Genomic DNA, 144,179 nt, shown 5'->3' with positions numbered 1-144,179 from the left:
ATCTTTTTTGCAATTTGCATTCCTGTTTTGTATGATTTCTCAGAAGAAATCTTGAAGAATAATCATTAAAATAACAGCCAAAGGTTAGTATGTACTTCACCATGTGGCCAGCCCTGGGAGCTAGGTGCTATTATTCCCCTATCTTCACAGATGAGGACCGAGGCTTGGGATGTTAGGTAACATGTCCCACATCAGTCAATAACAAACAAGTGCAGAGCTGGGTTTTACATCCGGGACGGGCTGACTCCAGAGCCCGTGCTCGTAATCAGCGAGCCACAGGGGCTCCTTGACCCTAAATTTCAAAGTCTCCTCTTAACCTCAATTTCCCCAAGGCATTGAACACAAAGTTCTCCTTCCTGCAGCCCATGTGTTGGCTGTCATGATGGTATTTTCTCTTGCAAAGGCAACCAAGGATGGCTGACTTGTGCTGAAAAAAATTTAATGGGCTGGTGTTGAGAAACTCATGGAGGGGGAATTGAGAACTAAGAAGGAAAAGAGAGAAGCAGAGAGAGAGGGAGAGAGAGGGAGGGAGGGAGGAAGAGCTAAAGCAGTCCCCTGCGTTTACGGAGCAAAAGTGCTCAAGGACTCGCTCTTCGGTGGGTGGGCCGGGGGGTGGCGTTGCAATGTGTTTTCTGCTCCCAGGGAAGAGTCACCATTCTCGCATCTAGACTTTGATGATTAATCTTGACCGTGGACTCATCTCTTGGCCAGGGGAGGGCAGGGTGCCTGACGGACAGTTCCATTGCAGTGGCTCACAATAAAGCAGCCAATCCCCCAAAGGAAAACAAGGATGTTACAACGGAAGGAATGGAAAAGGGATGTCAGGCTCTTCAAAAACCACTGACGCTTCCTCTACCTTCTTGTTCAGTCTCCTGGGGAAAGGCTGGAAGTGAGAAGTCCATTTGCCGTGGCCTTTTGCTCCCACCTTCAATGGCTCATCCTTACTTAAAGGGTACATGGTCAAGTGCTGGGTACATGGCCAAGGGCCAGGCACATAGTAGGTACTTTGCAAGTAAACATGGGACACATCAATGGAAAAGAGAACACATGTCCCCAGTGCTGAGTTATTACTCCCCCTTATAAACCAGACATTATACCTCACTCAAAGAAGCCCCCCCTGTGTTGGGCTCTTTGAGGGGATCCCAAAGATGACACCTTCCCTGTCGGAGTTCTTAAGCAACTGAGAAATAAGACAAATGGATAAGCAAGCTGTCTTCGTCCATTGGGGCTGCTGTAGCAAAAATCCCATAGACTGGGTGGCTTATAAACCAGGGAAATGTCCTTCTCTTGGTTCTGGAGATGGGCGGTGGGAGACCAGGTGCCTGCCCTGTCTGGAGAGCCTCCCAGCTGGCTGACTTCTCAGAGTGTCCTCACCTGACAGGAGGGCAAGGGAGGTCTCTGGGTCTCTTTTTTCTTTTCTTCTCTTTTCTTTTTAAAGATTTTATTTATTTATCTCTTGAGAGAGAGAGAGAGAGAGCACGTGCACATGTGCACAGGGGGAGGGGCAGAGTGAGAAGCCGGTTCTTCACGGAGCAGGGATCCCCATGCAGGACTCGATCCCAGGACTGTGGGAATCACGGCCAGAGCCGAAGGCAGACGCTCAACCAACCGAACCACCCAGGCGTCCCTCTGGGTGTCCTTCATAAGGACATTAATTCCATTCATGGGGAGTCCATCTTTGGGACGTCATTCCTTCCCAAAGTCCTCACCTCCTAATACAACAAAATGGGGACTGGGTTTCAACATATGATTGGGGAGGATATAGTCGATAGCACAGATGGGAACCAAAATGTCACCTTTTGTGGTTAATAGGTCCTGCTATCTCTAGGCCAGAGGCTTCCCAATACTGACGCCAGGATGAATGGGTCCCTCCAGTTTTAGGGCTGGAGAACGTGAGCTTCAAGGACAACCCCCTCCTCCATAAGGACACAGGAGCAGAGGACAGCTCTCTTCTTCTCCAGTTCTCCTGCCAGATAAATCACTCGGCCTCCCCCGGAGTGGAGACTTAAAAGACAGAGAAAGGCCAGGGGTTTCGGGAATTGAGTGCCTCCCTCGCGGAGGCATCATCTCAAAACACCTGGTTTGGAAAAACAGAACATTTTGTCAAAAGACTGTGCAAGTTCTCTTAAAATAGAAATGTTACAAGCCCCTAAGAGGTCATAATTACTATTATCATCGACTTGGTGACAGCCAAAGGCCAGTTGCCTGATGCCGGGACCAAGCTGAGTGCCAGGCCAGGGAAACAGTGGCCTGACGGTGGAGTCCAACACTCCTGAGGTCGAACTTCTACTCTGCCCCTTCGCAGCTGTGGAAACCGAGGCTCGTCATGCCTCTGGACCTTGTCTCTGCAACTATAAAACAAGGATGATCATTGATTCCATTGCACAGGTTTTTTGGTGCAGATCCCTTGCTATAATGCATTTCGAACATACAGACTTGCATCTTGCATATAGTAGGCTCCTAATAAATGTTACCTAATGCCGTTCTTATTGTGACTTTTGTCATTGGCAGTGATGGTTAGGGTTCTTGCACAGCAGTGAGGTACAGATCTCTGTCTCTTCCTCCAGGTTGTCTGTTTGCTCATGTGCAGTAGAAGGGCCCCTGGGAGAGAAGTCTGGAGGCCCAAGTTCAAATCCAAGTTCTGGTACTTTCTAGCTGCACGATAATTTTCAAAATAATGAAACTTTTCTGAATCTCAGTTTCCTCATCAGTTACGGGTGACAAAGAATAATAGAAAAGCTTAATTTGAACTTGAAACTTGTATTTTTCTCTTCTTTCCTCTTGGAACATCCCTTCCGTCCTCTCTTCATCAAGTTCAGCCAGGGATCTTGGTTCAAAGGCTGCTCCTACAAGGAGTCATCTCTGACCCCTCTGCATGTATCCATTTGCTCCACAAATTTTGACAGGCAGTGACCCCGTCTGCCAGACTCTGTTCTAGAGTCGGAGTGATGAATCAGCAAAACGTGGTCTTGGGCTTTCTAGAGTGGGGGAAACATCTTGGGACTCCTCTGTATTGTGTTCCCCTGCGGTGCTCCCTCTTCCCATTCGGATCTACTCTTGGTGGTGGCCATAATTCACAGAATCCAGACCTAGACACACACACACACACACACACACACACGCACGCACACCTTCTCTCTAGATGAGGGAGCTGTAAATCCCCTTGTTGGATTCTAGCTGATAGAACCTTGCATTTCTCCAACACGATGCTCCTGGCTGCAGGCTTCCTCTCCACCCCAGTGTGAGATTCCGCAGAGGCATTGCCAACCTTCTTTCTTGGAGCTCTCTCCAGGTGATGGTGGTATTGGAAGGAGCACCAAGGGTCTGCATCTAGGAAGGGGTGGGGATGAGAGAGGGGACTGGCCACAGGTGGATTTGTGCAGAAAACGAAACCAGACCAACCACAAGTGGGTAGGACACGTCCTTTCCCACTGTTTCTGTCTGGGACCCCCTTGGAAATCTTCCCTATGAAGGAGCTTGGAGCACTAAGCTTGGAAGACATGGATCTGGGCAGCCCCACACTGCCACTTAGCCCTGCTTACTGACTCTTAGTGTGGCTTTGGGTGAGTGACTGACTCTTACAAGGCCTTGGGCCTTCCTTTTGCCCCGTCTGTGAAAAAGGGATGATGGGATTTATTTCCTATGATTATCACAAACATGAACAGGGATGACATATGAGAAGCACTTAGTCTCATGGTTGGGGGCGTCCTTGTTCCACAAATATGAGCTGCTATTCTATTAGGATGCATTGCCACTGTCCTTATAGAGGAAAAAGACCAATGTGGTTCAATAAAAATATGTAACCGGTAAAATCTATGGGCTGAAATGTTCCTTCTGCCCCTCCCCACCCTCCGCTGACTCCTGCTCATACTGGCTGCAATGTGATCTCCGAAGAGAAGCCTGCCCTTTGAAGCAGTTCTCAATATTGGCTGCCTGGTGGAAGCAGCTGGGTAACTCTTATGGCTACTAATGCCTTGTCCAACCCTCAGAGGTTCCAATGCCGCCTGGACCTGGGGGTTCAAACGTGCTCCCCAGGAAACTCCAGTGCTCAGTCGAGGCTGAGAACCACTGGTCTTTGAGGCATGTGTAGGGAGGTAATTCAAAGTACAGACCCTACAGCCAGACCGCTGGGGTTCGAATCCTGGTTCTGTAATTCGCTAGCAAGGTGATTTGGGGCAAGTTGTCCAAACTCTTAGTGTCTCAGTTTTCTCATCTATAAATTGGGTATGATGCTAATACCAGACCCTACCTCACGGTGCCATAAGGATTAAACGAATTAGTATGGGATGTCCGGCAGACTCATAGTAAGACCTTTCGTTAAAATTCCTTTTTAAGTTTTTTAAAAGATATTTTTATTTTGGTAAAATATATATAACATAAAATTTTACCATTTTAACAATTATTGAGCATACGATTCAGTGGCATTCAGTATATTTCCAATGTTGTGCATTGGAACTATCAGCTGTTTCCAAAACTTTGTCGTCTCAAGCACCTGTACCCATTAAATAACTGCCCATTCCTTCCTCCTCTGAGTGTCTGGTAATTTCTACTACATTGTCTCTAGGAGTTTGCCCATTCTGGGTACTTCGTATAACTGGAATCGTACAATATTTGTCCTTTTGTATTTGGCCTATTTCACTTAGCATAATGTTTTTAGGGTTTGTCCAGGTAGTAGCATGAATCAGTTTCATTCTTTCTCCTTTTTATGCCTGAATACTATTCCAGTGTATGGATAGTCATCTGCTGATGGACATTTGGTTTGTGTCCATCTCTGGGCTCTTGTGAATAGTGCTGCTGCTGGCATTCATGTACCTGCATCAGTCTGAGTCCCGGCTTTCAATCCCTTGGGCCGATGCCTAGAACGGGAACTGCTGAGTCACATGTTAATCCTATATTTAACTTCCTACCATTTTCCACAAGAGGCGACACCATTTTACATTCCAATAGCAGTGGACACACATTTCAATTTCTCAACATCGTCACAAACACTTGTTTCCTTTTCTTTCTTTTCTATTCTTCTTCTTCTTCTTCTTCTTCTTCTTTTAATAATAACCATCCTAATGGGTGTGAAGTGGTATTTCATTGTGGTTTAGCTATAATTTCTTTTAATCTCATCCAAAGTAGATTATCCACTGCCTCTCACTCACTCTCCCACAGAACGCGGATCTTTACTTTCATGCTGTTATCACAGTGTGTCCTTCTGTTTGTTGAACGCTTGCCTTGCTGAGTGGCCAAGGACTTGGCAAACTCTGGCTTGAGGCTGTAGGTCAGATCCGGCTGCTGTCTGTTTTTGTATGGCCCACAAGCTAAAAATGATCTGTTACATTTTGTAACTGGTTTAAGAAATCAGAAGAATACTATCCCATGAAATGTGGAAATCATATGAAATTCAGGCTTCACTGTGCATGAACGCGGCTATTGGCGCCCAGCCTTGGTGTCTACATGTCATCTGTGGTTGCTTTTGCACCATAAAGGCAAAGTTAAGAAGTTGCATCAGGAGCTCTGTGTTCTGTAAAGCCAAAAATATTCACTACCTGGCCTGTTTCTATGTAAAGAAAAGATTTGCCGACTCCTGCACTAGAGCAGGAGCGTAAGAACGCTCACCCTACTCTCTCTGCAACACTGGCCACCAACGTGGTCTATTTGGTCTACAACACGTGGTCTATTCTTCCACACCGACTCCAGACACAAAAATAAATTTGAGATGGAGCAGAGAACTGAATGTAAAAGCTGGATCTGGGAATCTTCTAGAAAACCTAGAAGGATATTTTTGTAAACTCAGCTTAGACAAAGGTTTCTTAGGACACAAAAAGTACTAAGCATAAAATGAGAAAACTGGACAATATTAACATTTTACAGTTCTGCTCATCCAAAGATACCGTTATGAAAATGGACAAGCCACAGATTGGGGGAAAAAATTGCCATCCATATATGTGATAAGGAAGTAGGCAGAATACACAAAGAACCCCTCAAATGATAAAAATATAAACACAGGGATGCCTGGGTGGCTCAGTCGGTTAAGCGTCTGCTTTCGGTTCAGTTCAGGATCCCAGAGACCCGAGATTGAGTTCCACATTGGGCTCCTTGCTCGGCGGAGAGCCTGCTTCTCCCTCTCTCACTCCCCCTGCTTGTGAGTGCTCTCTCTCTCTAACAAATAAATAAAATCTCTTTAAAAAATACAACCCCCCCCATAAACACACATTTCTTTTTTTTTAAGTGGGCAAAATACTCAGTTCACAGAAGATGTAAAAATGGCCAATGAGTACATGAAAAGGTGTTTGACATCATTTGTCAACAGGGAAATTCAATTTAAAACCACAACAAAAACAATTTCACACACCTGAGAAGAGACAAAAAAAAAAAAAGAAAAAGAAGAAAGAGTCAGTATTGGTACTGGGGGAGCAGCCCAGACTTTGCTGTGGTTCACTTCTGTAATTCCCGAAGGGGAGAATTCTACTTTAGGTATTCCCCAGGAGGAACGAAAACAAAAGTCCATACAAAGACTTACACACGAATGTATACAGCGCCTTTATTCATAACAGCCACAAACTGGAAACAACCCAAATGGCATTAACAACAAAAAAGATTTTTTAAAATTAGGTAAAACCATATGATGGAATACTATTCAGTAATAAAATGAAATGAACGACGGATAGGCTCAATGTGGATGGAACTCAGAGTTACACAAAGTGAAAGAAAGCAGACCCAAACGAGCACATGCTGTCTGGGGCCATTTAGAGGAAACTTAAGGGGGGGAAAAATCAATCTAATCTATCAAGACTGGAAGCAGATCAGGACTTGCCTCATGGGCAGGATGGAGGGAGGTGCTTGCTATTGCCTAGAACAAGGCAGGGGAACTTTTGGAATAATGAAACTATTCCCTAATTTGTTTTGGGTGGATGGAAATTACAGGGGTGCCTCTCATTGCCAAAACTCAGAACTAAACGCTTAAGATCATTGTATGGCATGTAGATGATGCTGCCATTTAAATAATGAGAGAGGAACAGAAGAAAAGTGGGAAGAGACCCCTTTGTAGATGCCCGGGTGCTGGGAGTCAGCCTCGCCTGCCCTCCCAGAGCCCAGTCTGATTTGCAAAGGAACAGGAGAAACCACGGTGCCCTGATGTCTCTGAGTTAGAAATGCCCCAACGACTCATTTCCTGTTTTAACCAGAGCTCTCCCCTGAAGGAAGTAACAGCAATCATTCCTCCTCTGAGCCCTGAAGCTTGGAGTCCAGAAAGCCATTTCCCGGCTGCACAGAATGACAGCACCGGCTACTCAGCGGGGAACGGCTTCCACCTGCTCTCCGTGGAAGCCCCTGGGGCCTCGGATCCGCCACTGGTCTGTCTGACCGGCCGGAAGCCCGCTCCCTCCAGCATGCTGTGTAGGTCCCTGCAGTGAGCACAGGGGTCCCCACAAGAGGGGGAGGTGCAGAAGCAGAGGCAGAGGTGTGTCTAGTTTTATTCTCTAGAGGACAAGTGAGGGAAAGCTGTCTCCACGAGGCAAGTTAAGATCCTTGAATTCTTTTGATTCCGAGGCCAGGGTCAGAATGTGCTTGCTCTGGGAGTTTCCGAGGCTGCGGTAGAGCACGTTATCTCCAAATGAATGTCTTAAACAGTAACAACTTCCCTTCCAGTGCTGGAGGTCAGGTGTCCAACCCAGGCCCCATCGGGCCAAAACCAAGGTGTCGGTAGGGCTGTGTTCCTTCTGGAGGTTCCAGGGGAGAATCCATTGCCTGGGCTTTTCCAGTTCAGAGGCTGCCTCCTTCTCTGGCTCATGGCTCTCGTCCCCATCTTACTGCCCTTGGAGCTCCTTGTGTCTTTCTTCTACAGTCACGACCAACCCCCTGCTCTCCTGACCTCTCTCCCCCTTCGAAGGACCCTTACCACGACATGGAGCCCACCTGGATAACCCAAGATCATCTCCCTCTTTAAAATCAGCTGAGAGCAAGCTTAGTTCCTTAATCTCCATTCCCCTTGCCGTTCCGGGTCACCGATGCCCAGGCTCTCTGGTTAGGAGAGCGACCGCCTCAAGGGAGCCATTATGCTGCCATTGGCTCTCCCTGATGTCCCAGCTCAACAGTAACTCACAACCTCCTCACCTTCTAAAATGGACCTGGACTGATAGTTTGGTTCTGAGATTTACAAGGTCTATGGATAATGATGCTGACCACATGTGGTCCACACATGGAGAAAATGCCAGAAAGCAGGCACAGGGGACACACGGTCTCACTTGATCCTTCTAGCACCCCGAAGGAGTAGGCTGATATCCTTATCCCCTTTATAGATGGGGAAACAGACCTGGGCAGTATAAATAATATGAGGATTGAAGAGAACATCTGTCCAATGCTGAGCCCATAAGAGAACCGCAACCACGGAACTTTTATAAGTAGCTCAAAGATGGTCTTGTTGCCTCTTTATGCCTCTCCTGTTCTTTCCTTCCTTCCTTCCTTCCATCCATCCATCCATCCATCCATCCATGGCATCTTTTAAAGTGGATGCAACCTGGTGTAATAGTGAAGATCTCGGCTTGACATTTAGGCTATCTGGGTTCAACTTGTAGTTTTAGCTGCTTCTGCGTGGGCCCTTGTCACCTCTATAAACCTTTTCCATTGGTAAAAATCGACATGGAATTATATCTACCTTACCAAGCTATTGGGAGCATCCAACAGTCAGGAATGCACACCACGCAAGGTAAACTCTCATGACTGAGCCACTGCTGCGAGTCCATTACTGAAGCAGGTGGTGCCAGTGGGGAAAGTATGACCTTTGTTCACAAGGATCTCTCTCTCTCTCTCTCTCTCACACACACACACACACACACCCCAGTTAATGATATAAAGTGGGAAATTAAGAAGGATTCCAAACTGGAGCCTGAGACAGTAGATAACATGGTTCTAATTCATGATTAGGAAATCCATGAAGGACGAGGTCAGCATGTACTCAGAGAAAGGCAGGGCTCAGTAATAAAGAGTGCAGGGGTGAATCACTCATCCCATCACCCCTGGAAGAGGCCCTCGGCATCCTGCGGGGCTATTTCAGTCACCAGATGTGGTCTAGCATAGCACGTCTCCCACAGAGCTGTCCACATATGAACTTTGCCATTTGGGCCACATCTGGCCCTGACTGGTCTTGTATTCCCTTCTTGTTTTTCTTTAAAGCAATCCACTACTTATACTTAACCACGTTTATATAAAATGGAAACTTTGTGTCACTGTGTTAATGGAAAACTGATTTGCTGGCCAGGGATAGAAAGAAACTAAGAATGGATACACTGACTATTAAAAGGAATACATGATTTGTCCATACACCTCTTCCTGCTATTCTGTATCCTTCCCGTGGTTGGCATCAAATACTTTGGGAGACGTCATTCTCATGGAAGGAATGGAGGATTCTGCAGGTTTGGATGCTTGATGCCTAAGCTCTCGGCTTCGCCTTTTCTGACCGTCGAGATGGGCTGCTCATACAAAAAGTCACCATGATTGAGAAATGCCTGAGCCCAGCAGGGTATACAGAAGCTCATTTAATTCCCACGAAGTTCCCATAATGATGTATTGTTATTGAGGTTGTATCTAGGAGGAAACCAAGTCACAGAGAGAGGAAGTGACTTTGCCCAGTTACCCGTCCCCTGCCTAGAAGAGCAGGAATGTGAGTCCGAGCCCATCTGAGTCCAAACCCTTGACTGGGGCACAAAACTGTGCACAACTCTGTGGGCTAGCCTCCATCCATGGGGCGGAGAACAATCAAAGTAGCAAATGCTTAAGAAGACGCACTGGGGGAAAGGAGGAGAGAATATTTACTTGGCACTTAGCATGGACCAGACTCCCTCCAAACACTCTTTCTGTGTTAACATCTCCTCTTCATAGCTGACTTGTGATGGAGGTCTTATGACGGTTCCCATTTTACAAATGAGAATGTTGAGGCACAGAACCTTTGATTAACATGGAACTGGTAAGTGGTGAAGCTGGATTGGAACCCAACGGGTCTGGCTGCGGAGCCCACGTCTGCACAACTGATAAAGGCATCGTGCAGATGGCATGGCGGTTTATGTCATCACCTGTGACGGTTTCCCCACTGCAACGGAACCCTGCCCAATCGGCCCCAGGTCTTATCTAGCCCCTGCCAAGCCACACCTTGCTTTATTTCCTCTTTGAGATGGAATTCAGATGACCGTCGCCTTCTATGAAATTAACCTCATTTCCGCAAGGTGCTCATTCACTCAGTCCCCTAACTGACATCTTGGAAGTGTCATCAATGCCCGCTCTATGCCAGGAGCTGGGCCATGAGTCCAGAAACAAGAAAGCGGTCATGTGTGATGCTCAGATGGGCTCAGCCACGCAGACCTGGGACCAACGTCCATGGCCAGCGTGCTCCAGCCATGGGACCTTTGGTATAAAATCTTCTGAGAATCTGTTTCCTCATCTGTAAAATAAGAGTACTACAACTACACCTAACTTCTTTTTTCCCCATCATTTACTTTGTGGAGAGAATTTTTTGGGTGAGGGTTTAGGTAAGAATACCTCCTTAATTCATTTCATTCTGTTGAGTAGAGGGTGTTGTGATCATTTTCATATGTTTCTATTTGTTTGCTGATTGTAAAAGTAACCCAGGCTCGAAATCTTATGTCTCAAAGCTTAAGGGCCAGATGCATTTTGCAAGCCAGATTTTTTTTTTCAGATTTTAGAAGTGTTTTATTTATACTGAATATAAAATTAACCATTTAATACTTCAGAGAGTTGCATGAATATTCTCAACATCTGAGATCATTAAGAGCCTCACATGCACCCAGAGGAGTCCAGATTTACCATCAAATAAGCCTTGTGGATTCTGAAATTGCGGGTGAGGGATTATGAATGAGACTCGCACATGGTACAGTAGAAAATTTGGGAAAAACACAGCCAAGTACTAAAAATAATCATGTTGATAAAAGATAACTACTGAAATTTCCATGTACCTTTTCTTTTTTTTTTAATTAATTTATTTATTTTAGAGAGAGAGAGGAAAAACACACATGGGAAGGGGGATGGAGCAGAGGGAAAGGGAGAGAGAAAGCAGAAGCTTCCCCCACTGAATTCAAAGCCTGACCCAGAGCTGGATCGCAAGACCTCAAGATCACGACCTGAGCCGAAATCAAGAGTTAAAAGTTTAACCAACCAAGCCATCCAGGTGCCCTTCCACGGATCTTTTCTAATTTATTGAATTATTCAAGAATATTATCAAACACCTATTAGATGCTCCCGGCTAATGGTTCTCAGTTAGAGGTGATTTTGTCACCCAAGGGACATTTGGCAGTAACTGGAGACATTTTGGTCATAACTGGGGAGTGGGTGGGGGGAGGGGCACCACTGGCATCTCTTGAGGAGAAGTCCTCCCTAGAAGTCCTCCCTAGTGGAGGACCCCACAACAGAGAATGCCCCAAGCCCAAATGTCAATAGGGCCATGACTGAGAAACCTTGGTCCGGGTTCTGGGCATAGAGCAATAAATAAAACAATAAAAAAATTAGTGTTTACTTTGCATTTATAAAATATATACGCACAAGCAGATATATGTGTTTTAAAAATTTGGTATTTTTCACTATATAACTTTTTACTTAAAATTGCTTCATAAACAGTTTGCGATATTATCAAAAATTCTTCAAACACATGAGTATTATGCCTGAAATACATTTTTGAGAAAGAGGTAAACATTTTTTTTTTAGCTATTTCTTTCTTTTTTATTTTTTTTTTAAAGATTTATTTATTTATCAGAGGGGAGCGGCACGCAGAGGGAGAAGGAAAAGCAGGCTCCCCACTGAACAAGGAACCAGTTGTGGGGCTTGATCCCAGGACCCCGGGATCATGACCTGAGCATAAGGCACAGACTTAACCGACTGAGCCATCCTGGTGTCCCTAGCCATTCCTTTCTATTAAAATAGATTTTCCCCCATTTTTTTCTGTTATTTAAAAAAATACCATGATGGATAGCCTTACATCCACATGTCTGATTATTTCACTAGATTCTAAGGCTTGGGGTTCATTCTAGAGGCGAAGAGATTGACTCTAAGGGGTACACACTTAAAAGTCAGCTTTGACGCACATGGTGAAATTTCTTTGCAGAAAGGTTGTCCCAGTCGTACTTGGTGTAAGCGTTTACATTTAAAAATCAGGCATCTTAAGGTGTTGAATAACAGAGCTAGTTCAAGCTCGCAATAAAGCTTCTAGAAAATTCTGTAACTGGAAGAGGCCTTCAGAAAGTGGAGAATATAGTTGATTGGGTTCAACTTCTACTTGCTATTTGAGCATGAGTGGATCAGACGGACTTCCTCTAAGTCAGTCCCATGGTACTCATTGTATTTTAATCATCCCGGAATGCAAACAGGTTGGATACCGTTCAAAGACTGAGTGGCAAAACATAATTAAGAAGTGACTGACTTATGGGAAAAGGTGAAAAGCAGGGTCTGAAAGCCATGCTGTAGAAACCCCTGGAAGGTGGGGGTGGGGGTGGGGAATCACCATTTCCAAGCAGGGACATTCAGTAAATAAAAGGGAAGGAGAGGAACTTCTGGTGAGGGGCAGGGCTTCACAGGGTGATGAGATCTACTTGAACAATGCGAATTCCACAGTGAAATCTCCAGAGGAAACATCCCTGTGATTCTCAAGAAGAATAATCTGTCAAGGAAATGATAGAATTCCTTTACAAGAGTTAGTAGGTGAACCAGCAAGGGAATGCCGGCCCATCAGATAATGGGATTTTGTTCTCCGGAGGGTGTTGCAGGAGAACTTAGCCGAACCGGTAAGATTCTCCCTTCCTCAGGAGGTGAATGAGTACGCACAGCGCCTGCTGGAAGTCGCAGTTGAGTGGAGAACCTGGATTTGAAGGGAAGAACACGCACATTTTTATCTGAGACTGAACACCAGGCCAGCACCAACAAAAAGCTCATTTTTTTTTTTTTTCTGTGAAGAGACAAATCATAAATGTCTTTGGCTGTGTGGCCCTCCAGGCTGCGCCAACTGCTGAGCTCCGCCTTTGTTGGCCAAAAAGCAGTCATTCACAGTGCGTAAATAAAGGGCACGGCTGTGTTTCAGTAAAACTTTATTTACAAAACCAGACAGTGCTCAGGGATTGTGACTTGCTGACCCCTGAAGCAGCGTTAAGAAATAGGAGATGTGGGTTCAAATCCCGTTTCTACCCCCTACAGGCCGTGTAACCCCAGGCAAGTTAATTGACTTTTTCCAACACCGCTTTTCCTGACCCTGAAAAGCAGTTAATTGGAGTATGTACCTTATGAATTTGTTCTCAGAATACAATAGAACAATGCCTGAATAACGTTGAGTGTGGGCCTAGGCACACAGAAGTTTTGTAATCAGCGCAGGAGAAGAAAAAAATAATTTTGCTAAGGTCTTAATCCCCTGGTATTTATGTTTGTGTAAATGTTTCCTCCAAAAGCCACCATCTCCTGAAGTTCATTTTATTTATTTATTCAGATTTTATTTATTAATTCATCAGAGAGAGAGAAAGAAAGAGCGAGCACAAGCAGGGGGAGAAGCAGAGGCAGAGGGAGAAGCAGACTCCCCAGTGAGCAGGATGCACGATGGGGGCCTCGATCCCGGGACCCGGGAATCATGAGCTGAGCCGAAGGCAGACGCTTGACGGACGGAGCCACCCAGGCGCCCCATTCATTTCATTTAATACGTGTCCCAGTCGCCTACACACATGGTGGGTGATTGTCCTGTGGGATCCCAGTGCCCGTGCCTTGGCACCTCGTGGGGGACTGTCTTGTAGGGTCTCTCAGAGAGAGACCTCGTGGGGTCGAGGATTGGGGGGTCCGTGGTTTAGCCAAGGAAAGCAGCCAGGAGAAGGGGAGCGGGGGAAGCAGGGCAGGGAGGACCCTATGTGGAGCTTTTTCTTCAGCGGAGTCCAGCTTTGGCCTCACCCCACGGGGAGCCCTGGAACACATATGGTACCACAGCGTTAGCCTTACCTGGAGGCCAAGGGGCCGGCCTTGCACACTCGGGACAGTGGGTTACTGGCTGTCCTCATGAAGGGTGAGGAGCTCAGGTTACGTAGAAGTCTCTGTGTTCTGAGGTCATGCCCTAAGCCACCCAGGAAGCGTCGCTGGCTTATAGAAAGAGGGAGGAGGGCAGGACCAAGCCGGCTAAGTCATCATCGGTCACTCCAGGGACAAATTGTTTAGCTTAGAGGCTGAGCCCAGGAACGGCAAGGACCTTGACGGTGATGTTCTCATTCTGTAGGCGCAGGAAATGGCTGCTTTCCCGGTGACCTGTGGCATTTCCTTCGCCCAGAGGAGTGATTGGCCTCATGCAGATGCCCCAGCGCTGGGCTTGGCACGGTGGCCCTAATGTCACGGTTAGCACCTGCCGGGGGTTTTGGCCTCTCGTGGGAGTGGCGTCCGATTCTGGCTCTGCCATTTGACCCATGGGACCCTGAGCCGATGACTCAGCCGCCCTCAGCTTTTAGTTTCCTCATCTATAAAACGTGAGTGGGACTGTGTCTTAATTCAGAGGGGTTTTGTGAGGATTAGAGTTAATGTTTATAAAATACTTAGTACAAATTAATGTTGACTACAGGGTAACTTTTTTTTTTTCTTTTTCACATTGTGGTGGTGGTGTGTTTTGTTTGTTTCATTTTTGTTTCTGGTTTTTTGGTTTTTGTTTTTCAAGAAGCAGCGTGTTCTGGTGCGCTCCCTGTCCAGTGTGTGACTTCGGATTTTTGCCCTATCTGTTACCACCTGTCCTATTACGCATTTAATATACATGAACTGTCTCTTAAAAAAATAAAAACCCTTTAAACACTATACACTTGTACAGAAGACCCGTGTGACAATGGTTCGGGTGAACTAGTGCCTAGCACGCGTCAGGTTTGCCGTAAATGAGACCTATTTACACCATTAACTCTGACATTGAACGGCTGCTAGTTCTGTATCCTACCCGAGAACTTGCATTAACCCGTTTCATTCCTTCCTTTTAGAATCAACTTTTTGGCATTCCCTCCGCTGAATGAGGTCACATCTTTGCTCCTGCGTGAGCTCATGGCGTGTTCCTATAGTGGCTTTCTTGGCTAGGAATTTCATGCATAATATCAGGGGATTTTTCCCCCCCTTTTAAATATCTCAGGCTCTGACAGATTACAAGGAAGTGGTTACTCAGAGCGGAGCGCTCACGACTGATTACAGGGAGCAGTGGAAATCCCCCTTCTTTGCCTAAAATAACTGGACCTGGAACGCGACAATATAAGCTTTGTCCAGGCTTGAAACAATATCCTTTCCAAGTGGATTTTGTACGGAAATACTCACCAGTCTATGGTGGTAGTTCTCACTGACGGGCTAGAAAAAGGTTAGTCATTCTGTGTTCCATAGCTAAAAGGGCCATTGTTAGTAGCGATGAGTCCCAGAGGAGTGAAATCCAAGTAAGTGGACATGGTCATATTGGATTCACCCGACTTCTCCCTGCCCCTCATCTCATTTGATCTCTTTACTCTCACAAAAATCTAATTCCAGAGATAGACGCGCTCTCCATTTATTCAATTACTTTTATTGCAAGTCTGTTGGTGACAACCTTCCCCGGGACACTCCCAGGCAGATTCTGGGGAAACGAGAGAAGGAAATGCCCGGGTCCTGATGGCAGAGCAGAGCTCAGAGCGGCTGAGTCAGGACGAATGTCTGTGAGTTCAAATTCCACAGCGATTTTGAAGCCGTGCCTTGCGTTGGGTCAGAAAGCCCGTAACTAGAACGAGGGCAGGTGTTCAGCCTGCATCTGACTCAGGGTGAAGAGATGTGGGATTTGCTTTGGAGGAACAGCCTAACTTTGCAAGGCTATTCTGACTCTTGGAGATTAAAAAAAAAAAAAAAAAAGACTGGGCAAGATTATGAGAAATGCTTCACTGTCTGCTTTTTAGAAGTTGTATGTGTTATTGCTTACAAAAATTCATTTGAGGCTAAAAGGAAAAGGGGGCAAGAATCAAAATGGGAAGCCATAAAAAACTTTTTTTTTTTTTAAAGTTCCAAGAAATTTTGTTATTGCTGGTCATATTAGCCAGTGTTAAGATTTTTCTCCAGGCCTGAACTCGTGGCCTATGATTTATGGAGACGGAGAACCCACGTCAGGGGAGATTTCCTTCTAAAGGAAGAAAGGGGGCAGAGTGTAAAGGTCATTTGGGCTCCCTGTTCCTGGCCGAGGTCTCTATAGGTCTACACTCTCCAGGCAACTCAGGGAGGGTCCCCCTCCCACAGGCTGGGGGGTGGGGGTGGGGTGGGAGGGGCCGGGAATGGGGATTTACTCCTTCTGCCCTGGGAGGCCCAGCGACTGGGGTGGTGGTTGGGGGTGACTTTGGAGCTCACTCAAGACTTTTCTCTGTTTTGCCTCTCCTCTCAATTTTTCTCACCCGTGTCTATTTGCACTTTGAATTTACATGACACCCAACTCTGCAGTCCCAGGCTTGGCCAGGGATAGTAACAGGAGAGAGAGAAAAACCATCATGTTGGCGATGCTGGCAATGCCTGTCCGTTCTCTGAGGAGCTTGAGCGGGGAGGGCATGCCTGCTCCTTCCTTAGGAGGGAGAACCCTCTTGTTCCCTAGTGCGGAAACGCGGTTTACAAATGCATGTTTTTTTTCAGGGTGCCTAAATGTACCCCAACTAGTGTACCTGGTGTTCAAAGTAATAGTCGTCTCTGTGTTCCAGAACGACCTGACATGAATGCCGAGGGAAACGCAGAGAAGAGCTGTCACGGCAGCCTGGTTTATAATCCTCGAGTACGTTCTGGGCTGCGTATGGACCCCAAGCATAGTCAGTGGCATTCGTACCTGGGACTTTTGTTAGGACCAAAGGGAAAAACTGTGTTTGTATGTGTGTTTCCTTTGGCCTCAGAGTCCATGAGATTCATCTCCGCCTGAAGCTACAGACGACAGCTTCACTGTACTCACATGGAGAGAGCGTACCTGGAAATAATGCCAACATAAAGGAAAAGAAAGCCAAGAAATGGAGAACGGTGTGCGCCTGCTAACTGCATTACACCCTGGATCCAGCTATGCCTGAAGTCAGCAGTAAATTTGGATGCTTCGATTACATAAGATGATAATTTCCTTTGTAATTCTTCTTCTTCTTCTTCTTCTTTTTTTTTTAAGATTTTATTTATTTATTTCATAGAGAGAGAGATCACAAGTAGGCAGAGAGGCCGGCAGAGAGAGAGGGGGAAGCAGGCTCTCTGCTGAGCAGAGAGCTCCAGGCAGGGCTTGATCCCAGGATCCTGAGACCATGACCTGAGTCGAAGGCAGAGCGTGTTAACCCACTGAGCCACCCAGGTGCCCCCCTTTGTAATTCTTAAACCAAGTTGAGTTATGTCACTGTCACTTGCCATGCAGGTAGTCTTGTCTATGACGTCAACCCTCTTCCGCTGTGAACTCTATGTAGACAGGTAAATACTCATCTTGGTTAATGACCACACTTTGCACGAGAGAAATCCTCTAATCCAAGACTCAAGTGCTTACTCTCATCTATGCTCAAGGGTAGACTTTGATTTTAAGGAATCGGTCTGCTTCAGCGGTTGATGCTTTTTCCAAGGGGAAACAAAAATCTATTCTAATTGCTATTGAAGAAGCATTTATGGCATAATTTGGGATCAGTCCATGCTACCAAATATTGGTATCTGTGATGAGTTCAAAGCATTTCTTTAATCATTAGTTTTTATACAGAAGTGGAAACCCACCCTCTCCCTCTGAGTCACTGGTTGGCTAATAGTTCTTCCCCCTCCCTTTGAGATGGCTCCTGGCTTGCATGTTAAGTTTATGACAAGCACCTACTCCCAGACCTCTGTCCTTAATGAGCCTCTGTGTAAGGCTCGGGCGTGGGGGCTGTGGCCCCGGCGTCCCGAGACCTCGGTATCCCCAGGTACCCCTTTCTCGTGGCTGCCCACTGAGTGAGCGGGGATTTTGCCATCAGGGGCAGAAGCCTGGGACTTGTTTTGCTCGTAGCGATAATGCTCCTTGCCAAGTCACCCCCAGGACAGCGTGCAACCAGGGACAGAGCTGAGCCGCCTAGAGATGCAAAAGGAAAATTTTGTAAGCTCGTTGCACAACCCTTTCCTCCTGTTAGAGCTTGTGCCTCACAAGACTCTCCCTCTCTCGGTCTTCCAGAGAGCTGCGTGCCCCCAGGCAGGAGGCAGGTTGGGGATCTATCTGGAAGAATGCAGACACTAAATAGGGAGAGGGCCCAGGACCGCACAGAAGCAGAGAGAGGCCCGGGTGGTGCCTAGTTGATGAGGCTTCTGGCATCTCAGGAAATAAAAAGGAAGAATTGCCAAAAAAGAGGGTTACCAAAAAGGGTGGGACTTTTTTTTCAGCATTTGCATTGAATGAAATGAGATCTTGAACGCACGCACACACACACACACACATTACCAGTCACTGTAATGATATCACGCTTTATACAGGATTGTAAGATTTAAAAGGCATATAGAATCTACCTATATATATATATATATAAAATCTATAAATAGATCTGATCTGTGGATGGGACTGCGCGGCCTGTGATCTTCTTAGAGACGGCATCAGAAGGGCAGCACAAGGATTAGGCCTCCCACTGCCAGCCTCACTGCATGACATTAAAATTAATTTAAAAAAATGATTAAGTTGTGTCTTGTGTCTCCCACCTTCTTAGACCTGGGAGTGAAGGTCATAGAACCATTACTTGACATTCAATGCCGGCTCTGAGACTTTGTCGGGACCCGCTGTGGGGCTTTGGGGAAGTCACTTTACCTCTCTGGATTTCCTCATCTATAAAAATGCAAGTGTTGGATGATGACCTTGCAAGTTCCTCTTAAAACTGCGTGATTGTACCAGTTCCATGTGGACAGTCCATGTCCTCGCAGTATCGTGGTGGGCACCGAAGGAAACAGCAAACGTGACTCCGCCCAGATCTCTGTCGTTTCGTAAAGGGAGCTTACATACTCTGTGGGGCTGGGTAGTGGACGGAAGTAGGGAGTGGGAAGTGCACGTGCGTGTGTGTGTGTGTGTGTGTGTTGACAGAGAAAATGACAAGTATACAATGTTATGGTGAGCGCCCTAAAGAATGACGGAGCGATGAAAAGGGAGAGCCAGTGGACTGGAAGACTCTGGACACTAATAGAGGATGTACAGAGGTCGGTCGGGGGCTCAGGGGCAGAAGGGCCCAGTGGAAACAGGAACTGAGCCCCTGGTGGGTCAAGACTAAGAGAAGGGAAGAGAAGGGAGGGACGAGGAAGGAGAGAATGCCAACCAACGACCAGAAGTGCCATCAGCCAGGTCTAGATTTGAATCCAGACTCAAAACACTTACCAGCTGGGGGACCTCACGTCCTCCGGCCAGTGTACTCCTTAGCCTCCTCGTCCGGAGCGGGGGAGGGGCATAAGAATCTCTGCCCTGTGGAGTGAAATGGAATAATGTCTCCAAAAGGCCCAGCCCAGAAACTGCCCCACTGCTCCACGCCTCACCCGTCATTAGCCCAGGACTTGCTCATACCCTCGGAGCACCTGCCCAGTGCTGCTTCCTGTGGGTGACTTCCCCTCTCACCTGCTCCAGACAAGCCCAGGAGGCAGGCACTAGTATGATCCCATTTGATGGAGGAAGAGGCTGAGATAAGGCATCAAGCCAAGGTATGAAGGTTAGGCATCATTACTTGTCCCCTGGTAACACTGGAGGGGATTACGGCGAGTGAGCCCCGTAACAGGGAGGTCAGCATCGATGGGCAACCGTAGTGAGGCTGGGGCTTACTTGGCGGTGCAAAGAGAAGAAATACCACCTTTGACAAAAGTGCATCCTGTTTCGTCCAACACGCAGTGTATCGTATCGGCGTGTAATTGACATACAACGCAATCGACCAACGGGTCTTGTTTTGAATTCTGACAAATACATATACAGCCCTGCAAGCATTACCAAAACCATGACAATTACTGATTGGCTTTGTCTCTGTAATTCTGCCCTGCCTAGAATTTCACATAAATGGAATTGTATCCTTCCTTTACCTAACGTGTTTTTGAGATTCACCCACATTCTTGAGCCTATTAGTAACCCCTTCCCTTACACTGCTGAGGAACATTCCGTCACAGGAATGGACCACACTTTGTATATTTGCTTACCAGTTAGTTGATAAACATTTGGGTTACTTCTAGTTTTTGGCTTTTATGAACACAGCTGACGTGAATGATTGAACACAAGATATTGTGTAGACGTGTGTTTTAATTCTCCTGGGTAACGCCTCTGAGGGCCATTGCTGGGTTGTATCCTGCGTGTTTCACTTGGTAAGACACCAGATTGTTTGACCAAGTGGCTACACCATTTTGCATTCCCACCAGCATTGCACGAAAGTTCCAGTTGCTCCACATCCTTGCCAGCAGCTGGTATTACCAATTTTTAAAATTTTAGCCATCTTTTTTTTTTTTTTTTTTTTTAATTTTAGCCATCTTAGTGGGTGTGTGGTAATAATTCATCACAGTTTTACTGGGCATTTCCCTAGTGGCTGACAATCCTGAGTACCCGTGCGTGTCTTTATTTGATATTTTTATATCTTTCTTTGTGAAGTGGTCTGTTTAAATATTTTGCCCATTTAAAAAAATTGTTTGTCTTCTTCTTACTGAGTAGTAAGTCTTTCTTTATATATTCTAGACACAAGTCTTCTATCAGATATATGCTTTGCAAATATTTTGCCCATTTTTAACTTGCTTGTTCATTTTCTTAAGTGTCTTTTGAAAATTCAATGTTTTTAATTATGAGAACTAATTTACCCATTTTTTTCTTTCATATGGATGACCTTGTATCTTAAATATTTGCCTACCCCAAAGTCACGAAGATTTTTTTGCCTGTGTTCCTCTAGAAGTCCTAGAGGTTTAGCTCTCTCATCTAGGTCTGTTAGCTCCATAGCCCATTTCAAATTAATATGTTAGGTCTACCTTGAGGAAATGGTCACGTTTCATTATTTTTGCATATGGATATCCAGTTGTTCCTGATCATTTGTGGAAAAGACTACCATTTTCCCATTAAATTAACTCGGTACCTGTTTACAAAATCAACTGATCAATTTTGTGTGGGTATATTTCTGGATGTTCCATTGACTATATACTGATCTTTACAGCAATCACACCCTGTCCCGATTACTGTAGATCTGTGGAAAGTCTTGAACTCTGGTAGCTGAGGTCTTCTACCTTTTTTTTTTTCAACATTCATTTATAGAGCACCAACTATGTATCCAGTCCTGCTCATGTGTTCTGATTCATTCAAGAAATAGTTCTGGAGCATTTATTGGGCGCCAGGCTTGGCTTTAGGTGCTGGGGCTCCGTACTGATAAAAATAGATACATTCCTCACTCTTGTGGAGTTTATAATCTATTGGGGGTTGAGGGTGAGGGAGTTTGAATGATAATCAGAAAAATACACATTTCATTTTTCAAATTCATCTATGCATACATATATATTAGTCAAATACATTGTGTGTGTGTGTGTGTGTGTGAGAGAGAGAGAGAGAGAGATAGATCAGACAGCAACAAGTACCATCAACAAAAATAAAGCAAAGGAAGGAGGGGCGTGGGGAGGGGAGGCTGTCTGAGGACAAGAGTTGACCATAACCCCACAGCAGCGAGAACTTGAGCCAAACCACACATGCTCCTGGGGGCAGAAGGGTAAAGACACACCCAGAGCCTGAAACAGAGCGGGAAATGCTCGCATGAGGTTTCTGCATTTTGCAGAGAAGAAACAACTTAAGTTTAAAAAAAAAAAAAAAAAATCCACTTCGTGGTCATTTCTATGAACAAAATAAATGGAATGAGCCAGACGACAGTTGAGTTGAGATTGAAACAAGGAGGGGCAGGCAGTGATGCGAGGCCCAGGACAACAGCTTTCAGGAGAGAGAAGAGCGGGAGTGAGTCGTTCAGAAGTCCGACAGATAAACAGACACTGAGTGCCTGCAGGGAAAAGCTTCCATTCTGTTCTAAGGGGCACGGGACACTGGTGGGAAGCTTTCAGGTTGGCAGTGACAAGACCGATTTCTGTTTGGAGAGGGCTGTGACTTGGTGGCCTGAGTCTCGTACATTTCTTCAGTCCTGCGAGCCCGTTGGGGTGTGGCTGTGCCGTCTGGTGGCTTCCTGGAAAGCCCCTAATCGGGCAGAATTCATGAAAGTGTTCAGGGATATATGCACTTGACAGTGTGACTGTCGCCTTGCCCAGGTGCAGACAGGAACTCTTCATTTTATTAGAATGAGGAGTGAATTTTGACAGGCGCCCTGTGTGTGTGTGTGTGTGTGTGTGTGTGTTTGGAATTCTTAATCTTGATGAGTCATGAAGTATATTTCCACATTCGGTTCCTGTTTACTGTTTATATTCTCTCTCTGTCCGCAGCTCTCAAAACGTTTTTTACTTGAAAATAATTTCAAATGTACCCAAAAAACTGCAATATGAAATGATATGAAGACCTACTTGCACACCCTTTACCAGATGTGCCTGCTAATGTTTAACCCCGTTTGCTTGATTGTCTGCGTGCTCTCTCCTCCTCTCCAGACACACATACACACAAGCACGAATAATTTATCTGTTTTCAGAATCCCCTCTGGTTGTTATACACATCATGGTCCTCGACCCTCAAACACCCCGGGTTGAGTTCCTATTTGCTAAGCATGGAGACAGTCCCCTACCCACCCCAGGACAGTTAACTTCACACATTTATTCTGATGTACAACTGATCTTTGATCTAATTTATCATCCATATTCCCATTTTATCTGTTAACCTTACAATTTTTTTTTTTTTTTGACAGAGCAAGAGAGAACACAAGTAGGCAGAGAGGCAGGCAGAGAAAGGGGGGGAAGCAAGATTCCTGCTGAGCAGAGAGGCCAATGTGGGGCTCGATCCCAGGACCTGAGATCATGACCTGAGCCGAATGCAGAGGCTTAACCCACTGAGCCACCCAGGCGCCCCTTACATAATTTTTTTTTTTTTTTAAGATTATTTATTTATTTATTTATTTGACAGAGAGAAATCACAAGTAGGCAGAGAGGCAGGCAGAGAGATAGGGAAGCAGGCTCCCTGCCGTGCAGAAAGCCCGATGCGGGCCTCGATGCCAGGACACTGGCAGAGGGTTTAACCCACTGAGCCACCCAGGCGCCCCCCCCTTACATGATTTTTAATAGCATTCTCCCCTCCGGCATAGGTACAGTCCAGACGCAAGATTTGGGTTTGATTTTTATTTTTTTAGCCTTCTTTAAACCTGGAACATTTCCACAGCTTTTCTGTGTCTTTTTGGTGACATTAGCATTTTTGAAGAGAAGACCCCCCCCAATCCCCTGTGCCTTGCCCCGTTATAATAGAATGTTCCTCATTTTGTGTTGTGTTTGTCTAATGGTTCCTCGTGGTTAGGTACAGGCTACGCATTCCGGACTTGCAATGTGGGGCCTACGGGGATGTCATCTACTTCTTAGTTTATCACCTCCGGAGGCAAAGGATGTCTCTCTGTCACTAGGGACGTTAATACCCCCAGCCTTTTATCCAGTGTTTGTGAGTGACATAGAGTGGGAGGGAAGAAGAAAGTTTAAAAAAAACAAGGAGGCTTATGACTCAGCGCTAGTTAAGTTCCTGTGTCATCTGTGTCGCTGACTTAACCACCCAGAGCAAGGTTTTGGGTAATCACGAGGGGCGAGCACGCGCGTGCACACACATGTAAATACACACATGCACACGCCTAAGCTGAGTTCTCGCTTTGCCTTTTGGTTTTTTTTGTTTGTTTGTTTGTTTTGTTTTGTTTTGTTTTATAGCTGACCGACAAAATTCTGTTGTCAGCCCACGGAGCACTGGGAGAAATAATGGGGAGAGATTTTGAAATTCTGAATTAAGGCTTCACCTATAATTATGGCTTCTTAATTCTTTGGCGCTTAAAAGATTCGGTGCTGTGGTGAGGATGTTCGTGGGTACCAGCCAAGCATACGCACTCGCTTAAAGCAGTGGTTTTCAGCCCTGGCACTTCATTAAATTCTCCTGGGTGCACTTACCACCCACTGCTGCTTGGACCCTGCCCCAGATCCACTGACTCAGAATCCCGAGGGTAGGGTGCAGGGATGGAAGGATTTTTCAAGCTCTGTAGGAGTTTTTAGTGTCCTATCAAGGTGAAGAACTACCAACTTGAAGGTCCGACGCCAATGCTTTGGTGATCCCCAGTCTTTGATTTTTGGTTAGGTGCTCCCTTAAATAGCCAAAGGACATCGAGCGCTCACCCACATCAGGGACAGTCACAGATTCCGTGCTCATCACGTCCGTTTTCTCTTCCACAGGTGAAAAGCTCCCTGGCTTTCCTTTGGCTAACTACCATCCCCACTTCGAGCTCCTTTGGTTGTGGGGGTGGACCCTGAATCCTGACTTCAGGAATGGCCACTGATTTCTAGGCTTGGCAAATCGGATCGATTCACAAATTGTCCCAGTTGGTCTGACGGGGCTGGAGTGAGACTTTTGCTGGAATTATTGATAAGGAAGTGTTTTAGTTCTGCTGGTATGTAAAAGTGAGAGATTGTAAATGTGAAGTCACCAGGGACCTCTATAGAAAAAGAACCCACCCAAGAGTGAAGAAGTGAAGCCAACACAGAAAAAAGCAGGAAGAGACCACCCTGGTGGGTATATGGCTCAAACCTCCCAGTCTGGATCAAGCCGTGCCTGAAGCTATCAATCCTCATTCTTTAAGTTCTCTGCGCCAACAAATTCCTATTTTGCTTAAGTCAGTTTGAGGTTTAACAAGCAGCTAAGAAAAATCTCGGCTATAAAGACCCGGTAACTTGCCCTGAGAGTGAAAATTATCAGAGACAAGAAAGCCTTATAGAAAGAGAGCTCAGATCCTGGTTCTCCAGCCTGGGACAGTGGGATGTCCCAATCACAGACTCCCCAGGCTCCAGCTTCCTCCTCAGTGGGGCAGAGGTGGGATAATGGGGTTGGCTCCACAGTGTTGCCTCAGGATTCAATGGCATAACTTGCCATGGTCCCGTGCGGTGGATGCCGGTTGATGCCATTTTTAGAAGCCTGTGTAAAATTCGAGAAGACATTTGGGAAGTTGCTGGAGCAGGAGATATGGGTTTCTCAAATGAAAACTGCCTCATTTGGCCATTGCCTCATCTGCTCTGTTTGGGTCATGTGTGAGCAGGACATAGGCAGGAGGCTCGAGACCTTCCTGGCAAGGCCATTTTCTGGACTCTGTGTCCCCCACCCTTCTCGCATCCCCCAATTTAGGCAGAAGCTTATTCTCCTTCATTGCTGTCCTTGTCACATGGTGCTCTGTCCTAGCCCTCCCCAACCTGTCCTGCTGTGGACCTAGAACAATAGGGTGTTGCATTATCCAATAGCTGGTGGCAGCTTGAGCCCTAACAATTGGCAGAGCTCCCTAAGAGGCCCTAATGTCCCAGTGGGGTCCTCTTCCTAGCCGCAATGATGTTCCAGAGAAAAAAGTATGAAACCATAAAATGGAAATACAGTTTTTGAAATGACACCCAACATTACAGGCTCTGATGAAATTATTTTCTTTGGAGATGCTCCCTTTCTTTCTTGGGGAGGTGAAGCCCTTCTCTGCTAGTGCCTCAATGGGGTGACCAGTCAGGGGTGGAGAACCCCCACGCTGGCTTGTGCACCCAGCAAGGCCAACACACCTGCCTCCTGGTCAGCTTAGTGACCCCGCAGGCGGGGGGCACTCCGCGACCCGTTTTCCAGATGAAGAAGTGGAGACTGTCTTAATCTTAATCTTCTTTCTAACTGTCCATCCGTCCATCCATCATCTGTCCTTCTGTCCACCCATCCATTTATCTATCATCTATATCCTGTCTATATCTTTGTCTCTTACCCCTGACTTTGAACTTACTCAGGTCTGTTGTGTTTTCTGTAGAGCGACCTTATTTATCACCCATCACGACACTTTGGGGAGGGAAAGGAGGCACGGTTCGTATTTAGGCTTACCCTGGCAGTGCCTGGGCACCCTGGGATGTGCGGCGTGGGGCGAGGGGCGGTGGTCGGGCATTTCTCCCCAGTCCTTGGCTCATCACAAGGGCCCCATAAAGGCGTGTGGAGTGTTTTATCAACGGTCTCAGAAGGGGTGGTAAGGAAAGCTCGGGTGTTTCATTCAACGAGAAACTGAGCTACGGAACAATGGCGTACAGAAGTCACAGAGAGGAAGTCACAGGTGAGGGGGGGCCAACCCTCTCCCACAGGATTCCTGGGTTCAGGTGACACAGAGCTCCGCCAGCAAGCATTGGTGTGCAGAAGGTGAGCTCAGGCCTCCTGGAGGGAGCTTGTGGCGAAGAAATAATGGAATAGTAGTAGCTGGTGTTCGCGGAACCCATGCCATGTGCCTTCTTCACGCCTTGTCTGACTCACTCCTTAAGGAGCGGGCGGTGATTACAGAAAAGGAAAATGCAGGTGCCCGGGACGAACGGCCGCTGTGTCGCAGCCCCGGAGCTGAGCGCCCGCACGTTTCCCGAAAGGTCCCGCGCAGTCCCGCAGGCGTTTGCCACCGAGGCAGCCCTTCATAAAGTTTCTTGAAAAATCTGAAGAAGAGCCATGAACACCCATTTAGGAATGCGCTTTTGGATCTCATAAGCCATGTTCGGTGCACCAAGACGGGCAAAGGAAGTAACCCGAACCGGTGCCTTGGCTCGGCACCTCGCCGCTCGGATACACGCAAACGCATCCCGGATTCGGCGCAGGGAGGAGTTCGGGGCCCGGGAGCGGGCGCGGGAACCGAACCGGCTGGGACTTCAACCCCCTTCCGCAGGGGCAGGGACTGCGGCAGGAGGAGGAGGGGCAGCGAGGGGAGGAGGAGGAAGGGGAGGAGGAGGAAGGGGAGGAGGAAGAAGGGGATGAATGGGAGGAGGGGGAGGGGGAGGGGGAGAAGGAGGAGGGGGCAGAGGGGGAGAGAAAGAGAGAAGGAAACAGACTAGGAGAGAAAGGGTGAGACAGGCATGGGGTGTCGACTGAGGGCGGGGGGGGGGTGCTGAGCCAGCGGCGGGAGAGCCCCCCGCTGCTCCCTGCAGACACCCCTGCGCAGCCACCACCATTTTGTGGCCTGGCAGGTGTTTGCGATGCAGGGCAGTGTCAGGGCCCCGCAAAGAGCAAGGCCCCGATCGGGGTGCTCCTCCGGGGGCGGCCCTCTAGCAGGGCAGGCCTGGCCCGCTGGGCGGCACAGATCGTGTCGGACACAGTTTAGACCTCCCTTCTGGAGAGTTCTGCAAAATGGTGTCTGCCGTGTTGACACCGGCTGCGGCTGCGTCCCCAGCCCCCTGTCCGGGAGCCGGCGGATCCCTACCGAGCTGGCTGCACGCCCGAGCGCCTCTGATCTCCCAGTTTGGACGACTTATCCTTAAGGTGACCTGTATGAGCTGGCACCTCGGATTGCTGCTCACCCAAAAAAATTAAATAAATAAATAAATAAGAATAAAGTCTCACTGGAAGAAGAAGAAAAAAATCCCTAATGATTGTGTAAATATGCCTCGGCCAGAACATTAAGCTGCGGCGCCCTCTGCTGGGCGAGGCGGGCAGGGGAAGCAGGCTCGGAGGGAAAGTCTCATCCTTTTCTGGACCCCTGGGCATCTTTCGGGGCACAGGGGCCAATCCGAACGCCTTCAGGCAGGAGAAATCAGAAACAAAACTGAAACTGCTTTCAAGTAAATCACTCGCTTGAGGAGAACTGACCCTTTCTTCTCCTGCACTCTCCGCACCTCCCCCTTTACTGATACTGGTGCATTTGACAGGTGGGAAGGAAAAAATAATGAAAAAAAGGCAGGGGGATTGCTGACACTGCCAGCTTTTTCAGCAAGACACAGGGTTCTGGATCTCTGAGAAGTCCTTGCAAGCACAGTGGCCAAGTTCATTGTCATTGTTCAATTTCCCTTTCCAGCCAGGTCCCTCTGGGTGTGAAAGACGGAGCTATTCATGCTGCATGTCATCCAGGAATGTTCCAGGCTAGTCCGATGATCAGTTCAGTACTGTCCACAAAAGAACTTCCACAATGAAAAAATGTCGTAGAGGTCTGCTGTCCGATATGGTAACCACTAGCTTCGTGGGCTGCTGAGCATTGGAGATGTGGCCAGTGCGAATGAAGAGATGAATTTGCGGCTTCTTTTAACCTTTGCTAATCTAAATTTAAGTTTAAATAGTTGCATGTGTCTAGTGAATAGTGTGTTGGATAGCAGAGCTCCCGCTGTATTATTCCTAGGCCAAGACACCCGAGGACAGCAGAAAAGGTCCTCAAGGCACAAGAGTTGCTGAGAGAGACCCTCAATAAAAATTTCTTGAATAAATAAAAACTCAGTAATCAAGTCATTTGTGATTTGTGGAGCTATCTGGAGTGTATGAAGGAAACACAGATTATAGAAAAAAAAAAAACCCAGAATGTCCATGGGAGTGCATTCACACTCAGTCAATAAGAATTTGTTAGACAAATAAAAACTCAATAATCAAAAGTCCCTGAGCTCCGTCTCCACGGTGGCGAAAATTCAGACCACTTTTTGGAGTCTTCCGGGAACTTCAAGAAACACAGCTTCTCTGGGGAGAGCCAAGGCATGTGGCCTTGGGATCAGCTGTTGGGAAGATTATTTGCTACTTGCTTCCAGTGTTTTCCCAGTAGTGTCCTGAAAGCCAGCAAGTGTCCTTCCTGGTCAGAAAAAGACCTCTTTCATTTGGGGTTTCACGGGCAACTTTTGAAATTTCTCCAGTTGTCTCCTGGTGCTATAGATTTGGAAAGAGACATTTTTCTTTCTAATTATAAGTGCCTGGGTGATGTCATTCGGTCCCCAAACACCCAGTGGGGCTGTGCTGAATACAGAGAGACAGTACGCTAACAAGTTATCTGGAGGTGTCAGGAAGAAATGATGAAAAACAGTACAGTTTGGGGAAAGGTTTTCCAGCCTGCTTTCTGGTTTTAGCAACTGCAGTGGAAAAGATAAGATACATATGTCTTTTATAAGGAGGCCGCGGGATCTCCAGGGAACATGAGGTAGGAGAACAGAATCAGGCTGAAAACATCCAATCATCACATATTCACTGCGAAACAGATTACAGTATAGCAAAGGAAGCTCTTTAAGGAAGGGCTCCTACACGGACCGTTGGGGCAAAGATTCAACAGGCTCTGGGACAACTTGACTTCAGCTGGATGGTATTTGAATAATCTGCCAGAGCGAAAACAGATATAGAACACACTGTCACATTTAGCGTTGAAACTCTCGGTTTGACTGAGTAATGCTCGGCCATGCCCGGAGGTCAGGCCTACACTCACTCAGAAACAAGTGGGGAATTGAAGCAATTACGCCGAGATCCACAGACATAGCTACTGGCCAGGGCTGCATCCCTGCTTTCGCCCGGAAACAGTAACGCTATTATGAGCCGTTTGCGACTTGCGGAGTTATCTTGAATTTATTAAGGAAAGGAGATTACAGAAAACTCCAGAATGTCAATGGGAGTGCTTTCAAGTTGAGTCACCCAGAGTGAAGTGGGAAATTGAGGGCCTCCCACCACCGAAAGGAACATCTTGCTTTCAGCCAAAGTGGAAATCTACATTTGGGTTTAAATTTTTCAGTTGGCTCAGTTCTCCACGATCACTGCTTATTATATGCACACTTGATAAATTTCATGTTGAATTGCATCTGGGCCAGGAGACAAAAAATGGTAAAAGCACATAAAAAGTTTCAAGGTACTATGAATAAAGTAATATTATATACGGTTCTCTCTGAATCGGACCCTGCCTGTGATTTTTGGTGGGCTAGCCAGTGGGAGAAATTGCCCACCCTCCCGGCTGGTTCAAAATAGTTTTGAATGGAATATCATTACCTACCTGAAGGAGTAAACTTAATGCCAGCAGCTTAAATAAGATTATTTTTCCCTTTCAGTATGACAGCCAGAGGTAGGTGGCTGCTGGTGTTGGTGTGGTATGGATTTTAAAGCCAAACTTTTTGGTCTTTTTCTAATGGTCACATGGCTTTTCAGGGAGCAGAAAAGAGATCACCTGAGTCTCCACCTCCCCTCACCTTTAAGGAGCTTCTTGGGAAGGTCACGTGATGGCTGACGGCATCTCATGGGCCAGAGGCATGTTAAATGGCTAAGTCCGGGCCCAGAAGAGTCTGGGAAATGTAGTTCTTAAAGCTGAGGTTTTTAAAGCCCTCCTCCCACCCCTTGCATTAAAGTCGGTAAAAAAAAAGGGAGAACGCATGTGGGGTAGGCTTGACCTCTTCAAAGAATCTTAAAACAAAATGAACAAATTAAAAAAAAAATTGTTTTATCCAGTCTTACAAAAATAATCCTAACTCCACAGTCTTTATGAAAGATTTTCATTTATAATTACCCCGTAGCAAAATGACGACCGTGCATATTATTAACTATGTACACCAAGAAAGGAAGTGAGTGAGTTCAGGGATGTGTGTGTGCGTGTGTGTGCCTGTTCTCCGTGAGGGCAGGCAGCTTTCTTCCTGCACGATCGTCCACACTGTTCTCCTGGGAGGTAAATGAATTGGGTGTGACTTTGTCCATCAGCAGCCCAGTCCTCCTCCATTAGAATCCGAGGCTGAGTGGGGAGACTCCTGAGAACTATAAAGAGCTTCAGGAGGAGTTTCTTAAACCTGAAACACACTGTCGAGGGCAAGTTCAACTTCATTAGTGATTTGAAGAGAGATTTATTGAGCTAAAGGGAAGCCCTCTCTGAACAGAGTGTGTCTATCTTGATTTAAGTAACTAAAGCCGTCACCCCATTGAGCGGCGGTTAGGTTCAGGTCTGAAACAATTTCTCGGTGAGTCAGCCGTTATCAGTGGTGGGAAAAAGAAAGGGGGTGATGGGCAGGGCTGAGAGGTGAGGCTGGGGGTGGGCAGAGGGGCCAGACATGCCAGGTCCGATGTGCCCATTAACAGTTGAATTTTAGCCTGTGGCTCGGGGGTTGCAAACTCCTTCCGGGACAGGTAGTACATGGGTGCCTGAGGCTGGCTGAGGAAGTGAGAAGGGAGCAAAGCTGTCCCCACCGCAAAGGTCACTACTGGGCCCCGACCAGTTGCTTCCATGGGAGGCGGCGGACCCAGTTCTGCCAGCCAGTCAGATCTTTCAGGAAAAGCCCAATATCTGAATATTTATATGAACTCGAATTTGATTCTGCTGGGTCACATTTCACGAGGCTGGGGCAAGCAAGGGTGGGCAAAATGTGGCCGCAGTGGGCAACTTGGCTTTATGGGCATTATGGCCCCAGTAGGGTTGTCTGAGCAGAGAGGAGACCTCTTCCTCCTCCTCTCTTTCCATTAGCCATGCTAGAATGCAGAGGAGGGTTTGTGCAAAGGCAGGGGCAGGGAGATATCAAGTGAAGGCAGGAGAGCTAGCTTGATGCTCTAGTCACAGCCGGGATGTGACTTGGCGAGTGTTGGAGTTAAGGGAATGGCAGTGAAGACAGAGGGGTAGGCTAAATTCTGGAACAACTTCTCAGGCAGCCCCAGAGCATTTAGTGACAGAGGGGGTAAGGGACAGGCCCCAGACAGGAAAGGGGGTATTTGTGGAACAGAGCGATTTTGTTAAAGGCAGAAGTTGCCATCTGGCATTTCGGCAGCAGAATGTGTCCCACAGGTATGTTTTGTGGGCCACACTGGCTTAAAATTTCTTTTATATTAATTTCCAGCTCATAGAAAATAAGAGCATTTACATACGAATCTAGATTTTTGATTCTTCTTGAAAAAAAAAATGAGATTATTCAACGTAGATTCCAATAACACAACAACCACTTGCACTGGGCTGGGGTTGGGGCTGGTGGGGGCAGCTGCATGGACTCCCCCATATTTATTTTACCTGCCTGGCACCTCTAAGTGTTTGAGTCTGTGACCCCTGAGGGAGGGAGCTGTGCAATTTGTACGAACACACGAGGTCACTCAGAGAGAGCGAGAGGAGATGCATTCCAGGCCATGAGCACATTTCAGGACAGCCTAGCGAACATCGAACATCAAACATCGCGATGGGTATTTAGAAAACATAGACAGGGAGGACAAGGGTGCACAGGGAAGGAGAAGGGGGATAAGGAACCGAAGAGGCATCTTGGCTACACAATGTCACTTAAGAGCCTATAGTAGAGGGACGCCTGGGTGGCTCAGCCTTCAGCTCAGGTCATGATCTCAGGGTCCTGAGATTGAGCCCCCTGTTGGGCTCTCTGCTCAGTGGGGAGCCTGCTTTCCTTCCTCTCCCTCTGCCTGCTGCTCCCCCTTGCTCTCTCTCTCTCAAATAATTAAATAAAATCTTAAAAAAAAAAAAAAAGCCTGTAGTAGAAGGCTTGAAACAGGCTGTTGCTGAAAGGTGTGCTGCCAACTTGGAGAGGTCATTTGTCAACACCTAGTCATGTTGAAAGAGAAAGGGACACACTCAATGGCCTGGGGGTCTAATTCCCTGTCCCAGGGACACAAAATTCCCACACAAGTGCACAGAGAGATAGTAGAAGCTCCTGGTTGCGTCGTTGTTCGTTATAGTGAAGAACCAGGAACAACTTCAGTGACCGTCAGTAAACTTGCAGGGAAATAAACCACGGTCCGTGGTGACCTGAGGAATAGTTAAAAAGATAAGATGCGTTAGAAAAACAATCCACAGTGTGTACTCTCTCTGGGTCTGTGGATAGAAGTTAAATCTGACGCCTCCGGCCACACTGACATTACCAGATGTCCTTGTTGAAGGAAAAAGCTTCCAAGATCAGAGATAAGTACTTAAAGGGAATCTCCCTTTATCTTGAGATTGTTAATTATTTTCACCAGAAACATGCATTTCTGTATCACTCACACAATTAAAAAATTCGTTGAGAGCACAAGACAATGCTGATGGCATTTTGTAAGGACTGTCTTTGCAGAGCAGTAGAAATGGAAAAAATGGCAACATCTTGAGGAGTAAATGGGGGGGTACAGGGGCAGAAACTGCCATAGAGGGCTACAGAAAGGCTCGGGTCTGGGAAAGAAGCAAGGGAACGTTTTGTTGGTTCGCCTTGAACTGGGATGACCAAAAATCTTGATAAAAGGACATTTTGGCTTCTCCTTCTGGGGCCTGGCCACTACAGGAGAGCATGGTGTTTACTTCTGAGCCAAGATCACACCTGGAATTTGAGTCTTGACTTTTCTGATGTAGAAAAGTCTAGAAGGATTTTGATGGGAAATTAAAATGGTTTCATTGTGTAGGATCACAATACCCATATAAAGGCAAAATATTCATATGGGGATAAAGTTGCTTGAAATAGGATACAAAAGAATGTCCATTCGATTAAATGTTATAGTCATCAGTGGGGGAAGACTATTAGGTAGTCATTAAAAATCATGTTTTCTGGGCATCTGGGTGGCTCAGTCCGTTACGTTAAGTGTCTGCCTTTGGCTCAGGTCATGATCTTGCAGTCCTGGGATCGAGCCCCCCATCAGGCTCCCTGCTCAGCAGGGGAAATCTGCTTCTGCCTCTCCCTCTGTGATCTCCTTTGCTCTCACTCTTTTTCAAAAAATAGATAATATCTTTTTTAAAAAATCATATTTTCTATGTTTTTAATTTTTAAAACATTGGGCAATGCTGGTCATGCAAAGTTTGATTTAAAAAATGCATGCTACAGAACTTTCTGTGCAGTCAGTCACCCTTAGAAAACTAAGGATATAGGCATAAGGAAAAAAGAAGGAAAACATTCAGTTGTCCACAGTGCTCTTCTCTAGGTGAAGGAGAAGTGGGTGATTTTACTTTTTGTGCAATTCTGTGGATGGGACCATTTTCTTCCCCAAAACACGATTGCTTGCCTAATTCCCCAAAGGAACTGCTTTTAAAACTGTGGTTTGAAAATCATTGAAAGGGAAGAGAGCCAAGGCAGGATTCCTGTTTGGCAAGGGATCAGGCAAGCAGGCCCTAAGCAGGCTTTTGGAGACTTTTTTCCCCTTTTACCCAAATGTCAAATGTCAGGCTTCCACATAGTGTGAGAGGACCTACAACGATCAACTTCCCCAGCGCGGGACAACAAATGTCATCTCCTCCCTACTCCCAACCAAAGGCCTGTTGTGTGTTCTTAACCCTCAAAGAGAAAACACAAAGCTCAGTGGACTGGGGTGTGAGCTGGCAACCGAGGCCTGACCCTGAGCCAGTTCTGTGAAGAGAGAAGAAGGCCGGTCCTCTCCCTCACGCTGGGCCCCCTCATGTCCCCCAACATGGCGGGAAGCAGCAGGGCCCCATGATGAATCCTGCAAACGCCTCACATCTGACACACCCCTATGCAATCCCTGCTCTCTCTGAACAGCTCTGTGGCTTCTGGAAAATTCTATAACTTCTTTGTACTTCAGCTTTCTCCCGTGTGGGAAGGGGATGAAGATTCCCTACCTCAGTGGGTTCCTCTGAAGATGCACTGGAACTCGGGGCGACCGTGTAGCCATCCCTGAGTCGGTGGTTTTATTCTCAGGGCCATCTGATTTTATGTTCTTCTCACGCTACCTTAGGCCCCTAATTCAGGGGATGGAGTCAAAAAAGGCCAGTTTGGGGAGAAGGACCCTCTTTTTAGCCCTCTGGTGTTTCTGTGACCATCCCAGACGGGCCTCCATTTGGAGGCAACGAGCCCATTGGTGAAGCACCATTGCCTTCAGGTGTGTCCACGCCGCCTTTCAGACGAGGGCCGGGAGGTCACATAGATGAGATCATCCTGTCCTGTTTCCTTCAAGTAAGTCCTGCAAACAGCCATTTCTCACCTCCTCTCCAGCAACCACGCTGACTGGAGCTGACATCTTCTTTCCGGAAGCCACGGCAACGGCCTGCTCCACGGGGCTCCGCACTCATTCTTACCATTTCCAGTGAACTTTGGGATCAACCAAAATAAGAGAAGAACCAGTCTGGAGAGGGGACTGGTACTCGTGGAGCCACAGGGGTTTTGGAGGCTGGAACCCTTGGGCCTGAAGCCTGCCCGGGTCCGTTAGTTACCGACTTACGCACCAGCCAAGGTAGCAAAGCTGCTTTCACACCCACGGCCGCCTGGAGACCCCCTGAAGGCCCCCACAGAGGACTCCCAAGCTTGCAGTCGCCCGTCACTGCTCTGAGACGGGAGCCCCGGGGCTGTCTCTCTGCCTTATGAGCTAAGTGCCTCGGAGTCAAATTGAGGCTTGTGATGCACCTACCCCTGCCCCCCACGCTTCCCCAGCACAAGGAGGGAGACATTTGTCACCCAACATGCCATCTGATGCTGGCGTTGCGGCTTCAGGAGACATGTGCCTACCTGAAAATCGTTCTCTGCCGCTTTCTAAAGCCAATTTTTGGATGCCCCAGTGGTCCGATGAGATTTCTTCTGACGTATATCCACAAAGGGTGAGTTTTTTTTTTTTTTACTATTATTTGACAAAAATGTCAAAATATTCATATCTTCTAATGATGTGCTGGCAGAGTTGTGGGTTTTGTATCTTTTTTTTTTTTTTTGGAAAGAGTGAAAAGTGGTGCTTCAAAATGGTAACAGGATCACCACAAGATTTCATCATCTCAAGGAACTCATTTTATTACCACCGAAACTTATGGAAGGAATCGCATTTTGGTTTCATTGTTGGGGGCTCCTTTCTTAGTTAACTCAAAGGGTGAGTTTGGAATGCTCGACTCGGTATTCTGTGATTCTCTGAAGACATTTTTACCAAAAAGGGCAAAATGCTATATAGAGAGCTGTACACTGGGTGATGTCTGAAGAGTGGGGTCTGCAGTAACTCTCCAAACAGGACAGCGAAAGAGAAGTGGCTTATCCAGCACGTGCCCATCGAGCGGATGAGAGTTCCAGGAGCCATAAAGATTGCAATTGTCCAGCTTATGAAAAAACTTAAAAGAATGTATATGATATAATTACAATCATCATCTTATGTATGCAAATTAGGTATGCAAGGCATAAAACAAAGTAGTTGGCTTTGACTTGAACAGTCAGACAATCTGTATCCAATATTGATCATCTGCTGTAAGCCAGACACTTTCAGAACAATGACATAATCCGGGCGCCTGGGTGGCTCAGTGGGTTTAAAGCCTCTGCCTTCAGCTCAGGTTGTGATCTCAGGGTCCTGGGATCGAGCCCCACATCGGGCTCTCTGCTCGCCAGGGAGCCTGCTTCCCCATCTCAATCTCTCTGCCTGCCTCTCTGCCTACTTGTGATCTCTGTCTGTCAAATAAATAAATAAAAATCTTTTTAAAAATGACATAATCAATATAAGAAAATATTTGAAGCTACCATGATTGAGCCGAGGAGATGGGATTATGACAGACTCTTTCGCTATTATTCTCTCTTAACATTTTTTAAAAATGCTGTGATTTCATAATTTCAAAAAATGAAAGGAATATTTGAAACAGCAGAATGACAAAGTTGCAAATGCTAATTTTGTGAGCTTAATCCCAAGCACTGCTCTGAGCAGGCTGTGAATAGTATCTGTTTTACCTCTGTAATGATGTATTATCAGTAACATCACTCCCACATTACAGTAAAGAAATTGAGACACAATGTTTCATATCCGGTCCAATGTCTTGAAGCTAATTGGAAGGAGAACCGAGTGCCAGAATGTTCTTAATTACTACTTCAAATATATCACACGAGGGTACGTAATGCAATTATGTGTGGGATTTCCCAAAGTATATTCTTGATACTTGGCTTTTGGGGAGAGTGCCTCCTCACCTATACCAGAGTGTTCTCTGCTTTTCTTGTTTATCTCTTTCCCAGACCCAGACTCACAGATGATACTCAATCAGCAGATGCATAAACCAATTCATCTCTGAGAAGAGAGGCAGGAATTGGGCTGTCCACTTCATTTCTCAGAAGCGTCTGTCAACCTCGTGGGATTTTTATGGAGTTTTTTCTGTACGTCTGACATTCCAAACTGAAACAGATGATGCCAGCCCAGTTCCTAAGAGAAGCAAACACTTAAACTGAGAAGACAGTGATAAAAACAGGAAATAACTTCACCCTGGGAATATTCCAGAAACCAAGTTTGAATAATTCCTTCATGCTCAGTTGAATACAGGTTGACTCCCAGGTTGACTCACTCATGTAAATACTCCTGACTATGTTATGACTGTTAAACACACACACACACACACACACACACCCTTATCTTTCCAGAATGCTAACTATGCAGCATGAATCAGTCACTCTGGACTTTAGAGCACTGGGTTCTTCATCATCAACCTTGACTCCTCTCTTGTTATCCTCACATCCAGACCAGCAGCAAACCCTGCCCCTGCCACCCACCTTCTAAATTTGAGACCTACTCTACAGGCCAGCACATGTCCACTTGGGTAAATGTTCCATGTACACTTGAAAAAGAATCCATATTCTGCTGTCATCAGTTGCTTTGTTCTGTAAGTGTCAGTTAAGTGTGTTAAATAGTATCGGTCAAAATCTTTCTCTTCCTCCTGATTTATTGTTGTTGGCTTGTCCGTTAGTTACTGATAGAAGAATGTCAAAGCCCACCACTATGATTGTGAATTTCTCTATTTCTCCTTTTAGATCTGGGGGTGTCTGCCTTATACACATCGAAGCTGTATTAGCAAGTGTTTCTGAGTCGGGTTAGGTTCAGAATGCACTTAGAATTGTTCTATCTTTCAGTGGGACTGATGCTTTTCATTAGAAAATTCATTTTCTTTATTGTGCCGCTCTCATCTTAAAATCAACTTCATCTGATAGTAGAGTAACTGGTCAACTCTCTTCTGATTACTGGATGCGCACAGTATCTTTTCCCATCTTTTATTTTCATCCTGTCTGTATGCTCATATTTAAAGATTATCTCTTGGAAGCAGAAAATAGTTGGGTTTTGTTTGTTCATTTAGTATGACAATCTCTTTTCATGTGAACATTTAGTTCATTTACATTTAATGTAATTATTAACACATTACTAACACAATACCAATGCATTACTAGCTGTTTCATTCAGTTCCATCTGTTGTGAGTTCCATTTTCTTTATTATGAACTTTTACATTAATGACATCTTTTTAAGGTCATTCTCCTCTCTATTAGCTTGTTACTTGTATATTTTCTTTTGTTGTTATCTTGCAGATTCCAGGGATGATCTTTGTCTTATTGTAGTTTAATAAAATTCCTGCTTTTAACACTTCTCTGGCAATGCAAGAAAATTAGGACCTGTTTAATTCCCTTTTCCTACTGCAAATATCAATTCTAGTTATATTTTAAACTGGCAAGACATGATTATTATCTTTTAATGTAGTATTTATTTAGATTTGTCAACAATTTCTTCTGTTGCTGCTCTTCATCGTTTCTTAAAATTTTAGTTTTCCTTCTGAGATTATCTTCTTTTTTCCTAAAGGACTTTCCTTTGTCTTTCTTTTAGGTAAAGTCTGCTGGTAATGTATTCACTCAGTATTTGTCTGAAAATAGGTTTATTTCATCTTAAATTTTGATGGATATTTTTACTAGGTGTAGGATTATAGGTTGGTAGTTATTTTCTTTCAGCTCTTGATTCTTTTTAAAGGGTTTTATCTTTTGGCTTCCATCAGTTCTGCTGAAAAGTCAACTGCCAGTCTCCTTGTTGTTTTCCATTGAAGTGGAGCACTGTGTCTCCGTTTTTGGATGCCTTTGTACCATTTCTTTCTTTTCTTTTTTTTTTTTTTTTGGTCTAGCTTTTGTAGTTGTTCTAATAAGTGAAATGGTCTGCAACTAACTATCTGGACATTTTTCCAGAAAGAAATTTTACATACTAAATGGCTATGGCCTTCTGCAGATAATGCTAAAGATAGCAGCTGGAGGTGGAGGAAATGAGAGGTGATCTAGGGAGAGAGAAGTTAATATAGAAGGAGTAATTCTACTTAAGAGGAGTGGACCCCAGAAGATTAGTAGGAGTCTGGGAGCAAAGGACATTTATAGGGGACAGAATGGTACTTTCTGAGAATAAATGGCCCCAGAGCCTGAGAGAGTATAATATCTAATATTACATTTTGTATTTTTCTTTATTATGTTGTACTTCCCTGAAGTAATTGAGATTTAGAGAGTTTAATCAACATGTCTAATCTCAGGCAGCGAGGACACAACTAAGATCTGAACCCATGCCAGCAGACTCCAGAGCTCATGGGCTTTTAACCACTAAACTACATTAAAGACCAGAGACTTCCAAACTCTTCTGACTATAAACCACAGTAAGAAACACATCATGAGTCTATATGCACATATTCATAATAAAAACTAACCTTTCACGAATTCATATTATCCATATTACCTGTAACACATCGTGAAATACTCTTTCCTCTCCTCTCCTATCTTATTCTTTCCCATTCCATTCTACTCTGTGCCATTCCGTTTCATCCCATCCCGTTCTGTTTCCTGGATTAATGTTAATGGGTTGGTCTTCCATTTCGGATAAAAATCACTGCTAAAGACAATGACTTTTACCTTAAGGATTAATAAAGCACACAGCTCTGATTTGCTGGGGAAAGTTCCAAGAGTGAGAAAGAAGCACAAAGAAGCCACCTACATTATCGTTCGAGATTTTAACAATAGAACAACTTTGGGGGTCATCCGTTTCAAATTCTCTGGTAGGCATCCTCCAATAGGTATGTTAACTTTCAGCTGGCATTGAGCAAGTGGGATGTTATTTTGCCTGTTTGGGAGCCCATCTTAGTCCTTTTCTACACAGCACAGGGCAGAACAGGCGCTCAGCAAATGTTTGTTGCCGGAGTCAAATAAAGGGTCATGGGGGATGCATCTCAGAGTTTTCTCTGCTCTCATGTTCCCTATTCATCCTGAATGAAGAGGCCTATGACATCTCACTCTGGGTCAGAGTCAACAGTAAAAGAATCTCCTAGAAAGATCACTTCCCCCAACTTGCTGTCTTAGTCTGCTGTGGCACCAAGGGATTAAAGAAACATTTCCACCCCCCTACTCCCTCCAGAATTTCCTGTCCTGTCTTGTGGTTGATTTAAAATATTTCAACTCCCACCTCCCCCTTTCTCACCATTTCTTCCTCATGGCTAAAGAGGTTATACATTTGCAAAGGAAATGATTAAGCAAATCCAAAGATCTTGGCCAGGGACCTGATTTTTCAAGGGCCTCGTTTTGGAGAGCTGAAGAAATCTGTGTGAGGAAGGGTTTGCACATAAGTTTTTAGCCTTAGTCAGGACTGGTGCATAATTTCCTGTTTTTATATCCTCAAAACTGCTAAGCTCCTTGTGAACAACTGGCCAGCACAGATAGGGAGGGGGGTGTGGGGGTTGCGGGGAGAGGGCTGGGAGGGGAGGAGAGAGCTATTCCTCCTTCAGTTCTGGCACAACTTCAGTGAAAGTGAAAAGTTTTGGGTTTTTGTTTTGTGTGTGTGTGTGTGTGTGTGTGTGTGTTTAAGGCAATGAAATAGAGACTAGAGGCAGATTCTAGGCATTGAAGTCAAGCCTTTGAGTGGTAAAGAGGGGAAGAAACAAGTTTGAGCAGGAATTTTAATGGGCTGCCAGGTACTCAAAGGAGCAGTTGAATCTCAAGATGTCCCGTTGAGCAGGAGCATGTTGTAGGTACTCATGCGCCAGGCACAGTGCTAACTGCTTTGCGTGGAATATATATCGTCAGACCCGCCTTGCAACGCCGCGTGGTAGATTCCCTTGTCATCCTCCATTGTATGGACACCACAGTGACGTTGAAGAAGTTAGGTGACTTCATGTCGCTGGGACCATCACATACATGTTCATTTGTCTAATTCCAGGGTTGGCTCGGGGCCCTGACAACGTTGCTTTCTGATGTTAGTTTTCTCTCTAAGCCAGACTTTAGGTTGTGCTGGGCGTTTATTTGCCCATTGGTTTTCAGTGTTCCCCTTCAAATTTCACTTCCCAGGTTCCATTGGCAACTGGCTTCGGGTTAGGTTCAGACAGCAGGGGGCGCTGCCACCAAGCTATTTTTCCTATACTCTCCCGTCAGCAGAGAGGGAGTGCTTCCCCCCTCTGGACCCCAGACCCCTCTGGACCCCAGCTACCCTCGGGCAGCCTTCCCCAGCCCCATGTGGGGCTCCACTTTCCACACGGTGTCCAGCTCCCCTGGCACTGGGAACATGACGTCTTTTTGTCTGTCTGGCCCCGTTGGTATTACAGTTTCCTTCCATGTCTAGTCTCTTGGGTGGTCTCCTCGTCATGTGCCTGCTTTTTTACCTCACCCAGCACCTATGAATTCCCCTCTATTAAACTACTTGGCACAAGGACCCTAAGTGAGATACAGATGTTTGTGCCGTAGACACAGACCCTGAGACGAGAACTTGGTTGCAGGTAGTTTGTTTGGGACGTGATCCCAGGAAGCACAAAGGAGGGAGAGTGTGTTCATGAGAAAGTCACTACTGCGGGCAGCTAGGATTGAGTCGCGCCGGGGACCGTGTGGGAGCATTTAGAAGACACCTCAAAATCGTCCCTTTGAGGGGTGGGGGAGCTGAGATACTTATCTGCCATCTCCTCGTTGGTTGAAGGTTGTCCCTAGGGGCGTCAAATTTTAGGCATTTCCAGAACACCCTACATGTGGGCTGAATGAGTTCTCACAGCCCCTGGAGAAAGCCACTGAGAAGAAAAGCCAATAGTAGAGGGATCTTTGAGGTGGGAGCTCTCAGTGCTGTATGTGACCTCTGGAGTGAGCCGAAGAGAAATGAGATGGGGCAGCCACAGCTTCCGCTACGGTGGCCAACTGGTTAATATATATATTTTTAAAGATTTTATTTATTTATTTGTCAGAGAGAGGGGGCGCACACAAGCAGGGGGAGCAGCAGGCAGGGGGAGAAGCAGGCTCCCGCTGAGCAAGGAGCCCGATGTGGGACTCGATCCCAGGACCCCAGGATCATGACCTGAGCTGAAGGCAGTCGCCCAACAGACTGAGCCACCCAGGAGTCCCCAAACTGGTTAATATTATAAGATATAACCGAGGAAAACCAAAGGCATACTCGAGTGTATTCCCCAGAAACTTCACTTTAGAATGAGATGGACATCAAGGAAAATCAACATTTTCTTTTTCTTCTCTCTTCCTTCTTTCCTTTTTTCTTGGATGAGCCAGTCAGCTAACTGGTTGCCAGAATAGAGAGGGCCTGGCACACAGTTTAATCCTAAAGACTGGGTGGCTCTTGAGCCAATGAAAGTGAAGACATGTGTTCCACCTCGGGCAGATGTCCGTGTCCTCAGCCCTTACTACTTGCCAGGCACTGTCCTTATAAGCTATAAATGCGTTGTCTTGTTTACTCTTCTCAGCAACTCTCTGAATTAAGTTCTGCTATTATTCCCATTCTGCAGAGGAACAAATTAAGGCTTTCTATGTGAAATATCTTGCTCACGATCTCCCAGCCTTGGGTCATAGGTGTGGATCGTCTGGGTGGATCAGGGGCCAGAGTCCAAACCTACATTTATGACACTTGGAAACAGGCATTTAAACATTCTCGTAGGGACCAGTGCCAGTTAGAGGTTTTATCTGAGTGGGTATTTCTTATACCTTTAAAAGAGGCTTAAGAAGAAAATGATTATACTTTGTATTGCCTACGAGATGGTTCAGCTCACTCAATGAGTATTAGTTGAATTGAGTTTATGTTAGATCTTACCTGCAACCGAAATACAGATGGGACTCTGCCACCCTTCGGCTCAGATCTTTTTTTTTCCTACTTCTCAGGAGAAGTTCTAACTTCTTACTGTGGGCTCCTTACTTCATGTCCTTGACGATCTGGTCTGCGCCTCCCTCTGACCATGTTGAACAACTTGCCATTCTCTCGGTAGACCCTGGGCTTTGGCACTTCCTATTCTGCTGGGAACAACTTTGGCCAACTCTTCATCATTCCTTATGAGTTAGCTCAACTGTCACCACCTCCAATGGCCAGCCTTCATCCCCTGTAGTCTTGTGACAGTGCCTTCCTCTGAGTTCCCCGACACCCTACATTCACTTATCATACGTTATATTATTATTGTCCTTTTGCCTGCCCGTCTTTCCCACAGGCAAGAAAACATGTCGGTAAGAGCTTAGGTCGGGTTTCAGCCTTGGCTGTAACATGTGTGCCCTTGAACAACATTGCTTCTCCTCTCTGAACCTTAATTTGCTCATCTGTAAAATGGGCAGTAAGCAAGATAATTTACGTGCCGCACAATGGCTGGCTTGTAGTAAGTCCAGTGCTGGCTATGGATCTTCAGGGCTGGTCTTCTTCAGCGGATCATCAGGGGAGTGATAGCTCTACCTAGACCAGTGCTTTCCAAATTGTCTGCCTCAGAACTGCCTGGAGGGTTTGCTGAAACACACATTACTGGGCTCCACCTTGAATTTTTGATCCAGCGGGTCTGGAGTCGGGCTTGGGAATTCTCATGTCTCATTAGTTCTCAGGCGATGCCAAGGCTGATTGGCCACACCCTGAGAACCACTAGGCGAGGCAGCTGGAGGGGGGGTGGATGTCTGATTCAAGTGGCTGACCACTTAGTGCTGAGATAAACTCATACTAGAGCATAAGGCAACCCCTCACCAGTGGATGCGGCCACAGAGTTTCTACTAATACAACCATTCAGCCAAGATTTGTTGAGCATCTACTGTGTCCAGACATTGTGCTAAATATTCATGACAGAGCAGTGAGGGACACAGACAAGAAAGTCCCCGACGTTGATGAGCTCGCAGTCGAAGGGCCCTGTTTTGGAGGGGGTAGGGGGTGCTTCCACAGCTGGTCTGAGGAACTGCTAACTTTAAAGACACTGATGTCAAAAATTGCCTTGCTATTTATTGCATCATTGTAGTTGCCTCTAAATAATTGATTTTGCCAAAAGGATAAATCAAAACTGATTATGGTAATCCCATAATCCCCTTGTCCGGAGCTGTAGCCTTGCACTGGTCTTAGGGTGAAGTCAGCCCACGGAACAGGGCAGGGGAGAGTCCGGAGAATCAGAGCCAGGCTGTGATAGAACATCTGTTCAATGACATGATAAATCTCTCTATAGTTATTACGATTTTTACTAGTCAATTGGAGTAAGAGTTTTCTGCTGTGGTGCTGAAGTTTCCCTATGACATAATAGCTCTCCTTTACAAAGCGCTTATGATGCGCCAGCCACTGGCTCCGCGATGTAGGCACAATTACTGTCCCATTGTTTAGGAGGAAACTGAGAGCAACGTTAAGTCCCTTGCCTGCTAGTTGGGTGCAGAGACGTGAGAGGTAAGGCTATGTTATGGAGCATGAAGAGCCGGTGAGGGGAACGTAACTCAATGCTTGGCCGTGACACCAACCTAAAGAGTTTACAATCACACTGTCCTTCCTTAAGCTTCTTCCAAGCCTAAGCTGATAAGAATGGAAGAACCAACCAACCGACTTGGTCTTGGTCTGGCCGACTGGGAATCATGGAAGGCAGTTGATTTGCCCAGGCTGGCCCCCTCTTGTTCTAGTTCTCCTCATTAAATTTGACTGCTTTCTAGAAGACAATCAACAAACACATTCTTAAGAGCTTTTTTGGCCCAACCTCCCGGTTAGGGAGTGAGGGAATAGGGCTTGGCTGGAGATGGTAGTTGCACCCGAGGTCCTAGAACTCCCCCATGTGGCCAGATTTAAACAAAACATCCTCCAAGGAGAGTCCATCCCTTAAGCCATGAGCTCCTTCAATGGCAACCATTGCCAGAAAAGCAGCTGGGGGCCATTTTGTCAAGAACTGCTCCTTTGGAGAGAGAGAGAGAGAGAGAGAAAAGACATACAGGTGCGTGCGTCCCTGTGCCCTCATAATAAAATACAACAAAGGCGGCAATTAAGTTCAGTTAGAGGTACACAGCTTTGAATTAGACGACGTATTCAGAAAGTGTTCTATAAATTGCTAAGGGCAAGAACGTGAGGCATATTATAGTTATCTTTACATCTGTGAAATCCGCACCCGATGTCGGCTTTGGCCAATTAAAGGGCCAGGGGAGGAGGATGCTAAAATGAGCAGCTTTCTGGGGGCAGGGCGGGGGGGGGGGCAGGAAACAGAGCTGCGAGGGTTAAGCTCTCCAGAACACCAATTTATGCATAGGGCTAGATCCCTACTGGCTTTCAGGCCTGCACTAAGATCTGAATTACAAATTTACAGAATCTGCTGCTCAGTAAGTAATTTCTTTTCTCCCTAATGGAGCCCGTAATTTCCAGTGGGCCAGGGGCACCGTGTGTTCAGAGATGGAGTGAGGAAGATCTAGACTGTGGAGGAGCCTGATTTCTACTCACGGTGCAACGGCCTTTTAAGAAGGCTTCAAAAGGGAGCTTGGGAGGCTGGTTAAAACCAGCCCTTACCTTCCTTACCATTCTGCAAAGCCCGTGTCCTCTGCCTGCAACTTGGGTGAGTCGATCTCTGAAATTGTTTTCCTTTCCAAAATGTTCTTTACAGCAGGAAGGCTAGTTGATTTTCTTGTTTAGGGCTTAAGATCCACATGGGAGTGTTTGACACAAGAAATGACATTTGTCAGGCCTGGGTTGTGGAAATGAGCTCCCTTCTGGGGAGGCGCGGGGGGTGGGCAGGCACTGTGCGAAGGAACTAACAGGCCATAAATTCCAGGCTCTTGGAGTCTCATTTAATGGGGCCCCCTTGCATCTGGACCGTTTGCAAACAAATAAGGGCAGTCCAGCTCAAGTGTGTGTGTGTGTGTGTGTGTGTGTGTGTGTGTAAATCCCAGATAATTTGCTTAAAGGGCAGGGGGATGCAACCAAAGTCGAAGAACTTAACTTTCTTTCTCCTTTTCCCTTCCTTTTGGGCATTTCTGGAGGTATGCCTCCCCTTCCCTAGACAATGAATTCGCGAGGGACCTCACGGGCTGCTGAGTACAAGCGCGCTTTTGAATGGATGCTTTTATGGATATCAGTCCAAAAGTCACCATCCGCTGGAACTGGAAAGCAGCGTTTTGTTTTTGTTTTGTTTTTGCTTCTCCCCCCAGGGGCGGCCGGTTCAGCTCAAAAGCTCAATTCTTGGAAGGGCCACTTCTTCTTGACACTGGAGAAGACACCCTTCCCTGTGCACCTAAAAATAAAAAATAAATGAATAAATGAGTTTGTAAATTTTTAACAAGGCCCCCCGGCCCCCTCCCGTAGGCCATAATTCCCTTTCAGCTGCAAGGCCTGCTTCGTGTTTCCGTGTACTCGGCCTTGCCATCCAAGTGGCCTTTCTGGGCTCCATATTTGGAGGAACTTCAGTCCCTGGAGGAACTCCCCTGGAGGCTTTTGAGACTCAAGAGCTTTGCAGAGCTCACTTGGGGGAGTTTCTCCTTGCTCTTTTTTTTTTAAACAGGAGTTCAGCGGGAGGCATGGAAATTAGTATTGACTGTAAATGCATCAGGAATGAGCTCCCAGCTAAAAAAACAAAACAAAACAAAATCAAACAAAGAACAAACCCTCAAAACTTGAAGATGAGGGTTTATCATGGTTCTGAGGCTACAGCTAGCTTTCCAATCCCCCAGATAAGTCATTGTCTGAGTCTGCTCTGGCTTAAGTTTTCTTGCCTTTAAAAACAACAACTATGACAACCCCAAGCAATTTCATTAAAAGCTTGCTCTCTTTTTTGGCCAGGGCACTATGGAACCGTTACAGAAAGTGTTGGCTGTGCAGAGAGGTTCTCAGCAAAGAACATCATTGAAAATATTTTTTAAAAATATTTCCCCCCACCCCCGCCCCGGGGAGTTGGGGGATGGGAGGGCTTCTTCTGCATTTAGTGACTCAGTCCTGCCTGGAGGCGTTTCTCATCTGGGCCAAAAGCCCCTGTGCCCAGTGAGGTGAAACTTGCAAATGAAACTGTCACCTTTCTCAATGGACTAGTATGGCCCAGAGCTCACCAAAGGTCACACAAGGCGACCCCCCCCTGGTGCTCGGGGACAAAGGAATTATCAGCTGCCTGGTTTTCTTGAATCAGCCCAGGCTCCCTGATGGTGCTGGTGGAGGAAAGTCACCCTGCCAGTAAGGGCTTCCCCAAAGGATTTTTTTCCTGACGCATGCCAAGTTAAGCATTCAGACCAGAAGTGGCATGAAGTCATTCTCAGCTGAGTGAGCCACAGACACTGATCTCCAGGTTTGGGCAGCAGGTCTGAAGAAGCTAAGGAAAGGGCCTCTGATCTTTATCTGAAACTAGCCTTGGGCCATCCAAGCTGAGAGCGCTAGCAGACCCCCACCGCAACGGGCCCCCCACATCTGGTTTTTCAGGGATACCATCGTTTTCCTGAATACCTTTTCCAAATGTCTTTTTTTTTTCTTTTGCCAAAGCCCTGGTTTTATTTACTTAATGTGAAAACTTGTCAGAAGACCGTATTCAATGTTTACGTCAGATCATTGTCTGATGGATTTTTACAAGCTAGTGTGTATCTGCGGATCTATTTGTATGCGTATGCATGTGAATGTGCATTCATTTATTCTTGTATGTAATATGTTGAGTATGGATGTGGACATACATTTCTCCACTTCTGTATGTAAAGTACATTTATATGTATGGACTGTTCCCTACATCGATGCAAATACATTATCTGCATATCATGTGCCTATCTATAGTGGACATGGCCCAGGCACACATCCTCTAGCTTCCCACTGCCCAGCGCAGTGGGAGCACCTTGCCTGTCCCACCACTTCCCAGGGTGTGCGGGAACTCAGCAGCAAGGGTCCAAGGGCCGGCTCCCCTTGGCTCAAGGTCGAACCGAGTGGAAGGTGCAAGTCGTGCTCCAGCGCCACCTAGGAGCTCAGGATGAAACTCAACTCCAGCTGAGGCCGATCCTCATTCAGCAACCTCCCTGCCCTGTGGGTCGCTTCCTCTCTCCACCCGAAGTCCTCCTCCGGTTTATCACAGGCTCCGGAATCTCTGCCTCAGGCTCTGCCCTAGGCAGCCTGGGCTCAGGCGGTGCTTTTATATAAGTGCCCGTGTATCTATGCAAATATATGTGCACCCATTTCTATGGGCACGTGCCCATATACACGGAAATCTAGGAGCATCTGGGAGGGAGGACAAGATGGAGGAAGAAGACTGATGTTATTCTGTGGACAAGAAAGCTGTCTCCGAGAGTACAAGAGCCCTGCTTTAAAAGTTGAAAATTAAAAGATGCTTTAGATGTAAATGTATTTTTTTTATTAAATCAGAAAAAAAAGATACAGTATACATGGTATCAGTCAATCATATGCTACTTTGAATTACATTTTAATAGACTCACGGTCCTATTTACTCCTCTGTACACGTATTAAGAAAACCTCGGGTATTTGAATAATCTTCCAGAAATTTTTATTAACTGGGGTTATGGGGAGGGTTTTATCAGAAAACATCCTGAGAACATTAGGAAATTACAGACAGACTTGAGATAAGTGTCAGACAGAACAGATGAAGCAAGCCCCTCCGCCATCTGAGAAGCATTAATAATGTGAGATCGCAGAGACCGAATCTTTGTTAGGGCTACGGGATGCAGGATTAAAATGGAGACCTCAGTGCCCCCTTGTGTTGCAAAGTAGACTTGCAACTTCATTCACTCAAGTTCTGCTTTTTTTGTTGTTGTTTGTTTCTTTTTTTGAAGTTGTAATCCTTGCCCTCCTCACTGAGTTTCAAAAAGCAACTGTTTCCCCCAATCATTTCAAACCTTCTGCGGTCAATCTTTCCCTTTCTCATCAATAACTTTCAAGGACCCTATTCGACAAGCAACGCCTATTCATTCCTTTTTCATTCCCCACACATTCCATTCCAGGAAATTGGCAACCCCAGCACCCCCCCACCCCAGCCCATGCTGTCCCTCCCAGAAATGTGAACTTAAACGGATTTTTGTCTCTCCTCTTTGAGTGTAGAGGATGAGCGTGTATTTCCTACAAAGCTTAATTCCTTCCAGCCGGCATTCTTTTTCTGCAACTTACTTGCCCCTGCCATTTCACATAACTTACTCGGAATGCCTTCCTCCGCCCGCTCCACCCCTGCCTGGCAACCATCAAGCCTCCCGACCTGACTGGTTCACCGGCTAAACCATCTTGACGACTCCTTCCCGGAAAAGACTGGACCAGAGACGTAAATAATACACCTCAATATACAACAGCTCAGGCTTAATTTGTAGGCAGAATTTCATTGGATGGCCATTAAAAGAGAACTATGTACACGGAGTGGGCTCGGGGAGGAAATGGAGTAGGGAGCAGACTTCTTGCTGGCAGGACAACTTGGTGGGAACTGTAGTGATTTGTTTACTTGGATTTGCCAACCGGTCCGATGGATACGGGGTCTGTTTGCACTTGGGCGTCCGACATCCGCTTTGGTCCCTGGAGAAAAATATAAAGAAGTTGCACCCTAATGAAAGTCTGAACTATCACGAGCGGTGACCGCCCTTTATCTCGCACTTACTCCATGCCAGGTCTTATGTTAAACAAACAGACCCTTTTGCATGAGTGGGGGATGACAGAAAGGTCTCCCACCAGATGTGGGATGCAATGCCCAGTTCTATCGCTTTCCGGCTCTGTGACAACTTGGAGGAATGACTTAACTCTTTGAACTCAGTTTCTTCATCTTTCCAGTGGGGGAATTACAGCTTATCTCAGAGGTCTGCTCCAAGGTAAAGCGAGTCCCCCTTCTGGCCCCCATGAGGCATGGATTTTGGCGATCAGAAGTATTGAGGTCACCTCCGTCCTGCCTATGGTCTCAGGCCTGCCCTTCGCCTGGCCAAGCTCACCCTCGTCTGGTCCTCTCGCCAGCCCAGTGAGACAGGCAGTGACGATTAGCCCAGTTGTACAGATGTGCAACAGGCTCTAAGAGAAGTCAGGACCGGCTTAGGGAGCATAGGACGGGCCCCCCGGACTTGGAATCGGAACCTCAGAGCACTGCTCTCCAGGCTCCAGCCTGGGTCTTGTCCACTCTTTCCAAGCCCTGCCTCAGGTCAGCCTGTGCCCAGTGGACAGGGCCAAAGGTGACAGGCAGGGGAATATCTTCTTTCTGATCTCCGTTCCTCTGTAAAACGGACTCCTAGCACCACTGGAGCGCGTCAGGGATCCGCGGCAGTGGGACAGATGAGGGCACCATCGAGTGGGTGATTCTTGGGCAAAAGAGGGGGTGGGGAAAAGACTCCTTCTCCAGTCAGAGCCCATGTTGATCAAATAGCTGTTTCCACAGACACATGTATGTGTCTGTCCATACACACACGCACATACACACGAGACATTCTGACATTTCCTTTCTCAACTGAGTCCCTCTGCTCAAAAGCCAAATGCTTGCAAACAGTGGCCCTTGATGAGTTCTAAAGGTTTCCTTCCAGTTTTTTTTTCAGACGCAGCTCGAAATGCCAAGGAGGCTGCCCCCATTAGAATCCAGGCAGCACGACGAAGGAGCGAAGGAAGGAGCCGAGCAGAGAGGACCGCTCCTGGAGGGCGAAGAGGAAGCAGGGATGGGCAGGCAGTGAATCTGGGAACCGACTGGGGCAGACGGCCTTGGGCAGGGAGAAAGGGAGGCAGCATGCGGACAGGGAGGATGAGCTGTGGGGGAGGAGTCCCACATGGGCTTAGGTGACAGCTCTGTGAGCCAATGTCCCAACTGGGGACAATTGCTGGGGGTCAGGCTCCAGTCCAAACGCAAGGTCCCGGAGTATTTGCCGGGGAAATGGTAGCATGTACTACGGAATTCCTGCTTCATGTCAGGTACTGGACCCCTGAGGACACACATTCACTCGATTCCCCAGGAACCCTAGAGTGGTTGCTGTCTTTATCACCTCAACTTTGCACAGGGGCAACCTGAGGCTCCGAGGGATGAAATGACTAACCGAAGGTCACACAGCTAGGAAGTGGTAGGTCCAGGACTCCAGGGAAGCTGCCCAAATTCACAGCACAGGCTCCTGGGCACTGCTCTGTTCTTTCCACTGCCCTAGGTGCTGTGTGGTCACCTCTGGGCTTCTCAGCTCTGGCCCCACTGACACTCTGGGCTCCCCTACCCCCATCTATCAAAGGTCACTGATACCCACAGATATTCAGGGACAGGGACAATCAGGAATGCCCCACTAGTTTAGGGCAGTTTATCTCATGTACCTGCCCCATGACTATCACACTGAAGGTTAACTACAGCCCCATGGCTGTTCTGTGCACTGTGGGACATTTATCTACATCCCTGGTCTCTACCCACAATGTCCCCACAGCACCTACTCCCCGTAGTGACCATCAGAATGGTCTCTGGACATTGCTGAGTGTCTCCTGCAGAGAAAATCACGGGTTCAGAACTACTGGATGAGAGGCACCCTGTTAGCTCCAGGGATTTCGTGGGTAAAGAGATATACAGAGAACATTCCATGAGCCTCTGACCAAAAAATTAAATAAAACGAATAAAATAAAACTCAGAAAACAACAAAAAACCACCATGAAAGTGGGGAACTCACTGGCCCATGAGCTCAGCATCTTCCCAGAACAGCGCCCTCCCCACGCGGTACACACCCCAGACACTGTGGCTTGGCAGGGAATGGGTCGACCAGAACTTTGGGCAAAAAAAAAAAAAAAAAAAAAAAAAAAGTGCACAGTCAGTTTGGAACTGTCTGGAAAAGGATTTACACTCCTCTCCAAGGAATTAGAGCAGAGAACGGGGACAAATTTTCCAACAAAACCACTCAAAGTGTGATCAGTCTTTAGGCTTCCTCTCCCCCCTCCCCGCCTTGATGGTCGGTCTCTGGTCTTCATCATCTCTTAAAACCCAGGGAGGGCTTAAAACCTAGAGCCTTGGGGTTGGGAGAGGGGCTCTGTACCCGTGCTTCCCATTTCCAAACAGCCTCAAACCATGACTTCAAGCACGGCCTTACCCTGAGCTTCCATACCCGTCCTCAGACACGGAGCAGACGGACTATGAAGACATTCATCCATAAAACAGACACGGAGCCCGAGAGTCTGCGTTGCTAACAGGTTCCCATAGATGCTGTTTGGAGACCAACCTTGGGCCCAGGGGAACCATTGTACTCCCCCAACTCCATCCATCAGAGTCACTAATTCCTACAGGTGTTCAGCGACTGGGGCAATCAGGAACCGATCAATTGCTTCACAGTCGCTTGCTTTGAGCTCCTGCCCCAGCTCCATCACGGCCTGCAGCTGACCCCAGCTGACCCCAGCCCCGTGGCGACTGTCCCTGTGATTTCCTTGTCCTGCGTTACGGGCTCAAGCCACCTCCCCCGGGGCCCAAGTATGACTTGACCTGTTTCTCCATATTGGAGACTTGACCTCCTTGCTGAAGTTTTGATTAATGACCTTCCAACTCTCCTTATTTGCCAGGATCAATATTATCCTAAATATAAGAAGACATTTACTACTGCCGTATTTCACTCCATCCACTCCTTCCCTCATTCAACAGCCCCTGCTTTGCTGTCTGTTATGCTCCAGCCCCCACTCTGGGGAGGCCAGCACGGCTGCTCATGAGAGTGTCATTGGTCGCAGCTCTCCCAAAGCCGCCAGTCCAGGGGAGGAGACGGAGAAGAACCACAAAGACACACACACACACACACACACACACACACTAACTCGGAGGTTAATTAATCGTTGAATGTCTGGGCTCCCCTCACCCTGGACCAGGCCTCTCTGGAAGGCAGGAGCTAATTTTTAGTCACCTCTGTATACCCACCACCCAAGGTCACGTTCAGAGCAGCTTCCTGATTTAAACACTTCAAGGCTCCCTTTGGCCACAGACGAACACGGATGTTCCCCATCAACACCCATTCCTGCCACCTTGCCTCTGTCCTCCTGCGCTCTCTTCCCGCTGGATGATTTCACTTCTGTGCTGTCTCTCCATCCCTGGGACACACTCGGCCTTCAGGCCTTCCCTTGCCTCCTCCTCCACAGGCTCATCTGAGGCCTCACCTTGGACGTGATCTCTGCGGAGAAGCTTTCCCCCGACACTCCTTTCAACCCCCTGTCTTCTGCCTCCCCACTCTTGGTCCACTCAGTGTCCCTGCCCCCAGCCATCTGCACCTGATTGAACCCCCCCTCCCCCCGCCGCCGCCAGTGGTGAGTTCTCTGCCCACGCTGCTCTCTGAGCCTAGCCCAGCACCTGCCAGACAGCCCGATCTCCATCAGCATTTCCTTGACCAAGGTCTAGGCCAGTCCCACCTTGAAGGTGGGAACCACATTCCTGGCCCAAGAGCCTCGAAAGAAGAGACCAACAATCTACCTACCAGGCCCTTAAAGAAGCCTCCGAGGGACTGTCGCCGCTTCTCCTGCCTCTTGTGGGGCTTGTCCCCATTCTGCAGCGAGTTCGCCTCACCCATGGCCGGTTCCGCACACTGGGCTGGTTCTTTGGCTTCCTGCTTGTGGCTCTTCTGCTTGTTCCCCTCAGTCGCCACCTTCTTGTCCTTGGAGGAACCCTCTTTGCTCTTCTGGCCTGCTCCCGCCGGCTCCGGCTCTGGGGGTGTGACGGCCTTCCCTGGTGAGTCTGACGTCTGCGGCAAAGTCAAACAAAATGTGTGTTTAGGGGCTGGAAGACCACGCTCCATAGCAGGGGACTAAGTATGTCAGAACAGAGGCGTTCAAATGTTGGATGGGGTCTACCTTCATGAGTCTTGGATGGAATGAAAAAAAAAATAAGAAAAAGGTACAAATACTTATGATGGTTCAAGGTCCCAGTAGGAGACATTTATATGTTTATCTAATAATTTATCTATTTATGTTTTCCTACTCAAGATTCTTCTCTCCTTCTTCTGGGACTAGAACTTGGGTTTTCCTTGGAGAATCACACTTTTCTCTCCTTTATTCACCGTGGGTTCAGACAAATTAATTCCTCCCCTGGACAAAGGCACAGGACTCGGACCTGGCTGGTCAGAGCTGTGCACGTGATCGGGCTGCTGTGATCGGTTCAGGCTGGCTGGACGCAGATAAAAACTGAGCTAATGCCAGAACCTTGCTAAACCACCCAAGAGAGATCTGTCCACCCTCCATTAGATTCCGAACCGTGAAGATAAAAGCCTGGAGCTTCCAGAGCCAGCACCATTTTCAGGAAAAACCTGCTTGAAAAGGAAGACACTAGAGAGAAAAGCAGAGCTGAGAGATGAAGAGAGAGAGAGAAGGAGAAAGAACCCAGATGCTGATAGCCTCAGATATGCCCTTGGATCTAGCTGTTCCTGAAGCCCTTTTGTGCTTAAGCCAGCTTTGAGAGGGTTTTTCCCGCTTAACAACCACATGTGATTCTTTTCCTGGGGATGCTTAGTCTTTTTTCATGGTTATGTCTACCTTAGTTTCTGGTGTGAAACTCTTCTTTTGTCTATAAAACAGTGGTGAGAGAACATAAGTGTTTTGAGTTTTGAATGCACATCTTTCACGCTGAAGAGAGATTTTTGCAATCCTACCTGGTTCCTACAGTTTGGAAGGATGAAGCTATACAATCCAAAATTCTAGAAAATTCTAGGTAAATTACAGATAACAAAATCTGTAAAAGCCTTTTCCCCATAATTTACTTGAACTGAAATTATGATAGGGGCCAGACAGATGAAATAAAAACATGACCAATGCCAGGGGTAAAAATAATCACAAAGAGACTTATTTCCCCAGTTGGGAAAGCAATGTAAGACATATGTCCCTAGTGTAAGAAGAACACCAGTTCAAGCAATTCTGGCTTTGATGTTAGGGAGAAAATTGGAGTGGTGGGAAGAATTGTGGTGAATTTTCACCTGCCCTGTCCAAAGGGGTAAGAGCTGCTCAGAGCCAGCCAAGACCCTGTGCAGGATTACAGCCCCAGTGCTGTCCAGTCTTCTGTTTTTCGCATAGAAACTTGAAAACAGCCACAACACCAGTAGCCCCATGGGCCACATTTGACCCACTGAATATATGTTTATAATTTCTGATTTGTAAAAGAGATAGATTGTTCCTGAGTGAGAAAGTTCCTCGGATAAAGTTGCAGTCTGATGGAGAAAACAATAAGCAAAGAACTATCATTTCTTATCAGTATCAATATAACCCTTAGAAATGAGCAAGAAGCCAGAAGATTCCCCAGTCCCAAGAGTCTCATGAGGGCAGAATTCCTTGGAGAAAAAAAACATCCGAAACCGAGTCACCCCAATAAGCTGTCCTGCCACGGCCTGCTGAATATTCCCATCAGACCCTGGCTGCCAAAGTTGCAGCAAATGCGAAGTAAGATACAGAAGCCCAAATCCTACAGAGAGCGGAGAGCGGATATCCCTGTACAGTGAGACAGAAATCCCCACCATGATGCTCGTCAGAAAGACCACAGGCCATTTGAACACCCTGTTGACTGTTCTTTTTTTGCATAGAAGATGGTAAGATCCAGTTATTTGTTAAGGGCTTTTTGTTTGTGGTCAAAAGAGCAGGGCGTGGCTCTGGTTCCATCACATCCTTGCTGTATGACCTGGAATAAGTCATTTGCTCTCTCAGCTTCCTCATCTGTGTGGACGCAACAAAGACATCGTACCTCATGGTGGTCTGAGGATAAAAGTAGCCAATCACGGAAAGCCTGTATCACATGGTTTCTGGCCCATGGGAAAGGCCAAACATCGGGGGGCCCACCTTCTTGTTGGGTCTGGGAGAGGGGGGTTCCACGACACACAACTTAACTTTAAAAACACAAAGTCTCAGGCAAACTGGGAAGAGTTGGTCATCCTGACCCAACATTGCCCACAGCGAATCTTCCTGACCGATTCTTTCTGTGTGGAGCTGAGAGCCAGGTACAGACAAAGGGCTCAGGAAATACTTGTTAAATCAAGTGTCCCTGTGCCTCTCCAACCTTATCTTTTATCCCTTTCCGTTCTGTTCCTTCTGCTCTAGACACATGGCCTCCCCTTCTTCCACGAACAAACTTATTCTCAAAAAAAGGGGCTTCACATTCACTGTTAACGTCTCAGTGTGCTCATAGGCTTTGACAGGATTGCTGCTTTTTTGTGTCAAGTCTCAGCTCTGATGTTGCCTCCTTGGAGACTCAGTCCCTGGTTAGACGGTCTAAAGAAGCCCGACTCCTCTCTGACAAAACACTGCTGTGTTTTCTTTATGTTTGCCTTAATCTTGGGGATTTCTTGGCTCACTTGAGAGTGTTCCACCCGCCTCCCTCTGCTGGAGGGGGAGCTCTGGAGAACAAAACTCTTCTGTCTTCCGTGGCTTCATTCCCAGCACCTCATCTGACACATAGTAAGTCTCCACCAAAATGGGTTGAATGAATGGCCACCAACTCGCCTTCCAGATGTTTCTACACTATTTTCCTCAGCAAATTACTGTGAGGTGGGGAGGGAGAAGTGCCCACACATCAATAGCTTTCACAGGACATTGATTTTTTTTTTTTTTTTTCCAGGAGGAGAGCTTTCAATGGATCAGCTCCATTTACCACAGGGTTATGCCATGCTATTAGGCTTAAATGTTCTTCTTAATGGCTTAGAAACAAATTTCTGAGAATAACAGATGGCTGGTTCCTTATATTCAAAGTAAGCTAAGAATCTAAAACTGTGTGATGATTGTTTTATCACGAAACGTAGATGATTTAAAAATATTTGCTTGGGATCTGACTCTGTCTCAGAATTTATAACAAAAATTATTCTCATCCAAATCGTCTTGAGTATGTCCTCCCCTAGAACCCAGTGATGCTGGCAGAAAGCTGGAGGACAAGGTCATGGGACCATCCCGTTTGATTCAGACCTTGGAAGCATACCTTAGACCAGGAGGTGCCCGAGGCTGCTTCTCCTGGAATCATCAACCAAGATTTTTATAACCCTGAGGGGGCGAATTGGAAAGGAACAGAGACTGTCTCTTCCCACCCCCCCCAAATGAAACTAAATATTTATCATATCTCCAAGATCACCCATCTCAAGTCTGGATCCAGGGCTCTGTAATGGATACTCGGAACACTCCTCGTAAGTGTAAATGGAATGAAGTTTCTAGCTCCCTCAGATTTTCACGGACTTCACATCCATTTCAGAATCACCAAGGTGACTGGCACCCCGGTTTCACGTTCAGATCCCAGACAAAATGTACAACGATATCTGGATGTTTCGTAACGAATAAAGTAAATTTATCTTATTTTCAAGGTAGTGAACTTCAGGATTTTGGGTTCAGAAGTGGTCGAGAGAATGGGTCGGGGGGGGCAAGCATACTCAGAAGTTGAAAAAGAAAAACAAAAATAATTTGAGTGTAGCAAAAAGCAACCTATTCCCTGTTGAAATATATGGTCTAATTCAATTAATATAGAAATAGAAATATAACAAATTATTTATAGCTATTGTTGTCCATTTGTGTGCTATGAACAATACACTAGTGTGGTAATTTCCTATCAGTAGCATAACAGTAATAGTAACAAACTAATAGCCACCTCTATGGCTTCCTGTGTTGAAGCCCCAACCCACAGTGTGAAAGTATTTGGAGTAAGAAAGTAACTAGGGTTAATTGAGGTCATAGGTTGGGGTCCTCATCCAATAGGATTAGTGTCCTTATAAGAGCCACCATGGGAAGACATAACAGAAATCAGCTGGAGGAAAGCCAGGAAGAGAGCTCTCCTTGCCAGAAACCACGCTAGCATCCTGATCTTGGATTTTTCATAGAAAACTGTGAGAAAATAAATTTCTGTTGTTAAACCATTGAGTCTGTTGGTCGTTTGTACGGCAGCCCGTGTGGCTCCCATAGCAACTAACATTTACTGGGTCTGCGGTACTAGGACTGTTCCAGGGGCTTTACATGTGTTGACATATAAAGGAGGACAATGCCACGAAGCAGTACTTTTCCTAGCTCCATTGTAGAGATGAGGAAACTGAGGCATAGAGAGATTTGGTCAGCTGTTTTTAATCACACAGATTAAAAGGAGTGGAGCCAGGGTTCGAACACAGGTGGTCTGAGCCTGCAACTCATGTTCTTAACCAGTTCTCTGTATCGCAAACATCAGTAGAAGAATATTTGAGGACACTTTTGTGAAGCTATATTTCTAAGTTACGAAAGCACGCAGGTAATAAAATGGGGTGTAGAGCATGAGACGATCCCATTAAAAAATGATTTGCATCATTATAACAATGTCATAGCTAGGTTTCTTTAGAATGGAGAAAATAATGGAAAAAACCCCATGGGATCCCAAATCTTTCACCCACCCCCCTTTTTTTTTTTTTTCAAGAAAGAGCTCCTACTGTATGCCAGACACTATGCAATGTGATAGAAAAACCAAAGAGCCTCCTCCCTTGCTCCACAGATGCCCCAGACACGGAAAGGAAAGGGTAAAGGAAGCATAATTAATAGACAAATGACTTGTTACAATGTGTGATCAATTCCACAAAGTAAAAGAACAAGATGCACTGATGATGGATAGAAGTAGAACATCTACTTCTTGGAGGAGGTGACCTTTAGCCCAAGACCTGAAGGATAGGAAGGGATTTGCCAGGTAGAGAAGAGGGAAAAACATTTGTTAAATATGAAATGGCCAGGAAACTCAAGCTTGTTCATGCATATATCTGCAGAGCCCAAGATAGTGCCTACCATACAGCAGGTGCTTAACCCAGAGCTGGTAAATGATTGTCTGTGGCTGAGAACTGCATGGGCAACTAAGCTGGAAAGAAGGCAGAACATGCAAGCTCAACCCACCACCGAGTAGATCTCACGGATCACTTACTTGATGGTTGGAGTCCTTCCCATTTACTTCTTCTGAGTGGGTGATCCCTCCATCCCCTTTCACTGACTAAAATAACAAACAGACAACGGCCTTTCAGCTACCATGAGCACAGCAACATGGAGAACGCACAGGAGTTCTGAAATGGATGACCTCAGTCATTCATGATTGAGATTCTGGGTCGAGACAAATGGAAGACCAGCTAGAAACACATTACTCACGAGATACACAATTTCCATGGGGTTTGTAACCAGAGTCCGATTATAGTCAAGAGTTGGCTTCCCCACATAACAACAACAATGGAACTCTTAAACCCTGGGAGTAGGTAATCCTGGGATAAAGAAACGGTGACCAAAATGCCAATGGTGGAACCAGGAGGTGGTGGGACGTGTTGAATGAATGAACAATTAAACCATCGGTAGACTTCCACTGGTAACATTTAAGGTGGTGGGTGTTTCCTTGTATTTTTTTTTCTCCTCACAGAGAGGTGGGGTTTATTGACTATCCTATTTTTTTCCTTTTTAGTGGCTGCTGTGGCCCATGGTATCAGGATAGTGCTGGTTGGGTTGAATTCACAGCTTTGGCTCCTGAAAGCACACGCTCAACAAAGGGTTCTCAAATTGTGATCCCAGGGCCACAGCCTCAGCATCACTTGGGAGTTTGTTAGAAATACCATTTCTTGAGAACCACGCCAGATCTACTGAATCAGAAACTCTCAGGGGCGGGTGGGGAGCGGGGCTGAGCAACAAGCCCTCCAGGTGATTCTGAAGCATACTTGAGTTTAAGCATCACTTTTTAAAGCTAACTGGCATAGACAAATGCAGACCAATACTGGGGTCTGCTGTCTCAACTGTCAATTCAATAATGCTCTCTGCCCAATGCTTGATAAAGTACCTGAGAAATTTGGTAATGAATTGTCCAGTTCTTAGCAACAATGTTGCCTCGGGTTTAATTCCCACATATTTGGTCATTGTTCATTATCTCCTCCACAGGGAGTGTAGGAAACAGGGGGTAAGCAATGGGGGGGCAAAAGGAAGACTTCAGCTCCCATTGTTATGATCTTAGCTGTTCTGCCAATAGATGGCAAGAAACTCTAACACCTGCATTGAGAACAGGTAAAAACATCAAGGCACTCAAATAATTTTTGACTGATTAATATATGTCTCTGTAACCTGAGGTATGGTACTCATATTAGTAAAGACAATAAAAATTATTATTCATGAAAGCTAACTTTTAGTGGAGTGCTTACTGAGGGTCAGGCAGTGTGTTCATGAGATAATAACCCTCCCTACTTAGTTCAGTTATTCATCATGCAGAACCTTAAGATGGAAAAATAATTTTATTTGCCTCATTTTACAGGCAAGGACATGGAAACTCAACGAAACCAGCATGGGTCATGGAACTAGCAGGTTAGGGAGTCCGGATCTGATACCGAGCAATGATTTCATATTCCATACTCTTAACCGCCTCCCTGTACTGTCCCTCCAAGGTAGGAGGCACCATTCAATGAACACATTTTTTTTTAAATTGAGCATCTAATACAAAGCCCCTGATTAGGAAAGATAATAAGGGCTTGGATAAGCTGGAGGTTCATACATCTCAAACAGGGAAGTTTGTGGAACATGCCCTTCCTCAGAGGTCAACCAGGCTCATCCTTAAATATTACTTGGTGCTGCTAAGATTGAGAAGTCTTGACGAGGACTGTCAACAGTTTAAGGCAGTATGACAATTTCTAGATCTTGTCCTACCTCCGAAACAACCTTCACAGAGCTTGGCAGAACCTTGATACATGCTTCTTGATTGGTTAGCAATGGAAGAAATCTTTCTTCAGCCTGAACCCCCTGGTGTCTGGAAGTTCCATGTGCTTTTCTTAGGGACATCACGGTCATGGGCTTCACCAAGGTGTTCAGCCCAGAGGCAAAAAGGATAGGTTTGTCCTCTACATACACTTTAGATCCATTTAGATGGAAAATTTTTTTTTTCTTCCTCTGGGTCTTCTGCATTGTTCTACATGGGCCAGTTTTGCTTGAGAACATTTAGAAAAAGAAATTGACTCTCTTGGTTATTATTTCTCTCCCTGTAACCAGCTCTGACAGCCTTCTCATTGCATCCAAAGGTTTTTGCCATTTGCCAGTTCTCTGGCCTCCAGAATTCAGGCCATCATTAAGAGCCTTTCCTACCCAAACACATTTCCTAGTGTCCTTTAGACTATGGTGTCACATCCTCACTAGCTGGCCTTCGGGTAGTGCTGAGGGGCAAAACCAGCCAAACAAACATACAAAATGGTTTTTTAAGCTAAACCTGAATGGAGATCAAGGGGCATGCATGGCTCCTGGGGCCACTTTCCTGTCCAAGAGAGAGAGAGATTTTTAACTTCCCCTTAGTGGTTTCAATTTGATATCCGTTAGGTCCTCTGCCAGTTGAAGGTTGCAATCTGTTTTCTTCCCCTCCCTGTCTTTTCGAGCCCTTGGAGGAGAATTGGGATTGAATCAGAAGGCTTTCTTGGCAGCAGTGATCTAGATTACTATCCTGAAAACAGCCCCTCTGGCTGTCAGGGAGATCAATGCAAAGAAGTTCAACTTCCTCTTCTTTAAAAAAGAGACGCTCTCAAGCTTTTCTAGGATTTTCCTCTGTTATTCATTTTGAGGCACAAAAAGCTGTATATATGCGAAGTAACTGCATTCTGAGTTTAGACTAAGGGTCTTACGAAGTCCCTCCCTCCCTTCCTCTCTTTGTTTTCTTTCTATCCGGCTCTCATCTTTGCAGAGTCCTTTCAGAGACCAAGTCAAATAGTTCACGTTGGGCTTTGTATTCAAAGGACCATAACCACAGAAGCCCATTTTCTCCAGCTGTCAAAAATCAAGTTCCTGTTTAAAGGAACCCAGATTTTTTTTCCAGGGACTACCTAATACCCTAAAGAATAATTTGAAGGCTACCAAAGAAACAATTTCAGAGGTTTTCTAGTTCAATACTGAGCAAATTTCTTCCAGGGGCTTATTTTTATTGATGAGAGCAAAAGGTGAAGCATCTCAAGGCATCCAGCCAGTAGTGTTGGGTTGGAATCTGGTTGTGACATCTAAGCTTTGCATGTTTATAAAGCCATTTTTATTTCTTTATTGTGTCACGCATTCCGATAGCTTGATACTCTGAGGAGCATTTGAATCCTCTCCAACATGTATCACTTAGATATTCAAAGTTCTAGTGGAAATGTTGGGTGGGCATTCTCATTCCTTTGAAAGGAGTGCAAGCATATTTTTGGTGGAGATCTAATCCAACCAAAGTTGCGATTTAAAAGAAGAATTGGGAAGATACTTTCAATTATCTTTTTTTCTTCCTCTGGGTCTTCTGCATTGTTCTACATGGGCCAGCCTTGCTTGAGAACATTTGGAAAAAGAAAGTGCAGGACTGTTTACTAGATCAGCCTCATTGTCACACAAATCCAAGGAAATAGACCTGCTAGAAATTTCCAGAATCAACAAAGGCGATGGGTCCAACCTTCGTGTTTTACCAAGATGCCCAACTGAAACAGAACTAGACTGTCAGACAAAAACGACACAGTCAAGGCAAATCTCATTTTAGTGACAAGTAAATTCAGAAAACATCCCTCCCAGCTTTACGTAAGTCATGTGTTAATTCTCCTCTCTCTTGCCTTGTTGTAATTTCAGGGACTTGAGCTGAGCACCGGAAACACTACCAGGAGAATCACAAAAATGGAGTTTGGGCTGTTCTACCTCCACATACCCTCAAGGAGAACCAGCTGCCGGGAGCCCAAAAGGCACAGTCACGTCTAAGTACAGGCGTGAGCTTTAACGGCAAAACGCACCGGAGTCTGAGCGATGGTGCTGCCATTTACCAGCTCTGTGACCCTGAGCGGTCACTTCAGTACCCTGAGTCTTCATGCCCTCTCTGCACGGTGGGGGCAGGGATGTGTTGTTGGGGTTTTTAGGCTAATAAATGAGCTAAGGCATGCACTAGGCTAGCACGGTGCTGGCCAGGCCACTGGCACGTGATACATAAACACTAGCTATTATCATCATTACTGTAATTATTAACGGAGAGTGCCAAGTGACCACAGAATCCCCTGCCAGGGTAGAAAGGAAAGCAAGCTGCTCTGGAGACAGGAATTGCCCAAAGAAATGTGATTTTCAGAAACCTGAAGAGCAACTCTGTGTTCATAGTCAGGTCTCAGGGCAGAACAGGAGATCGAGAACTTGAGCTAGAAGATCCCTGTTCTTGTTTTTTTCTTTTACGATCACCATAACAAACCATCCTCCCTTTTCCTCCAGATGGCACATTTCAATCGGTTTTATTAGATTTATAGATTGAAGGTAAGCAACGGAAGACTGTGATTTCCTATCACATTCGAATATTATATTCGGATATTATATTTGCTCTATCCTCATTTGGATCTTATATTTGCCCAATATTAAAGCTCACAGTCCTTCTCTGTGCCTGAGAACATTATTCCAACAAAAAGCTTCTTACAAAATGAATGGTCTAAGGAAAGAGACAGGAGGAGGATTAAATGAAACAGTAGGCAACAATAGTTCGGAGGAGGAAAGCACTTTGTAAGTACAGGGTGTTATTAATATTGACAAATTATAAACCTATATCTGTATTTCTATCTACCACCGTATGGTTTCATCTGCCTACCTGGTTTGTGGGCACATGAATAGAGTTCTCCACCTACTCACCTGATAAAAATACACTAGCACTTCAAATATCCAATTTCTTGACATACACTTGAATTAATACATATAAGAATCTTTTTCTATTTAGGGCATGACAGATGCCTTAGTGACTCCTTGCAATTATTTTGAAGATCTATAGAAGCCCACAGCATTTTTGTGAAGTAGATCTACGTGTGTCCGATGCCGGATGAGGATGTAGGGACTCTATTTTTTCCTGAAATATACTTATTTTTCCTGAAAGGAGATTATTTGCAAAATAATCTATTACTTCTATTTTTTAACGAGAGGTTAGTTTCTGGAAAGAAAAAAATCTCTTTGGAAATAAATTGGGCAATGCATTTATTATTTTTTTAAAATATGCAACCGTGAGTCATGTTGCCATGGGACAGCAAAATATGTTTTCTGAGAGAAACTTAAGAGAGACCAAGGTGAAGAGGTAGGAAATCAATGCTGATGAATGGAGATATTGATCACAAAACAAGGTTAATGCATTTGCAGTTGAGTTTCCTCCTCAATTAAATCGGTTATTTTGAAAAGAACTATATTTTGCTAACAGTATCTAAAATCAATTTGGAACATTCACTTATTTGGCTCAAAAAATAAAAAGGGAAAAGCTCAGTGATGAGTCGGATGTTGTCTGGAGTTTCAAGCCCTGAGAGGAGGATTTGGTTTGGTTCGATCTTCTCCCGCATAAATCCAGACTTTAAATTCTTTTGGAAGTCATGATATGTGAACTCTAAGTGTTTCCTGAAGACAAATGCTGCAGCCAACTCCAGGAATGCGCACTGTGGGAATATTAGCACATGTGCGTAAAGGTAGGTGTGCAAGAATGTTCGTCAGGTTCGTGAGTGAAGCACCTGAGATCATGTGCTTGGGGCCCATGGTGTGTGCTCACTGCATATGGCCTAGAGTCAAAAGTAAACAAGTTTTCCTCACTGGGTTTTATTTTCTGTGAAGACAGGGCCACATCTACTTATTGTTATATCCCAATGTATGGAATACAATGGGTACTCAGTAATCATTTGTTGAAAGAATGACCAAATGAAGTGCAACGAGTTGGAAACAAATCCAGTTTCCATCAATCCCAGTATGATAAACCCAGAGGATGTGATTCCATGATTGTTATAAAGAATGGGGTGGGCCATATCAGGGATACACCACCAAATACCCACAGGGATAGGGCCAGTGACATAAACAAGTGAGCTGGGTGTGACAACACGGAGTCGTGGGATCAGTGATGAAATGGAAGACCCACGTTTTCTGTGTATTTGAACTATTCACAATGGTAATATATTGTTATAACGAAAACAAAACAGACTGCAAGACAAGAATCACTACGATATCTGGAATTTTTAGGGAAAATCCCCTAAATCATGGGAGCTTTAGAGTTTGAACATTAAATTGAGGGCAGTCATGGTCAAGCTCCCAGGCGTAACCCTTTCTATGGATGGTACATAATTAGAACGATGGCCCTTGTCGACCGGATGCTACGGACGCACCGAGGATTGCTCCAGGAAGATGTGTCCCCATGCATCTCCACCCTTGTCCTATGGAGATTCAGTTATAAAGGACTCTTTCGTTTCCAACTCGTTCCCCTAACTGTTCAGAGGAACCCGTTTCTATGGCTAGAAAATATCCCCCAGAAGCCTCTAAAGGATAGCTCTGGAGGGTGAACTGGAGTAATCTGGGACCTCATTAGAATTCAAGGATTTGGATTGAAAGGACGCAGTGGGTGGTTTAGAATTCGTTCATGCTTTATTTGGAGGCTCTTACATTCTCTTGTCTTTAAGTGAAGAAGTCTCAGGTTGGTTATTTAGAAGAGAAAGTCGTACTATTTGCTGGGGAGGGGGTGGTGCTCTCAGCCCCACCAGGAATGGGGAAGTTGGATCACTCTCACTGTCATGACGAGCTATTTGGAGATGCCGTTTGTAATGTAGTTGGGTTGCCAGAAAGAGGCCAAATGTTCTTTTCTTTCTTGACATTGTGTAAAAATTGGTTGAAAAATCTCAGATCTTGTTCCCCATTTTCGGTGCCGAAACGCAGAGTTAATGACCAGGAGCATAGATGGGGACCCAGCCATGCAGGCTGCTCACTACTGACTCTACACTTCCTACTCCCTGACAGTCCGATGACAAAAGAAAATGATTCCTGTTGACAGTTTCTAAGAGAGTCATTTCTTATATGCCTCAGCTCCCACTGGCAAGGGTTTTATGTTATGTTATGTTGTGTGGTGGACTAGAAAGAATTCCTTACTGGGCAGAGCCTGTGAAACCAGAGGGCTGCTTTCTCAAAGGATTAAATTCCCAAATACTCCTGAATATAATGGTGCACTATAATGAAATTCTTGTTTTTCATTAAAAGAGAATTAAACCGATGACCTTTTGCATGGGCTTTTGCTTTTTGTCTTCCAACCACGTTGGGTTTTGTTGCATTATATTATTTAAGTTCTTGGATGCTTTGTTACTTAATGTACATGACACTTAAGCGACACCAAAAAACATCTGCCCACATTCTTTCCATTTTATGCAAGCTAAAAGCATGACAAATTCACCAAGTTATACGTGTCCACGATTAGAAAATTATGTTGTCACTTTATAATTGGAATTATTTTTAGATCGGCTTTGTCCAAGATTGTGTCACTCACACATCACTTCCAGAATTTTTCCAACAGCAATATATATAACTTGGCCTATTTCTTACCTAGTCCTTTAAACAATGCCTTATGTTCTTTATGTAAATAAATGTATTCTCAAAGGAAACTGCATGTCATTACCATAATGAGAAAAACAATATCATTTGCCATACACAGAAGGAAACTTTAAAAATAAATTGAATTGAAAGCGAGCAATATTAACTTCTGCATGGATGCTGCTTGTGCCAAAGCTCAGGACCTAAGATCAGCTCTTTCCTTGTTAAAAAGGAAGTTAGCAGGAGTTAAGGAAAGATTAAGGAGCATTAGCAATAAACTGAGTCAGGAGGAGGAAAGGGAATTATCTCCCTGCACAGGACTGATGACCCGTGCATCCCTCTACCCCCTACAGTTACGTCTCACCCCACCTGAGACAGGTCCTTCACTCTCAGAAGCTGATCTGGGGATTCCAGCTTTCCCTGCTGGGAGCAGGGGGCTTACCATTTGTCTGAGAAACGTCATCAGGAGGGTTCTTGGTGGTTTGCGTTCTTCTCTTTTGAGTCTTACTTCTGTGGGTTCGGGGGTGGCATCTCCTCCTTCGTTGAGATCCACTGTTTGTAAGGTTGAGTCTACTTCCTCGGACTTTACAACCTCTACTGGTGATTCACACACCACCTGGATTATTTTGCCAGGTAATAAGACAGTGAAAAGAAAAACACACACGTTCCCCAAAACAGGCTTTATAAAGTAGGGGGAGTCCTGGTGGCCCCCGTGTCCACGTGCTACAGGTGTGACCCAATGATCATTTCTACCCAGGCACATCTTTGAGAAGGATGCAAAGTGTGCTTTCAAACAGCCAATTTCTGAAAAAAATGCCAAATATGCTGACTCGGAAGTAGCAAAAATCGTGCTCCGCAAGGTACAAGGCTGAAATAGGAAGTCTTCCGAGGGACAACAGGCTCCTCCCATTTCCATTCCAGGAGCCCCGCCTCTTTGGCCTGCCATCAAGGCGACTTACCCCAGGCCTGTATAAAAATCAGGAGTCGTTATTTCCTTAAAGGTCCAGCCTTAGAGTCGGTGACAAGGACACCTTCTGCTGCATGCAACTGGGAAGACCTGTCCTCTTTGTGGAAAAGATAGCGTGAAGTCCACGCTGAATTTCACAGACGGGACCTCCTCCTTGACTTACTTCCCACCTCACCCCAGGGCCGGTCATTTGCCTTTGTCTCTTAATTGAAGTTCAGAAGAAAAACGGCACTTGGCAAGAAAACCATAGCGAAGTTCCTGACAGCCCCCAGCAACGTACCTGGTGAGCTTAGAACCCGCGAAAGGTCTGTCGGGGAGAAGGGATGGCCAGTAATGGGGGGTTTGGGTGGAAGGGTCCAATTCACCTGCACTCTGATTTCAAATTCTGTTCTTTTGCATTGCCTCCCTCCATTTGTGCTGTGCCCCAGTCACATCTGGACCATTTCCTGATTTGCATTGATCCCTGCAGCAGATTTAATTGGCCTGGAGAAGGCTCCAAAATTTGTTTCCTCAGACAGGGGCTGGCAAACGACTACCAAATCTGTCCCAGAGACTGTTTCAGCACAACCCCGAGCAAAAAATGGATTTTACATTTTTTTTTTAAAGGCCTGCAAAATGTTTTTAAAAGATGAAAGACAGGCAGTGGAGACAACGTGTGGCCTGTTAAGTCTGAAACATTTACTACCCAGCTCTTTGGATGATAGGTTTGTCATCCTCTGCCTCAGAGGAAGGCACTCTAGAGCCAAAGGCATCTTTGCATTTGTCTTTGCTGGTGCTGGACCCCCAGCTTCCTCTGCATCTCGTTCTTGCCATCAGGGAGTGGGGGAAGGGAGCTTAGGTATTTCCAGAAACACCTGTAGGCCTGTGGAGAAATTATTTTCCTTTCTTTCATGCAGAATATGCCATTGGCTTGCACGTGATCCCAGTGATCAAAATCGAGAAGGACCCTTGATTTCTGTATTGTCAAGCAAAGCAGGAAGGTGCCCATTAACAAATCAATGTAAGGGAGCACCCCAAAATATGGCAACTAAATCACAGCTATCTCTCCCCACCTTCCATTTTATAACCTATTGACAGGACTTCTAGCATCTTCCCTTTGAAGATAAGATCTAGGTTGGGGAATCATTCACTCAAAAGTCCGAAGGTGGCGAAGAAGGCATGTAAGATCAGCGGAGACTGACCAGAAGACCCAAAGCAGCTACAGTGGACAAGTGGAGTTGTCCCATCTAAAGAAGAAAAACACTGGGCCACAGGTGTTTGTGGGAGGGCTTCTCCTGCTGTGGGCTGCCAGGCTCTGACCCAGCCCATCTTGGGAAACCAGGCTGAGAATGAAGCCAGGTGACATACTGGGGACTGGTGGTCAGACACGGTCATGTATTCCCACATGTGGGCCTGATTCAGTCAGTTGCATTTCTGAAAAAAGGTTTCTGCCCCCAGAATCCAGGGGTCAGCCTGAAATGCAGGCAAATCTGACATAGAGTTCATGAGAGCAGCCTGTGGCTCCAGCCTGCCTGGCCCTGTGTCTCTACTCCAGCCCTTATGGAGGCTCTAGACCAAGGTCTCTACTCAACATCTCTGTACCTGGGTGTTCTCAATTCTCGATCCAGACAGTGTACACATCAGAAGGTTGTTTGCAGAATTAAATCAGGCAGTGCACATAAAGTTTTTAGAACAGTGTCTGACCCATAACAATCACTCAGTTAATACTAGTGTTGTTAATTGTGCTATTATGAGAGCTGTTTTTTCCCATGGGCCTGAATTATGAGGAATCACCCGACATGAGCATGCCCACTTTTTAGAGATGATATTAATAACTACCTCTTACCACAGACCTCATGCATGGTATTTTTAATATATTATCTCAGGGAATAGTTACTGAATTATTAAAGAGTTCAGAGTAATTAACATTATCCCTATTCTAGAGACGAAGAATCTGAATGATTGAATGACTTGGCCTAAGTCATAGCACAGGTAAGTAGCCATTTCAGGGAGGATGGAGTTGTGTATCAGTAACTGAATACTTAATAGTGACTTTACTAGTAATGATACAGAACAACAAGTTTGAGAGTAGGAAGTTCTAGGATTGGTTCAATGGCTCCACAATGTCCTTAAGAACCCGGGCTCCTTCTATCCTTTGGCTCTGGGAATGATGGGCTTTCATCCTTTTATTTGTTATCTCATGGATATAAAATAGCTGCCATGGTTCCAGGCATCACATCCTCAACCTAATGTCTTAAAAAAGGAAGGTTGGCCATAGCAAAAGGTTTGTTTCAAATGAAATTCTGTAATTTGATTTCCTACCTACCTCAGCATACATCTCACAGGCCAGAAGTGGTAACATCCTTACTCCCAAATTATTGTTGAAAAAAAATGGGATATTTACTTTGGACTAATCATGATCAGATACTTTGGGGGGTGTGGTAGTTGCCAACCTTGCCTAAGATCAAGGGGAGAAGGGTGGAGAAATAGAAAATATCCCTTAGGTAGGTAAATGGCCAGAACTCATTGAATCTAGGTTCAGAATTATTCTATCTTTGAAGCAGCAGGTTCCTTTTTTGTATGCAAGAGCCTGGAGGGAAAATTATACAATAAAATGATCAGGTTGTGTGGCAGTAACTCCATCAATCAATTTTTTGATTGTCAATGGTTTTCTTGCTGGTCCTTTAAAAATCTGAGTGGTGTCAACTCATAAATCCTAGCCAGAGCCCACTCCTCAAAACACAACTATTTCAGTAGGAAAAGAAAAAGAAAAGGAAAAAAAAAGCCTGGTGTTGGGGGGACTTCTAGAGACACCCATTAACTTTGAAGTCAGGCCAAGAAATCGGCTTTCAGCAGCCAAGGAAAATCCACTGATTTCCAGTGTGGAAATCTAGAAGTATTTGAGCTGAGTTAGGAGCTGATTTGCATATACAGACATAGAATTTGATTTTTATTTGGATAGTTTTCTGACATCCTTCCAGGCTAGGCTTTTGGAAAAAGTCACTTCCTATTTAGAATATAGAACTATATCTGCACATTTTAATTTTGGGTATGATGGATATAATGAAAATCAGATTTGTGCTATCCTTTAGAATCAAATCCCCCTGGCTTGATTTCAGGAGGGGATATTATACATTGAGTGAAGATGGCTAGTATGTTTAACATAGACAATACATTAGAGCAAAAGTTTTCACTTTCTTTTGCCTCAAATATTGTACCATATTTGCTCTTGGAATTTGGATTATACAGTTTTCACTGGAACTGTGAGTTCTGAAAACCAATTTATAGCAAAATAGATTTCCTCCACCTACACCGCCCCCATAACACGTAATATTGATATTAACAGTTTTCGCTTTGGAATCTTTAAAAGACGCTGTCTGATTTGATTTAGAACGTGATTATTTGATTACAAAGACCTAGGAAAGATTTTATTTTTCAATCTAGTCACTGTTCTCCCTCATTCTCTTCATGGACTCCCAGTTGTGTGTTGGGGGAACAACCCTCCTTAACCTTAAGCCCACGTGACAGGAAAAAGTTGCTTGAGCAGATCTAAGCCAATCCACATGGTCAAGCTCCTTGGCCATATGGAGTTTGGGGATGGGAGTTTGCCGCAGAAGGTATTTCTTTCCCAATTTTTCACTCTGGCTTCCTATAAAGGGATCATACATCTGGGCCCACTGCTGGGTGACTTGGTTTGGTGAATGTAACATGAGCAGACACACCGTAAAGTGGGACTGAGTGGAAGCTCTCCGAGCCATCTCATGGTTCACCCCAGCCCTCTCCTCTCTCTTGTCACAACAATTGCACGTCCTTGTTGAAGGGGATGTTTTTCTCAGTCTAGATCTCGGCAGGAAGGAGCCACTTGGATCAACCAGAGCCAGCCTATGGCTGCCTTGTAGCGTGAGTGAGGAAAAGAAGGGTCTTTGCTGTTGAAAGCCAGCGCAGCGTGGGACCTGGATGTTACCCCAACACAGCCTGGTAAGAGATGACTCGTAGAGCCTGGGAACGCATGTGAGTCTGGGAAAGAGAACGGACTCCAGGCCGGCCGAGTTTCCACTGGCCCAGCTCTCCCTTACTCTGGACTGTGTGGTGGGGTGTGAGAAGTAATGTAGCCAGGCCAGGAAGGCTGAGTCACAAGGAAGTCCTACATCAAGACTGATCTGAAAGCAATGCTACTTCCCAGTGAGGAGTGCCAATAAATTAAAACAAATCTAGGTTGGGCTGTTTCCTTTCACTGGCAACTGTGAGCTTACTTACTGAGGTAAACAAAAGAAGTACCTTTTTCCTTCAACGTGTAGGTCATTGGTAAGGAAAGATTTTTCCCTCCATGTGTTAGAACATTAACTTAATTAAGCAATGGCCAAAATGTCAGCAGAATGATTCAGTAGTTGTAGTAGGTCTTATTTCTGATAGCACCAGAAGCACATGCTAAAAAAAGCACTAAACTTCTGTGGGTCTCCGAAGCCTTGCTTTTCTCTTCGTGAAAAACTTTGAGAAATGTGGCAGTCACGCTGTCTTTTGCTTTGCATTGGATGATAGATGGATTATAGAAACTGATGGTAGAGAAATTAAAAAAATAAGGAAACCCAACCATATTTTAGCCAGAGGTGCTAGTTAAAGGACTCTTATAATATGATTACTAACACCTAATGTCCTGCTTGGAGGTTTAGAGTACTATGCATTGTTTTATTCATTAATGCGATCTCTCTTATTTGGGAGGAGGAAATTAAGCTAATTATTTGACACATGCCTTGACTCCATGTGGGCACTGAGTCAGCTGACAGATGTGTAATTTCACAATATTTTATATATATACAATATTATATATATAATATATAATTATATGTGTGTATATGTGTGTGTGTGTATATATATATATACATATATATATATATAAAATCACTGATTGCTGGGACGCACTTAATCATCTTATTACAACTCCTGTGCCTTAACAGTGACTGCAGGGATAGCAGACTCTTCCTGCCAAGGGCCCTGTCCCCATTACTCTGCTCTGCCACTGAGGCAGAAAAGCAGCCGTAGATGATATGCAAATGAATGAGTATGGCTGTGTTCTAATAAAACTTTATTCATAAACACTGGAATGTAACATTTGTGTGGTTTTTTTTAAAAACAGATATTCTTATTTTATTTATTTATTTACTGACTTATTTATTTATTTTGAAAGAGCGAGAGTGCATGAGCATGGAAGGGGTGGGGAGGGGTATAGGATGAGGGAGAGAGAGAGAATCCTAAGCAGATTCCACGCCCTGCATGGAGCCCGATGTGGGGCTCTGTCTCACTACCCTGAGATCATGACCTCAGTTGACATTAAGAGTCAGAACACTTAGCTGACTGAGCCACCCCAGGTGTCCCAAATTTGTGTAATTTTCATATGCCCTGCAATATCATTCTTCTTTAAATTTTTTTCATCATTCAAAATGTAAAAACCATTTTTAGCTTGTGGGCCACGGGGACACGGACAATGGGCTGGAATTGGCATGTGAGCTGCCGTGTGCTGTGCCCTGAATGAATTCTTCATGTTTCAGGCACTGAGGTATGCACGTTACATGCCTTGTTCATTTAATTCTCACGAGAACCCTAAGGGGTAGGTAATATTATTGTGGCCATTTAAGAGAGGAGTAAACTGAGGTCCCAGAAGTGGCACAGCCTGGATGATGGGCCCAGAATCAGTACTTTTAGCCTCATGCCCTCCAACAAACAGGCTCCTATACAATGAAACGTTGGAGCTTCCAAACAGAAAGGTCACTGGTAGGGCTAAGGACTTTAAAGCCGTCTTGAGAACGCTTCTTTATTGAGAAAATACTTTGAGAAATACTTGAGAAAATACTCTGCTTTCTTTGGTATCTTTATCAGCTTTTTGTTCTCTTCTGGCATCAGTAATTATAACTCTGGTTCACATTTATGTTTCTGTCCTGAACGTCACATTAGAAAAGGAGATACTTCCTCTTTGTCTGTCAAAGGTGACCTCTGCATGCTAGTGTGCAAGCTGCGAGGTGTTCCTCAGACAGGCAACTGCCCACAAACATCCAAGAACAAGTTTCTCTTCAGAAAAACCAGAACCTCCAAGCTACCTGATGCTTCAGACTTCACCAGAAGCTTTTAAATTTAAAGTTCACGGGAAAAAGACTCAGAGTTGCTGCTTACTGGCTGCTGAAATAGGCTTTGACTCTGTAGAAAAGAGCTGGTAAATTCATGAGAATTTTCGGGAATTATGAAAGACCTGAGCTATTGAGTTTGAGTCAAAAGGGTGGGGGAGGAAGGAAGGCAAGAAGGAGAGAAGGAGAGGAAGGGGAGGAAAGAGAGGAAGGAGAGAAAGGAAGGAAGAAGGAAAGGCAGGTGAGTGAGTGGGAGGGTGGGTGAGGGAGCGGGGAGGAGGGAGGGAAAGAAAACACTTACAACAACAAAAAAGCAGATCTGAAAGATCTTTCTCCTAACAAGAATTATAACATAGCCATTCTGATTTTCATTCCACATCACAGGCAACACTTCTGGAATGTCCTTGGATACTCAACATCGGTTCAAGGCCAGCAATTAAATAAAAATGAAAACACAAGCCCTGTCCAAGGCTAGCAAACAAGAGACACCTAGAAAGAGCCAAACATATTTTACTTTGGCAAAATGATCACGCTCCGTTTCTCTCTTAAGGAGCTGTGAACTCACTTGTCCCCGCTCACAAAATTTTCCAGAAAGACTGCACTTCTTTCAGAACCAGAACTGCTGACTCAGGAGGACAACTGATTCATCTCCCTGCAAGATGTTTTGGAAAACTATTTTCGACGTGCCTCTACCAAGCCATCCCCTTCCGATGTGAACACATGGTCTTGGAAGTTTGGACAGTGAGGCTCAACCTACGTCTGTCAGGTGTAGATCCAAGAGGGCAGCTCTCCTGCCCAAGACCGACAGTCTCAGCACGGAGCTTGGCAAGATGCTCTCATGCTTGACGCCATGACCTGCCCTGGGTACCACCCACAGTTAGTAGAGAATCTGGGTTGCCATGGAAATAGAGGTGAACGAGTAGTCAAGATGGAGGAGCCCAGCGTGCAGCATCATTGCCCCTTAAGGATGTGTGAGTGTGTTCTTATGTTTGGTAGACTCTTTCAGCCTTTAAATGAGAACAAATGGTAAAGACTTGCTCTGATTTTGTGTTTAGTTTGCATGGATTCAAGAGGTGTTACAAATCTTCACCCAGTGTCATTCCCCATTGGCCCCTGATCACGTGAAGGGATGAAAGAGTCTACGGCAGACGGGAGACATTGGCGCATGCAAGAACACGGGCCCCAGAGCTGGAATGCCCCATGCATGGTCCAGCATGCAGAAGATGAGCATGGAATGGTTCTGCCATTTAACGCATCACTTACATTCTCCTCTGCACCTGCGGGGACTGAGTCCTCTTTAACTGACTAAAGGGGAGATAAAAACAAAAGTAAGAGTCAGAATGTTACCCCCCAAAAAAGGAGAGTTAGTTAGGCTCGCAGGTCTCCGGTGCCATTCTTGGACATGGAATTTCTTACACATACCTGGTTCCAAAACGAACTTGAAGGAGGCTTATGGGAAAGTAAATGGTACAGCAAGATAATAGAAATAGTTCTGTATTTTTTAACATGCAACGAAGGGAAAATAAATGCCCACATGCAGCCCAGGACATGAATGGAGTGAGAAGGGGCTGCTGGAGAAAACACAAACCACAGTCTGGGCTGTGGGTCAGCGAAGCGTTTGCCCTAACATTCTCTAGTTGCTGAGGAAAAGAGGGAAAAGGATCGATCACGCAGGCCACCATCACTGGTAGGTAATGAGCTGCTCAGGAAAATTCTGGCAGAAAGTCCAGAGAAGTCCATCTGTGGTACTCATAGAGCAAATAGGCACCCAGGTCATGAGCTGGGTCTTCAGCCTTATCCCAACCACAGCACAGTGGCCTGCATCAGAAGCTGCTTCCTACATCGGACGTCCATATGGGTCAATGTCATCATGACCAAGATCAATCTGGTTAAAACCCTCCTCTGGAGGCCCAGAGAGCTGGGGGTCCAATACACCCAACTTCAAACCCTGTTCCTCCCTACAGTAATCCTGGCATTCACAGTCCTGCCTCAGATTAGGAGAGCAATTGGCCCAGTGCCATCAAAGGTCAACGCCACCGCCATCACATCGGTCTGCTGAGCTTCAACCTTGGAGCTCATCGTTGCAGTTGTTCTTAAATCTGGTGGGGGAGGGGTGGTGTTTATAGACCACTTTGAGACTCAACTCACTTGACAGATCTGGACTCTCATCCCAGAAAAATAAACACAAACAAAATATTTTGCAAATAATTTTAGGGTGTCCATAGACCATCTCTTGGATTCCAGTCTAGGAGCTCTTATTTATATTCATTCTGTTCCAAGCCCTGTGTTTGTTTTCACCTTTAAAACATGCAGAAGGAGGGAAGAAAGGAATCAACACTCATGGCTTGTATACCCGTAGAGACATTGTATATGCAGGTGCTTCGTAGACCTCCTCTCACTGAAAGTGGCCAAAAGCGGTAAGGATGGTGATCCTTGTTTACGCAGGGAGAAATGGAGATACAGAGAGCTAAAGTCCCTTGTTCAGGGTGGCGCAGCCAGAAAGTGGTGGAGATGGTTCTGAGAGCCAAGATTTCCCCCTGCTGTGATGATTTCAAGGGTCACAAACACACCTTTTAATAATAGTGTGAGCTTCTCTCTCTGCGGCCAGACTTCCTTTCTCTCTAGATGAGATTTGCAGCTTGGACCATTCATCAGCAGTATCTCCGTTGAACTCATTCTCTGAGCCAAGTCTGGATCTCACATGTCATGTGCTCCAGCACCCAGCGTGGTTTCCACGCTCAACCCACAATGACAAACGAAGGCCTCGGGCAGCTTCTGCCTTTTCTCATGTTTCCCAGCTAGTAGAAAGCCTACAAGCAGAGGAGGAGAGGCACCCGGGAGCAGTCTGACAGGTCCTGGGTGATAGATAAGCTCTCAGATAGAAGGCAGAGGATCAATGGTTCCACATCGGAAATATGCCCGGGAAGGAAATCTCAGAGACTAGAATGAAACTTGCACAGCTCACTTCAAAGGAGACCAGAGAGGACTGTCAAGTGCAAGTCCCACCTCAGCAGACCGAAAGGTGTTTATTGGGTTCTCAAATCTCCAGCCAGAAGAACCTACTCAGGTGTGAGGTTAATCAGGAAACACCGAGACAGCAGGGTTCCCATTCAAATCTCAAAACCAGAAACTTCTGATCTTCTTCGGTGCACCGGCCATCTGGCTGTTCCCTGCTCAGTCTACAAACTGTCCAGCCTCATTCGTGATAACAACAGAAAATCCAGTTTGAAACTGAAGGATCCCGTCTGGGCATCTATACTGCTGAGAACGAGGACCCCAGCACAGCCCCTGAAACGCACCAGTCTCAACGTGCATAGCCAGTGTTCCCGTCCTTTGAAAAGCACATTCAAAAAAGAATGTTTCTTTAAAATACTGTCACATGGTAGCACTTAAGCCAACAGACATCCTGTTGCTCGTGGGTCTTCTGGAAGCATCATTTGATCATGTGACAGCTGTTCTGCATTCACTGATTTCACAGTGGCCCTAAGACCTTTCCTCAAGCCTAAACATTTCAGCCCGCCTTTCAAGTGCTTCCAGAATGGTCCGGCCATATGACAGACTTTCTTAACCAGGATTCTCAGGGATTCTAAGATCAAATATAGGAATCTGTACTTGAAACAGATGATTCAGGAGGATTTTTAAAGTTCTCCTAGTCTGTTTTGCCCTACACCGACTGCTGCCTTTTTTCAGACACGCATAGCCTTGTGTAACTTGCTCCCCACACATGAACACTGGATTCCAACATCCTTGTCCTGAAACGGGGCTCGTCACTTTGCATTCATTTTTCCACTCCATCCTCCCAGCTGTCACAAAAGGTGGCTGTCACTGTCCACTTCCCGAGCTGAGGAACGCAAGGCTTGGAGGATTTAAGTGACCCGATCACAACCAAACAGCCAGGGGCTGTCAGAGCTGAGAGCAGATGGCGTGTCTCTTGGGCTTCCACATGCCCGCTGTTTCCCACAGCATCACGTGTGTCCTCCAAGGGAAAGCAGGCAAGACACTACTATGAAGACAGTCCAGACGTATCATTTGCAAGTTGTGTGCGCGCCCATGCACGCGTACACACCTGCACGTACAGGCGTGTGTATCTCCCCTGTTCCTTCCAACGGACTTCAGGTGTTTCGATAGTGGGATAAGTGAGTCTCAGACTCGTTTTGTACCTCGGGTGCTGTGGGCGCCAGACGCCACACATGGATATTTAGATCCAAACCCGCAACTGTTCACACCTAAAGAAATGATAAAACTGTTTGCTGAGCACGTACTACGTCTGAGGGTCCTTGTTATAGTTAGTGGACTGGCATAACAACGTGGCGGGAGAAACGGGTCCCTGGTTACACAAAAGAAGACAGAGGCTTCCGGGGGTTCCGGAATTTGTCCAGGGCTATGCAGCCTGATCTTTCTGATTCTGCCTGCTATGCAAGACCTGCCGCACACCAGAATTTTCTGAGATCATCTGTTCCAACCCCTTCCTTCAACAGATGAGGAAAAAGAAACTCAATCAGGTTGAGTAACTTTTGTGAGGCCACAGAGCAAATGGTACTCCCAAAAGAACCCAGAACAAGGGACATACATGTAGGTGGTCTAGGTACCCGGATTTTAAACACTTTAAGGCAAATATACCATCATTTAAAATGAACTTTCTCAAGGGTTATTTGTGTTATTTTTGTTTTATAATAACGACTTCAGCAATCAAGACTATAAATCACAATAACTTATCATTTCATATCCACAGCACATTAGGGGGGACATTTTGCTCCTGATGTTCATATTGTAGATGTATACACATCAAAGTCAGCTTGTTTAAAGGCTTCCCAGTCAAAAGAGGAGAAGAAAGCGAGGTTGGGTCAGTGGAAAAATCAAAATTTTCTAACATTTTTCTTTTTCTTCCCCAAATTTTTACAACAGTGATTTTATAACCAAAGCTTATCAATTTTAGGAAAAGAAAACGAAGGTCTTTTGTTTTCCGCTAGCACGTAAATCCCCCCCCCCCCCCGCCACGAATGTAAGCTGCAGAAGGGCAGCGATCACCTGGTCGCTGCTCTTTCTTCCACGCATTAGCACAAAGCATTTGGCGCAAAAAATCTGCACACAAAGGAGACTGAAAATATTCTTGCACCAGTGAATCATCCCTATCTTACTTCCACAGAGAGCTGTTCTTTCTGACTGGGTGGGAGAAGGAAAAGCAAGATTTACGAGTGATTTGGGTTTTCGCTTCTCTTCATTATTTTTATAATTGATTTAAGAAATAAAGCCAGATAACAGTGAAAAAGAAAAAAAAAAAAAACCAGCGAGACTGAACTCTATGAAATCAGTCCATTAGGGGGAAGAACATCAGGGTTCTTGTCTTTTTTCTCAATGGAAATAGCTTGAATTTCAAAGAGGAACGAATCCATGCCTTATAGACCCCAAAGATAAGGGCAGATGAGGTATTTGAGGCTGAGTAGCTTAGAAGCTTCCCCAGACTGGAGGGCATGGAGAAATGAAGACATGACCCTTGTGAGCAGTTAGGGTGGCCACACCACCCAGCACAAAGGAGACAAGTGACAAAGGTCGGAAGGCCCATTCGTTGGCCACTTTTTGTACAGTGTTGGGGTTTTGCAGGAATGATTTCATTGACTCTTCATTGCTAGGATGAGGTGCTATTATTACTTATATTTTACAAATTAGGAAATCGAGGCAGTTCTAGGCTCACTGTCCAATGCCCAATTTTTAAACCTTCCCTAAGCGTTCCTCGAACTTGAGTCATTTGCCAGCCTCTGATAAGGTTTTGGCCACATTCTGTGTACCATCTGTGGCCGCTACGGGTATGCTGCTCTGATTTCACTGCTGGAAGGACAGCTCCCGACCCCCAACTCTCGGCTTCTGCTACAGAGTGAATGCTGAGACCATGCCTCTGCTGTCTGCTCCAAGGCAACGACCGAGCACAGCAGGGTACTGGGCCGTTCTTACTCAACACGGGACCCCTGTGGCCAAGCTCTGCTCTGGGATTCGCCATTGGCCCAGCACCACCCCTAGTCTGTGGCTTTCCCAACCTTCTCCTCCTTCCTTCCTGTCTCCCTTCTGCCGTATCATTCCCCCACTGTGGTCTGAGGCCTCTCTACCTCCTCCTGTCCCTCCCCCTTATCCTTCAGGGTGTTTTCCTCCAATAAATCTATTGCACATCAATTCTGTCGCGTGTCCCTCCTCGGAGGATCCGAATTTATCATACACACTAAAGATCAGTAACATTATTCCTTTTAATTGGATTACTTCTTAAACTATTCCTTTTAATTGGATTACTTTTTAAACTAAATATAGACTCACCTTGGGCAAAATATATATTAAATCTTGAGTTTAATGAGTTTAGCTGTTTTTCTAAAGCATTTTAAATATATATAATTTTTAAAATAAATGATGTTTGAATGTGGGTTGCCTAGTCATCTTCCTGGCTGCCAATATGCACACATGATTCACTTGGGAAATTTCCCCTACATTATATTGCTGATAGAAAGTTTTTAAAAATAAGTAATTGGTGGTTGGGAAGGAAGGAGGATTAGGACAGAATGCCAAATGACATCACCCAAAGTTTTCATTAAGTACTGGAGTTTGTGTTTTGGGCAGAGCCCAGAAGGAAGATCTCTGTACGACAGAAAGCCAACAGAAAAGCGTTCCAGAAATCCAGCTGGATTCTGGACCAAAGAAAAAAGTGAACACTGTAGCAGTGTCTATATTTCTGGCCTGCCTTGCACTGCGTGCTAAGTGGCATGGGTGTTTTGATGAAATCCCTACTTTGATTTTTTTTCAGCTCTATGACTTATATTCCCCTCTCTCACCCACAATGTCTTGCTCATCTTTTGGCCACATTTAAAAGAGGCAAGAGTTCTGAGGATGTGTGGCAGCTGGGGTGTCTCAGCAATGATGATCAAGGGCCAGCTCGCAGGCGGACTCAGTCCTACCCACTGCACTCGCTCCCTTGTGAGCCGCCAGAATTCTAGAGGGAAGGAAATGAGACACTGTTTTGAGCGCTCCTATCACAGAGTGCGGTGTGTGCCCGCCCTGGTGGTGAATGGTAGGCACCTCGGTTTTCCAAAAGCAGAGAGTGAGCTTTAGTGGTTCATAATGACTGATTCTGTCTTGCTGGGGGAAAGAGAGAGGCGCCCAGAGGTGGTTCATCTCGCTGGTGGGGACAGTGGTCAGAGGAATCCAGGAGAAAGCCAGAGGACTAAGCCATGTTGGAAAGAAAATGAAATCACGAAATACCACAACTGTCTGTCATGGACTGAAGACACTCCAAGAATGAAAAAAATCGAACTTGTTTATTTCCTTGTCTTTCCCATGAAACACATGCTTCTCACACCCTAGACACTCATTCTTCCCAGGAGTAAATTACAAGGTTTCAGCTCAATGGCTAGTTGAGTCATTTGGGGAAAACAAACAAACAAACAAACAAAAAAACCCTCTGTACTTGGTGAGCCCACGGGTAACCCCAAATGAAATAATTTCTCCAGTCACCCTAGCCCCAACTATACTCCACAAATCTTGAAAATGGGACTTACCTTTTTCCAGAATAGTTTGCCCAGAGGCAGAGAGCTGGGTCCCCCCTTTTCCTTGGCAGTTTCCTTTGCAGTATCGGTGGATGGAGGGTTCTTAGCTGCCCCTCTGGTCTCCTGGGAGATAAAGTTTGCTTTGTCTGACTTGACATCAGATGAAGTGGTAGGTGACTTTTCAGCACCCTAGAGAGTTAAAAAAAAAATTAAAATGACCTCTGGATTTCTCTTTTTTAATAAGCCCAGCTGGGATTACACATGTTAATTTTCTTTATCATTTTCTGTCCTTGCCAAGATTCTATATGAACACGGATTTGTGTTAAAATTTTGGGAAAAGTCAAGATAGTTTCCTTTTGCAAAAGAATACATTACGTTATATAAGTCATTAGGAATCAAGGTGCTGGTAAGAGGCATTTTCCTGTGAGAAAGTTAGTTTATACTGAGGCCACTGGTCTTCAAATGGTTTTGATGATGTTCCCATCAGTGAAAACAGTTTGAATATGTACCTCCAATACGTGTGCATTTGCTTATATTATACATATACTATTTGATGAATCCAATTGTGAAGTTGAAAGAGGTTAAAATAAATGTAAGGGACGTTGTCTCCAACTTTTAACTTTGATTTAATAATCACAGTCAAAGATACCAGTGCCAGGCACTGTTCTAAATGACTGAATGTTCTAACAGTAGTTCTATGAGGAAGGAACTGATTATTACGTTCATTTTACAGAGAAGGAAATTTTGATCCCAGATGGTTAAAAAACTTTTCCACAACTACACTAATAAGGGGTCAGAGTTGACATCAAAATCCGGGGAATCTGACATCCAAACCCAAGCTCTTACCCCCTCCTCTATACTTCACCACCTCCAACAAACCAAAGTCCCCCCACTCCTTGTGCTACTGAAGCCATCCAGGGAGAAAATATCTAAAAAAGTTTCACACTGGGAAGGTGGTAATGACAAAAAGGCTGAGAAACACATCTCCACTCATCAGTTTCATTGGGAAATGGGCCATCCTCTTTGCGCTGGGAAAATACCCAGAGACTCTTAAAAAACATTGCAAAGAGATAACTGCATTATATATAGAATAATATAACTATAATATATTAGTGTAATTGTTTGTCAAATATGTATCTTCCTGCCCAGATCATGAGCTTTGAGGGTAAGAGCCATTGCCTTGGACGCCATTACATCCGTAGCTCCCATCAGGCCCAGGGTGTGCCACAAAATAGGTATTAAATAAATAACTAAATAATTGTATGGAAAGGACCAGAGAGAAATGCCTACACAGGATCCTGCCATGTTGTTGCTGCCCACTCTCCCCCTCCTTAGTGGGCTCTGGAGCCACAGACCACCTGCAGACTTTTCTCCCCGCCCATCCATCTCTCCACTTCCCAAAGAAGTGCCCCAGGTGCTGTTCTGCCAGCTGAATATTAATACTCTCTGTCTGCACTGTGGAAGAGATCACAAAACCTTGGTATTTTCTGGAGTCAATCTCATGGATAGTGTTGCCTGATTTAGCCAATACTCACAATAATAAGAAGATAAGGTAACCCTGATAATTTGAATTTCAGATCAACGAAGAATAATTTTGAAGCGTAAGAGTGAATAGCCCTAGGATTTCCTGGGACATATTTATATTTATACTAAAAAATTATTTGCTGTTTATCTGAAATCTGAATTTAAGGGAGTGTCTGTATTTTAACTGGCAACACTACCCATGAAATTCTAACATACTAGATTTGGAGATTGCATATCAGATGACCTTACCTTCTTCCCTAGTAAGTGTTCATCTTGTTTCACACTTGGGCGTGGGAGAGGGGAGCAGTTAGTTAGAGGTAAACATGACACCGAGGAGTGGAAAACAATGAATGTGGGGCAGAGCTCAGGAATCACACAAGCCACCTACTAATATTTTAGAAGCCCTACAGAGAGGGTGGGCAACAAGAAAACCTGAGTGGGGAAATGAGCATTTCTGGGTATGGCAGGGAAAATAAATAAATAAATAAATAATCCTAAAACAATGCCTTGCTTTGTGTGCGTGTTGTCATGTTCAGTGTTTGAAGAACATGTGAAAAAGTTTGATTCTGAAGCATAGCATGTGATTAAGCCAAGAGAAAAAGATCCAAATTCAGCAAAGAAAAGCTGACACTCTATTTATAACAAGAAGCTTATTTCACTTCTTAATTCCAGGACTCCCTATCCTTTTATACTAAGAAAAAAAATTTTTTAAAGAAAATTTTCTTTTCATAGGAAGAAAAATGGAGATAAAGAGACAAGAATCTAGGAGTTGATCTCAATGGGTCCTCATTGTATTTTTTTTCTTCTTGAATTGCAAAACCAGAAGATGATGTTTTTATCCCTGAATTTGCTTGGATTTCCTCTTTTCTTTCCTAGGTTACAATGAAATTGAGAAGGAGCCGCACACCTCCTCTAACCATGCAATTGTCCGTCTGGTCTGTGTTAATGGCCCTATTTTCCTAGCTTTTTGGATGACAGAATCATAAAGTGAAGAAAAAGGAGGTAAAAGCCAAGAAGCGCTACCAAATTGCTGCACTCATGAGAACATTTGGGAATTATCTCCTTACTTTACATGAAAAGGCAAAACCTTACAGTCCAGAAAGGGGCATCTCTTCTCCTTCTTCCCAGTATTTCTCCTGAATCCTAACTTTGCCCAAAATGCAACTCAGTGCCAGGAGGTGAAGCCAATGATCTGGTGAGAACTTAAGAATACAGAACATGGGGGCGCCTGGGTGACTCAGAGTTGAGCCTTTGCCTTCGGCTCAGGTCATGATCTCAGAGTCCTGGGATTGAGCCCCCCATCGGGTTCTCTGCTCAGCCAGGAGCCTGCTTCCTCCTCTCTCTCTGCCTGTCAAATAAATAAATAAATCTTAAAAAAATAAAAGAATACAGAAATTGGCTGGTCCCCTTTTTGTGGAGGAAAGTGATTCTGGAGGCATGAAACTTAGCTGTGCATAAGATGAATGCCACCGGAAATGCAGGTACAAAAGGGAAGGTCGTACACTGTAACGACCTGACTCAAGACCCCTGACTCGCAGAAGCTCCAAATGCATTTCTCTGCATGAGGTCCATGACACACTTACATGACACTGTTACCGAATGGTCTCCCACATACTGTAGCACCACGTTTTAACCCCAACCACCCCCTCAAGGCAATCTCTATCCCTCTACCCCTGCTGTCTTTACAAAACAAAATCAGCCTGAATGGAAATTCAAGAGAGGCTTCATAACACAGTTTGCTTATGCAACTAGAGATTCAGCCAGGAGATCTTTCTATGGAGTTTTTACTTGCCTACACAATCCTGGGGCTGTAACATCCTGCTGGGGAAGGGTCCCCCCCCCCCTTAAGTTCATTCAACTTAGTGGAGAATGGTGGATATTTCAAACAAATGTCCAAGGATGCTGGCCCAATTCAAGGATCTTAACTGCTGGTTTCAGACAAACCTTGGTGTCTTCTTAGCCATTCAAAGAGAGAAAACTCCACAGCTGACTTCTGTGTTGTCCTCACTTCCCAAGGCATGGGGATAGAAACTGCTCTGCCTTCATTCATTGTTTTCTTGCGCTTGGGTTTTTATCTGGGATCAGTATGAGCTTAGTTAAGACTGACAATGAGTGGAACAGACCACAGAAAGATAAGATGGTTTTCTTGAGGTTAGAAGCGTATTTCCCAAAGTGTAGGAAGCATACCATTGGAGGTATCACATACAACTTTAGTTTGTGCTGAGATAAAACATTTAAAAAAAAAAAATTAAAATGGAGAAAATATATTTCCCCCCCAATTCTCATCTACTCTTTTTAAGAACACTCAGGGGGAAAAGTTTAGTCTGGTCTTGGTACATCTTTAGCATTTTTCTATTGCTGGCAAATTGCATTTTAATAAGGCTAGAAAGGCATTAGATTTGGAGCTTGACACCAACAAGGTAGCTAGAATACAAATTTTTTTTTTTTTGGTGAGCCATATTCATGGTTAACTCTTTATGCAAAATGACTCGAGTTTTCCACATACCTGGCAATATAAAGTTTTCTTTAAATAGGAAATAAGTCCTTTTTAATATAAAAAGGTCAACCAAGTAATACTGCATCTGACAAAAATGATGAAGATGGTACGCATGCTTCAGACATTTGAGAAACACTGAGTTAGAAGGATCATTTCAGAACCCTGGTCCACACTAGGAAGAAACTAGTCAGCTGTTTATGAATAGTTACGGAGACTTAAAAGAATCATTGAAATTTGATCGACATCGTTTTTAATTCCCATGCACAATCCCAATCACAGCAGGCTGTCTTCCCCAAAGAAGAGCTGGAGGGCCCAGCACGGCCACGTGCCCCTGTGGTGAAGACCAGGGTTCTTCGGCTTCTTCTCTTTTTTTTCTTTCTTTCTAATTTAACAAGATACAGACCTTATGCCTCAAGAACTTTCTAAATGCGAATCCTAGCCGGGGGCTATGCAGGTGCTTTTTCTTGGTGCTTTTAGCTTGGTTCTCACAGGTCTTCTGTCCTGGTGGGCCATCACAGACACTTTCTGCTTTGGATGCCTTTTGGGCAACAGCAGTCACAGCTTAGAACTTTGTTTTTAAACAAAAAATCCTTCTTTGTTCCCCTGTCGTTTTTAAGGGCATTGAAACACTTTCACAATTCACTGCCACTTTCATGACCACCCCATCCCCCAACCACAACGTTCACATCACATGAATGTTTATCTTTTTTAAACTTTCAAAGACAATGTACTACCTGGTAGAGTCCCAGACCATTTCCAGTACATGATTTTCAACAGGGCAACCTATTTAAATGACCCAGATTAATGCAAGTCCATTTGCTAAAGACAAAGACAGGACATTAAGCTTGATCCGTATGATATAAAATATTCAGATAAAAAAAGATAATTCTGCCCCTACTTGATAGTTTTAAAGATCTAAATACTCTTGTCACACGGGAAAGGAAAAGATACATGAAAACCATTTATTTTTGCATCCTGGAGTCAAAACAAACACTGTCAACAGTGGCTTCCTTTCTCCAACCCATCTTTTGTTCAGTATTAGAAACTTCAGGGAAGCCGTATCATCTGCAAAAATTTCAACTGACTTCTAGATGGATGGATCTCCCAGGCAAGAGAAGCGTCTACTGTGCGCCAGTCCGCTGGGCCAAAGTCGGGGGAGACTGGAACTGAAAGAGCCCGGCCACAACCATTCAGAATTGTCGACTCAAGTCACAAATGGTGGGGGATTTGGCATGGAGCATGGAGTGTGTTCAAAATGGTCTGGTCCTGGGCGCCTGGGTGGCTCAGTGGGTTAAGCCTCTGCCTTCAACCCGGGTCATGATCTCAGGGTCCTGGGATCGAGCCCCGCATCGGGTTCTCTGCTCAGCGGGGAGCCTGTTTCCCCCCTCTCTCTGTGTCTGCCTCTCTGCCTACCTGTGATCTCTCTCTCTGTCAAATAAATCTTTAAAAATAAAAATTGTCTGGGCCGATGGGAAGACGGACAAACAGTGTATATGTTTCGAAAGCAAGAATCCAAGAACTTTGGTAGAAAGGATGTTAAAAATGCAGGTTTGTGGAAAGAGGTTGGTTTGTGTATTAGACAACCTACATTCACAAAACCCTCTTCTGAGACTCAGCTCCACTGGCAGGGAGCCTGTGGACCCTGACCTCTCTGGGCAGGGTAGTGAGATCTTATCAGCTAGGTTCGTGCAGTTGGGACCACATTCTGGGGGGTGGAGGGAGGAGTTTTGGTGCATGAACAGCTAAGAGAGTGAGCGCATCAGGTCACTTGGGAAGCCACACAACACACCCACATACCCCACTGTTTATAGCCTAGTGTGCTGACTGTGTGACTTCAAACAATGTAAAACACAGAATCAAAAGAGAAACATTTGGATCCAACTATTCATTGAACTTGACCCCAGCTGCCTTATAGCAAATGACTAATTTTATAGGAAAAAGCATGTAGATGAGTCAGATAAAAATGTTTTTTTTTTTTCAAATGGAAGAACATTCTAGAAGAAGCAATTGATACACTACAAATGTCACCATGGTGTCTAATACGTCTAGCAGTGATTATAGAAATAGTGATCACCTACATTTGAACAGAGTTCCACAGTTTGCCGGGCATTGTACACTTTCCTTCAAAGCTGGGGTTGGAGACAGAATTTATTGTCCCGATTTTACGATGTTGGATTCACATAGGTTTGGATCACGTCACACAGCTACCACATAGCAGGCCTGGAGCTCAAATGCAGGTCTTGAGACAAACTCTAGGATCCTTTTTGCAACCTGGCCCCTTCAAATATTGGTAACAGATGTATTGGGCTGGCCCGGCCATTTACTGGGTCCCAGCGTCTCTCAAACCACCCTCAGTTATCAAAAGAAGGATGCAAGACATTTATCTGTCACCAAATTAAACTTTCCTCACGATTCCCGTGAAAGTTAAACCATGTGTTCCATTAGGGATAATCAGTTCTGTCAAGGGTAAAGGAAAACATCTCTAGAAAGTAGTTGTTCCAAATAAAATTTATTTTGAAGGGAATTGGTTGGATGTCTAGGATGACAGTGAAAAAATTCAGGCTCTCTAGGGCATCCTAACTCTAAACATTCCTTCCCTTGGCAAGCATCCAGTGGTGACTATTTGACTTCACCAACAACTGTTTTTGTGGAGGAGATTTATTTTTTCCAAATTACATGAAAAACATGGAACGTGTTTTTTAAAAGTCAAAAATAGAGCAGTTTACTTCTACTTTAAACTGTAATTCACCTCTTCCTCATTTCCAGTAGCTAATTTGTGCTATATTCCTATATTCCCTGGGTCTCTCCATGCACAATTAAAAAGACCAACATGATATGTGGTTGTTAGTATTTTGTTCTTATTTATATAAGAAATTGGTGATTGTGTCATTATTTATCCAGAGTTAGCAAATATTTCAAGCTTTCCACTAAAATTTTCATCAAAATACCGCTGATACTAATGAAACACTTTAAAGACAATCTAACAGCACTATGACATTGCTGAACACATACACACACACAAACTTCAAGAAACCAAGCAGCAGACACAAATCCAAATCCAATTCCATGCACAAATCCAAACAGGAACACACTTCAAACTACCTACCGTGTCTTCCAGATCTTTTTTTGTTTCAGTTTTGCTAGGTGAAACCTTAAAAGTTTAAGAAAACCAAGTATTAAAAATCATAGCTATCTTTTTAGGGTGATTTGATTTCATAGAGACATCGTTTTTAGGGGGTTGCTGCTGTTCAATCTGCAGGTAACGAATGTAATGAGAAGTCCTTTTCAGTACAAAAGCGTTCTACCACGCCATGGACTTCTGGATAATTTCTAGATATAAACAAGTTTTTTTAAAAAGTCAGGTTTTACGATGAAATGCATCAGACCTGATACATTCACCAAGAGCTTGACCACCTTTCAAATTGTCTCCTGGAAGGCCAGAGACTTTCCATCACTTCTACCACTGATCCAAGCAAAGGCATAACACTTTGGTATTTGTGGCATGTTCTGTTGACTGGTTTTTACTTTTTTGAGGCTAGTCTTGGGCTTTGGAAAGAACCCAAACACACTTGGAGCTGTCCATTTGATTATGCATTCATTGATTCATTGATTCATTCAGCCCTTTCACAGGTCTGGCATGGACCAGGCCATGGCTACCTTGAGGAGTCAGAGACAAGCAAGCGTTACAGGACATGGGCCCCTGCCTCTAGATAGGAATCGATTTCTCCAGTTTTATTTGCCATCTGAATGGCAAAACTGCTTTGATAGGTCAACAGCTCAAGGACCTTTTTCTTTATGTTTATGTTCAATGACCATAAGACATGGGACCACAGGACAGTTGTGTTGCAACATAACTCACATAGTTCAGGCACCTGCTGTTTACACCACAGTTCCCAGCTCTAAGGGCTCCATCACTGAAAGCTCCATGTGACCCAATTCCCTTGCAAAGCACGTCCCGTCCCTGTTCTCCAATGTTCCAGCCGCACCATCATGATCCCCCCCGATACAATAGCAAATATATATTATTCTTGGAATTAACACAACTTTGGAGCAATCGGATTGAGGAAAGAAGGGGCAGCAACCACTCACCAGAGTTTTAAGGAAGCTCATGATGGAATTATTATTCTCGGTTGTATTTGTGGCCTGGGGGTCCTCCTTGGCAGTCTCCAGGTCTTCCGGGTTCCTGGGGCCAGAGCAGCTCCCGGTGGGGACCTCTTGTCCTTCTATCCCCTTGCTGTCCACTATGTCCTAGGTGTAAAAGAAGAGTTTTCCCCGTCGTCACTGGTTGAATGTGGACTCTCACAGTGATAATTTTTGCTTCGCACCCCTTTCTCCCTGACCCCCTAATTCCAGCCATACTTCTTCTGCCCACGGGTGTGCAGAACAATCAGGAGCTTATGAGAGTCCCTCTTCCTTCCCCTCCTCTGCTTTCTAACATATGCAGCATTTGCAGTCAGTTGGAGAGACATTGTTTGGAGCCAGAGGGTAACAAACATAGCAGTGCACGTTGCCTCCCAAACAAAACCCCTTTTCTCCCAATTCTACAAAGACGTTGTGTATGATGCCAATATCTCTCAACTTTATGGTCACCTAGTCCAATGATCTGCACATTATCCCCAGAGATGCCTCCACCTGACTTCCCACAATCCCCAAGGTATGAATCGTATCAACTTTTTAAAAGCACTTTTTTTTTTTAAAAGATTTTATTTATTTATTTGACAGAGAGAGATCACAAGTAGGCAGAGAGGCAGGCAGAGAGAGAGGAGGAAGCAGGCTCCCTGCTGAGCAGAGAGCCTGATGCGGGGCTCAGTCCCTGGACCCTGAGATCATGACCTGAGCCGAAGGCAGAGGCTTTAACCCACTGAGCCACCCAGGCGCCCCTTATTGACCCATTTTAAAGAGAGACAGAGAAAGCGCAAGCAAGGGGGAGGAGCAGAGGGAGAATCTCAAGTAGACTGCACACTCAGTGCGGCACCCGATGTGGGGCTCGATCTCACCATTCCAGGATCATGACCTGAGCTGCAATCAAGAGTTGGATGGTCAACTCACTGAGCTGCCGAGATGTCCCTGAAAGTATGATGTTTTAAGATAATAACTCTGTTTTGGGGATCTGGGAGTTCATCGGTACAAGGTATACGATACAGGAACTGATTTTTTTCTTCTGACCCAGGCAGGAGGGTAGGAAGCATTCCAAACCTGTACTCCTTTCCACATCTCTATGCTCATGACCCTGGGCTAAGCCAGGTTACTTCAAACCCATCCATTCTTCACCGACGTCTTTTTGGGCCTTGCCGTCCACAGCATCTATGTATTCCCTCCTCTGAGTTTCTATACCCCTGTTCTCGGCGCTCATTTGGCATGTGGGTTATAGTTACAAGACTAGCCTAATGCCAGAGGCCAGGCCAGAATTGTCTGCATTAAAAATGGGGCTTTTGTGGAAGGGCTATAAAAATACAAACACCCATTTTGATGAATATTTGAAAAGGTAATAATGACATACGTATCCCTAGGGTTCCCTCAGCCCTGCACTCTTTCCAAAGGGAGAGCTGCTTCTCAAGAAATGTCTCATAAAGGTCTAGAACTTTGTAAAACTAAAAGCAGCTAAGAGACATGACCTTAAAAATCTTATGTTTTCTAGCAAATTCCAGGCAAAAACTGTTTGTGTTGGAGGAGATGCTCTTTTAATAAACAAAGGGTTTACCTCCCTTCAGCTCAGGTCATGATCTCAGGGTCCTGGGATCGAGCCCTGCATCGTGCTCTCTGCTCAGGGGGGAGTCTGCTTCTCCCTCTCCCTCTGCTTGTACTTTCTTTCTGTGTGTGTCAGAAAATAAATAAAATCTTAAAAAAAACCCCAGGCTTTTATATGAATTAATTTTTTTTTATTCGAGGTATATTTCAGATCCACGATGTTAAGGGGGAAGGATGGCTGAAAATCCTGTTTACAGCCAATGAGGACTGGTATACCCACAGGTGTGCGCACACACTGTTCCAGTGTGCTTTAGAAAAATATTCCCAGCATCAAACCTTCGGTACTATGGATATTTTTGCTTAGGTGAAGCTGAATACAAAGAACATTTGAAATAAAATTTGAAATAAAAAAAATATTACATAAATAACCAAACAGGTGTTTTGGACGAGGAGCCATCACGAAAGCAGTAACAGGAATAAATCTCACTGAGAAATGCTGCACTGGGTCTGACTTACGGTGTGGCCTAGGACAAAGTCATCACTCGTTTCCTCATCTATTCAGTAGCTGTGGGGGGAACTTGGACTAGACCCAAACTGCAGAGAGACCACAGGTGTCAGCCTGGGCTCTGGGGTCACCTCCTGGAGCGGTTGGGGCAGTCAAGGGGAGAGTCTATGTACAGGACTCAGGACAAGCCATAGCACCTGGTAGGCATCCAATGAATGCTCGCTATTCTACAAGGCCTCCCTCTGCGGCCAGTCTGTAGTGGACAAAGGCTGGGAGAGAGGACAGTCCCCTGAGTAAAAGACAAGTGAGTCCCTCTGGCCCATGGACGCCCACTTGGATGGTACATTAGAGCCATCTAGGCAGTGGTTAAGCCAATGCCCCTGCCCAGACCCTGCTCAGACCAACTGAATGAGACTTTCTGGAGGTCTACAGAGTCCCGGGGGGTTGCAGGATGCCCCGGGGCTGAGAACAACTGGAATCAAGGGAAGGGAAGACCTGAGGACGAAGCAGTGTTGCCCTTGGCCATGGAGCCCGTCACAGGGAGATGGGTGGAGGTGGGGGAGGGGTTTTAGCCAGAGATAAGAGCATGAAAAATGTAGAGAAGATGAGGAAGGAAGAGGGTTGGGGAAGGTTTGGGGTGAGGTTATTTAGTTCAGCTATGGTGGAGGGGCTAAGGCAGTCATGGTGGTTAGGGATATGCCACCCTGAGTCAGACTGAAGACATGCAGAGTGCCCGCTTAAGGAACAGGGGCTGTGGAAGTTTTCTGGGCTACAGCAGCCTTGCTGTCCCTCACCACAAGGGTGGGGAGCAGGCAATGAGACCCAAGGGCTGCAGAAAGGAGAGAGTTCCCACAGGGAAATTTAAGGCAGAGAAGGCACATCTCCGCCCCAGAGGATGTCTGTGGTTGCCTACAATGCAACAAATGCAAAGAGTCAAGAGAGGACAATGGCACCATAAGGCAAAAAGACTAGAACTCTCATCTCTCCATCCCTCCTCCCCAGATGCACACACCTGGGGGCAGAGGAGAAGTAGAAGGGAAAATCCTACCCCCTCCAGATGATAAGTCCAAGGTTGCATCACAGCTTGATTCCAGAAAAAACTGTGATGATGTTAAAATGGATATGAGATGGAAGGCTGTTTTTTTTTTTTTTAATTCTTTAAAGATTTTATTTATTTGTCAGGGAGAGAGAGTGCACATGAGTGAGCATAAGCAAGGGGAGCAGCAGGCAGAGGGAGAAGCAGGCTCTCCGCTGAGCAGGGAGCCCCATGTGGGACTTGATTCCAGGACCCTGGGGTCATGACCTGAGCCAAAGACAGATGCTCAACCAACTAAGCCACCCAGCCACCCCAAGATTGAAGTTTTAAAATTGGACTGGACTTCTGAATCCCTAGAAGGTCTGGGATATGCCTGTGATAGCAAAAGAATTAGGAAAGAAACTATCAGGTATCTACCAGGCACATGACATGGACCAAGTCACTAGGCATAGATCAGGGACTGAGACGCACAGTGCCCTGTCCTCAGAGAGCTGACCTTCTAGCAGCGGAGCAAAGCAAAACCAAACAAAAATACAGATGAACCAATAAATGTAACTTATGCCTCAAGCAGAGATGATTGCAAGACAACAAATGAACACGAGGGAACAGAGGGTGATTTGGTGCTGGGTGAAGTCCTCCAGGAACGGACGTGTTGGGGCGGGGGAGGAATCTTTTCTGGAAGGCCCCTGACGTCCAGGCTGGGTCAGCTGCTCTGAGGCCCTCTGGCCCCACAGCCCATGGGCTCCCAGTGTTCCTCACAGGGAGGGGAAGGGCCTGGTTCTAGGCCACGGCCAGCTCCCGGACGGGCGTTTCCTGTGGAGGGCAAGAGGCAATGATTATCTCTGTGATCCCAGGCTAGACACGCAGGGGACATTTATTGAACTTCCTGGAAATAAGTGGTGGTCCTTAGGGGACCGACAAAGAAATCCTGCCACAGTGGCTATCCTCCGAGGAAGCGGATAACAATTAGTACCTCTTTCCCTAGGACAAAGCACTCTGAATGGGGGATACATGGTTGGACAGGACTCCAGGAACAAAGATGACCTCCAACTCCATCCTCTGCCCCGTGGCATCGTCTCCTGACATCCCTGAAGACTGACTTCTGCCTCCCTGAGTTCCCAGGTGCAGCTGGGTCGCGAGTCTCGGCTAACGGGAGGGTAAGACCCTCCTGCCCAGTGCACAGAGGTTGTGGGTCTGCCGGGGGACCTCCCCCAGTGAAAGCTTTATGGACTTTCCATTGAAATCCTCACCTTGAACTTGAGCCCTTTCCTTGAACTGTTTTTTTTTTTTTGTTTTTTGTTTTTTGTTTTTTGTTTTTTGTTTTTGTTGTTGTTGTTGTTGTTGTTGTTTTCTTCTTAGACTGACTTTCAAAGAGAACATGACTTCTGGTTCCAGAAAGATGGAGAATATGACATTTCCTTACCCTCCCAGTAAGCACAATGGGAAGTCCCTGCTTTCTCTCTGCCAGGTGGAGAGGAGAAGACAGACCAGCTAGGAAATGAAGGAACCCTGGGGATGGGAGGGCCCTGGGGTTTCTTCTTGCCTCATAGATCCTAGACTTGGAAGTGGAGGAGCCAGCAACCTGCAAATAAGAGCAGTCACTGAGCAAAAATGTGCCGACAAGGAGGCAGAAAAACTAGATCGCTCACACGGCTTGCTGGTGGGCAGCAATGGCACAGCCTGTTTGGAAAAGGGTTTGCCAGTTTCTTGACAAACTAAATACACAACCACAATACAACCCAGCAATTGCAATATCCTGGGCTTTTTTTTTTTTCTACCAGTGAAATGAAGACATATATATTCACAGAAAAACCTGCACATGAAAGTTCATAGCAACTTTGTTTGCAATGGCCCCAAACCAGAAACAACCAAATGTGTTTCAAGGGATGAATGGCTAGACAAAATGTGATCTCTTGGTAGCAAAGAATAGTATTCAGCAATAAAAAAGGAAGGAAAGGAACAATTTGTATTGATAGACTTAATGACCTTGATGAGCCTCCAGAAAATTCTGCTTGAGGAAAGAAGCCTGTCCAAAGAGTGTACAGACTGCGTGACTCCATTTATATACCGTTGTTGAAAGGACCTAACTATTGAAACAGAGAACAGATGGGTGTTGCCAGAAGTTGGGAAAGAGGGTGGAGCTGGAAGGGAAGTGGAGGCAGGGAGAGGAGGGCAGCATGAGGTGGACATGTTCTCCATGGGTCCTTATCAATGGCAATATCCTGATTGTGATACTGTATCATAGTTTTGCAAGATGTTACCGCTGAGGGATCCCGGATAAAGGGATTTCTTTGTATCATCTCTTACAATCACATGTGAATCTACAATAATTTCAAGATAAAATTTTTTTAAAAAACCATTTGAGGATAGTTCCGGAAGAGTAAGAATGAAGAATCAATGAAAAGTCCAACAATTCTGGAATAGGTCAATAAATTTGTACATAGTATTTGCGTATGAGATTAACCTCTAGGCTACATTAACCTACATTTCTCCATGTAGGAATGAACACATTCCGTGTGATGGGATATTCTGGAGCCACGAATTCTTTGAGGAAAGTTTAATGAGCAAAAAGTTTCAATGATGATAATCATGACCAATCTTTATATGTCAGGCCCTGCTAAACTAGTTAAAAAGGCCTCATGTAATTTTTTTTTAAAGATTTATTTACTTATTTATTTGTCAGGGAGAAAGAGAGAGAAAAGGTGGGGAGAGGGAAAGAAAGAGACCATGAACAAGGGGAGAGGTAGAGGGAAAAGCCCATTCCCCACTGAACAGGGAGCCCGATGTGGGGCTTGATCCCAGGACCCCGGGATCATGACCTAAACCAAAGGCAGATGCTTAACTGATTGAGCCACCCAGGTGTCCCAAAAGTCTTCATGTAATTCTTACAAGGATTTCATGAAGTATGTACTATATGCAGTTTTGGTTTTTTTTTGTTTTGTTTTTATACTGATGAATAAATTGATGCATGAAAAGGATAGATAACTTGCATATGGTTGTAGAATAGAACTAGAATTTGACTCCAGACCCAAATTATTTCCAAGGCAAATAGCATGCACACTCCATGTTGCCTTACCCCCGCCAACTCCCTTTCTTCAGGTTTGCTCAAAACCAAGAGTTGATCTATTTATTTCTCTTGTCTCTATTCTTCTTCCCTGCTATATGACACATATTATTCCAGGACATACAGGAATTTAGGGTATGATAAAGAGGACACCTCAAATCTATTCAAAGCGGAGGACTATTTAATCAAACATACAGGGACCAGGTGGTCATCTGAAAGCAAATTAACTTGGTGTCCTAAGTCAACCCTATAGAAGAACAAAATCCAAATGGATAAAAACGCTAGAGGAAAATATTTATATTTTATAATTTTGGATGGAGAAGACTTTTGTAACTGTGACTCAAAATCCGGATGCCATTAAAGGAAAGATTGAGAGAAAAAAATAAAAGTCCGAAAGTTTGGAAACTTTCCATTGGGAGGCTGGTTTGAGAACCAAGCAGATTTGTTTACTGCTGTTTGGAATGTAAATTAGTTTAGTCCCGATTGAGGGCAATTTGGCATTATCTACCAAAATTTTTAAAAAAGAACGGACTCGGGGCGCCTGGGTGGCTCAGTGGGTTAAGCCGCTGCCTTCGGCTCAGGTCATGATCTCAGGGTCCTGGGATCGAGTCCCGCATCGGGCTCTCTGCTCAGCAGGGAGCCTGCTTCCCTCTCTCTCTCTCTCTGCCTGCCTCTCTGTCTACTGTGGTCTCTCTCTGTCAAATAAATAAATAAAATCTTTAAAAAAAAAAAAAAAGAACGGACTCTTCTATCTAGCGATTCTGCTTCTAAGCATTGACTCTAAACTTCAAGTCACACACGTGTGAAAAACCAAGTTCATGAAGTTGTTTACTGTGGGGCACTAGCAAATGTTGGGAAACCAGCCCAATGTCATTGTCTGGGTCCAGGTAAGCTAGATCTTGGAACACTACCACAACGGAACAGTACATGAGTGTTAGAAATGAGGAAGCTGTACAGATATTGAAATAGTGTTGTCTGAAAAAAAAGCATGGACTAGAACCGAGTGTATATTTTATCATCTTCTGTGTAAAAAAAAAAGGAATAAAAATTTATGCTTGCATTTGCTTATGTATGTCCAGAGAAATCCTGGGAGGATGCACTTAAAAATGCAACCAGTAATTATCTACTGGGGATGGCATTGGTAGACAGGTAGACCATTTTTAGAATTTCTTAATTTGAGCCAGGTATTATGTATAAAAATCAAAATTAAAACATAATGTAGGCGACTAATTCCAAATTTTAAAAATTTCCCAGAGGGCGAAACTAAATACAGTTGGAAAGATGATGCCTTACATATTGAGTTCTTTGTAGAATGATCTTTGTTCCTAACTACAAATATGTCTTTGCTATTCTCATCAGGCCTCCAGATCATGCTCAGCGAACAGAAATTTTAGACTGAAGCAAAAACACTCCCCAGGAAATATCTGGAAACTTCTTTGATACAAACAGGTGGTCATGGTGTCAGCTTGTTTTCCATCTGTGTGGAAGAAGCCTATTTTCCCCCCTTGCTGTTGGCTTCAAAGGGCAAACAGACAGGAACACTAGTTAAGTGATCACAATTTGTCATGTTGAAAAATAATGCCGCCTTATCATAATTTGATTGTCTATAATAAAACCCATATGGAACTTCTGGCACCTTCCTTCGACTGTGAATTATCAACTGGATCTCGGCCTCTTCAAGCAATGTCTACGTTGTTAAAGTGAAAACACAAGGCATGAAAGCCTTGTCTGGAGCTATTAGTGATAAATGTCTCCCCCATCTAGGTTTCTTCACTGACGGTGTGTCCTGGGTTTCTGTTTGAATCATTGTACCGAGAATCAGCTCCTAGCTTACAGTTTAACACAAGAAAATTTGTCCGAAGAACACTGAATGGTACAGAAACCCAGTACTCCATTCCTTCCCATCTGTTAGAAATTTGAGCCACATGCTTCCCGGGATAAAAGGGAAAGCTCTGTTTCCTCTCCCACTTGTGCCCCAGCGGCACAAAGGGCATCGTGTGCTAGGCAGCAATGATCTCCAGACTGTCTTCCTCTGAGAGTCCCATCACCTGCACGGAGCCATTGTCAGATTGAGGGAGAAAAATGGAATTTGGCTAAATCTTGAAGATAGAATTCATCTTCCCATTTGCCCAGAAGGGAAAGCAAATTAATAAACAAGAAAGGAACTCCAAAACCAAAGTCTATTAAAACTGTTCTGGGGGACCTTCAAAATTCCCTGCCTACGTATCTGTTTCCTACGTTACATATAATACATTTACTTTGTTTTCCCACAAAGCTCAAAACCACCTAAGGAGAGTTGGTCACTATAGCTCGTTTTTATTTTCCCCACTCTTCCCGCCCAAATTCATACCAGCTGATAAAAAGACATCCACGTTGTTTAAGCTCAGGGCAAAAATAAGGAAAGAACAGAGCACCAAGAAATGCCAGTTATGGAAGGCTTCAGAGACCACCCGTCCACAGCCAAATTCCTCTTTCTCATCCCCTACTGGAGAGTATTACACATCGGTTCCAAGTGTGTTTAAAGATCCAGTGTTATTTCTGAACAGGGACTTGCCATCCTAGTTCTGGATTGCATAGTTCCGGAATCCCAGTCAAGGAAAAAAAGAGCTCGTGGAAACTTACTAGCAGCCTTACGGCTGGCCAGCAGGGATGCCACAAGCCTTACAGCGCACTCTGCTGGAAAGACATGGACATTACCTGGATTGCAGATGCCCTTTAACTCCACCTGGCAGGGCCCTGTGCTTGCTGCTTTTATAAAATGGAAAAAAAAAAAAAAAGGGATGAGCAAAGAAGAAAAATGTAACCAGCACCCATTATTCCATTACTCCACTACTGAAAACGACTGCTATCAACAATGTGTAATTTGGGAGGTGCCTGGGTGGCTCAGTGGGTTAAAGCCTCTGCCTTTGGCTCTGGTCATTATCTCAGGGTCCTGGGATCGAGCCCCGCATTGGGCTTTCTGCTCAGCAGGGAACTGCTTCCCCCTCTCTCTGCCTGCCTTTCTGCCTCCTTGTGATCTCTCCCTCTCTGTCAAATAAATAAATAAAATCTTAAAAAAAACACAAAACATGTAATTTTTCATTCCACACCCCTCTCTGGGTTCCAAAAGAATGCGTATGTGTGGGCCAGTGGGCAGAAGAAGATTCTTCCCTACAAGGATCCTTCTTGTTTTGAACCCTGCTCTTGTCCTGTAACACTGTCCTCACAGGTCACTCCTTCCAGGTCTGTGTCATGCTTATGATGTCCGGTGTAAGGGAGTCCCGTAATCAACAGAATGGCTACCTTATTGGACCGTTTTAATCTTCCCAACTTTCCTCTTACAGACATCGCTGGAATGAAAAAAAAAAAAAAAAGCCTTGGAGATAAAATTTTGCCCATTTTCTCAATAGATTACTAGATGTCAAATGGCTTGTTCAAAAAGCACATTATTCGAGACTGCTGATGTGCCATCGTTGAGACAAGCTTCCTAATTAAGAAATTACCAAAGACTTCAGAGGGCAATACAAATAACATAAAAACACTGAAACGTGAAACCTATCTTTTCTTTGTCTTCTGGCGTGTTTCCTAAGAGGACAACCTAAGCTGCGTGACACAGATCTAAAAATGTTCTACTTACCCGTTTTCCCTCCTGTTTTTGGAAGAGAGGCAACAGTGTTCATTCCACCTGCTTATTCTAGTTGAAACAGACCGGGCTGGACCAGCTATCCGGTCTGACGCTCTTTACTGTAAATCGTAAGATCACCGCCTGCTTTAACACTCTGCAGACCTAACCTCAGGGTATTAAGAACTCGTCTTGGAGCTCGGCACCTATACGAGGTAGGGCCTCATTAATCTATGGGGTTGATGGATGCAGAGATATTGTATTTATAAGATTAAATAAAGCAGTTGTTCATTGTGGTCGGAGTTGGAAGCGGGGGAAAGGAATCTATCAAAGAAAGCAATTCACACTCGCTTCGTGCCAGTGAGGTTTCCCATTTTCTCTCTCAGAGCTCCTCCACTTGCAGGGTAAGTGGATTTGTCAACCTGATTTCCGACAGCAAGTGAAATGTGGGTAGAGAATTAAGCACTGAAATGTGCTTTTCTTGCCTCTTGGTTTTGTTTGATTTTTGCAGTACTCCGTGTTTTGGGGCATCTTCTTCAAGCCTACGCTGTAGGATGGGAAATGGAAAAATACAGTTGCTGTGGGCAAAGAGCAGGGGGAGAGTGGTTCCTGGGGCAAGTCCCGATGGGCAAAAAGGATTTGTGGAAGACTCTTCTCTTTGAACGTGTGCAAGCTCGAGAGTGATCACGGCCTTTCACATTTATTAGAGGGAAAATATCCAGTTTTTAAAAAAAGTACTTCAAGATATAAAAGCTAATGACCCATAGCCTAGAATATGTTTGTCATCTGTTTAACAAACACTTCTCGGTAGTGAGAAAACTGTTTTGCATGCTGCCAAAATTAGGCTGCAGACCTTCTAAGAATCGTTTGGCTTTGTAAAGAAAAAGAAAAAAAAAAGTCCCATCCTTTTCCCTGAATTTGTAGGTTCGCCCGAACTCCTTGGACCTGCCCCCACCCACTTAGTTATCTACTACCTCGCCACTCGACTTTCTCCCTGATGGTTTCATTCAGAGCCCTTTCTATTTATTTATTTGTTCTTTCTCTTTTTAAAGATTTTATTTATTTATTTATTTACTTATTTAATTTGGACAGAGAGAGTGGGAGGAAGGGCAGAGGTAGGGAGAGAGGGAGAATTTCAAGCAGACTCTGTACTCCCCCAATGCGGGGCTCAAGTTCATGACACTGAGATCATGACCTGAGCTGAAACCAAGAGTCAGACGCTTAACTGACTGAGCCACCCAGGCGCCCCTGTTTTTTTTTTCTTATTTATTGTTGCTTTCTTCATTGGAACGAAAGCTTTCATGAGGTACATCATTCTATCCCTAAAAGCATTCCTGGCACAAAGAAAGTCCTCAGATGTTTGTTGAAAGAATACATGAGCACATTCAAGCCTCTTATTTATTGTTCAGCACCTGCCAGCAGATTAACTCTCAGGCAGGATTTGTAGTTTAGTAACCAGATGGTCCCCTAAGTAGCCTCAAATTGTGATAAATGTAGGAAGGAAGCAAAGTGGTCTGTGATGGAGATATTTCACTTCACTCACAACCTTGCCGCAAAAAGTAATCATGCATGTGTTGAAGTGAAGGACAACTCCCATGCCTCACTGTTGGGAACAAGGGAGGAGTGGGGACCGAGCAGTTAGAGAGAGAATGCCCCATTCCGAGGGTCAGCCACAACTCACATGCTGTCCAGGATGAAACTTCCCATTTTCAAGAAACATCTGAAACCTGGAACTGTATTAGAATTTCACAATTTTAAGATATTGTCAACTTTGTTCGTTTTAAAACAGTATCCATCAATTAAGATATTAAAACACTGAAGTTCAAATAAAATCTATCTGTGGTGTGCTGCATCCTGCAAGAGGCCATTTTCCAACTCGGGTCTACATGCCTAGCTCAGCATTTCCAAGAACAGTCCCTCAGAAGCTATGCCCAACCGGTTAGGCGGCTAGTAGTTTTATGGGTAATTAAGTCTGAGAAATGCTCTGTTAAACAAAGCGAAGTAAATCTGTTCACTGTAAGACTTCTCAGGCCCTAAGGAGGCTGAATTCATTGTGAATCTTCAGTAGAGATAAGGCAAGTTTTATTTTCTGAAACGTTTTGATGGTGAGCCCTGTTTCAAGGTGGATCTCATTGAACTGATGTTCCACAGAATTAGCTAATGTCCCCAAGTATTAGCTTCAGACATTTCTTAAAAATATAAGATGTTTCAAAAGGTTTCAAATATTTCCTCTTCTGGAACTTACAGGCACAGGGGCTAAGCATGTGGGCACTGGTGATGAATTCCAGCTCTCTTGCTTTCTGGTCGTAGGACCTCATGAAAGTTACCTTCAACTGTCTGTGAGTTATCAAATGCTCAATAAATTAGGGCTGTTATTAGAGCCTTGCAGGGAGGGACTCAGATTGGATAGCACCAAAAGGAAAGTAAACTCAAAATTTATTTTGCATATTCATTGCAAAACACCACTCACTTGATATTCAACCATGACGATTAACACCATAACATGCTAAAGATCGAATTAAAAATACCAAGGGGCACCTGGGTGGCTCAGTTAAGCATCTGACTCTTGGTTTCAGCTCAGGTCATGATCCTGGGGTCTTGAGCTGGAGCCCTCCATCGGGCTCTTCCCTCGGCACGGAGTCTGCTTGTCCTTTTCTCTCTGCTCCACCTCCCATCCCCCTCCACCCACATGCTCTCTCTTTATATACATCTGTCTAAATAAATTAATAAAACCTTTAAAAAATACCAAATAAATGATACAGGTATATGATTCGGCATACTTTAGCTCACCGAAGGCATCTGTACCATGCATACATTTTGAAGTCATTTTCTTTTCACAGTTGCGTTAAGCAGAGCTGATGGTGAGATAGCGAGAATACATTCCAAGGTTCTTTGCAAGGTCGTAACATGACGTGTACCATCTTTATTCTCGTCAAGTTCATCTATCGAACATCACTGTATGCCAGGCAGTGTACCAGGCACTGGGAATACTTAGTTGCTTAAGACACAGCCACATCCCTCAAGATCACTGTCTCTGCATGTGAGAAGGTGATTATGATAGAAGAAAATTTTTTGAACTTCATGTTGTGACCATTAGTAAATTAGAAAGTAATTCAGTGGGTCAAACCAGCATTAAAAACATCAAACATGGGATGCCTGGGTGGTTCAGTGGGTTGGGCCTCTGCCTTCGGCTTGGGTCATGATGTTGGGGTCCTGGGATCGAGCCCCACATCAGGCTCTCTGCTTGGCAGGGAACCTGCTTCCTCCTCTCTCTCTGCCTACCTCGTTGCCTACTTGTGATCTCTCTCCCTCTGTTAAATAAATAAATAAAATCTTTAAAAAAATCAAACATGATAGAACAGAAAAGAATACAAAATACTAATGTGTGTTCCATGCTGTGAAAGCAGCAGTGTTCTTTGAAGTCTTTGTTGCATTCATGGGCATGTCTACCAGATCAAGATGTAAAATCTATTTCTTACTGTGGGCCATAGTCAAATTAGACAGTTGTGCTGTGAGTAAGTTCAAGTAAATTACCATAGGAGTAGGGGATACTGGAACAGCCTCTGCAGCTTCATGTACTCGGTGATTTCCTGATATAAACTTGGATAGAAAAAATATACCTGGTTTCCATCCATAACATACCATCTTTGCTAGCAGAGTCTGCTTTCTACCAAAGAAACTTGACAAGCCCTCCTTGGACCTCGACACAGATATGCAACTGAATTCACAATGGGAACTCTTAGGAAACTCCTCTTCCCTTTGAAAGGACACTATGACCTTGGAGGTACCCTACTTGGAACTCTGCGGGCCACGTGGAAACCACAGGTGGCAGAACCTGTGAACCACGCCAACAATTCATGGCAGGCCCTGGAGACTGACTTGTCCTGGAGTATGAAGATGTTGAACCAAAGTAAACCCCCTAGCTCTAGAATTCTCACCATGCTCAAGAAATAATGCTTTCTCCTCACTAACTATGCCACTAGTGATTGGGTGGGTTTGTTTTTGTTTCTTTTTACTTGCAGCCAAAGGCACTCTAAATGATAAACTACCGAAACTCCATCATGCAGGAAGATCATTTTATCTAGTTTGGCATTCTTTATTTCTCACTTTCTGAGAACTTAGAAAATCTACTGTTTTGTTTAGCATCATTACTATTGACTGCCTGTATCATCCTCTGACCTTACAATCCCACTTCAAGCAGGCAGTATCTTCCTTTTCTGGATGAAAACACAAGGTTTTGAAATGACTCAGTGTCCTGGGTTTTGGCAACTGATGAATCTTGATTATGGTTTTGCCATTAACTTAGCTGCGTGGTCTGGGGCAAGTAACTTAACTTCTCTGAGCTCTAGCTCCCTCATCTGTTAAATGGCAATAAAGGGGTGCCTGGGTGGCTCAGTGGGTTGGGCCTCTGCCTTCGGCTCAGGTCATGATCTCAGGGTCCTGGAATCGAGCCCCACATCGGGCTCTCTGCTCAGCGGGGAGTCCGCTTCCCCCTCTCCCTCTGCCTGCCTCTCTGCCTACTTGTGATCTCTTTTTCTCTGCCAAATAAATAAATAAATAAAATCTTTAATAACTAAATAAATGGCAATAAAGACACCTGCCTTCTTGTGTTGTTAGAAGAATTCAAAGCAGATAAAATATGCAAAGTGCTTACTACAGAGCCTATGAATAATGAATTATTAAAAAGTGATGCAATTATCATTATTTGAAGAATCTGGACTTGGCCCTGGATCCCTTGTACTCTTAACACTTGGACATCATCTCTCTGCTGCTGAAAACAGTTCATACCAAACATTTCTTAGTACTGAATCCATATAATTTACAAAAATTACAGTATCATAGCTAAAAACCTTGCTTACTTCATAATTTGCATAATTTAGAACAGTTTCCCTTCCTACTGAAAGTCTTTTGGGTGGACAGTTCTCTTGACCTGTTGGAATGGCATGGCCTCGAGGCCATAAGGTAGACAAAACAAAATAAAATCACAGCTTATAATTCACTTGGCGCTCTAACATGGGAATTAGGCGATTTTTTAATTTTTTGAATTTTAACTTGTTACTTCCAATGTTGTACATCCTAACATTTAAAAACAATTAAATAACAATTTCCTCAAACAAATCATTCACTCTCACCTAGTCACAACCCTACTGCACAAATTTCAACAATTTGGTAAAAATATAATGTTGAGCATGGAAAGTATGGGCTTGGGGGATGGGCAATTCTCTTTAGCTATGTAGGTTGGTGTCAGTGACTTGGTTTCCCTAAAGCTTGGATTTATTCCTCTGTAAAATGCTAAAGATTACAGGAATTCCTACTTAGGTTTTGATGTTTCGATAAGATGCATCCTTCAAAGAGATTTTGTTACCGAATCTGACTTAACGTAGAGTATAAATAACAAATATTGGAGGATTCATGTCACCAGAAACCACCCAGGAGTTGGGACATCTGGTCAGCCTCATGGAGAACTTGGCACTGGAGGGTGAAGTGAATTTTTGGTAAAGAGAGAGAAAGAGAGAGATAGGTGGAGAAAATGTGGGGAAGCAGGTGGCAACGTGCAGGTCACATGGGGAGAATTCTGACTGGTACATTTAAGGGAATAGTGGAAAATATAGTTGGAAACAGAGAAAAGCTGGTGGAGACCCTTGAATGTCAGACTAAGGAACCATGGCTTGTGGCAAGGGCACTGAACTTCTATTCTTTCTCAAGTAATTTTATAACTCCTGCCTCTTTTTTTTCTTTCCTTTAATCCAAATCAGGACTTTCTGACTTTGGTGATGAATCTTTCAAATTAGACCCAACTGTGCTATCTCAGTGAGCTCTGACTGAGGACTACAGAAGACCAGAGTAAAAAGACAAAAATACTGATTAATGCGGGGGGGGGGGTGTGTGTGGAGGACCATGATACTAATAATAGCTAAATACTCTTTTTCTCAAAATGCTACATCTTGGTGCTAAATTCCCTACACGGCTTATCTCTTTTAACTGTGGCAAGTGTGAATAATGGGAAAATGTGCTCAGCACTATTGATATCCCCATTTTACAGAAGAAGAAACCAAGGCTCAGAAAGGTTTAGTCACTTGTCCAAGGTCACACAGCCAGTGCAGCAGAGGCCGAGTTGAAACCTTCAGCTACTTGACTACAATGCTTATGTTTTAATTCCCTACTTTTCAGAAATCCTGGTTCTTGAATTCCATTTCTACCACTAATAGCAGTGGCCGGGTGGAATTGCCATTTAGTGAGACGAGGAAGCCTGTGGAGGACACGGGTAGGCACGCTGTTGCTTGCTGTGAGGTGTGGGAGAGGAGCCCAGTGTTGCCCATGCTGGGAAGACCTTCCAATGGACATGTCGAGACTCAAGTACCCATGTCAAGAGGCGGCTGGATACTTAAGGCTCGACTTTCGGGGTGGGTTTAGGCTACAGACATGAATTTGGGACTTGTCAGTCGATAGCTGTATATTGAACCCTTGGGACAGGGGGCATCTCTATGGAAGGAAGTGTCGTCAGAGAAGATGTCTAAGAATGAAAGTCTGGGGAACACCGAGGTTTAGAGGATAAGATCCAGTAAAGGAGATTAAGGAACTGCAGGCAGTGTTGGGGGGAGGGCCCAGGTGAGGAGCGGTGCCTGATGAGACTGGCAAGGCCAGTGGGACGGGACTGACACGCAAGGGATTTGGCGGCCACAGTGAGGGTTTGGGGAGGAGCGATGTCATGGCCACTTTGACATGAACAGTTTCTGTGGAGGATAAAAGCCTAAATGAAGCGAGTTCCAGAGAGAAAAGGACACAAGGAAGCAAAACCATGGAATCTCTTTCTTAATATCTACAGCCAGAATGAATTTGAGGATTGGTGTCACTTCTCACCACGTCCCTTTAACAAATCTCGTCTCTTACTATTAAAATGGTATGATCTTTGAAGGACTAGACTGTGATTTATCTTTTACATGCTTTGCCAAGGTTGGTATTTAAATAACAGTTGGAGAATTTGGTTAAACTTTTAAAGAAAGGCATATTTCTTGTTTAAGTCTCCTGAATCTGTGGTAACAGGTTAACCACCGCCCCCCCCCCATTTCAAAGACCCTTTTGGAATTATTGGTTGGCAACAGACATACAGTGTTTGGTTTCTTGGTTAATGGATAAAGATCAAATTCTCATTATAGGACTTTTTTTTTTTTTTTTTTTTTTTGCAATGAATCTCTTAAATGCATATCTTATAACTCTGGTCCAATTGTTGAGGGGCTAGAAAAATTAAAAAAAAATCTCATCGTCCCTGCCAACACGTTGGTTTGTGTGAATCACAGCTCAGTGAAACCTTTCAGGCATATAATTTATCTTTTCTTTGGCCTATGTAGTAAATGCTTCATTTGTTCATGAATTCTGGCCTTGTTTTAATTATGCTATGCTCTGAATGTAGTTTTATGAGGCACAAAAATAAGATTGTCATTCTGAAAACACAGAAGATTTGTGTGCTTCTCCCAGAATGAAATGGTGGCATCTTTCTCCCAATTCACAGCTCTGCAGGTTTGTGGTTGGAATTCCAATCCAGGAAGAAGCATGCAGTGAGTCTGGGGGGAAAGGTTTGTGTGGGTGGGAGGGAGGGACAGCTGACGCGGCTGAGCCCAGCACATAGTCTACACTGAGAATCCGGAATCAGTACACTGACGGCCATTTATGCATAATGCGGGACTCCCACCAAGAAAGCCACGGATGGAGAAGTTTTGTTCCTGTTACTTTCTGAGAGCTGGATTCCCTCATTGTGCTCACGGAAGAATTGATTCCTCCCCCTCCCCCACCCAATACAGACCATGCAGCCGGTGGTCGGATGAGACATCTCAATAATCAGAAGGCTGTTTTCAAAGCCTTTGCAGACAGATGGATTTGAGTATCCGCACGTTCACAGACCGAAGGAGACATAAATGACTACCTCCTGGTTTTCCATGTTTTATATGCGTATAGTGCAGTGTGGGCCCTCAATACTCAGATTCCAGTGATATGCCGCTAAAAACATGGGCATCTGTAGTGTAACAAAACCAAATGCAAACCTCACTGGTGAATCTGAGGGAGTCAACTCACTTTTTTCAAAAGGAGGTAAGTTTAAATTCGTGTGTCTTCTGGGAGGTCCCTGTGACTTTCAAATATCATCAACGGGCTAGACTCTACCAGACACTTGCCATGCTCCCAGCATAAGTCCCCATCTTCTGAATCAAATCTCATTTTGGAACTCATTGCACTCAAATTCAGGTGCTGGTCCTAAGCGCCTTTCATAAAAAAAAGCTGAGTGGATAAATTCCAACTCTAAAGTGTCCTGGACTTTTCTTAGACTAGGAATGGACTGGTTGCTTAGGACTTTTATAGATAAAAACGTTCAAGGGTCAGGTATCAGATCCTAAACTGGGTTTCTTAATTAAGGTGGGGGGATTTGGAGGAATCACTAGACATCTGCCCCAAGATGGGCAAAGCTCAGTGCTTCATCCGCTTCCCATAAATAACTCCATCTTTTCCTGACTCGGGCAATGGGTTAGCTTTGGATGCCCAAGTGAAGGGAACATGTCTTTATTCAAAGTCGTAACTTTCAAATGGCCTTAGGAACCAGGACCAATAATAGAACTCAAGAGTTTCTGCTCAGAGTCAAGCAGTAAATCGTTTCTCACATATTCATGAATATTGATGACTAGTTTCTAGCCCCAAGACAAGTAACTTTCCAGCTCCAGGTCTATACGTTTGCTGGAAGTTTCCCTGAGCCTGTGAGGCCAATTCTCTTTGTATCTGCAGCACTCAGCCTCCCCACGGAGAGCACTTGGCGCCTCGCACAAGAATCTCAGGGGTTTTGTACCTCTTCTCTGGTAGGACCACAAAGTTCCCGAGGACAAGGGCTCTGTCACGGCCATCCCTCTAGCCTTGTCTCACCTGTAGCTGGCAGGGTCACACCCAGTGAGATGTGATGCCCAGATGCGTTTGAAGACCTACTTTGAATTATGCAGAAAGCTCTTCAGTTGGCCCTGAGCTGGAGCATTCAGGAAGTGGCCATTTGAAGGATAGTTTTTTAAACTTTTGAAAGAGAATCTGAAAATCAGTTCTTGGCATAGAAATTCACAGAAGCAGCAAGAACGCTGATAGTAAGAACCTGAACACACGCCTGACTGTCTTTCCCCAGTTCTAACTGTCCAGAATATTGAACTGTTTCCTAACATTTAAAATATAATTCTCGGGGCACCTGGGTGGCTCAGTGCGTTAAGCCTCTCCCTTCAGTTCAGGTCATGATCTCAGGGTCCTGGGATCGAGCCCCGCATCGGGCTCTCTGCTCAGCAGGGAGCCTGCTTCCCCCTCTCTCTCTGCCTGCCTCTTTGCCTACTTGTGATCTCTGTCTGTCAAATAAACAAATAAATCTTTAAAAAAAATAAAATGACATATAATTCTCAACACCCTCCTGGGTACATTTAAACCGCAGACTAACGTGAGAGTCGCTTTCCTTAAGGAGGATGATATATGTAGTGTTTAGTACAGAGCCCGGTATACTGTAAGTGCTCAATAAAAGACACCCAGGGGCGCCTGGGTGGCTCAGTGGGTTAAAGTGTCTGCCTTCGGCTCAGGTCATGGTCCCAGGGTCCTGGGATCAAACCCGGCATCGGGCTCTCTGCTCAGCGGGAAGCCTGCTTCCTCCTCTCTCTGCCTGCCTCTCTGCCTACTTGTGATCTCTGTCTGTCAAATAAATAAATAAAATCTTTAAAAAAAAATAAAAGACACCCAGTGCTACTAGCAACAGGGCAGTGCAATTAGTTGTTATTTAGACAAATAAATTAGCAGCCATGATACAGAACCCTGTAAGGAAAAACTGAGCCCAACTAAATTTTTCCTGCTTCTAACCTTACTACTGACTGCATTCCCAAATTTTGGAAAAATACTGTTATTTAAAAGCCCAATGACTAAAAAACCCAAGTACCTTAAAATACATTATAACAACTTTTATTTCCTTTTTCATTCAAGGAGCTCCTTTCTCAGCCCACATACAAACAAACTCTCTCAAGATAAAAAGCCAACGCTCTTTTTTAAGCTCAAAAGAACCTGCCTTTCTTTGTGCAGGGGGGCAAAAAGGAGCTGATTCCGGACACCTCCTTAAAAAAAATCTAGTTTTTACAAAGATATGACTCCAGCTTGCTGGAAAATAATTAGTACATAAAAGAGCCTGCCCAGAGCTGTAAAAGCTCTTTATTTAAACCCACACTTTGGTGCAAAAGATAGTTAAAGATCAATCCAGGCTATTAAAAAGAAGAAATGAAATGTATTCCAACAAAAGCCTATAAACACACGGAAAGGGGAACAACCTACTGAGAGCAGGCAGGGTAGTGAAGTCTTTCAGGGACCATTTTTATTCTGCTAATGCCTTTCCCTGCAGACTCCATTGATCATAAACGTAATCTGTCTTCCTCTACCTTTGATAAATGGAAGGATGAATTCATCTGTATGTAACTCACCTCCTCTCTTCTTTTACATAAAACAGATGTCACAGCTGTTACTGCTCTGCAAACAGATGTTTCCACCCACAGAAACATGGGGGACACTCCACCACAATGTGCTATTTGTTCTAGAGGGGTCGATGGCTTGAGACCTTGTCGGGGCCGCTTGGTGACTGTAGAGCGATGTAGGTGCCTTTGTCTCGGCCCCTTGGAGCCCCCCTCCCAGAGCTGGTGTTCACAAAGCGGATCGCCGCTGTGCAGCACTTACCCTCTCTGCAGGGACATCATCAGATGGCCTGGACAATCCGGAAACCTCCTGGGCTTGGTCTTGACGCTCTGCACCCTTGGCTTCCTGGCGGCTGTCGGCTGGTACCTTCTCCCGTCCCTTGTCCAGTTTGAAGAGTTTGTCCAAGAAGCTGGAGTCCCTAGGCTTGGAGGGGGCCGCTCCTCCCGACTCAGGTGGGGCCGGCGCCGGTCCCCCAGCGGCAGAGAAGCCTCCGTCCCCGGCTGGGCTCTGGCCTGGGGTTTTATGTGGGTCGTGCCCCAGTGCAGCTGCCACCGGAAGTGCCACGCTCTCACTTGGTTCTTTGTTTCCTGGAGCGTTACTGGAGCTGACATCAAGCTTCACTGATCCAGTGGATGAATCCGTGGCTTGGTCTCCAGTACGTCCTGGTACAGGCCGCGAGAGTGTCAAGAAAAAACGAGATTTAGCAGCTGGTGCCTCGAGTTTGGCCTCTTTCCCAAGATTCTTTCCGTTGGCATCTGCAACAGCGCTGATCTCCATTGTCTTGGGGGAAGAAGTGGCCACATTATCCTCCTTGACACTTATTCCCAAGTCGACTGTAAACACAAACATAAACAGCGGTTATTCAACCCGGCGAGGAAATCCAAGGATGGATAATGGACTCCAGACGTTTGATACACAGAGGCCGTGATGAAGCGGGGGCTCCGTGGCTGTCCGCTCACTCTGCGAAGCAGAGCTTGGTCATCTAGAACTCTGACCCTGCTCTTCTTGCGAGAGAGGAATCGGGGGGGGGGGGGAGTTAGCGAGGCGGAGAGCCGGTTGGCCGAAGGCACACCCCAGGCACCATACTAGTGACACTCGTGTTACTTCCGCGGTGGCAGGTTCGGAGGAATCTCACCAGAAGTAAAATCATCAGGATTTCACTGCAGAGGCAGCGTGGACTCTGGAGCTAGAACAAGGCTTCTCCGCCTCGGGACTACGGACGTTTGGGGCAGGATCATTCTTTGCTGTGCCTCAGCCCCTAGATTAGCCGCGTCCTTGGCCTCAGCCCAGTAGATAGATGTCAGTGCCCCCCCATGCCCCCCCATTGTGACTATCCAAAATGCCTCCAGACACTGCCCTATGTCCCCTGGGGTGGCAGGGGAGGGGGGAAATCACTCACATGTGAGAACCACCAAGCTAAATTGTCTCTTTGAATCTGAGTTACTTAACCGTCTTGTGCCTCAATTTTCTGGCAAAGTGAGGCAAATGGTAGAACTTACCTCCTAATTTTGTGATGCAGATTCCATGAGTTAAGGTTAGCTGTTATCATGACCCACAAGTGACAAAAGTGGCTGCCACAGGGCTTGGTCCCTGTCTGCACAGCTGCTGGGTGAGCTGCTGAGTCACAGAGTCTGGTTATGGACAGATACCTGACCCCAGCCTTTGCGCTCTGTCTTACCATCTGGCCTATGTTAGCCTAGATTTTGGGGGTGGTGGGGGTAGATCCCATGTTGAAGGCTGGAAGGGCAAGCAAGCGTCCACACAGGACAGCAGATTAGACCTCAGGGGGGCATGGAGTCAGAAGCGTAGGGTAGGGTCCAGAGCTGCGTGAGGACGTGGGCTCCTCCTCCTCCTCTGGGGAGGGGCCGGCTTCCAGCATCCAGCTGTTTCTGCTTTGACCTCTGCCTGGGTCTCATTGAACTGCTTTCCTTTCCCAGGTGCCTTTTATAAAGCAGGGCGATATTCAGGAAAAAAGGAGAGACCACGAATTTTGAAATGAAAGTTAACGATCAAGATTCTCTGCTGATAAACTATGTGACCTTGGTCAAGTCACCAAAAATCTTTGAACCTCCTTGTACGGAAGATGGGAATGATACTAGCTCCCTTGCAGCACTGCTGTGACATTTCAGGGAGAGGACGTAAGCGAAGACTCCGGCACGCTGCCTTTTCTGTAGTAGATGTTTGAGAATTGACAGATACCGTGATTATCTTTGATTCTCCCACAGCGTTGCCAGCTTTGTGTCTTGCTTTATACAGCTGTAGCCAGGCGCTTTTATTTTTGATTTTTTAAAAAAGATTTTATTTATTTGTGTGTGAGAGAGAGGGAGCAGAGAGAGAGAGCCCAAGAGGTGGGGAAGGGCAGAGGGAGAGGGAGAAGTAGACTCCCTGCTGAGCAGAGAGCCAGACATGGGATTCGATCCGGCATCATGGCTTCACCGACTGAGTTGCCCCACAGCCAGTCACTTTTAAAAATATGTTTATAGGAAGAGAGAGAAACGGACAAAAAGAGAAAGGGGGAGACTCTTTTGGTCTGCTCATATAGCTCATTAATACGTGTGAAACACACATACGCACACGGGTATACACTTTTGTTAGCAGTTATTTTTGCCAAACTCTGGTAACTCTCAGTGTCTAGAGTCAGGAACAAGCAAAAAGGAGAGACAGGAAAGGGAGAGCCGGACCCCTGTCCGGTGGTCATCACTGAGGAGCACAGAAGGGACGGTCCACAGGCCAGTGACAAGCACTAGGGGTTCTTTACAATCTCAGATCCCAAGGGGAATCACCCCGTCGGAGCATCGGGTATGCCCACCACCTCTTCCTCCCCCTTTCCCCATGCTCCAGAATTCATAATCGTGGTAAACCTTGTACTCAGGGAGAGAAGGCGGGAAGGAGAGCGGGAATAAGGGAGTTAGACGGATGTGTCAGGTGCCAAGTAAGCCAGTAGGCAGCTGAAGCATCACAGTGAATATAAATGAATCGTGGGGACAGTCCATGCCAGGAGAAGAGGAAACAGTTGACAAAAAGGCAGAGACTGAGATTCAAAACAAGGAAGGGCTTTTCAAAATGCCGAGAGCATCCGCCAATCTCTTTCTCTTTTTCCTCCCTTCCTTACTCGCCAGCCAGGAACCGAAAGAGCCAGTGGTAAGAGTGTTACACCCAGAGAGAAAGTCTTTGGGGGAAAAATAAAATCTTCCCAAGGACAGACTTTTGAAATCAAGGTTAAAATTGGCACCGATCATTATATTAGTTTCAGGTGTTCAACGTAGTAATCATTCGATACTGGTATACACCATGAAGTGACTGCCACGGGAGGTCTGGTTACCATATGTCGCCCCTTCACCCAGCTGAACCCCTTCCCAGCCCTCTTGACTCCTCTGATGACCACCACTCTGCTCTCTGTACCTCTAAGTCTTGTTTTGTTTATTTGTTTTGCTTTTTACAGTCCACATACAGTGAAATCACATGGCATTGGTCTCTCTCTTGACTCATTTCACGTAACACAATATCTTCAAGGTCCATTCACATTTTTGCAAATGGCAAGCTTTTCTTCTTTTTTATGGCCAAGTAGTATTCCAATATATCTCCATCTATCTATCCACACACATACACACACACATATATATATATAGTCTTCCCCTTTCCCCTTCAGTTTTCACCAACACTTTTTATTTCCTGTTGGTTTTTTTTTTTTTTTTTTAGTAGTCATTCTGACAGATGTGAGGTGATATCCTAGGGTGGTTTGCATTTGAATTTCCCTAATAATTAGTGATGCTGAACAACTTTTCATGTGCCTGTTGGCCATCTTTATGTCTTCCTTGGAAAATGTCTATATATTTAGATTCTCTGTCCATTTTTAAATCATATTTGTGTTGTTGTTGTTGTTGCTATCGAGTTGGGTTCTTCATTACTTTTGGATATTAATCCCTTATTGAATAAATGATTTATAAATAATTTCTTCTATTCAGTGGGTTGCTTTTTCATTGTACTAATGGTTTCCTTTGCTGTGCAGAAGCTTTTTAGTTTGATGTAGTCTCTAGGCAAACTTTTTTTTTTAAGATTTTATTTCTTTATTTGACAGAGATCACAAGTAGGCAAAGAGGCAGGCAAAGAGAGAAGGGGAAGCAGGCTCCCCGCTGAGCAGATAGCCCGATGCAGGGCTCGATTCCCAGACCCTGGGATCATGACCTGAGTTGAAGGCAGAGGCCTCAACCCACTGAGGCACCCAGACGCCCCAGACTTTTTTTTTAAGGGCCCAATATATTACTTGAATAAAGGATACATTCTTTTCATCCAGGTATCTAGACTAGCCCTTAAATGCATTTAGAAATTACAACAGATGCAAACTTTACCTTTTGATATTAGAGAATGGAGAAAGTATTTCTAATAACTTGTAAGAACTAGGACTTTCTAGATGGGACATTCCATAATAATGAAGGTCTGTCCTCCAAACTTGGGGGAGTGCATACTCAGGTCCAACACCCAGAGATTCTATTTCCTTTGCTAAAATGCTTACCTCCTACGTGGGCACATGATCTAGGTTAGACTAATTCTGTGGCTTTTGCTGAACCCATTAGAACAGAGTTACACTCTTTATGTTTGGGTTGGCCAATCAGTGGGAGTGCATCTGTAAGTGGTGGACTTGGCCGTCACATTCACAGTGCCTGCTGGAGAACAAACTCAGATGAAAGCAGAGTCAAAAGACTGAGGGAGCAAATAGCCAGTGATAGAATTTAAATGCCTGGATCCAGCTATGCCTGAAGCTGAAATTTACTATTATATGGCCAAGAGATTTTTTTTTTTTCATTTTTGCCAGTTTAAATTAAGTACATACTCAGTGATTTGGAGAGAATTTTATGGAATTGGCCAGTATCCATTTCACTTGTCAAGTAATAGCAAACAATCCTCTTCCTGGGAAGCTGTCTCCAGGCTCTTCAAGTCTGTCTAGGAGGCAGTTAGTATGGGAGGAAGGAGGGTAAAGAGAATGAAACAGGAGGAAATAAGTTAGTAGAAGCTAGATAGAAAAGCCACCAATGCTTTGCCTTCACAATAAAAGTGAAGGGAAAATATCCACTTCAGGAAACAGATTACAGCTTTTGAGACCTTCAACAAACATTAGAAATGAGATATGTCCTAAAACATCGATTTAAATGGACACGCGTGCATACATGCACGCACATGCACACACATACTCACACAATCCAATCTGTGAATGAATAGAAAGAAAACCATTGGAGTTACAAGTTTTATAATCTTGCAAAGATGAATATTGTTTACACGCCTTCCTCACGTTATTACAGAAAGAATTTAAAAGTTCCTTCAGGATGATGGGAACCAAGCTTTCAGTTACTATGAACAATCTTGAGAGAAGTTCATCTTGAATCTGGTTGCAATAAAAAGCTTTCTCATAAAGCAGACACACAGATGACATACCAAAGAGATTTTACTTTCCATGAAAAAAAAATGTGTATGAGTTTAAGGGAGATAAAAAGGAATCAAGTGAGAATGCAAACGACAGCTCCCAAATATGTGAGGGCATTGAAAATTTTGATCTTCTTAGTGCAGAAAATATATTTTGTATTATGTGTGTGGCTTTTTAAGAGAAAGTCGTCATAGGCAGACATGTGATTGAGAACTTATCTCCAGTGGCATTTTGGTGTCATTGTTAGAACCTCGGTTTGACTCTCGAATATGAAATACGAGACTTACAGTGCTGGGACTTGTGTTTTTTGGCCTTACAAAGTGCAAAAGTGATAATCATTCAACAGAAACTATATGAGGAATTCCAAATTTGGATCTTTTCCTGGGCCAGCGATATGTGGGGCGACCCCCTCTAGTGATGCTGGGTCTTGGCAGCTCCCAGCAGGGTCGACAATAGGTACGCTGACAACCGTCTGTATCCTCACAGCCATTCCACCTCTCCCTTTCAGTGCAACATTCAGTATATTTCATGAACCTGCAATTGTCAACACTTTATTACCAAATAGGCTTTGTGTTACATGATGTTGCCCAACCACAGGCTAGTGGAAGTGCTCTAGGCACGTTTAAGGTAGGCTAGGCTTCGTAGGTTATAGTAAATATATTTGTATTTTTGTATATTTTATATGTTTATATATTAAATATATGTATATGTATATATGTATAGTAAATATATTTTCTTTCTTTTTTTAAAAGATTTTATTTGAGAGAGAGAGAGAGAGAAAGCATGAGTGGGGAGGGGGGTGGGGGCAGAGGGAGAGGGAGAGGGAGAAGCAGACTTCCTGCTGAGCAGGGATCCTGACATGGGACTCAATCCCAGGACTCTGGGACCATGACCTGAGCTGAAGGCAGACAATGAACCTACTGAACCACCCAGATGCCCATAAATCCACTTCCAACATACAATGGATTTATCAGGAAGTAGCCCCATCCCAAGTAGAGGAAGATGTGTCTGGGACCTGGCTGAATTATTTTATATCTCTATGCCTCAATTTTCTTATAAAATGGGCAAGAAAATAACAATGCCTTCTTCAAAGGATCACTATGAGGATCAAATGAAACGTTTCCTACAAGGTGCTTACTGCTTGTGGGTATGTGGTGAGTTCTTGAGAAAAATTAGTGGATTTTTCTGTTTTTGTTCTATCAATATATTATTACTATAATTACTATTTTATATCTCCAAACATAAGTCACAAGGAAAAAAATATTCTGATGGTTTAATCTACACATTTGAGTGCTCCGGAAAGACTTTTAAAAATAGTAATGATGTGAATTAATTTATCTTCAAAAATCTAAGAATCTGGGCCAGAAAAGATTCAGGAATGTTTCCTACTCTCTAAGTTTCAGGTATTCTCAGTTAGAGCAAGCTGCCTCCTCAGAGTTCTACTACATATTTTAAACACACACACAAAGTCTCTATTACAATATTTAGAAATTCTGAGGAAGGATTATCTTTTGGTTGTTGTTTTTTTTTCCCCATGTGGCAAAGTTCAAATTTTCACTTAGTACAACTGTTCATTCACTGAATGTTTCCTACGTCCCAGGCATTATGGTAAATGCTGTCTGTAACAAGAAGCATTTTATTTATATATTACAACAAATGTATACACTGGGTATTATCACCACTCCCATTTTACACGTGGGAAAACTGAGGCTTGAGAAGGAAAGTCACCTTTCAGATATCATCCTGCTCTTAAGTGGTGGAGTCAGGATTGGAACCCATGTTTGCCTGATTCCAAAGCTCAAACCCTTGACATTTTGTCATAGAAGCAAGAACAGAAGAGAGGGAGAGAACAAAGCAGACAAAGTTTGGTTAACGGGGTTAGTGGATCTTCAAGAAACTATGCACAAGAGAGAAAAGAAGAAACAAACCATGTTTTCTCACATCTGGGAGATGCTGGTGTGTGATTTTGTTTTGTTTTAAATAAAAGTTAGATCATGTCATTCATCTGCATAAAACTATCGAAAGATGGCTTCACTCCAATGAAAATCAAGCCAGAACTCTATCACGCCCAACATGGTAAAGCCTCAGCTCCGGCCAGGTTCCTCCTCTTAATACACCAACCTTATTCCCACCTGAAGCTCTCTGTACTAGCTGTTCTTCCCACCTGGGAATTCCTCCCCTCCCATCTTTTCATGGCTACCTTGTTGTCATTCAAGCCTCAGGTCAGGACTTCCCTGACCACCCTTTCTGAAGTCACGCTCCCACTCAACCCCATTTCTTCTTTGGGTTCAGCAGTGCCTTCCCTGGTCTCTGAAATGGTCGTATTAATTCATTTTTCTTCTCCTCCATTAGAAAGTAAGCCCAAGTAGACCGACACCTGGTCTGTCTTGATGACAGCTGTGTCCCCTGGGCCTCCAATGGTGCTTGGCATGTAACAGGATTAAGTCAGGGAAAAGTAAGGCAGAAGTCCAGAGTCTGGGGCATAGCAAGTGCCCAGGGACACTGACTATAATAATGGTGAGAGGAATAACCCTTGTAGTAACTGGTGATGGCAGAGGCGGTGTTCTTTCTTCTAACAAACCATTATCCAAATCCTCCTACTTCTTAGGGTTAAAGAGGGAAGCAGAGGCCAGGATCATAATTTCATTTACAAAGGAAGTGTCTGTTTACAAAAGTTATTTCCCACTCAGACATCCCTTCCTGTGCCACACCGGCCTGTGTGTCAATATCCTGACCCATCCGGAGAAAGGACAAGTAGGGCGGAAATGTAATGCACATGATTTGCAAAGGGAATTGCAAACCTTGCAGAAGACGCAGGAGTTTGCTGAGTCATGGAAAGTACTGCTCAGATCACACACGTGGCTCTTGTCGAGTGAGAATCTGGCAGAGTTCAAAGAGTTCACGGAAGAAGACAGGAAGGTAGAAGGGAAACTAGATGATGACCCACTAAGCTCTTCAAAAGAGAGTTATATTTGAATATCAAAGGATTATAGTAGGCCCTTGGGAAAAGTGATGAAGACCTCAAAAAGTTTTACAAAAAAGACCCTTCTGAGGTCCTGCTGCAGGAGTCAAATGACACATCAAACAACTGTGGCTTTCTGTGTTATGCAAATGCATTTGTTGTTTTCTAGGTCTTGAAACAAGGATTCATGTGGCAGATACTTAGAGCATGGAGGAAGATGTTAGATTTGGAAATTTCACGGATTGATCAGATTTCATGCTTTTCATCTCAATATGAAATAAGCAGGATGTCTTGGCCAAGAAATTCCAGCATAAATAAAAGAAAGGGGGCATCTTAGAGCTGAAGGTTCTTGACTATCAGCTTGATACAACACATCTGCGCATCTAGCGATGGAAATGCTGGGTTTTAATGTTGGGTTCCAACATCATGTGGCCAAAAGGTAATTGTTCACCCTCTCTCAAAAGTCAACAGTGATTTGCTAGTCACTATGGGGTGAGACTGTATTAGTGGACCTCACCATTCCCACTCTCCTTTCCGCTCACAGATTTCCCATCATTCATGTGCCGCAGAAGTCTGGAACGTACAAAGATAATTCAAGCACTAAGCCACCATTGCTCCAGTGGGAGCCAATATTGTCACTCAAAGACACATTCAATGTTCGATTTTTTTCCTCAACTTGATTATAATACACATTTAACATCTGTTTACTACCCCAAACAATCTCTTAATTCTTTTCTTTTTCTGTATGGATCTTCCACCGTCATGGCAAGATAACTCACATCTGTGACCCGGCATGGCTTGTCAAGCTTGGTTCATGTTCACACAGATACATAAGAGCATCCCAGATACAGGTACACAAGAGCTGTGTTTGTGCTTCTTGGTTTTTACAAAAATTGGATCAGATTAGATATAGTTTTTTTTTAATGCTTTTATCTATCATTGTTATGGATCGAATGTTCATGACCCTACGAAGTTCATAACTACAAATCCTAACCCCTAGGCTGGTGGTATTAAGAGGTGGGGCCTTTGGGAGATTAGGACGTGAGGGTGGAACCCTCATGAATGGAATTAGTGCCCTTATAAAAGAGGCTCCAGAGAGCTCCCTTACTCCTTCCACTGCTTGAGGACCCAGTGAAAAGTTGGCCATCTATGAACCAGGAAGAAGTTTTTACTACACAACAAATCTGCCTCAGTCTGTGGTATTTTTGTTAAAGCCACCTGAATAAACTGGCAATCACAGTTATTCCTCTCAGTCAATATGGCTGAATTTATCTTATTTTTTTTTAAGTAGTCTCCATGCTCTGCATGGAGCCCAAAGCGGGGCTTGAACTCACGATCCTGAGATCAAGACCCGAGCTGAGATCAGATGCTTAACTAGCTGAGCCACCCAAGTACCCCATCTTAGTTTTTTAAATAACTGCATAATATTCCTTAGTATTCATATACCAAAAGATATTTAAGCCATTGCCTTAATCAATGACAATTCTGGTAGTTTCCAAGTAACTGTTTCCCTTTCTATTACAAACAATGCTGAGATAAACTTCTGTGTTCAAAAATCCTAAACTAGTGCTTTTTTCTATGAAACAGAGGCACAGATATGCAGCTGCGACACACAAATCGATATGCACTCAATTTCTAAAAAGAGACACTGCCAGATTTCTTTCCCAGAAAGGGCACTAGTGATGCACATTTCTAGCAGCAGTGTGATAGTGTGGCTTTCTCCCACACTATCCGGGGATGGGAAACAGCAAGAACGTTGACCAGATACACAACACAAAAGACATCTTAAGCGGTAAAAACATATCAGGGGAGGTCACGTCTTATTCTCTCAGTGCCCTCTAAGGACAAGTACACCAAGGATAAGCCTTGGACACGGAGAGTGAGGCAGGTGGAATTCGTGCCCCATAGAACACTGCTGAAGAGTGACAGTTATTAGTTTGGGACTCTGGGGACTAGGAGTAGCCAGCCAGAAAGCACTATGAGACAAGAGGCTCAGGGCAGAAGGACTGGGAAAAGCAGCCAAATCAAGAAGACATGATATTCTCCAGAGTCGACACATGAATGCTCAGTGAGGACACAGAAAGATGCTCAACCTCATGGGCCATTAGGAAAAGGCAACCAAAACCACTGCAGGTACCGCTTCACACCCAGCAGGAGGGCCATGATGAGAAAGACCAACCATCAGCAGTGTTGGCGGGGATGCGGACCTAACAGAACCCTCCTATGTTAGGTCGTGGCGGGAAGGCCACACAGCGGAGATGCTCTGGAAAGCAGTTTAGCAGCTCCTCCTGCTGGATGACCCAGTAATTCCACTCCTGGATACACAGTCCAGCGAATGAAAACGCATGCCCAGGTGAGGACGTGTACACAAACGTTCAGGGCAGCACCAGATACGAGAGCTGAAGGCCTGGAAGCAGCCCGAACGTCCGGCAGTCACCGGATGAATGGATACCCAAGACCTGGCCTATCCAGGCAGTGGAGCTGTATTCAGCCGCAGGAAAAAATAAAGCATGGTGACACGCTGTGACACGGGTGAACTTGAAAACAAGGCGCTAAGTGAGAGATCCGGGTATAAAATACTGCATCGCAGGATTCTAATTACATGACAGATCCAGAAGGGGCGGACGTCTCTCCATAGAGACAGAAAGCGGATTAGTGGTCGCCAAGGGCTGGGGGTAGGGGCTGCAGGGAATGACTGAGCCTGCCCCCCAAGTCTCGGGTTGGGGTGATGAAAACATTCTGGGGATAGTGGGGACGTGGTTTGTACTACCTCGTGAATATACTCAAAAGAACTGAACTGGAGACTTTAAAAGGATGAATTTTGTGGTGGGTGAGTTAGATGTGACTTTGGAAAAGGAAGACATTGTATAAATAAACATCCAATGGGGGGAGTGGGGTGGGGAAAGGAACACCGAAGGTGAGCATGAAGTTAAGAGAAAAGGCACACAGCTGGCTTTTAAGCATGTGGAAGGATGCTCAACGTCATGAACGGTTAAATGTGGCCAAAGTTAGGAGAGCTAGCTTTCCACCTACCAAACTGGTGAAAAGGGAGATAACAGGGTGAAAAGGCCACATAACAGGGAGGGAATAGAAGAACAGCCCCCATATATCGTTGGTGGCAGTGTATTCTGGCAATCTCTGGGGAGAGGAATTTAGTGATATATACCAAAATTTAAAAGTTCACAAGCCCCCTGAACTCCAATTTCTAATAATAGAATATCATCCTATAAATATAATTGCTCTGAGTCACAAAGACACAGAACAGATACATGCTATTTGCTGGGCCACTGTACCCCTGAGAAAAGACTAGAAACTTATTGATAGGGGTCCGGTTAAATAAATTATCACATGCCCATCCTGTGAAAGGAGAGGTCTAGAATGGGACTTAAGGCTGACCGAAGGTACAGTTGGCCTATTTCCACTTAGCCTGGGCCAGGCTGGGCAGTGACAGTGGGGACTGTGACTAATGAGCCGGTGCCTGTGATGGAGGCTTCACCAGGCCAAGTGGGCCCTGCGTCCTGGAGTGAGGGCATGACCCGGGGGGCGTCTCCGTATTCCACAGTCTGACCCTCCGCTCAGCAAACTTGGACCCCCCAACTTTTTAAGTCACCTGGAGTTGATGTATCCCTCAGAGGTCATTTTAAAAAGAGCTCATGAATGAAGCATATAGGTGACTTCAAAAGGGGACACAACCATTGGGGACCTCTTACCACGAGGTCCCTTCCTGGTGACAACATATACCGGAGTGCATTGTCAAGGGCAGGGGGCCTGGTGGGTCCAGAAACCAAGCAAGCAAACTGTTAGACTTAATTAGCTAAAGGTTTACTTGCTTCAAGCTGGGATCACCTAAAGGTGATGATGATTTTTTATTTAACGTTATTTTTGTTGAGAAACGAAAAGTAGGGAGAATAATTTTACATTATCAGAAGTGGGCAAATATAAGATCTGCTGAAAGGGCCGGCATGGTGTTTCCAGCACAATGTTTAGGGTTTTTTGTTTTGTTTTGAATTGGGAAATGTCATCTGAAAATTCTCAAGTGGGGCTTTCATGGAAACAGCTGATTATCCGCTGTGGGGTTTTGGCCGGGCCTCTGGGCTCAGAGCTGAGAACCGGCTCTACATCCCAGCTTTTGAGCCTATGAATGGAGCCGGACTCTGCTGGAGCTGGCAGTCCTCTCGTTCTCAGAAACACGTGGCCTCTGAGGTCTTCTCTGCCCACAGCACATCTCACCCACTGATCTGCCGTTTTAATTGTTAAACTCCCAGAAATGTTTAGGGCAGCTTACCATTTCCTTGGTCTCCCTGATTTATTATTATTATTATTATTATTTTATTTTGGGGCAGGGCAAGTGTTGGCAAATTCTTCCTAGTGTGGTAAAAGGATATGAAGAGAAGGTCTTGTGAAAAGTCTGCTGTAGGATTAGAACTGTGATGGAAGCCAGTTACGGTGTTCCATGATCTGGTTAAAATGCACCCTGGGGAAGAAAAATGAAATAATGTGCAGCTGCCCCATGACCATCCTGTTTCTCTTTTTGCTGTTTGTCACGCTTTCCCTGGGTCTCTCTTGGGCTCTCCTGGCCTCCCTCGGAGAGGGACAAGTTAATATCGCTCATGCTCCTGAAACCATGTCGGATGTCTGCACGTGCTGAGCAGAATATGGTGTGCAGGCTTCTTCTCAGTCCAGAGAGGTAAAGAACAAGTTGCATTTTACTCAACAGAAGCTGCTGGAAATCCGACTCTATGCATCCTAGAACAGAATGCTGTGCCCAGGGTGTCAGCCAGGGTAGGGACCAAAAAGTTCTGGAAGAATTTAAAAGAGAAATGCCAATGTTTTATTTTTGAAAAAAAAAAAAATGTGAATAAAGAATTTTCTGTGTGAGTGCCCTCCCAGTGGTTCCCAACCATGGCTGAACATGAGTAGCTTTCAAAATACTAGTGCCCAGGGAAACCTGAAAAAAAGATTTCTGCCTGGGTCTTACCCACTAGAGCTTCTGATTTACTGATTCTAAGTAGGGTCTGGTAATGGGATTAAAAAAAAATCCTCCCAGTGATTCTAATGTGGATTAAAAATTAGGCACCACCCCTATTTCCAGGAATAGACATCGCTGTAATGGGCATCTTTTAGCATTTCAGGCACCAAGTGAAGGGATTTGCAAGCATGATCTTATTTTCTCTTCATAACACCAAGAGGTGGGGAAGTGGAGTCTCTTGTTTAAGCTCACACAGCTGTGAAGAGGTGAAGGGAGGCGGCAGATCCAAGCAGTTCACCTAGAAGCGCTCACTCTGGCCATCCTTAGTAGAGCACCCCTCCCCATCTGGAAGATACTATCTAAAATGCGAAGGATAACAAGGTTGTGCAAGAGGTTCACTGCAATGTTGTTTGGAATGGAGAGAAAGAAAAACAGAAAAATGAATGCCCACCCTCTGCGTCATGGCTGAACGAAGGCTAACACGTCCACACCTTACGACAGTCTGCGGCTGTCCAGTAACAATGAATTAAACGCTGTACCCACTGAGCTAGAGGGAAGTACACGCTTGTGTAGCCCAGGGGTCTGTCCTGGGCTGGGCTGAATGGACATGTGGGGACTAGCTGGGCATTCCTCTCTTTCTTGTCACCTGGCTTCTTGGTGGGACCAGCAGGGCGGGCTCAGAGCACTGGGACTGACCCCGTGGTTAGCTGAGGCCAAAGCTAGTGCCGCAAGAGACCAAGGCAGAGCCTACGGGGCTCCTTAAGGCTTGGCCTTGGAATGCCTGTGTCATCCTTCCCACTCTGTATCAGGGGTTATGGAGGTCAGCCGCGATTCCATGGGAATCCATGGGAAGACCACAAAGGGGAAACATGGATTATTTGGGGGGACGGGGGAGGAAGGGATGTGCCCATCTGGAGACCGTCTACCATAATAGTGTCATAGGATAACTTTACCCAACAGAAATTCTCCCCTGGAGTTTTCGGTGAGAAAAAAAGCACTAAGGATTAGACTTCCCAGGGCATACCTGCCAGGGGGCGGAGGGGCAAGGAGCGTGGGGTCACCCGGGGGCGCCAGTTTTCGGAAGTCGCGGCCATGCCCTGAGAGGCGGGACCGTGCGATGCTGGGGAAGGAGAAAGGCAAGGGTCCGCGTGGACGCGGCGTGGCGCAGGGTTTCAGGGGCACAGCTGAGCCCAGAGCTTGTGGGGTGAGAGGACACACGGCAAGGCTATGGGACCGGAGGGAAAAGGAAGGCTTGGGAGTGAGCTCGACCCCCTTACCGCTTTTGAAAGACCCGAGCTGTAATTCTTCGAGACCGACGCTGGGCAGGCGCCGCGGACGGTCCCCCCAGCGGCCAATGCACCCCCGCGCGCTGTTCTCGGCTTGCTGAGGGGAGATGGGGGCGGTCCGCGCATCCCCGGCGCCTCGGTGTGGCCACGTGACCTCATCCTGGCCAATGAGATGAAGAGGATGCCTGCTGGCGCGCAGGGCCTTCTGGGAAAGGGCTCCCATTCTGTCCCAGTCAAAGGGGGGAAGGGCGGAAAGTGGTGGCGCATGTGGGCCTTCCTCTTCCTGCTTCTGGATCGCTTCACATGGGCACGTGGGGGCGTTGGGCCCACATTCTCACATCTCGGGTAGCTCTGATTTTTGGTACTGGGGCTCCCATTGCACTTCGCCCAAGGGTCACTATTGGCAAATGCTTCTGTTCTCTTTATGTCAGCGCATGGGCAGGGACAGGTGGCTCAAGTACGAATTTTCAGCCCCATAAAATGATTCCACTGATTTTTTTAAAGCAAAATTAGGCAATTCTTCTTTTTGGGAACAATTGACTAGGAACAGAAAGGGAAGCCATAATATATATATATATATATATATATACACATACACACACACACACACACACGTGTATATAGCTATACACACACGCACTCATACACATATATATGTGTGTGTGTGTGTGTGTCTGTGTGTGTATATATATATATATATATATATATTTAAGATTTTATTTATTTCACAAAGAGAAAGAGATCACAAGTAGGCAGAGAGGCAGGCAGGGGAAGGGGGAAGCAGGCTCCCTGCACAGCAGAGAGCCCTACGGGGGGCTCCATCCCAGGACCCTGGGACCATGACCTGAGCCGAAAGCAGAGGCTTAACCCACTGAGCCACCCAGGCACCCCTGAGCTGTTTATATTTTAGAAATTTTGTACCCAGGTGAAGCAGAGACAGTCTCCTGTTTCTGGAAAATGCTGTGTTTTGGTCGATATAGCCTGCGTTAGTCTCTGCCATCCAATAGCATCTCTGCCATCCAATAGCATTGAGGACTGAACAGTGGTTTTGTTTTTGATTTTGTTTTTTTAGAGTGAGAACTAATGTCATAGATTTGATAGAAAGGAGTCACAGAAGGAGAAAATCAGGCATTTTTAGTTCTCCAAAGATCAGTGAGGTTCTAGGCATAAATACACAGGTGGGAAAGTCTCAGATGGTGGGAGGACATGACGGGGAAAGCCAGAGATAAAGGACAGGCAACTCATTAGGCTCTCCATCTAGTTTGCTTGTCTCCTGTATTTTCAATCCATTTACTCTGTGCCAGCCACTGTCCTACACCTCCCACCAAAGCTAATCTTATTATTACTCCCATTTTATAGATGACTCTCTGGGAACACAGATTCTTCGCCAAGGTTCCACAGCTGGTGGGTGGCAGAGCTGGGACCTCAGCCCAGGTCCATTAGATTCCAAAGTATGAGTGCACTCACATTGGTTTTCTATTGCTGCTATAGCAAATTGCCCCAGTTGTGGTGACTCAGAATAACACAAATATATGATCCTACGGTTCTGAAGGTCAGACATCGAAAATGCATCAGCTTCTGGAAACTCTAGAGGAACATCTCTCCTTTGCTCTTTACAGCTTGGAGGGCACCCCTGCGTTCCTTGGCTCAGGGTCCCCTCCTTCCTTCAAGGCTAGCACTGCAAAATCTTCTCATCTGTCTCTCCTTCTGTGATATCTGCTTCTATCCCTCTCTTCTCCCCAGGTTCCCCCTTAGAAGGTCCCTTGAGAGTACATTGGACCCACCCGGAGATAAAAATTATGCTAGAGATAAACCAGTGAACGTCAAACTGTAATGACAGCCTTTATGAGCATCAACGTTAAATCCAAGCCAGCACAAGGAACTTTCTGCATGTGTTTACCACCTGCCAGGCACTCTTCTAAGTATTCCACATGGATCAACTCATTTCAGCCTCATGATGATCTTAGAAGCTTAGTTCTACCAGGAATGAATATTGTTCCCATTTTGCAAATGAAAGGACAGAGGCCCAGAAACTTCCAGAAGCTCACAGGACAGAACCATAGTTCGAATCCCACATCCTGGCTTCTTACCCTTCCTTCCTACTGCTATCCCTGCTTCTTAATAAGTCCTCCCAGGAAACGTTCCTGCAGGGTGATGAACTGTTGAATCATCATAGGGAAAATATAGATAAAAAGAAGGAACACAGTCACCCAGAATTCCACTTATCTCTTTCTCTGGTGACTTTTCTCTATGGGCATATGTGTATGTATACCCCACCAGAGACGGACACAGATGTGCATCAAAAGATTTGGCCAGAGACTTCTGCCAAAAGAATCAAAAAAAGCCCCCAGAATCCTACTTTTATATCCTCTTAAAAACTGCATTGGATATTATAACTTAGTTAATAATCTGGGAAAAAAACAGCAAGATGGTAATAATAGGCTGCCTTCCTCATTAAATGGGATAATCACTCCGAAACGAGTTGCATAGGACTCAAGTTGTCAGTGAATGACAGGCAGAATTCTGACCTCAGAGGATTAATCTAAACTCTTTACAGATTCTCCAGCGGGTGCCAGATAAGTTGAAAGCAAGGCTGTGGGGGACTAGAGCTAAATGCAGGGAACCCATGACTCACCAAAATGCGATTCTCTGTTTCCCTTGTCATGCGTCGGTATTCAAACAGCAATATGCTATTCCAGACTGTCGTCCTGTTTTCCTGTAACCTGTTTTCCTCCTTTTAGGAATTCCTTCCATATATATATAATTTATTAATTGTGTGTGTGTGTGTGTATATATGTATATAGATACATATATATAGATGTTGGGGAAAAAAGTAGAAAAGGAAGGAGAGAGGGATCAAGGGAGGGAGAAAGGAGGGACCTTTCTCAATTCCCAACCCTACGTTCTTTTGTTCTTCCTACACACTCCTTGCCCTTGTGCCCTATACTACAAATAGGGGAATGATCGTATAATTATGATAGAGAAAGAGGCATATTATATTCTCAATACCTCTCAATTTCCTGAGAACAAACATCTACAGTTTGTAAATTACATAAATGGTATGATTCTCATTTCAAAGCCTGTGCATCTCAATGGCCAGCTTTTACCCCATCATCAAAGGCTGCTGCTGTAAATACACCCATTTGGTGTACATCAAATATAAGTTTGACCCACAGGGTTTAAAGGGAGGAAAACTTGGGGCCTTTTCTCGCCCAGTGATTGCCAGTCCTGGTGGTGTGTCAGAATCCTCCAGAAGGCTCCCCACCTTAGCTTATTGTAGATAGAACCTATGGGAAGGGCCCTGCCATCTAAGCTATTAATAAACTCCTCAGGAATGATACTGTGATTATAGAAAAGAAATACCTATTTGGTCTTCGTCCCCATTCCTGGCACAGGCTTCCTAAAACTTATCATATAAATGATAAGAGCCATGAAGACGGTCTTTTGTTATTCATAACAAGCCAGCCCCTTTTAACTACCTCAGAGTTTATGTTAATGAGGTGACTTTGGAAAGCCCCTAAGGATGGGGGCCCAGGTTGCCAGGGGAACCAGGCTTGTGATTAGAGGGTTGGAACTTTCAGCCCCATCCCCCATCTCTGGGGAGGTGAGAGTGGCTGGATATTGAGTTCCATCACCGATGGCCAATGACTTAATCAATCATGCCTGTGTAATAGAGCATGCACAAAAATCCCTACAGTACAGGATTCAGAGAGCTGGCTGCAGGGACGGTGGGGTGCCAGGCTGGGCCATGGAAGCTTGGTATCCACTTGTCCCCCACCCCCAAGAAGCCCTCCTACACTGCCCTATGCCTCCCTTCCCTCTGGCTGTGGCTGAGTTGTATCCTTTTATAATGAACTGGCCATCTAGTGAGTCAGCTGTTCTCCCGAGGTCTGTGAGCTAATCTAGCAAATGACTGAACCAGACTGGGGCTCCTGGGATCTCTGATTTGTGCAGGTAAGCAGAGCACCCACCGCCTGTAAAAGCGGGAAGCAGTCTTCAGGGACTGAGGCTTCAGCCTGTGGGGGCTGATGTTACCTTTAGGTCGACAGAGTCAGAACTCCATTGAGATGGAGGACACCCAGAAGCATCACAGAATTGCTTGGTATGGAAAGCCCACACATTTGGTGTCCAGTGTGGTGTGTGTAGTAGAATATAAAGAAAGGAGTTTTCCCCTAACGTTAGGCGTTCTAAAACCTCTAGAACCAATAATAGGACTCATTTCCTCATTGCTCAGAAGAAGAAACTGAAACCCAGAAAATTACATGCAAATGACAGCAACCGTAATCATAAAAGAATAATGACAGCTGATACATGGAGCACTTACTACATGGCAGGCACTGAAATAGGTGTTTTATTAAATCTGATACTTATGGGGCGCCTGGGTGGCTCAGTGGGTTAAAGCCTCTGCCTTTGGCTCAGGTCAGATCCCAGGGTCCTGGGATTGAGCCCCACATTGGGCTCTCTGCTTGGTGGGGAGCCTGCTTCCTCCCCCCTCTCTCTCTGCCTATTTGTGATCTCTGTCTGTCAAATAAATCAATAAAATCTTAAAAAAAAAATCTGATACTTATGTTGTAGGTACTATTGTTATCCCACTTTACAGACAAGGAGAATGAGGTCCAGAGAGCTTAAGTAACTTGCTTAAGGACACACAGCTGGTAGGTGGAAAGCCAGCAGGTGGATTCCAGAGTTATCCCTGACCACTTCTTCTTCCTATAGAAGTTTATATACATGTCCTCTGCAAAGTAGAACTTAGCCACTTTTGATGCACTGAATTTATAGTCTTCTAATGCAGGACAAAACGAAATAGATAAGAGTATCATCCCATTTTAAAACTGGCCTTGTGTACGGAAGATTCTGTTTCCTTGTCTACTTCACCAGTTTCTGTGGAGTTCCTGAGTGCTGGGTAATGTGTAGATGTTTGATAGACAGGCTCCTTTAATCCTCTCGGGAATTGTGTGAGCAGGGAGCCCGGCATGTGGCTCCATCCCAGACCCTGAGATCATGACCTTCGCAGAAGGCAGACGCTTAACCGCCTGAGCTACCCAGGCACCCCGCAGAGCAGGGACTTTAACCTCAGTCTGTCCAACTCCAAATGCCAACCTCTTAGTGTTTCATTCTTTTGCTTTTGTCTTACCTGCTGGAGATCTCGCCGTCTTCCAGCGGTTACAACTCAGAAGCAACGGGTGCTGCTCAGAGTTGAACTGTAACCCCCAGTGCCTGTGACTTCATTTGGAAACAGGGTCTTTGCCAATGACCACGTTAGGATGAGGTCAGTTAGGATGGACACCAACCCAATATGACTATGTCCTTATAGAAGGGACATGTGACACGCAGACAGACATGCACAGAGAGGACAGCATCTGGAAGCCACGGAACATGCACAGAGAGGACAGCATCTGGAAGCCACGGAACATGCACAGAGAGGACAGCATCTGGAAGCCACGGAACATGCACAGAGAGGACAGCATCTGGAAGCCACGGAACATGCACAGAGAGGACAGCATCTGGAAGCCACGGAACATGCACAGAGAGGACAGCATCTGGAAGCCACGGAACATGCACAGAGAGGACAGCATCTGGAAGCCACGGAACACCTCCTGGGAGCTCGGACAGAGGCAAAGAACAGGTTCCTGCTTGCGGTGCTCAGAAGAGCCCAGAAGGTGCTTTTCTCTCCTACCTACCCACTGCCCCACTGGCTCCTGGTCTGTACCTTCATTTCTGTGTCTGTGGTTTTCCTTTTTAATACAGCTGAATATAGTCCAAAGAAAAGATCTGTGGCCTCCAGCACTGTGAGACAACACATTGCTGCTGTGTAAGCCGCCCCGTTTGTGACACTGTCCCAGTGGCCCCAGGACACTAACACCAACGTTTTCAAAGCGAGCCTGTGGCTTCGAGCCTTGTGTTCTCTTTTCACCACACACGGGATCGGCAGACCCTTCCCCGCCCCCCGAGGAGCAGCCCACTTCCCCAGCGTGGCACTGACCTTCGTCATAGCATGGAATGTCACAGGTCGATATCATCACTGGCGTCCCGTTTGGACCACACTCACACTCAGGCGCCCCCTGCAACAGAATATGCGGCAGTTCGTAGTCAGGTGTTTGGGGAAAAGCAGAACTCAGGGAAGAACCTCAAGGCCACAGGGTGCATCACCAAATTAAACTTAAAGGCTGTGTTTCTGGAAACTACCCAGCTTCCCATCATGCCTCAGGGAACTGAGGAAACCATTCATCTCAGGGAGCCCCACGAACACAGGCAGGATGGACCCCATGGCGCAGTGAGACGCCCCGCTGACAGGGACGCTCGTCTCATCAGTGGAGAGAGAGAATTGGACATGCCAATCCCCGAGTCCTGGGAGGTTAATCACAGGCCACCCTCCTGAAAACACGGCGTTGTCCTCAGCCCAGCCCTTGGTCAACAAACTTGTCAAATACAGGAAATTCACCGTGGCTTTCCTTCTGCTCCACACCCTCCCCCTCCCTCCTCACTGTTGGAACCTTTGTTCCAATTTCCTGCCCTGATTGTTTCTATTCTTGACATTTGCTGCAGAAATTTAAGAAGCATGCATATATATATATATATATATATATATATATATATATGCGCGTATGTACGTATATACATATTCACACAGAAAGAAAAATGTTCCACAGAGAAAATGTCTTACATAATGCTATTTTAGTAACAAGGCCATCTAAATGATACCACCAATAGCTGACACTAATTGGATATTGATTATGTGCTAAGTACCCTGCACACCATGTCGTATTTTGTGAATAGCATCGGTAGGGTAGTGTGAATAAACGCCCAGAGAGAAAACCACAGTCTGATGGCACTCCTGAAGGCGGGAGCCTTGTGGGAGGGACACAGAAAACATTTCTTCTTTTTAGGTTTTTATAATGGTCTTAAGGGTTTAAAATAAGCCTGCCTTCTTGCATCTATCATTAACCCTCCCAAGAAATCACGACAAGGACTCTTCTAACCTGTGAGACTGTTTGGTCCCGAGCTCATGACCCGCATCCCTTTTGGGGCAGTCCTTGGTGTGCCAATTTGATTTCTTTGGCTCACAGAGTTTTTATTTTCAAGTCTTTGGGAATCAATTGCCGGTGTTTAAAAAGCAGGAGGGTTCATGAACCCTGTTTTCCAACCGCTAATGACAAACCGGACTGGGAACATCTGGTTGGTTTCTGTCATCCAGAGCCCACCATTTGCCGGTGGACCCTTGGTCTCCGGTCCCCTGAAGGTAACTGCCGCCCGCTTCCCTCCCTTCTGTCACTGCCCCCGACAAGCCCTGGAGGCCAGAGGCTCCCAGATGAGGAGTCACTTGGGAGCTTGAAGGACTGCTGAAGCCCGAGCCACCCCACCCTCCAGGCTGCGTCTCCGCTGCTGTCTCAGGTGGGACCAGGCAGCGGGAGTCTGTCTGCAAAGCTTCCCAGACGACGGACTCAGCACTCAGGCTGGACACCCACTCTGCAGGCACCGGAGTTTTGAGCCCATTTCTTCAAACCCAGCCTTCTATTCTGGGCAGGAATTCTCCATGGATACGGTCGACATTAGTTCATAGGTGGTTGTAAACCTCCTGCGGGGGCTTGCATGATCACGGACGGGGCTCCCAGTCTTTAATGGAATGGATTGCAGAAGTGTAGGCTCTCGCAACTCGGTGGTAGGAGATCTAAGGAGCGGCGCTGGGGTGTCCCTGGCCTCAGCCCTCCAGCGCAGTCTCCTGAAAGAAGGGATCCTAAACCGGTAGAACCCCCCGCCCGCTGCACTGAAGACACCGCTGCCTGCCCTCACTGCCACGCTCATTCTGGTCTAACTGGTCTATGGTGCTATTCAGGCCAGGGATCCCGATGTGGAGCCAAGGCTGTGAGCTGCTGGCCCAAACCTGGGGTTTCCCATCCTCAACACCACTGACGTTGGAGGCCAGACCATGCCCTGTTCTGGAGGCTGCCCTGTGCACTGCTTAGCAGCATCTCTGGACTCTACCCGCTAGATCAGGAGCCCTGAGCTGTGACAATCCAAAATGTCTCCAGACACTGCCACGTGCCCCTGGTGGAGCGGGGTAGGTGGGGTGAGGGATGGCAGGCAAAGTCATCCACAGCTGAGAACCACTTGGTGGTCGGGACCAAACTGGCCCCATATGACGCACCTGGCAGGTCCCTGAAGACGCAGATTGCATAGACTCCCAGCCTTGTAATTTGGGATTCGGGAAGTCTTAGGCGAGGCCTTGGAGCCTGCATCTTTAGCAAGCTCCTGGTTGGATGCTGGAGCTTTGACTACAACGGAGGAATCCCTGGGAACAGCAGCACGTCGTCAGTAATGTCTGTGAGCTGAGCACCGAACAGGCCATTCACTCTGCGGTCACCCCCAAATCTAGCTGCTGGTCAGTCGCGAATGACCCCGTGACCCTAACTACACTACCTTGTTAGCTTCTGCCTCCAGTTCGTTCTCTTGGTCTTCAGCTCTTTGCGGGACACTCATTTGGTTACCCATTGTTCCTGCATCGGAGAAAAATGGAGAAAGAGAGGGAAGAATTAAAACAAGAATCTTATTCCTGCCTATGAAGCTAAGTGTCATGAATGGGCCGGTTATTGTGGGTGTATGACCGCAAGCCCAAGTTAGCTCAATTGCTCCTATTTATTTTGGGGGATGAGGAAAGGTTTGGGACTCCTATATTCAGTAAAGTTTAAGTCCAATGCAACCCCAGTTTTCAGCTGCTGGGAGGAAATCGTTTTCATCATGAAAAACATATTCAGTGTAGATAACTTTATTTTTTTTTCTTTTAGCCCAGCACAGCTATCGTATCAAGGAAATGTTAGAAGGTAGATAATTAAAATAATATTTATAATTTTTAGTATTCTCTGATTGTCCAACTAAAGACCCCTTGTTAAAACTCCTCGTGGCACTGGCTTTTTGTTTGTTTGCTTTTGTTTTTCATAGCACTTAGAGGTACTTGTAATGATATATTTATAATTAAATATAGAGCTAAAGTGGGGTGGGTTGGTAATAAAGTCTGGTGGGTAGGTAGTAAGTCCATCGGCTAAGGTCATTTTTGATAGTTCAACTCAGCATGGTACAGTGGTTAGGAGCACAGAGCCTGGGCAAGACAACCTGGCCTTGACCCCTCCCTTTGCTTCTTCTTGCTGTGTGTCTTTGCGCAAGTTAATGAGGCTCTCTGGGCCTCACAGGCCTGCTACACGGGCTCAGTGATGAATGTTTGTGTAGTGTGGTAAGGAAAGTGGTAAGAACAACGTCTGGCTTGGTAGAAGTGATATCTAAGTGCTAGTTAAACCAAACACATAGGATTTCATGCAGTGAGCCTAAGTAAATCCGTGATATAACAGGGGCCGGGCTAGGGGTAGGTAGGTAGGATGGATGGTTCTGGGTTGAAGGAACAATGAGTGTAGACTGGGAAGGCAAAACAGAACATTTAGCTTCTGCGTCCCTTCCCCGATACGCTGTGAGCATCATGAGTCCGTGACTGTCTCTTTCCCTGCGGTTGGCTCTTCTGTTCTCAATGCGGCGTTTCCATTTATCAGGTCTAATGATCCGTTAGGGATGGGAGGAGGGGGTGATCATTGATAGCTTACCCTACTCCCCTCCCGCAGCTAGGCATGTGCCCGCATCGTTACTGAGCCTCTCGAGAGCCTTGTTTTAATAATAATGATCAAAGTCAACAATTATGTAGCACGTCCGCAGTCCCAGCACTGAGTCCCCAAGCACGCTCCCGGAGTCGGTTTCCTGAGCCCCACAGCACCCCTGTGAAACGGGTGTTGCCGTCACCTCGTTCTAAATATGAGGACCCTGAGGCCGAATCACTTTCCAAAGGTCATCCCCGTAGTGATGGCAGAGGCAAGATTCAAACAGGCTGCTTGGGCTCCTGATCCCTGGAATGTTCTGCCTATTACTACCTCCCCTTCGAGAGGAGGGAATTAGGTTCCCAAAACTCACCCAGGAGAGACATCCGGGAAATGCAGAGTGAGGGTTTGACCCAGAGGATGCCTGGTCTCAGAAGCAGGGCTCTTTCAGACATCCCAGAGACCTGTTGCCTTGAGACCTAAAAGTTTCTTTTTCACACACACAAATAATGTATGTTGGGGGAACGGCGGGACTCATCAGCTCTGGGAGCTTTCAGAATACAAGCCAGCACTTTTGATTTCTGGTTGAAAGCCACCCATGCATCTCTAAGGACTCCCACGGAGTTCTGGCCCACAGGGTATGAGGTTTCATGCCCTCGTAATAGACACACTGAGTTATCGGAAACTTCAGAGGCCAAAACAGGGTTATAGGTCTCACGAAATGCTCTCTTGGGGGAATTTGATCGATAACAATATCTGAGCACCTGCTAACACATACAGGACCTTAGTGAATTTGCAAGGCTTCCTACTTACAAAACCCATGCCATGCGTAGTTACAAGAGACCACCACTTCCATCTATAAACGGGACACCGTGCACATCACATTGAATCCTCAAGACTGGGGTGGGTGAGCAACAGCTGTGGGCCAAACCCAGTCCACTGCCTAGTCCAGTGTGGCCGGAGAGCTAAGAACAGGCTGTACATTTATAAATGGTTGGAAAAAAAAATCAGAGGAAGAACCACGGATTGCGACACAGGAAGCTTACACGCGCTCCAAATTTCCGTATCTATCCGTGGATTCTATCCAGAGACGGCCACGCCCACTCAGTTCGCGGCTTGTCAACCGGGGGCTGTTTTCACGCCACGAAGGCAGAGTTGCATAGTCCCAGCAGAGATTACACGGTCTATAAAGCCTACGATATTCACTATCTAGCCTTTTCCAGAATGTTTATCAATCGCTGCTGGAGATCACTCTGAGTGATATATACCTAGTTCGCAAAGAAAGGGGTTCAGGGAGCCGAGAGACAAAGTGTTGGCGGTAGTTAGGCTGACCAGGATTTGAACCCGCTGTGTGTAAAAACTAAGATGACACCTCTAACAACCACAGGCACGACAGAAGAGCAACAACAACAACAAAATTGGTGAGTGATTACCATGTGCTGAGCAGCGATTCAAAGGGCTTTACTTATAATAAACTCGTTGACTCCTTGGAGCAAACCAGTAAGGCAGTCATATCATTATTCCAATTTTACGGACAAGGAAACTGAGGTCAGTGGGTGAGATGCCTTGACCAAAGCCACGCACAAGGATAGACGCGCAGATTATGTCCGCACCTGAGTCCAGCTTTTAACAAAATTACAATTGAGTCACCAAGGGGTTGGCAAAATTTTCAAGTTCTTCTTATTCAGTGCAGATTCAGTCCAATCTGGGGGCCACTTGCAAAAAATGTCTGAGGTCATGATGTGAGTAGGCAGGAGAAGGTTTCCTCCCAAGGAGCTGGGGCTCCCTTTTCCTGATAGTTGCGCATTTGAAGTAACATTTGAAGTAGGCTCTTCGCAAATTCAGGGCAAGTGGATGGAAATAAGGACAGTGCGTTCGCCGTCTTTGGCAGGGAGAACCTGGGTTTAGATAATACTGCTTCCCACCCACAGTCACAACAGAGGTGTTGTGAAATTGTTCCCGCTCTTCCTTCAGATTTTGTAAAGAGGATTTACAGGGACAAACACAAAAGGTTCCTGCCACCTATTGGCCATCGTCAGTATCAGCAGAAATGAATACAGTCCGTCTCCAAGGGGAGGTCAGACTTTTGGGAGGGCAAGGGGAACAATTTCACATTTAGCAATTACGTCGTCTGTTAAAAGCTGGCTCGAGCATGGCAAGTCCTCCCCTGCCCTAAAGACAGAACAGCTAGGGGTGCCTGGGTGGCTCAGTGGGTTAAACCTCTGCCTTCAGCTCAGGTCATGATCCACGGTCTGGGATCAAGACCAGCAGGGAGCCTGCTTCTCCCTCTCTCACTCCCCCTGCTTGTGTTCCTTCTGTTCACTCTCTCTCTGTCAAATCAATCAATCAATAAATCTTGAAAAAAAATAGTACAGCTAATAAAACAATCATGATAATCACATCTGATGTGTAGGGAGAGCCAGCCCTCTGCCAGCCCAGTGCTGAACGCTCTAGGTAAAGAGCCACGTACCACATAGGATAAAGATGTGAGTGATCCAGAGCAAGTTACTGAGGCTCGATGGGCCTCAGCTTCGTCTTCTGTAAAATGGGGATATCAGGGGTACCTGGGTGGCTCAGTCCATCAAGCGTCTGCCTTCAGTTCAGGTTATGATCTTAGGGTTCTGGGATGAAGCATTGGGCTTCCTGCTAAGTGGAGGGTCTGCTTTCTCCCTCTCCCTCTACCCCTCCTCCCCACTTACGTTCACTCTCTCAAATAAATAAAATCTTTAAAAAAAATTTTAAAAATGGGGATGACACTAGGACTCACCTTAAGAGGTTGTTGCAAGAATTGAATGAGTTATTCTATGCGAGGTGTGGGGAAGAGAACGTGGCTCACCGTGGCCGCCGCGCCCGTGGAAGCCATGGTTACAGTTATCACCATTACATCCACGCGGATTTGCAGGCAGCTTCCCTCAAAGCTCCCTGATCGTGGGAATCAGCTAAGGAACCCGGGACCATCTCTGATTCTCAACATTCTCTCACCAAAAAGTCGGGTTGGAGCCCTGGATCTGTATTTTTCGTAAAGGCACAGGGCAGTCTCATAACCGGGCACACACAGAGAGTACCATGATGGTGAGCATCCGCCCAGGACGTCCTGGGAAAGAAGGTGTCCGGGGGCACAGGACTTTCATGCGAAAACCGGGAAAGCACACCCCCCTCCCCACCACCACCACGGGGAAAGTAGGATGAGCTGAGCTCCCTATAACCCAGCTCAAGGACTCTGGGAGGCGAGGCCTCTTTACCCCCACTTAATGGATAGCAAAACTGAGGCTCAAGATGGTTCAGACAAAAATTCCTTTCTGGGCTGGGGTTTTCTCCGGTGTCCAAAAAATGTGAAAAATTAATCATATCAGGAGTTTTTCCATCAAGAAAGCTGTATTCATGTGAAAGAACCAGTTTTTATTTGGGAAACAAAACAAAACAAAAACAACAAAAAAGGAAAAAAACCAAAAACACATTTGAAGGTAATGCCCTTTCTTTCGTGAACCAGTGGTGTGAGTTGTTTTGTTTTTAATGACCTATTCTGACATTAAACACCAGCCAGGCCATATGGTGGGGCGTTTTGTTTTTGAAATTGGACTCAAGTTGGAGCCCTTAGCATTTTGAGAACGTAGGGTCAGTCTTTGCAAGGGGTCGTTGGGATAGAGAAAGTCCTTTTAGTTCTCCACCTCTGCTGTGTCCTTGAGGCCACAATCAGTGGGTGCAGGAGACACGGGAGGGGTGGACTTAAATCCCCGTGCCTGGTCCCCAGCTGGACCCGATCCCTCAGATTTTCCAGGCTGGAGCCCGTGGCACCAGGACGTTTTCAAGATCTCCAAGTGATCTCTGTGACAGTCAGGGCCGCTGTTTCAGACACTTCAGGGTGCGGAAGCTTCCCCTGGGCCAGGGAATCTCCCCCAGATGTTGCCTAACCTGACGCACAGAACACGGATTCTCAGATGGAGGAAGGGCCTCTGTCTTCGGGCCCCATAATCACCGTCCGCTCAGGCATCTGAAATGCCCCCCAGTCTTGCCAGGGCCATCTTTGTGGTCCTTTGTGCTGTCAGCCTGCAAATGCTGGAGAACCTGGGCCTCCAGCTGCCCTTCCCCGAGAATGGGTGTGCGGCGCACCGTAGCTCCAGCCAGCTCCACTCTTCCAAGCAAGGACCTTATTGTCCTCTAGGAGACATTTCTGAGGGTCACAACTCAGGGCTGGGGGGCTGCTGCTGGTGCCCAGGGAGCAGAGACCAGAGATGCTGCTGACCCTCGTGCAGGGCACAGGACAGCCCCAGCAGAGAATGACCTGCCCCCACGCGACCAGCGTGGAAGTAGAGGGATCTGGCTCTAGGGGCTGGACTTGGTAGTTTTCTCCTCGCACTTATGGCCCCGTGTCCCCTACTGACCTACGTTTCTGAGGAGCTGCTGGGGGTCTAGTCCCTGGTGGTGAAACAGAGTAGCCCTCTGTCCTGACTCACACCAGCTGTGGGCATAGCTTCGGCCCCCATTCTGTAGGGGTGAGGGGTGGAGGAAAGTTGGCAGCAGGTTCGTCCTCACCGCTCGCATGTGAAGATAGCCGGAGTGCAGTCTGCACCGTGTTCAGTCCCGCGGTTGGTTCACGTACAGCAGAGAAGGACTGACGATTAGCCATTATAACAGGGGCCCCATCAAATGTGCTGTGCCTTCAGAATCATAATAGCTCGTATCTCTACAGTGCCCGCTCTCTGTGCTGGACCCTGCCCCAAGTGCTGTCTTATATGGGTGTATCACGTCCTCCCAAGAGCCCCACGAGGCACGCGTTTATATGGTCCCATCTTACAGACGCCAATCCTGCTGCAGGAAGCCGACGCTCCTCGCCTAAGATTGTGCTATGGACGGACCTGCTTCTCCCTCCAGATTCGCACGATGAAGCCCTAACTGCCGCTGTGTCCGGAGACAGGGTCCCTAAGGAAGTCAGTAAGGTTAGAGGAGGTTAGCGGGGTGGGGCCCCGATCTCAGAGGATTAGCGTCTTTGGAAGAGGGGACACCGAGAGAGCTTGCTCATTCTCTGCCATGTGAGGCCACAGCGAGAGGACAGCAGAGCGAGAGAGGCAGGAAAAGAGGCTCCACCAGGATCAGAGTCGGCCACGACCTTCATCATGGACTTCCGGCTTCCAGAGCTGTCAGAAAATACGTATCTGTTGTTGAAGTCACCAAGCCTACGGTGTTTTTGTTACAACGGCACAAGCTGACGAATACAGGTTATCTGCCGGTAACTGGGTAACTCGGACTTTAACCCTTGGCAGCCTGCTTCTGCAGCTCAAACTCTTCACTTTTTCCTTCTTACCGTCTACTGTGTCCTCTGCCGTGTATGTTATGCTCTTATTTTATTAAATGTTTCTATGTAATGTGATACGCTGTAGAATATAAAAATTGCAGAGCTGTCTGTGTAATAAGAAATGAAAATCACACCCAGTCAAGGAGTGTGGTCTGATCTACAGTCAGTGCACACCTGCGGAGGGACGCGTAACCGAAGGGTCATCCGCAATCTTTGGGCAAAGATTTAGCACAAGGGCTTGGCAGTAGTCAGGTGAGAAAACGTGAGTCCTTCCTAATGCTATTTATTTCTCTTACGAATGTTACGATCCCGTTAGCTCTGTGGTGTGTTCCCCGGGCGAATTAGTCAGCCTGGAAGGGGTCCTCGAACTCCTCCCTCCTCTTTCACACAAGTGGTTGGTGTTTAGGTCACACCTCCTTGCAGTGAGAGGTTAACTGTAAGCTCCCCTCCAGGGATCAGAGTCAACCCTAAACACGGGACAAGCTGCCCCGGAGAAAGCATTTCTGAAAGCTGCCTTCCAGCAAGGAGCTAAAGGACTGTCCAGTGGGAAGGGGAGGTTCTCAAACAGTGGTGACAGGATTAGTCACCAAGTAAGCAGAAACACCTTAGATCAACGCCATGGAATGTAGGCAACCGTGGGTCCTCCCCACCGCCCAGTTGAGGGCCGTGCCAACAGAGCCATCTGGCGCACCCAGCAGAGCAAGCTCTCTGCCCCCCGACTCCAAAGGCAAGATCAAATGAGTAAAGAGACCAAACCTGCTCTGCCAGGTCCCATGACCCTGCGTCTCCTTGCGTTCCCCAGCACAGCGCTGGGAGCGGTAGACGCTCTGAGGGTCTCCAACGTACAGTACAGTGGTACAGGTTGCCTCCTGCACAAGGGGGCACATGAGGACTGAAATCCATCCTTCGCTGTGCTCCCCAAGTCCTGTGCCGTAGAATGGACCATGTGGGCCCAGGAGAAGAGGTCCGCTTATCAGAATCACATGGGGTGTTTCAGGAACATTCGGTAGTTGGTATCTTGCTATGGGAACGCTCAAGTTACGTGCGTATAGAAGGTGGATGTGCCTAGAAGACTTAGAGCTTCCTCTCTTACTCTTCGTGTCACCCAGCGTCTTCCAGCTAATCATGCAGCGAGCGGGTAGCATTATCTGAAGGCTCCCTCCGAGCCAGGCGGGGCCAGAGAGGCCCCCAGGTACGGAATGCAAACAGCCATTCTCTTTCCAAGTGCACAATCCACACTTGGAAATGAGCAGCCCCTTCCCCAGCCCTGGATTTTGCCCCCCGGTGCCTTGCTTGCTTCATCCTAGTCCTGGCCCTGGGACCAGGAACTTTTACTTTCATTGTCTCCGTTTTTCCTTAGAGCACCCCATGGTTCCACCATTACACAGATAAGGAAACGGAGGCGCAGGGAGGCATTCCCGTCGCCTCCAGAGTGCACACCCGGCGAGGACAGGTGCAGGGCTGGTCCTGCTTTCTTTAATGGACGTTGGTGATTAAGTGTATAAACAAGAGTAACTCCCACCTCCTCCGCCTACCCCGCCCCAGATCAGAAAGCCCTAAGGAGGCAGAGCAGGGGTCCATCCTGGCTCCGGTGCGTCAGGCTGTCACATCCATAACTATACCCAGTGCTGGGCAACGGTAAGGGGAGCTGCCGACAGTGCGGCCGTCAGCACGTGTCCCCCCAGCAGGACGGAGGAGACCGGCCAGGATGGGTCCCGATGGGCCGTTGGCTCCCCAGAAGCACAGGACTTCTTGGTAAAAAGACAACCAACCGTTCCTGAGTTCAGAAACCTGAAAAGAGTTCTCCATGACTGGGGACGCGGCCTTGCATCCCTTACGCCCCCTTAAATAGAAAAGGACTTTAGCACACTCCTCTCTCGGCTACTTTGGGGGCAAAGCAGGACAAATACACCCCAGGCCTGAAGCCAGCGGTGTCTCAGCAGCGCCTCCCACCCCCACCACCGTGGATGGTGGGTGCATCAGGCACTTACCCCCTGTGCAAAATTTAAGGGGGAGCCGGGAAACTCAAGCCTTCGAGACAAAGATTATATTTTTAACACAGCATTTAACACAGCATTTAACACAGCATTTAACACAGCACACAAAAAAACACAGTAATGCTGTTACTGAACCTGTCTTTACTTAACCCGTTATTTTGTTCCTTGTGGATGTTTTGGCATTAATTTTATTTTTTAAATATTGCTTTAAAATATAATTTATCTTGGAGCACCCGGGTGGCTCAGTTGGTTAAGCAACCAATTATTGATTTCAGCTCCGCTCATGATCTCAGGGTGGTGAGATTGAGCCCTGTGTCAGGTTCCTGCTCAAGATTCTTTCTCCCTCTCTTTCTGCCCCTACTCTCCCCCCAAATTTATATATATATATATATATATATATATATAGTTTATCTGGATGACTGAGTTTCTTGGTGTCTTTTAAATTCTGCACACCTGTGCGTGCCTCACTCCCTTCACTCGAATCCCAAATGGACCGGGTCTCAGCTCCATTCTGGGAAACCAGGGAGACCTGGAAGTTCTCCCCACTGGCCCTGCCTCCTCTCCCGAATTGTCAGGCAGAGGTGATGATGACAATAGAAACAAAAGCCAGCATTGATCAGTGCACAGTGTCTGCTTGGATCTCAACACTAGAGGAAAGGAAGTCCAGGGAGGAGGAGTAACCCGCGCCAGGACGCCCACCAGCCCGAGGCATCTGGCCCCAGACACCGACCCTCTCATCACCTCGGTGCTTCAAGGCAGGAAGGAGTTTCAGAGGGCAATGCCAACTTCTGGAGTCCTGCCGCTGGGATTTGAACCCAGCACCCGCCTCGAAGGACGGCTTTGAATGTTAAATAAGACAATTTATGTAAAGAACCAGATTCACACAAGGAGTCCTTCTTCCCTTCTCCTCCACATCCTCAGACCATGCCCCTTGGCAGAGACTCAGAGTCAGCTTTCCTATGGGGGACTCTTATCCTGACAATGGTCCCCAAATCCCATAGCATACCCCTTTGTCTGCTGATTTCTTACCCCAGGTCTTACACTTGAAATGGCTCTCCATCGTTCCAAGCAAACTGGAGCTTTTTCTGTTGCTTCACACCTGACACCACCTACGTGGTCATACAATCTTTCTATGACCCATTTGGTACGGCTATCTTTGGATCCATTTCACAGACGGCAAAACTGAGGCTCACACACACCCAAGGCCACACAGTCAATCAGTGGCAGAGCTGGGATTGAACCCAATCCTCAGATGCCTGGCGTCTAGATTTCGCTGCTGACCACAAACAAGCCTAATCTGGAAGCTGTTACCTGTCGAGCCCCTGGCGGGAGTGTCTGCAGTCCCCTGGAGTCCCCCGGAGCTGCTCCTGCTCAGGGTGCCTTGTCTCCAGCTGGTGCAGCCCAGAGCTAGGCAGGCAACTGGGCCCGGCTCCCTGCCCTTTGCTTCCTCCTCCGGAGCCTGCTGGCTGAGCACACAGAGCAGGGCAAACACTCGTCTGGGTGAGGCCCTCCTCCCCAGGGATCCTCCCACAGAAGCAGGTTCTCTTCCTGGCTGCAGGCGCTATTCTTGCCTCTCCAATCAGAACCCAGCACCTGACTTCTCCCACACTAAGGCCTGCCTGGCACTCCAAGCATCCTGGCCAGGTCCCCCCCACCCCCACCCCCTGTACCTGCTCGGGTTGACCTGGGTTGCTGATTCCCTTCCCCGGTAACCACGGGCCATGGCCAGAGCTGGGAAAACACGTTCTGTAAGGTTTTGCAGTTCTGTCTGCCTTTTACCTTCATTTCTTCTAGAACACCACCTCCACTGTCCCACCACCTTGTTGGAAGGAACGAGCATCTCACCCACCGCACCGGCCCCAGGCACAGAAACATCCCTCCCAGTGGGCTTTGGACACGGGAAAGCAGGTAATCTAAGGGTGACTTAATGTTCTGAAGACCGAGGATGGCATGGAAAAGGACATTCTTTTTCTCTGCAGGCTAGAAATTCAAGACAGCCTGCTGGATTTACTGAATTTCAGCAGGGATATTTATTAAAGTGTCTCACAAGGACATATGTAATACAAGATGGGAGCATCAGTTAAAAATAGCAAAAGAGGGGCACCTGGGTGACTCAGTGGGTTAAACCACTGCCTTCAGCCTAGGTCATGATCCCAGGGTCCTAGGATCGAGCCCCTCATCGGGCTCTCTGCTCAGCAGGGAGCCTGCTTCTCCCTCTCTCTCTGCCTGCCTCTCTACCTACTTGTGATCTTTCTCTTTGTCAAATAAATATACAAAATCTTTAAAAAATATAAAAAATTAAAAAATTAAAAAATTGCAGTGATATATGGGAAATTTAAAAAAATAACAAAAGAAGAGGGACAGTAAGAGTGAGTACATCAATGTGTACATTTAAGATCAGAAATAAATATTCAGGTGGATTTACAGGCTTGCTGTGATGGCTTCACAGATGTGGCTTTGAGCTTCCTAACAGCCAATGCAAAAAGAGAAACACGGCAAATACTATTCAGTGTTCTTGGGAAAACACGCAGGAGAAAAGCGAACTAATAATTATTGTGGCTTTATTCATTAATGTGCTCACCCAAGCGCCCATTTCGATCAACTACTTGCTGAGCACCAGGCTATATATAGCCCTGGGCTTAAACTGGGGAGGAACCGTGTCCCCGCCCCCACTCTAGGCTCACTGCAATTGAACACAGAGTCCTACAAACAAACATAGAATTACAGAGTGTGATCCTCATCATGAAACAAAGCCAAGGCTGCAGAGAGAGAGAGAGAGAGAGAAACAGAGAGAGCCAGAGAAAGCCCCTTTCAGAGAGTAACATGTCAGGGACAGGCAAACTATTTAAACAGATAGTGAATTCACAATCGGACACCCCACAATGAAGGCAGTAAACTCAGTTCTAGCTCAGCGCTGGATCTTTAAATCTGGGATGTAATAAACGCAATTATTAAGCATCTGCCACGCACGCACACGGGGACAGCATCATCATCGAGGCAGCCTGCCCCAGGGGCTCATGAGATTGGGTTCCGGGCCGGGTTCAGATCGTGACTCTGATGGACGGGCTGTGTGATGGCAAGCAGCCACTTTGCCCCCTGTCTCCGTTGGCTCCCCTCCTCTGTGTTTGTTTTGTGCTTATCTTTGTACCCCCGATCCTAGCGCTCTGCAAAACGAGATGGGCGCCTTCTGGCCACAGAGCAGGTGCTCAACAAGCCCTTCTCGTGTGGACCGGCTCCCTCGTAGTCCTTGTGACAGTAACTGCCGTGTGGATGACGTCTTACTTTTTGGGGATAGGAGCGACCCAGGCCATTAAGGGTCATTATCTGTGTGGGACGCTTAACAGCATGTCTGGCATATCGTGGCCCTTGGTCGATGTTAACTACATAGCAGTGGGGGGGCAGGGCTGGCTCTGGGATTTACAGGAGCCAGTGAGAAAGGAAAATGCAGAGCCCCTTGTTCTTGAAGCAGGGAAAGTACTATTTGAGGTGCTAAAGTATAAAGCACTTTCAGGGGCACCTGCATGACTCAGTCGGTTGAGAATCTGCCTTTGGCTCAGGTCCTGGTCTCAAGGTCCAGGGATCGAGTCCCAAATCGGGCTCCTTGCTCAGTGGGGAGTCTGCTTCTCCCTCTCCCTCTGCCTGCTGCTCCCTCAGCTTGTGCTCTCTCTCCCTCTCTCTGTCAGATAAATAAATAAAATCTTAAAATATATATATAAAGCATTTTCCTTTTTTCCGTAGTCTCTCTCTCTTGGCTTTTTACGTATTTCCTTTGCTATTCAAAGTTCTTCTAAGTAAGGAAGAATTAAAATGTTAAATTATTCATGTGAATTTTACCATTCATCCGAATGCTGTGCAACGTGGGTTTACATGCAATGCGTTCACAGGCAGAATCTCGAGAATCCCACGACGTATCCATAGCTTGTGCGAGCGTCTATAT

General features: G+C 45.6%; 1 protein-coding gene across 9 annotated transcripts; it reads right to left on the bottom strand.

Annotated features, from left to right (window-relative positions):
- Positions 1–47,950: 47,950 nt before the first annotated feature.
- Positions 47,951–141,673, bottom strand: BCAS1 (brain enriched myelin associated protein 1). Of its 9 annotated transcripts, XM_044262798.1 has the most exons (13): positions 141,554–141,672; positions 131,796–131,872; positions 129,361–129,439; positions 109,003–109,574; positions 88,479–88,637; positions 87,496–87,540; positions 84,793–84,927; positions 80,381–80,557; positions 74,109–74,150; positions 66,226–66,399; positions 58,408–58,473; positions 53,000–53,263; positions 47,951–49,133 (listed from the first exon to the last, which is right to left on the bottom strand). In XM_044262798.1, the coding sequence occupies exons 2-13, from the start codon at positions 131,865–131,867 to the stop codon at positions 49,059–49,061; spliced, it is 1,860 nt and encodes a 619-aa protein (XP_044118733.1). In that variant the 5' UTR covers positions 131,868–131,872; positions 141,554–141,672; the 3' UTR covers positions 47,951–49,058. The 9 variants fall into 9 exon arrangements, with proteins under 9 accessions (XP_044118733.1, XP_044118736.1, XP_044118735.1 ...); XM_044262801.1 differs by lacking the exon at positions 84,793–84,927 and having other exon boundaries at positions 141,554–141,673; XM_044262800.1 differs by lacking the exon at positions 58,408–58,473 and having other exon boundaries at positions 141,554–141,671.
- Between the last annotated feature and the right edge of the window lie 2,506 nt (positions 141,674–144,179).

The sequence above is a fragment of the Neovison vison genome, chromosome 8, assembly GCF_020171115.1.
Source record: "Neovison vison isolate M4711 chromosome 8, ASM_NN_V1, whole genome shotgun sequence".
NCBI classification, from domain to species: domain Eukaryota; kingdom Metazoa; phylum Chordata; class Mammalia; order Carnivora; family Mustelidae; genus Neogale; species Neogale vison.
Note: the sequence above shows the minus strand (reverse complement) of the source record. Positions and strands in the feature narration are given on the sequence as shown.

Bases quoted from the DNA above. Each gene is read 5' to 3' on its own strand.
- BCAS1 (XM_044262798.1), bottom strand. From the start codon at position 131,867: ATGGGTAACCAAATGAGTGTCCCGCAAAGAGCTGAAGACCAAGAGAAC. The intron at 88,638-109,002 runs GTAAGTGCTGCA...TTTTACACCTAG, and splicing joins ATGATGTCCCTGCAGAGAGG to GACATAGTGGACAGCAAGGG. The intron at 80,558-84,792 runs GTCTGTATCTTG...TTAACTCTCTAG, and splicing joins GAAAGTTCTTGAGGCATAAG to GGTGCTGAAAAGTCACCTAC.